The sequence below is a fragment of the Canis aureus genome, chromosome 26, assembly GCF_053574225.1.
Source record: "Canis aureus isolate CA01 chromosome 26, VMU_Caureus_v.1.0, whole genome shotgun sequence".
Lineage (NCBI taxonomy): Eukaryota > Metazoa > Chordata > Mammalia > Carnivora > Canidae > Canis > Canis aureus.
In genome coordinates, this window is record NC_135636.1 from 32847461 (window position 1) to 32960889 (window position 113429).

Here is a 113429-nt window from a genome sequence, read left to right on the forward strand (position 1 = left end):
GGAAGGGGCTGAACCTGCAGCACCGGGCGAACCCTGGGCCCCCGATAATCATTTGCTGGACCAGCAACCCCACGAGGTGGTTCCTATTCACCTTCATTTGCAAATAGGGAGATATGCAAAAAGGCGACAGTAAAGCTGGGACAGCCTGTAACGCAATCGGTATTTAGCGGTTAATCCGGGACGCCGCGGGCAGCCGCAGGACCCCCGCGCCCCCGAGGCTCGCCCCTCCGAGGTGCAGGGGCGCCCCCGGGAAGACCGCCGGGAACCCTGACGTCACACTACCCCCCAACATGGCGGGCGGCCACGTGGGCCAGGGGCGGGGCCGCAGCGCTCCGGGAGAGCCGGCGTAGGTCACGTGGCTCGGGGGACGCCGCCTCGCGGGCCACGCCCCCTGCCCCTCCGGGTGCTCCCGCGCCGCGGAGGGGTGGAGTCTCCCTCGTGACCTTTCACCCCAGCATGGCTGCGCCCGTGGGACCGGTGAGGTTCTGGCGACCCGGTAAGGCCCCCTGGCCCACGCTGGGCAGATGCGGCGGCCTGACTCTGGTCCTGGCCCCGCCGCCGGCGCCCTGGGGCCTGCGGACCTGCCTGCGGGCCTGACCTCAGCGGGCTGCCCCCGCCGCCCGGACTGGTGGGCGGGCTCCGCGGCTCGGGCGCCCTCGGTGGTCGCGGCGGACTGCGGCGTGCGCACCCCGCCTGCGCGGGAACCCGTGGCCCGCGGCGTCGGCTCCCCCGGCCTCGTTTTCCTCCCTCGGGCTGCCGGCCCTGCCGGACCCTGGGAAAGCGCCGGGCGCCCGCGCGGGTCCGGTTCCCGCCGCTCGAGCCGAGCAGTCGGCGCTGCCTGGGTTCGACTCTGCGGCTCTGCCCTCCGAGGGAGCGGGGTTCCTTCGGGCAAGCCGCCTGGTTCTCGTGAGCCTTAGTCTCCTCACCTGTGAAATGGGTAGACTAAGAAGTGTCGTGTGGGCCTGGGAAGCGAACACGGCGCCGTGTCGGACCCAGAGAAAGCGCTCATGAAACGGGAAAGTATCTTACGTTGTTTTAGGGTGATTCTTGCCCATCCTGGTGTCCGCCGGAAAGTGACCACCCTCCCTCGTATGGGCTGCCGCCCACTTTCCCTCCGTCTGGCAAACACGAACGTTAGTCACAAAACGCTTTGCCTGATTTAATTTCCCCATTAATCAGGATTTTATTGAATGTGTACTTACCAGGTCCTGTTAGATGCCTTACTTCCTCCCCTCCCCTGTGAAAACCCTTAACGTTTCTTGCCAGTTAACCAGCTTACCTTCTTCCACCACTTGCACTTCTGCAGACCTGGATGTGCAAAGTACATTGCAGCAAAAAATGAAATGAGACAGAGAAGGTAATACAAGGAAACCTTTTATTTATTTATTTTTAAAAATATTTTATTTATATATTTATTATTTCATCAGATACAGAGAAAGAGAGAGAGGCAGAGACCCAGGCAGAGGGAGAAGCAGGCTCCATGCAGGGAGCCCGATGCAGGACTCGATCCCGGGACCCCAGGACCACGACGAGGGCGGGAGGCAGATGCTAAACCGCTGAGCCATCCAGGCTGCCCCAAGGAAAACTTTTAAAGAGTATTTTAGAGTGATGCCCTGAATGCTAACCATACATATAAGTGATGTGGGAGATAAGCCAAAGCAAGGGATGCGTTCATTCTTTTTAAAAATCTGTAGTTTTCCACTTCATGACCGTTCTACTCAGTATTCCAGATTGTCAGCCAGGTATCCATGCTGAATTTTATTTACAGCCGGAACTAAGATCCCATTAGGTGATGAGATACTCTCTATTTTATTTATTCGAGCCTTTAATAACAGGTCAAAGTGTTAAGTATAATAAAGGCCTGAATGAATTGTTGCAAATTAGGACAGGGTACTATTTTGGTTAAAGAGCATGTGGTTACTTGAAGAGTTCTATTTAATTATTTAGTTCATTTGTTGAGGGTGTACTTAACTGAACACCTAACCTTGTGATCGAGAGGCAAATAGAGATGATCAGGCTGGGGCTCCGCTCTCAATATTTATTCTCTTTCTCAGTTTTAATGTGAATTTAGATGTCCTTGAGCTATTAAAACAAGGCAGAAAGAAGTGGTGGTAAGGAAGATAGGGTTTATGAGTCAGACTGTAAAGCTGTCCTTGACTGCCATTTACTAACCTGGTGACTTGAGAAAGTCACTTGAGTACTCAGAGTCTCAGTGACCTCATCTGTAAATTGGCATAACAACACCTCCCCAAAGGATTGTTTTGAGGATTAAATGAGAATACATGTAAAGCTCTTAGTACTGGATACATGTTAACTATTAGAATTCCATAGAAGCCAACAGAAGAGAGGGAAAGATTGAATGTATGGATTGGCAATACTTCATAATGGTAGTGATGTTTTTGAGTGAACATTGAAGCACAAATAAGGCCCTGTTCCATGGAGAGGTAGGAGTATGGGATTCTGGGCAAAGGGTGTAGCATGAGCAAGGCAAAGTGGGATGTGTGTCTCGGGAATGTCCAAAAAACCAAAATAATTGAATAGCGAGATGTTGTTAAGTGATAGGGTATATTTTGGGGCAAAGCAGGCGATAACATTATTCTATTTCTATTTCATTATTTTAAAAAATGGTGATCATGATCCCACTACATTCACTTCATAATCCACTAATAGGGCAGCAGTTAAACTGAAAAACCGAGCTGAAAAAAATGAAAGTAGAAGGAATGCTGGGTGGGGGTGGTTGGGGAGTACAGCTGTCAGCCTTGTTTTGTAGATGGAGAAATGAAGGCATTACGGTTTGCAAGATTGCAAACTTGTTACTCCCTTAAGTATAGAGACTACTCCCGAGGGAAAGGGAACACTGGGCAATCAGAATGGATGGTGGGATGTAGTAGAGGGAAGCAGTACTGGTTTGGCTGAATGAAGTCTTATAAGGAGGAGACATGCTCTTTATTGACTGACAGTAGCTCTTGTAAAACATAACAAAATATACTGAGGTGGACTTGGCTGTAGGTTACAGACAGGGAGGGGTGGGGTAGTGAAGAAGACACCTGGATGTATTAAACCCTGGTGTGGGAGGAAGGAAGAGACCTTGCAGGAGTAATGCTAACATAGTCCAAACAGACTGTAAAGGTCTAAAACATTTTGGAAAGGAGGGAATTTGTGACAAAAACAGAGCTGATGAGGATGAGCTATTCTTTGCAGTATTTTTCTTGGGGAAGGGTTACAAGTAGTTATTAAGAATTGGCGGTAATAAGGGAAGAAAGAAAAGGAGACTTGCCTCTTTGAGCACAGGCTTTGTTCCAGGTCCTGTTCTTTTATCTTGTTGAAAGGAAGGTCAGCATTTTGGCAAAAACAATACAGCAGTGCCCCACTTACCCGATTTTTGGCAATCTTGGACCTCTGGAACATAACTGTGTTCCTAGAAATAAATGGACAAAGAATTAGAGATCTGTGGCAATGACTAAACTTTGCCCTAGGGGGTCTATGGACCATGAGCATACCAATATGTTACATTTTGGTGTATTTTTCAGGAGAGGGAGTCCAGAGCCTTTATTAGATTTGCTGAAGGGATTAGGGACCTCCAAAAATGTAAAAATAAATCATTGGGCTAAAGTTGCTTGTCACAAAGCCCCTGTACTTTCACACGGCATCAGACTCTGAGTGCAGAAGGCCTGGGAGATGATAGTTTGGGGGTAATCATCCCTGTAGTGCCCCCAACAGAAGGCTCTGCAGCCAGTGTTTGAACTTCCAGGGAGGGTTTTTATGATTCACAAAGGCATTACACCCCAGTGCTGAATAGCTCTAGCTTTTGAAAAGCTTGTATCCATTGAATTCCAAGTCCTATATCACTTACTACTCTTAGTTCTGTCCAAGGGGCTACCCAGACCAGTTGGCATGAAAGTTACAGAAGCTGATCATAAAAATTGAACCCACGTTCCTCTGAAGGCATTTTCCTTCTCAGGCTAAAATCCATGGTACCTTAAAGACTTTTATATAATGGGATGTGGCTTCCCTATTCTTCACCATCCTGAGCACCAATTTGTCATTGTTGTTACCAAGCAGCTGTTTTGGAAAGCTCTTGTTTCATCTGCTTAGCACAGTGGTTTCTTGGAATAGTACTTCACACACCAGCGACTCTGGTTCTGTGATTCCAAATGGGGGCCGCTGTCTACTGCATCCCGCTCCACTGGCCATGGTTGGTTGGATCAGGCTGGACATTGGACCTAAGATGGAAGAAGAGAAGCCTTCTTTCCCGGCCTCCAGACCACACACACCCTGCCTCCCTCCCTCAGTCTTTTACTTTCTCCCTGCACTAAACTGTGTTCTTAGGAGGAGAAGTAAAAGAAGCAAGTAAGCGGCCCAAGGGTGTCGCTCTGAGGTATCTCTTGCGCTCTAGTCCTTGCGGATGTGAAGGGATGGTGGGAGGTTGTGAGCCTGAGCGGCCTTGATTCCAGCTCCTACTGAGAAGCCAAACTTAGAGGCGGAGAGGCACTGAGATGAGAAGGAGCAAGCCAAGGCAGCATCTGGGGGCCGGGGCCTTGCTGTCCTGCGGTAGTAGCACTTGTCCTCCACCTCAGCCAATTCCCAGTGGCTTTCTGTCACTTGTATTAATAGTAATGAGTAGTAATATGTGGGGGCCAGACCTGAAAACTTGGTCCTCTGTAATACACCGTTATGTGCGGCCAACTTGGAGCCCAGTGGGACTCTCCTCTCTGTTCTTGCGGTGAAGCTTTTAGGGAAGATTTTTGTATTCTCCCCAGGTCCTTTCCTAGAGGCTTTCCTGAAGTTGAGTATCTCTTAGTAGTTTGAGGTAAAATGCATTGCTTGTGTTATGTCTTCGCCTTTGAATTTGTAATGTTTGCACATTTTTCTGTCCATTGGTTGCATCAGAGAATCTGAAAAAAGCATTTCTGTTACAGGGACAGAGGGACCAGGTGTCAGCATCTCTGAAGAGAGACAGAGTCTAGCTGAAAACTCTGCGACAACTGTTGTTTACAATCCCTACGCTGCCCTTTCTATAGAGCAGCAGAGGCAGAAGCTGCCTGTGTTCAAGGTACAGAGTGAACATGCGCGGTTGGTCGGCCTGAAGCCCGGTGCGGCGGCCTTAAACTTGGTACTGAAGTGAATAGTGTCTTTACTCTTATCACTTCTGTAGAACACGGTGAGCTCAGAGCTGCCCTTCTGAGGGGATTAACTTCAAAATATGTGTGTGTTACTTAACCATATAAGTAAATCTCGAAAGTCTGTAACATTTTTTTTTGTTGGATGTTATGTATTGAAAAACTGGAAGGGATTGAATGTCATTCTTTTACCTCCTCTTTGCTTTAAATTATGGACAAATTTAAACATAGAGAAAAGTAGAGGAAATAGTACAACGAACGTCTATGCCTCCAGCTTCAACAGATTACCAACATTAGCTTGCTTTTTAAAGGCAATTTCTTTAAACAAGACGAATTGGGTAACCAAGGAGGTTTCTGTGGAAGAAGTTAACTCCCACTGGCGTAGTGATGGCATTTGGATGCTTCTATATTGCATGCACACCCAGCACTTGATTTTATTGGTCTTATGGAATGGACGTATGTTCATCTCACAAGAGACCAAAGCATAAACTAGAATATGTTCATTTATAGCCGTAGTTCTCCAGTGAAGACGTACATGGTCCATGGACTTGCTTTCTCCCTGTTGCCAAGACCACATGGGAAGCCACATTGGAATCAGGAAGTGAGCTGTAGGCCAAAGGCCATTTAGATAGAGCTGAAGAATGTTTTTTTCATATAGCCCCCAATGAAAGGTAATGCACCCTCCCAGCCTCACGTGATGCCCCTGGAATGACCTCAGTAGGTATGGCCACCAGTACCTATGGCTCTCTCTCTTCTGGCCAGTGCTGGGGAAAAGCTGCCAAGTTCTTACGCTAAGGGAGTCCCTTTGTCTACACCATGTTAATTTCTCTTCTATTAATATGTGCTTTCTCCAAATGGATTTGAAACAGAATCCTTCTTAATTTAGCCAAGTCACCTTGATTAGAGTTTTATGAGGCTGGAGACATTTCAGTCATTCACTGAGTCTGGGTTTTTCCCTCAGGCAATTAGCCTTGTCCAGTATGTGTGAATGTAAACCAGTTTGGCCCTCAGGAGATAAGATTATAGGTTGACCATTGTTGCCTCACTGGTGAGGGACACAGTTTGAACTGTGGTGAAGTATCAAGATTCTGGAGTTAGACTTTAGAGTCCATACCCAAGCTCCGTTGTTTTTGTGCTATGTGACCTTGCTTCACCATCTGAGCTTCTGTGTTATCTCTAATATGGGACTAATAACACGTACCTCAGAGGATCATTAGGAGGCCCAGATGAGATAATCCACGTAGAACATTTAGCAAGGTACCTGACATATTGTAAATGTTTAAGTACACAGATAATTATTGTTTACTAAGTATTTAATTTTGGTCCTTTGACTTTTCTTCATCTTCCAACTGAACTTAGGAGATACAATAAATGAAACAAATGAAAAAGTAATCGAGATTTAACATATTGATGGAAATTAAAATGGTATGGGTTCTTGGTAAAAAGTAAAATGGAATTTAAGCATAGTTAGGCTCTCATGAGATATGAAAGATAAATCTAGAAGACAAAAAGGGTGAAAGTGACCCATTCATCAATCCTTCCTCCATTAAACTAAAAGTAGCTTTAAAAACAAATTGAAACTAAAGGGGTGATATATATAATGTCAATCCCTGTTCCTTGCTGCCATCACATGGCGGCCTTCTCCTCGACTGCCTCTGGTAGGCTGGCGTTCTTGCTGGGGCCTGGACACTGCTGTGCAAGGTGGTCCTCACACTCTTACACGCCGCCTCCCTGAAGGTTAGTCCCCTCTGCGCCACCAACCCTCCTCCATTTCCCTGCTGTTCATAGTCTCCAAACTGGAAATGTTGTCATGTCCCTCTTGAATGTCTCACCTTCTCTGTGTGCAGCCCTTTGTATCTAATATGTGAGGTGTGAATTACTACCTTCAGTCTTCTGCTCAGTCTTGTATGCCACCGCCCGGTTTTCTCACAGCACTGACAGCCCATCCATCCAGACCTTGACTCTGCACGGCTTTCCATAGAGAAGCCCGGGCTACTCTAACTCATTTCCAAACCGCACCTAGAGCTTTTTGTGGGCTTTTGATGATGCCCCTGGCATAGAGTTTGTACTGTTTGCTTGTTTCCATCTTTCTTTTGCTGATGTCATTTCCCTTTCCTGGAATGCCTTGTCTCTTTCTGTCTGTAATCAGATTGTCTTTCAGGTTTTCCTTGACCATCTACCATCTATCTGTCTATCCATCCACCCACTGGTTGGATCTATCATTCACAGAATACCTGCAAAGATCTCAAACCTTTCACCTTTCCCTACCCAGAATGAAAGAAAGCACCAAGTCCAGGCAGCCTACAAAAAAGGGTTTAGACTGGTCAGCAGACCATCTGCAGCAGGATTTGCTGTGGGGGCTTGAGAAATGCAGGTTCCTGGGCTCCACCCTAATCCTATTGAATCAGAAACCCTGTGGGTAGGGCTAGGAATCTTCATTTTTAGCAAATATTCTAAGAGGGTTTCACACTAAGATGTGAGAACTATATATTTAGACCCCAAATAATGCCAAATTCAAAAACCCAAAGCATCCAACACCTTTATGAGCCAATTAGGCAGCATGTTCACTCTCCCAGTCCTCAGCACATTGTCAGTACCCAGTCAGACAGGCTGAGCAGTAGACAGAGTAAGGGGCCTTGGCAGGGTTTACTTCATCCCAGACCAGGCATTTATGGAATACTTTTATGACTTTCCAGACCGTCCGGTACATCTCTTAGCAAATGTAGGGACAAAAATACACTCTAAAGCTAAGCAGATAGAATGTTGGAATGATCTCTTGAATTTTTCTGCTCACACTAAAAGGGTAAAAAAAGAAGGCTCAGTTGAAATATAGATGTAACCTATAGGTGCTTTATTATGAACTTGGATTTATTTATTTAAAGATTTTATTTATTTGAGAGAGAGAGAGAGAGAGAACACAAGTTGGGGGAGGGACAGAAGGAGTGGGAGAAGCAGACTTCCCACTGAACAGGGAGTTGGATGTGGGGCTCCATCCCAGGACTCCAGGATCATGGCCTGAGCTGAAGGTAGACACTTAACTGACTGAGCCGCCCAGGTGCCCCTGAACTTAGATTTAGAGGTAGAGGCAACAGCATATTCTTTTGGCTTTTTTATTTTTCCCAGTTAATAAATGAACGACTTTATAATTAGATACAATGCATAATTTGTACAAAATGTAAAGGTCTTCTTCACACTCTTGCTCCTTGGCCACCCTCTTCTGCTCCTGGAAGTGGTACAATGACCAGTTTTTTGTTTTGTTTTATTTTCTGCAAGATAGCTTGTACATAGCATATATGTGTCCTTTTTTTGAAAACTCAAATAGTGTATTATTTACTGTTTAGCATCGTACGTTCCTCCCTTAACATATCTTGTTGACCATTCCATATCAAATAGACATTCGTTCTTTTTTTAAATTCAATTAATTAACATATAGTATATTATTAGTTTCAAAGGTAGAGTTCAGTGATTCATCAGTCTTATATAATATGCGTTGCTCATTATATCACATGCCCTTCTTAACGTCCATCACACAGCACATCCCCCCACACCCTCTTCTCTCTAGCAACTCTGTTTGTTTCCTATGGACATTTTTTATTTTTATACCTGTGTATAGTCCATTAATGGAGTGTTTCATAACTGATTTATCACCCTGTTGATTGACATTTAGACTGAATTATTATAAAGAACACTTCAGTGAGTATGCTTGTATATATACCTCTTTGTTCATATGTATCATTAGTATGTTTGTAGTATAACTTCATATAGGTGAAAGTGTTGAATTAAAGGGTATGTGCATTGTATATTTTGGTAAATTATTGCTCTCAATTGCACTTGTTTCAGCTTATCTGGACACCAGCACTGCAAGTTAGAAATATATTTTGATAGTTCTTTTTAAAATTTACTTTGGAAAACAGCTCATCTCATAATGTTTAAATATCTTTGTTTAGGTCTTTTGAGAAAATGCATGGCTCTTTACAATGTATGGTTCTATTTTTCAGCTTAGGAATCATATATTGTACTTGGTAGAAAACTATCAGACAGTGGTGATTGTTGGAGAGACGGGATGTGGGAAAAGCACGCAGATCCCACAAGTGAGTATATACTTAAATGTGTCTTTGTACTTATATTTGGCTGGAAGGATTTTGTAACTTGAGAACTCTCTTTACTATAATTTGCTTTTTAAAGATCTTTTGTCGTAGAGAAAATATTCAATCCCACTAGATATTTTTTATTCAACTTTTGGTTCTTGTGATTGATTAGCTTCAAAGTAACATTCATTTTTGATTTATTATAATTCCAAAATAATGATTGAATAGCCAAGCTCTGAAAGGAACTGTGGGGATTCCTTCAAAGAGGTATAATGCCTGGTTTTTGTCCTCAAGTAGTCACAGTTGAAGAGGAGGGTGAAATGAATGACTGCTGCTCTAGCTGTAAATAAAAATGGAATACCAAAGAATCACATGGTGCTGTGGAAGGAGCCCCTATTATCAAGCAAACCTCTGCTTGTGTGGACAAATGTGAACAGAAGGATTGGGAAGGGCCTTGTAAAAAAAATGACACTTGAAGTAGACTTTGAACAATCAGTGGGAGCTGGCTGGGAAGATACTCTCATCCAGGCAGTATTGTGGTCAGAGATACTGGGGTATGAGAAGGGTCTGGGACTCAGCAAGAATGGAAAGACAAGGTGAAGTCAAAGTTTGTCTTACGAGGCTTAACTTGGAGAGTGAAGAATGCTGTACAAGTGGTCAGGGATGAGAGTCATTGCAGATTTTTCTTTCCTTTTTAATGTAGATTTTTGCTGAAGTATGAAATGTATATCACAGATTATTTCTATCATAATTGTACAGTGTGATAAACTTTCAACAAGCGAATACATGTTACCAGCGCCCAGATCAAGAAATGGAACAGAACATTACCATAGCCCCAGAAGTCCTCTTGTGTCTCCTTCTGGTCTCTTGCCCTCTCTTTCTGCTTCCTATGCGACACACAAGGGTATCCCTTATTCTGGCTTCTAACACCATAGATTAGTTCTATTTTTGAACTTGTAGAAAGAGATAATATGGCTTCTTCTGCCCAACCCAATAATGGATTTAGGCTGTAGCCAAGACACAGTTATTTCTTAAAAGGTCCCTGGGTTATGTAATGTGCAGCTAGGGAGGGGTATGCAGTGGGAATGGACAGCAGTAGAGAAAGGACAACAGAGCACAGAGTGGCCTGGAGGGAGAACATTTGTGCAGGTGGTATCAAAACCCTAGCCAATTACTTAGCTTCTTGCAGAGACACACAGGACAAGGGCCATGTTGAATTACTGAGAGATTATCAGAGGGCAGTAATAATCATTACCACGATCATCATCAAACGGGTAATAAGTAAGTGCTACATAAAGTTGGCACTTAACACGTATTAATCTATTTAATCCTCAGTGACCCTGCGAGGCAGGTACTGATACTATCTGTTTGACAGTCGAAGATGTTAGCAGTGATGTGGAGGAGGGAACATAGAAAGTGAAAGATGGGCCATGTGAGGAGAGATGGTCTTAGTTTGTTTAGGAGTAAGTCTGTATGGTTATTCAGTCAGCTCAACATAACTATGTTATGTTAACAAAGAACCTGAAAATCTTGGTGGCATAAGAACACAAGGGTTTATTTCTTTCTCCTACCATGTGATCTTCTTGGGGTGATGACCCAAGATGACTGCTCCATATGGTCACTGAGGATGATGACCCAGCTCTTATCTGGAACTTGGGAGTCTTGGGGTAGATGGCAGGATTAAGAGATGGTTCAAGTTTTAGAGCTTGAGACTAGAAGTGGCACTTTTGCTCATGTTTCATTGGACAATGCTGGTTTCACTGCCAGGCCTGATAGCCTTGGGGTGGTAGTATGTGGAATCCTCCCACAGGGGTGGATGGCAGATATTTGGATCCGCAGTACAGTATAGCATAATGATCTGGTCATTTCCCCCAGCAAGGCTTAGCTGCCAGGGAACAGAGAGGGCCAGCTCAGGGGCAAGTCTAGGCAAAGAATGGCCTGGAGGTGAAAGAACAGGGCCTGAGGATCCAGCCTGGGCAATGTGGCAGCAAAGAAAGGTGATTTATTTATTTTTTTTCAATTTTGGAGGAATATTTAATAGGTTCACATGGTTTATTTTTTCAGAAAGATTTTATTTGTTCATGAGAGACACAGAAGGAGAGGCAGAGACATAGGCAGAGGGAGAAGCAGGCTCCCTACAAGGAGCCTGATACGGCACTTGTTCCTGGACCCTAGGATCATGCCCTCAGCCACAGGCAGACGCTCAACCGCTGAATCACCCAGGCATCCCAGTTCACATGGTTTAAAATCCCAAGAGATGTGAAAGAACATCAAAAGAGAAAGATCTCTCTTCTGCTGTATCTTCTGATGCTCATTTCCCTTATGCGGATATAATTGATGGTACTAGTTTCTCAGAGATTTTCTCACTGTACTTACAAAAAAGTGTGTGTGTATCTTTTTTTAAAACACAAATAGGTAGCATCTATACATGCTTTAATGTACCTTGTTTTTTCTCCTATTCAGTGTATCATTTTTCAGTTACATAGATTGCACATAATTTATTTTGTTAATTCTTAGTTGATAGGCATTTAGGTTGTTCCCAGTTTTGTATTATCACGCTGATGCAGTGAGTCAATTTGCATATAATTTTGCACATATATGGGTATACTTGTAGAATCAATACAGTAGTTATGGAGTTGCTGGATCAAAGGGCATATACGTTTGAATTTAATGACTTTTAAGGAACTTTTTTTTTTTTTTATAAGCCCTGTGGGGTTTTTTTTTTTAATTTATTTTTTATTGGTGTTCAATTTACTAACATACAGAATAACCCCCAGTGCCCGTCACCCATTCACTCCCACCCCCCGCCCTCCTCCCCTTCTACCACCCCTAGTTCGTTTCCCAGAGTTAGCAGTCTTTACATTCTGTCTCCCTTTCGGATATTTCCCACACATTTCTTCTCCCTTCCCTTATATTCCCTTTCACTATTATTTATATTTCCCAAATGAATGAGAACATATAATGTTTGTCCTTCTCCGACTGACTTACTTCACTCAGCATAATACCCTCCAGTTCCATCCACGTTGAAGCAAATGGTGGGTATTTGTCATTTCTAACAGCTGAGTAATATTCCATTGTATACATAAACCACATCTTCTTTATCCATTCATCTTTCGTTGGACACCGAGGCTCCTTCCACAGTTTGGCTATCGTGGCCATTGCTGCTATAAACATTGGGGTGCAGGTGTCCCGGCGTTTCACTGCATCTGTATCTTTGGGGTAAATCCCCAACAGTGCAATTGCTGGGTCGTAGGGCAGGTCTATTTTTAACTCTTTGAGGAACCTCCACACAGTTTTCCAGAGTAAGCCCTGTGTTTTTTGAATACATTCATATGGTACAAAATTCAAAAAGCACAGGAGAGTAAATGGTGAAGAGTGAATCTCCTGAGCTTTGCTGGTGAAATGGACTAGGTCATTGTGATAGATGATTATATTATTGGTCCGAATACCAGCCTCATCCTCCTTTCCTCACCACGCAGTTCCTCTTCTCTGAGACCAGCATAACTTCTTGTGACGCTAATTTGAGTTATGGCCTAGGAAAATTGGACAGGCTGAGGAGCTGAAGGTCACGGCAAGAATGTGGAGCAGGTTTTTCTCAACACACTGACTTGCTGGATTTATATAATATCTTTCCTTGGAAAAGTACTGCATGCTGAAGCACCAAACACCAGTTTTGAAATTTCACAAACTATTTGTGGAACCTAGATGATATTTTTTCCTAGAGCTCTGTCAAAACAATGGACTATGAAAATAAGCTCTTTGCTATAATTTTTATTAGTGCTGTTTTTGATGGAGTGCTTCCTTATCCCACTCCTTAATGAGAAGATCAGATTTGGTGACCCTTAAAAAGAGGAAAGATGGAATTCCAGCATGACATCCACTGCCTTTTGATAGCAACACTATTCTTGCTTTTGCAGCATCTTTAAATTTCCATATGTCAGCAGTCATCAGCATGCAGGAGTCTGAATCACAGGTGTATCAAGGAGACTGGCTTTATGGGCAGCTTGTTTATTTTATGGGAGTTCTTTTTCTTTCGCTTACCACTGTTACTAAGAGAGTGACTGCAAGTATGTGTGTTTTATTTTGGATGGTAGAATTATGTGTCCTGGTTATGTGGCAGGGCTGTGGTTTGCCAAGCTTAAATCCCAGCTCTTAGATTTTTATCTGTGTCCTTGGACAAGTTATGTGATCTCTTTGCTTATCTCTAAATTGTTGATGATGCTGTTACCTTCCTTATAGGATTTGTTGTGAAGATTAGATGGGATGGGCTTATGCATGCAAGGTGCTCAGCATAGTTCCTAGCACCTAATAATGTCCGTGAATCTTAGCTATTATTTCTTGTAGCTCTGTTTTTGCATTTGTGTTGATTGGCATAGTTGGTAGTGTTTTGTGTATGTATTCAATACAAGAGAGAGAGAAACTTTACAGTTTTTATAGCAAAAAACCTACATCATCTAAAACATGTTGTTCCTTACAGTCATTTTTTTAAACTATTATTTCTAGCTAATTTTAGACTAACAGAAAAGCTGCAAAAATAGCACAGAATTCCCGTAAACCTCTCCCACCACTTCCCCTAGCACAGTAATCAAAAGCAGGGCATCACTATCGCTATAGTGCAGCGGCTGGACTACGGATCATATGCATCTCTTCAGTGTTCTCCCTGATGTCCTTTCATAGTTTTAAGATACTAGACCTCTTGTTGCAGGTTGCTGTTACTTCTCCCTAGTCTTCTCTAGGCTGGGAGAGTTTCCTCATTCTGTCCTCCTCATCTTTCATGACCTTGACGTTTTTGAAGAGTACTGGGCAGTTATTTGATAGGACACGTCTCAGTTTGGATTTGTATGATATCTTCTCATGGGTAGGGTAGAATGAGCTGGTGCGATTTGAGAGAGAATACCACAGAAGTGGTGTGTCCTTCTCAGTGTACCCTATCACAGGATTTGAGATGCTGATGTCTGATCACTGCTGAGGTTAACCTTGGTTCAGGTGCCAGAATTTGCCTATAAAGTTACTGTCTTTCTCTTTGGAGTTGGTAAGTATCTTGGGTGGAGATATTTTCAGACTGAAGATCCTCCCCTTGCCTTCAAGTTTTTGCCTTCTCATTTTAGCTTTTCTCAGTGGATCTTGTCTGCAGCACTTACTCAGGAGTTTGCTTGATGCTTTTTTTCTTTCCCTTTTTCCTTCATTAAATGGATTCTTCTCTAAGGAAGAACTGTCTTTTCTCTGTCATTTATTTATTATTTATGTACCTCAATGCAGATTCATATATATATATTTTTTGTTCTGTGTGTTAAAATCCAATAATGTCTTTTTCAGTTTGTTTTTTGATCATTAGGAGCTCCTTTTTATATAGGCTTTGTGTTCTTTCTAAAAGCCTCCATCCTTTTTTGAATGTATCCTTGCTTTCTAGTACTACAGACATTTCAGACTTGTCTTATATTTTCCCTGCACTAGCAGCCCTGGGATCAAACACTTCTCCAAGGAGCCCTGGTTCCTTTATTGGAGAATGGCACTTAGAAATCAAGAATTGGGTGCTAGGGTGCTCATTGCTACTGAAGTGTCATTGCTGTAAGTCTCAGTGGGCAGATTTAGGAAATATATATATATATATATATATATATATATATATATATATATATATATATAATGATTACTAATCCCTACATAAAAATATCTGTATGTCTATAGCAATCTGTATATGTATTACAAACCATGAATTTATGCTGGTACTTCTTTTTTTAAAATATTTTATGTATTTATTCATGAGAGAACCACAGAGAGAGGCAGAGATGTAGGCACAGAGAAGCAGGCCTCTGGTGGGGACCTTACTTGGGACTTGATCCTGAGACCCCAGGATAACGCTCTGAGCCAAAGGCAAACGCTCAACCACTGAGCCACCCAGGCATCCCTATGCTGATACTTCTGATTGTAATTCAACACCATAGGGTTCGTTTTAGCCTTTCCTTATTTGTAACTTTTCTCCTACAGTGAGAAACTCAGTCTTCATTATTTACAGTATGTTAACTTAATTGTTGAATTCTAGTATGAACATAAAATAGTTTTAGAATTACCAACCATACCCCCATTTGGCTATTTACCAACATTTTACTAACTAGATCACAGTTCTCTGTCTTTGGCTTTACAGTCTCCAGTCCAGATACTGTTTTCCAGTTGCTTAGGTTCTGTCTCCCCCCAACCCCCTCAGCGTGATCCTGTAATTCATTTGTATTACAGAAAGGGCCATTTGTTAGTGTTTGTATTTTCTCTTGGTTTCTCTTCGCATACATCTTGGTTGGTTTTGCTTATGTTTTGGGCATTTGAAGAGCCATGAAACACGACTGGCTCTAAGAGTCAGAGCTACCCAAAAACATCTACTCAGAGCATTATCACTTCCTCTTCATCCTCTGCTGCCCTATTTCCATTTTTCTCCCAATCCTCCATAGACAATCATTCTCTTTAGTTTTTTCCCTTGTTTCTTTTGAATAAATGAGCAGGTACATGTAGTAGCATTTTTAACCTTCTTTTCCTGTTGTAAAATATATATTCATTGTGAAACAATATAGACATTATAAAAACATGTAACACTGATAGCCACTATTATCCACTTTGGATTTTAAAAATGTAACGATCAAATGACTATATAACAAATGAATATATATAGCAAATAAATGCATAAATCAGATAAATACAGTTGAATTCTATGTGTATTAATATATGATAGCTATGTAAACATGTACAAAATCTAGTTATTTTTAATTAATCTAAAATGTTTTGTATGGTTGATATAAAACATTGAGTTGTCTCTGTATGTACTTTAAGATTATTCATTCTACAGATTTAGCACTGTTCCCTGTGGCCCATGGATAGTTTTTATTCCTTTAGGCGTCTCTAGTACCTGGAAATTTGTTAAGACTGGGGAGTCAGAATGTTGAATTTGGGCCTTGGATCTTTTGAATATCAGCTCTGATGTGAATGTAAGCAAGTTACCTAACATTTCCAAGCCTTAGATCCCTCATTTGCAAAATAATTTCCAAAATGTCTGCGAGGATAAGAACCATCTGGTACTAACTTTCTCAGGGATTCTAACATAATACAGGGTTATCTTGGGGGAAATTGTTTCTGGAGAAGTGGTGTCAGATGCATAATTAGGTGTGGTTTTATTTGCAGTATCTTGCAGAAGCTGGCTGGACTGCAGAGGGAAGAGTGGTGGGAGTGACCCAGCCTCGAAGAGTGGCTGCTGTTACAGTGAGTTTCTTTTCCATGTTGCAGAAATCTCCATCTGCGTCTTCTGTTTCAGTGACTTATTTTTTCTTGTTTCCTCAAAGCCCCAAGTGAATATGGCATGGCTCCTTAAGTGTTTAATCCTTCAGTTTATAAAGAACTCTGATGTACTTACTTTTGTAAAATCAATACCTGTACATCACAGATTTTTAAGTAGTAATAAAGTACAGAGGAAGTTAAAACAAAAAATAATGAGAAAATGAAAATGTTACCAACCCAGCAAAAGCCTTGTGAACATTTGTGAACATCATCCCAAGCTTTACTCTTATATTCACATAAAAGTGAATGGTGCATTGGATGGGTAGTAGTAATTCTACAAAAATGATATGCCAGTGTACATTTGGTTTTTTTTTTTTTTTAAATGTTTATGTTTCTTTTTTTTTTTTTTTTTAATTTTTTATTTATTTATGACAGTCACACAGAGAGAGAGAGAAGAGAGAGGCAGAGACACAGGCAGAGGGAGAAGCAGGCTCCATACACCGGGAGCCCAATGTGGGATTCGATCCCGGGTCTCCAGATCGCGCCCTGGGCCAAAGGCAGGCGCCAAACCGCTGCGCCACCCAGGGATCCCTGTACATTTGGTTTTGTTGAATTCCACAAAAGGGGAAACTGAAGTGAACAGGAGTAGTTACTGAACTTTGGAGAAATATTTGTTCACCACATGAAACTGTATCGAAGCTTGAAAACTAAGAAACAAGAATACAGAAAGCTTTAGGATGTTACTTGTTTTTGAAACTATTAAAGGTAGTTTCCTGCGGCAAAAGAGCAAAGGCACACTTAATTCTTTCTATATTTTCTCCCTCCATTTGTTATAGATGCAATGGTATGACTATAGTATAATGATCTGTAGAGTTGAAATTGAAGCATATATTTCAAGGGTTATAAATAAAAGTTCTTTTCTGTAATCAAAACTCTGCAACTGATTAATTTTAGTTACATAGATCCAGTGTTTCTCACTAATTCTCTACCATGGTTTGCTAACCTTGACTGGCTCATCTTGCCTTATTTCTTAATGGACTGAATTTTATATTCAGTGCCTTAGAATGTTTGATTGTGGTCTTTGTTATGAAATTCTTTATTCACACTCTCTTTCCTGGGAGCTGTGCAGACATTGCTCACTGCCTTTTGACATGGAGAATGATATGCAGAAGTCTGAGTTCCAGTGGGCTTTCTCCCCACTTCTTTTCTGGCTCACTTTTCCGGCTTAGATGCTTGTAAGCTTGATTTTGTGCCAGGACATAACTTGATGCTGATTGTTCTGTCTCATTTTTTCCTAAATATGGAAGGACTTTCAGTCTTCAGGTTCTAATCTCAAGTTTTCTTCTGTTACATCTTGGCATATATTTTCTTTTTCCTAAGGACATCAATTGAGTGTGTATTAGATCTCCTTTGTCCGTTTTTAGTATTTATTATCATTTTTGGAATCATTTGCTCTTTCCCAATTTCTTTTCTAAGATGTCTCCAAGCTTGTCTACAATGTCCATGGTTGTTTTTAGGTAAATACATTTACCTATATTGTTTTATTTACCTATCTGTTTTAGTTCCTTTATATCTTTACCAGGGTCTCATAGTCACTTATTTGAGTGTCTTTTTTTTTTTTTTTAAAGAGAATAACTACAATACATTACAGATTTTAAAAGCTGATAATATTATAAGCATTTAAAAAAATCTAGAAAAAATAACAGCATATTTTATTAACTGCCTGACACATTCTTTTTTTTTTATTTTTATTTTTTTTTGATAGTGTGTGAGCAGGGTTTGGGGGGGGTGGAGAGAGAGAATCTTAAGCAGGTTCCATGCTCAGTGCAGAGCCCAATTTGGAGCTCAATTTCATGACCCTGAGATCTTGACCTGTGCCTAAACCAAGAGTTGGACGCTTAACCTACTGAGTCACACAGGTACTCCCTGCCTGACACATTTCTGTAACCTTTTTTTTTTCCTGAATTTGTTGGACTTTCCCATGGGCCCCCTCTTCACATGACAGTGTTTTTCTATTCTTTTCTTATGGAAAGAGTAGAGCAATATTTTAGTTGCCCCAGCTTAGTTGATTTAGATGTGCTTTTTATTATTGCCGCTGTGGAAGAGTTTAACTTTATAACTGGTTGTTTGTAGCATTGTATAAATTTGAGGATTGTTCTCAAATTTGAGAAAAGCCTCTCAGGTGTCTGTCATATCCAAGCTCTGAGATTTGGGGGACCTCTGCAGGCTGGCTTCTGGCCTGTCCATTTCAGACCTTGTTTCTCCTTGACTCTACTTTGACTCTTTTTTTTTTTTTTTTTTAAAGATTTTATTTATTTATTCATGATAGTCACACACAGAGAGAGAGAGAGGCAGAGACATAGGCAGAGGGAGAAGCAGGCTCCACCCAGGGAGCCCGACGTGGGATTCGATCCCGGGTCTCCAGGATCGCGCCCTGGGCCAAAGGCAGGCGCTAAACCGCTGCGCCACCCAGGGATCCCCTACTTTGACTCTTTCTTCCTTAAACTGTTTATAGCTTAAGCTTGTAGTTTCTTTGAATCTGGATTCCTTTAGCTGAATTCCACTTGTTTCTCTGGAAAAATACTACTAACGTTTCTTTTTAAACTGCTATTTTCCTTGTGTTCCTGTCTTTCTTCTTGGTCAGCTTTACTACAGTGGCCTGGTGTTAGTACTTTGATAATAATTACTCATCTTTGAGTTGGGCCACTGATGGCTACAGCATTGTGAGGTTGTGCCGTATTAGCTAGTACACGGCTTGCTACCAAATCTCTTATCCTTCTTTGCTGGGGCAGGATGAGGATGAGGATCTGGAGGTGTACTCATTAGTGATCGTAGAGGTCTATAATGGCTCATGATACAATTCTTTGGGCTCTTCTTTAGGACTTGATACTTGCTTACTCCCTGCCTCTCCTTCAGTTCTTTCTCCCTTGTGGTTGTTTGCTATCAAAGTGGATCTTTGCAGTATCTTGCAGAAGCTGGCTGGACTGCAGAGGGAAGGGATCTCTTTTGAGACATTTCCTATGTCTTCTGGGCCTGCACACACTGTTGCTTCTTGTCTTCTTCTTTTTTTTTAATTTATTCATGAGAGACACACACACACACACACACACACACACACACACAGAGGCAGAGACACAGGCAGAGGAGAAGCAGGCTCCATGCAGGGAGCCCGACGTGAGACTTGATCCCAGGTCTCCAGGATCAGGCCCTGGGCTGAAGGTGGTGCTAAACTGCTGAGCCACCCAGGCTGCCCTGCTTCTTCTTCTTCTTTTTTTTTTTTTTTTTTTTAATTTATGATAGTCACAGAGAGAGAGAATGGCAGAGACACAGACAGAGGGAGAAGCAGGCTCCATGCACCGGGAGCCCGATGTGGGATTCGATCCCGGGTCTCCAGGATCGCACCCTGGGCCAAAGGCAGGCGCTAAACCGCTGCGCCACCCAGGGATCCCTGCTTCTTGTCTTCTTAAAGATTGTCTGTCCTGGCTGTTAGGGTGGTGATACCTACATTAAGAAAGCCAGAGGAGGCCGGAGCCTCTCTTCTGGAGTCAGACCTCACAGACCTCACAGGCAGCTGTGCTTCCTAGTTTATTGCTTGGGCTTGTGGCTATTTCCTTCTTTCATTGAAGATGAAGGTTTTAGTCGATAATATTTTTAATTTTAATTTCTTTTCTTGTTTTAAATGAGCTCTCGGGGGGGGGGGTACCAAAATAGAAATTATTGATAGACGTTATTCTAAGTCTTATGTGCATAAGTAAATATAGAGATAACAGTTGGGAAACTACACTGCAGTGTTTAGATTTAACCTTTTATGTCACCAGAAGATGACTCAGTTACTAAGAAATTAGAGTAATTTTTCCTGTTTGTAGTTGGGAATCTTAGCTCTTAACTTTGCATTTAGCTCCAAATGTGTAGCTATGGATAACATCCATGAAACCCCATGTCTTCTCTTGGAAAGAGCAAAGAGTGTATAAATTAACGGTGGAGTATTAATAGAGCTGTCAAGTTTGAGATGCTACATCTCAAAGAGTACTCTGTATGCAGACTAAACTCTGAAAACTGTCACAGAGCTTAAGAACAGATGGCATGAGCCATTGCTTGATCTCCATGAGAGGTGCTTACTAATGAGCATGTTCGCTGGACTCACAGGGTCTAGGTTTGTCTTCCAGACCAGGCCCTTCCTTGACCTGTGACTCAAAACAAGCTCTAAACCTGTCTTATTTCAGTTTCTTTCTTTATAAAAATGAGGGTATCTTGCCTACCTCATGGGCTGCATGCATATTTAGTGAGATACATTTTGTGAAAACTTGGAGCATAGAACCTGCAGGTAGTAAGTGCTCAGTGAGTGGTTTTCTTTTTCTCTTGACCTCCCTCCCTGTAGTTATTTGCTTTGGTCAAATAGATAGTATTTATCCAGTCCAATTGATAAAGTTATGGGAGTAAAACTTAAATAGTAGAGGTAAAAATCTGTTAAATCTGTTAAAAAGCCAGTAGATTATGACCTTTCAAGTGTCCAGTGGTGTAATCATACATAAAAAGGTAATAAAAGAGTTTGAAAATAAAATATATTTTATAGCAAATGTATATAAATAGTGAAATCATAAGAATAAATATGTTTGGCTTTTGTCTTATAAACCCATAAAATTTTTATGGAGAGGGTTGGTTCATTGTTACAAGCCTCTTTTCCCATAGCTCCTTGTAGCTCTATGTACACATTTTCTATCTGTACCATTTTCTGAGATATATAGTATAATGATCTGTAGAGTTGAAATTGAAGCAATAACAAAATTTTTGCAGTGAAATCCTGGTTGGCAGGAAATAGAACCTACAGAGGTAGACCAATAATGTAGGACGAATTTCTGATTTCATAAGGTACTTTTAAAGACTGTGTGGTGTGGATCAGCTTCGTAATAACTGATTCTGTTTTGGCCTACCAGATCTGTGATTTGAGGCTTTTAGACAGAGTCACTTCTCATCCTCCTCTGCTCTTCAGTTTCTTGAACACCAGTGGCCAGATAACTCTTGGTGTGCTTGGCCTGGGAAGCTGAGTGCAGGGAGTCTCTGGGCTCCTGACCCTGGGGCTGTTGCAGCCCATTGGCAGTAGCAGGACAGTGCCTCAGGACACCTCCTGTGCCAGCCCATGTTCCAGACTCTGTGGAGAGGTGACCTCACCTGTGGAAGGGGGAGATCAGCTGCATGCCTCACATCGGGGACAGTGTGTCAGATCCCCAGGAAGCCTCTCTAATATGGTTTTCCTTGAGATGTTTTCAGTTAGATAGTTTATGTAATAATGAACGTTAAACTCTATAGTTTCTTTTTACTGCTCTTCCACTTTGGTTTATTCATCATTTCAAATATGTTCTATTAATAAGTTGATAACCTTTGAATAGCCTTCTAGAGGTGGTAGGAGTTCTTGCCATTGGGTTTTGTTTTCTCTTTTTTGTGTTCACTTTTTATTTGTCATATATTGGTAAGTGAAAAATATATCTGTAATTTGTGGTCTTCGTAATATATTACTATGTATTTTGTTTTCTGCTTTTACTTTATTATATTAACTTGGATCCTTCATTAACTTTCTCATTCGTGTACCCCCTCTTTTCCTTTCTTTTATTTTTTAACCTTCATTCTTTTCTTTATGTCCCCTTGAAATGCTTTGGGTAGCTGGGGATCTGTTGCAAATTGTTTTAGGTTATCTGGCTCAGGAAACATCATTATTTTCCCTCCAAAGAGAAGATGACCTTGGCCCAGTATTGAATTTGATCATTTCTGTTCTCCTGCCTTTATGGTCCAGTGGAAGGTACTTTATTTTGAGGCACAAAGATGTGAAAATTTGTCCCCAGTTGGTTTGCTTTACTGGGATGAATCTTGTCATTTCTTTTTCTCTTTGCTTTGGCTGCCAGAAAATGCCGAGCTGAATTTGTGGTTCAACTGAAATAATTTGGCATATCTCTGTTTCAAAATTTTCTCATTGGCTTTGATCTTTTGAATTTTATCTGCCATATCTTTGGTTCTGATCTGTAACATCTTTATGTGATTCCATTCGTGTTGCTTATTGTTATACAATACTTATTAAGTTAATAAGTTGCTCCAAGTCAGTTGTAGAAGGAGTGAGACACAAGTGAATAAGTCATGCTCGTTCTCTAATGACCTACTCTTTTTTTTTCTCATTCTCCACTGTGTTCACATACTTATTTAAAAAATGCTAGATTTTCCATAGTATGTGCTCTGTGCAGTAATTTCTATGTCTCTATTTTCAGCATGATCTTTCTTCCCAAAGGTTGCAGGGAGAGTAGCTGAGGAAAGGGGTGCAGTGCTGGGTCACGAGGTGGGCTACTGCATCCGCTTTGATGACTGCACCGATCCACTGGCCACGAGAATCAAGGTGAAGTGCTCACTCTGCTTTTCCTACCATGAACCAGGAAGATTATTTGGGGAGAATTAAAAACATGCAGCATCACTGCTCACCGGGACTCTGATACCAGGACAGAAAGTGTATGAAATCACCCTGCCCTCAGGGAGTTTAGCGTGAAGGAGAGGTACGGAGCTCTCTCAGAGAGTCCTTGAATTGTAGCCCAGAAGGGACTTTGGAAGGAATGTTGAGCTTTTGGTTCTACAGATGAAGAGGTTGAGGACCTGGAAGGTTGAATGACTTGCCTGAGATATGTGCCCATTGGTGGTAGAACCAAGACTGAAGGCTGTCCTTTCTTATATGTGTTTTATGGTTTTTCCACCAATCCACATAGCTGTCAGAATTTAGAAACTTGCCTGTAAAAGACTTAAAAACAGGGACAAGGCAGTATAAATTGATAAAGCGTAGAATTCACAAATATTATTTTCATGAGTTAGAACTTTTCCATGTTTACATGATGGTGGATTTTACTTGGGTGTTCTTTGACCCAGTTGCTACTGTTGGACTGAGTAGTATCAGTAGTTATCAGTATATCATCAGGGGAGTGCCCGCCCTGGAGCGCAGTGCTGGAGTCGTTCTAACTAGATGGTACTGCAAAACAATGGAATGGAAACTGGTTATAAGAATCTCAGTTTCCTCTCAGTTTCCACAGAGGAAAGTTGAAAATAAACAGATGAACCAGACAAGGTAGTGATTTATAAAAATAGGAATCTTATTTTCCAAATTTTTGTATTTTGTTACCTTTGAGATTCATTTTGCTGGGTAAAGGGAATATTCTTCTGTACCATCAAATATCTTTAAAGTAGATAGTTTTTAGTGGCTTATATAACCAAATGGTTGTTTTTGAGTCTTTCACAAAAAGCTTTTGTATTTGATTTGGTCATCATTATAGGCGCTGTGCCCTTAAGTGGTGCCTGTCATTGGTAGCAGGTCCTCCTTCTCACTGCTGTATGTGTGGCAACTGGTACCAGGCCCAAGAACAATGTGATGGAAATGTAACCTGTTCTTAAAAGCGTAACAAAAAGTAAAAACACTAAGCTACAGCTTAGTGTGGGGAAGATGGTTAACATTGTTCAAGTACTGAGTTATTTTGGATGCAGTAATAACATGTTCCTGCTTATTTCTCAAGCATTTTATAAGCATTTATTAATCCTAAATAGTAATAGCTGATACTCCTTTTTTTTTTAAGGTGATTTATTTGAGGGAGAGTGTGCCTATGCGGGTGAGCAGGAGTTGTGGGGTGGGGCACAGGGAGAGGGTGAGAGAGAATCTCAAGCAGACTGTCCATTGAACACAGAACCCAACATGGGGCTCAGTCCCACGACCCTGATATGAGTGGGCCACCTAACCGGCTGAGCTACCCAGTTGCCCAGCTGATCCTCTTAAATACTGTGTGCCTGGTCTTGTGCTGAACTTTGTATGTACTGTCTCTCTTAATTCCCACAATAACCTGCTGAGGTAGATACTTTTTTATTATTTCCTTTTTTTTTTTTTTTTTTCTTTTTTATTATTTCCATTTTACAAATGAGGACTCAGGCTCAGAGAGGGTAGGTAACTTGCCCAAGATTCACACAGCTAGTAAGAGGCAGAATGAGGATCTAGGTTCCCAGCCTACTGACACCACGGCCTCTGGTCTTAATCACAGCCCTGTCTGGCCTCCTTAAGATAATAGCAGTCAAAGCTTAAGTTAGGAACTTCAAGAGCTGCAGGTATGCAGTTTTTGAGATATTTTAAGAACAATGATCTCAGACTCATGGCCTTCCTTTGTGCAGATAAGAATTGTCTTCACTGCCTGTTTGTCCACAGTACCAGTAGTATAGGCCCAGAGAAAATGGGCTGAGCCAGTGTTCAGATAGTAAATGCAGGTGGAATTCTGCAAAATTTGCAGGCCCCAGCTGAGAACCCCAACATGGAAGTTTTGTTTGTGAACAGTTCCATTGCTTGATCACTAAAGCATTGGGGCATTTCCTCACAGAATTGTCTCGTCCACACACTGGTGAAGGTTGTATGCATTTGGTTACATTTGAACTTTTTGAAAAAATCATTGTTGTATAGTTGAATTATTTCTAAAATTTTGTGTTTTTGTTTTTTAGTTCCTTACTGATGGAATGTTGGTCAGGGAAATGATGGTTGATCCATTGTTAACAAAATATAGGTAAATGCATTTTTCCAATGATAACTTCCCTGAAGTTCCAAAAAAACCCAAGTAGATTGAGAAGCAGTTGTGTTAATAGCTGGGACTTAATGACTGCCTTCAGCTGCCCTAAAGCTTATCTGTTTATGTGGGCTCTTATGGCCTTTGTTGCTTTCTCAGAATTTACTAATAGTAAAAAATGGATACATTTAAATCCCTGTCATTATTTGAATAATCTGTTGACTTGTCATACTTATCTTTCCTCCGTTATGTCCCAGGATCGATAGTTACTGGACGGTGTTTGTGTAATGTGATATGCAGAGTCCAGATAGTTATTTACACTGTCTCCCTCTTTGTGTGTCATTATTCATGGCATTAACACTGTCCCAAACAGGCTATGTGATATTCTGGGAAAGGATGTTACATTTTTCCCGGGTACACACATGACACAGCTGTTCTCTGATGCTTAACAATCTTTGGAGGGGCCTTGTTCTGATTTTTATGTGCTCTCTGAGGTTATATGTTATATTGTAATTTAAAATCAGGTAATTAAGTCCTATTAGAATCCAACGTGGGTTGTAAAACTCTTTAAAGATAGCAGTAAATGTACTGTTTTCTTCACCAAGATATGTTGATGTCACCATTTTTATTACCTTAATACTTCCCTCCTTATCAAGGAGAAGTTACTTAGCTCTACTTTTAATACAAGGTATATTGCTCAGGGATTAGATATGCAGAAGTCCCTTTGATAATCTGGATGAGATTATGTGGGTGGTTTGTTTGATGCTCACCAAATCTTCCCTTTGATTCTTAGTGCCATCATGCTGGATGAAGCCCATGAGAGGACCTTATACACAGACATTGCCATTGGCTTGCTGAAAAAGGTGTGACTTTGCTGCCCAGACTTTTGTTTTTGTGTTTTTGTTTTATTTTACTGCTTGATTAGGAAAGTAATTGTAGCAATTTGGAAAATCCAATCAAATATGAAGGAAAAAATTAAAATGATCCATAATTCTACCCATTCAGAGACAATCACTGGTGGAGTGTTGGTGTGTTTCTTCTGTTCTTTTTTTGCCTGTGTTTTTGCATGTTAAATGCATCTGTTTTGGCTTAATAGGGATTGGACTGTATGTGCTAATTTGTATCTTGTATGTTTCCCTTAATATTAAGATCATTTTTCTGTGTCATTAAATGTTCCTTGAAGACATTATATTTAGTAGTGTCTATATAATCATATGTCTCTACCACAAAGTATTTGACTCCCTTACTGGTAAGCATTCGTATGGCTTCCAGATTTGAAATATTTTATTTTTTTTTAATTTTTAAATTTTTTAAAAAATTTATTTATTTATTTGAGAGACAGAGAATAAGGGGAGGGGCAAAGAATGGGAGACAGAACAAGCAGGCCTTCCACTGAGTGGGGAGTCCAATGTGGGGCTCGATCCCAGGGCCCTGAGGTTGTGGCCTGAGTGGAAATCAAGAGTCAGATGCTTAGCTGACTGAGCCACCCAAGTGCCCCCACATTTGAAGTATTTTAAATAATATTGCAGTGAGCACCTTTGTAATGAAATCTATTGTATTTCTATTTTTTTAAAAATTTTTTTATTCAAACATACTACAGGGTAAGAGAAGGACTTAATGACCCCTCTGTGCCCATCATCTGTATTCAACTATTACAACTCATGGCCAGTCTTGTTTCAGCTGTACCTTTTCCCTTCCTGTATTTTCTGATTGTTTTCTTTGGATATATTCCCAATCACAGGAGTCTAGAATGAGGGGGTAGAGCAGAGTAATTAAAGGCATGGACTCTGGGTCAGAGTGCCTGGGTTCAAAATCTGGCTCTGCTGAGTTTACTCATCTCTAAAATGGGGATGATAGAAGTCTCTACATCTGTGCTAGTATACTTTTCTGTATGGCAGCCACTAGCCACCTATGGCTAGTTAGTTTCAATTAATTAAAGTAGAATAAGATTAAAAATGCAGTTCCTCTGTTGCTTTGGCTAAATTTCAAGAGTTCTGTAACCACACATGGCTAGTGGCTAGTGCACTGGGCAAAACTTCTCCGTCACTGGACTCTCTTAGACAGAGCTACTCTAGATCCTAGTTTTATTATGGGACTCAAATAAGATCACGTAAAATTTTTAGGATGGAACCTAAGGGTCACAAAGAGACTATGAAGTCTCACCTTTGTACAAATTAGAGAAAGATGTCCACACTAGGAGGCTGCCCACAGCCAGGGGAGGGGAGGGTGTTCTGGACTTCAGATGCCTCTGGCCTCTTCAGCCAGGCATCTTTGTGCAGCACATATATGACACAGCTGTATGCGGAGACCAGGGAATGGCACATAACTTAGTGTATGTTAGTTGCCATTGTTCTTGTTGTTTTCATTATTTCATTCTTTGGCCAAAGATTTATACTTTTGATACTTAGGAGGGATTTTCCCACCTGCTTATTATCCTCCCAGGAACAGTCTAATAAGAGGCTTATTTCACTGAATCTTTGCCAGTGTGATAGATGAAAAAGTAATGTCATTTTTATTATATATTTTTGCTATAGTTTATATGATCATTTCTTCTCTGCCTGTTGATCATTTCTTTCTTTGAATAACTGTTAAGATGTTTTGTCAGTATTTCTGTCTCAGTGTTATTATCACTTACTGTTTGTTTGCTTTTAATGTACTTCTTATGCTTCAACTGGGTGTATGTAGATTCTGACTATCCAGAGACCCAGGTATCAGGAAGAAATAGTTTTACTTTTGTTAAATTCAAATTTAATTCTTAAAGCTCCTTTATTCTTTTTATAGAAACATTTTTTTTAGCTTTTTATTTTGGAAAAATTTACTACTTAAACCATTAGAATAGTGTAATGACCCACCTTTTTACCTGTGACTTTAACTTTTGGTCAGTCTTGTTTCATCTATAGGCTCCCTGACTGACCCCTCAAAAACACACACACTAATTTACTCTGAAGTAAATTGCAGGTACCAAACTGTATCTTCTGTACGTATCACCCTGTTTTATTGTTTCCTAATGCCTTCTTTTTTAGATTCAGAGAAAGCGAGGGGATCTTCGACTGCTTGTGGCTTCAGCCACTCTGGATGCAGAGGTACGAGCATTTCCCACTTCACCCGGCTGCCCCCTGTAAGCACTGGAAGTATTGGACATATCCTTGTGACATACCTCTAGCAAGAGCTTATCTCTGACAGAATGGCCTACCTACCTTATGGGGCCATCTGATGTCCTAGATTCCATATGATCAGAGGATACTCCTTTTTAGCTTGTGGGTAGAAATTAGCCTGTAATTAATTGAGTTCATAATTACCTACTTGTCTCGTTTCTCTACATACTGTGTTTCTTCCCACATAGGCAGTTTCCTTTTATTACTTTTTTTCAGTATGTTATATTGCTGAAATTTATTTATGACTGTAGCATTTAGGTTGAGATTTTTTGGTGTGCAATTGAAGTTTTCCCTGCATATATAATTTACATGTTATAATTTTCATGGCTCATTTTACATTATTTTTCTCTCTTACCAGTTAATATTTTAGTTCAAAACAGCAGTTCAACTCAAATAATTTTGACTACTTGTTTTATATAAATATGTGTATAAATATAAATATATGAATATATATACACACATGCTCAGTGCCATGCTGGCTACAGGTGATTCATAACCCTCCCTGACTTCTTGGGAAGCAGACACATAAATAGATGTTTACAGATCAGTATGTCAGGGTGCTGAGACAGCCACAGAGGGGTCTGCTTAAGTCTAGCTGGCTGGAGGATGTCTGGGAGCTTTCACAGAGGTCAGATATTCCATTTGGGTTCAAAAGATGCATGGAAGTCTGTCAGTTGTGCAGGGCTGGGAAGGTTGTCCTAAACATGCACCGAGCCACAGGGGTGTGAAACCATGCATCCCAGGGGCTCGGAGGCAAGTGCAGGTGGGAGTCTTACCTTGCTTGCAAGGTGTGTGGGGGACAGTCTCTGCCCTCCAGTCATTTCTCTTGTCACCTCTCTGACTTCATCTACATCCAGTCTCTCCCATGCTGCTTATATTCTAGTCTCACTATTCCTCAGAAAAACCCAAGTACGCTTTTACTCTGGGGAGGACCCTCTCTAGACCCTTATCCCGTATGTTCTCATGGCTCTTCCCTCATTTCAGTGCAGTCCTGACCATGTATTCTCCACTCAGAGAGGCCTTTCCTGACTACCCCGACTAAAATAGGGCCCTGCTGCCCTGCATCATCTTAGTCTGCTGCTTCTGATGTGGTTAGCACTTACTACTACCTACATTACATGCAGAGCTAGATGTTTGTTCATCGTGTGTCTCCCATCAGTAAAATAGAAGCTCTGTGAAGACTGGGACTTTGAGTGTCTTACTCATTATTTTTTCTTTCACCTAAAACAATGTCTAAACAGTCTAAATCTACTGTCTACCACAGAGTAGATGCTTTTAGGTTCAATGAATTTTGATAGGATGGGAAGCAATGGAAGATTAAAATGGAGAGGTTGGTAGGTGTCAGGTGATAGAAGGCCTTACAGACCATAGAAAGGAGGAAGAATCTACCCTATACCCAGTTGGGAGTGCTGGGATGGCATGAAGTGTAGCAGTGACTTGATCATTTGAGTTCTAGAAAGATCATTCTGGGTGCTGTGTAGAAGAGACGAGAGTAGATGTGGAGATACCAGGCAGCAGGCCATTTCTGTCATCCAGCTGAGATATGAAAAGGGCCTGGCTCCTAGTCTCCCTGTAGCTCTCCGGGGATGCAGAACAACTTGGAAAGAGAAAGAATTCGGCGTGGCTAAGAGGAGTGTCTGTGTGTAGCTTGGTTGGTTTCTTGGACCTTCTCATAGAGCTCTAAGAGTGTGTTGTTTTCTGTTTGCACATGATAACCTTTGGGCCAAAGCTCTTTGCTTGCCTCTTGAATTACTTCTCACCCCCGTAAGCCATGGCACCCGCTGGAACGCTGGTTTGATAGCTATACCTAGCCTCACCTCCCACCATCGCCTCCATGTCCCCGTGGCACAGAGCATCTTCCTCTCTTTTACCTCTTTCATCAAACCTCCCCTCTTTTTTAAAAATTATTTCTAACAGTTTTTATTGTTTGAAAATTATCATGTCCAAGTCTTTTCTTAGAATCATTAATATTTGTCACTTCAAATATCCTTTCATTGTCTTTTGGTGTGGCACAGAGATTTAAAAAAAGGGCTTCTTTCCATGGTATAGATAGACTTTCTGGAAGTAGTAGTTTTTTTCAAGTGGGAAAGTGGAGTGTAGGAAACTTGCTGTGGTCTGTAAGTGCTCTGACGCACAGCATGCTGGGCCTTCAGCAGTCATCAGCTGGGCCTTCACTCCTTCTTCACCCATCCTTGTACACTGCCTCCCCTGGGAGGGGGGAAGTGAGGCCCATGTGTGTATAGGTGTGCATGTGTGTGTGTAGGTGTCCGTGTGTGTGGTGGGGGGACCCAGTGGGCAGGAGTTTGTCCTGTGTGACTGAGGGTATGTGTTGTGGGGGTGGGAGTCCCCACCTGAGAGTAAGAGAGTGAGGGAAAGCAGTGGGCTGAGGTGGGTGAGAGAGGATAGTGGAGATGGCAGGGTGTGGCTTGGGCAGTGTCGGACGTGGAGGCCCAGAAGTGCCACACCCCTTTCCTGGCACCCCAGCTTCTAGGTCTGTGGGTGGTACACTAATTCTGAGCCCCACTGCCTGGAGGGATAGATGCCCTCTGCTCTCGTTTCGCTCAGGGCCCAGGGTGTGACCCAGCCTTGTGGTAAAGACACCAGTGATGGTGGCTAGGAGGCAGAGGTGGAATATGACTGGGCCAATCACATCATTGCCTTGATTAGGTTAGCTGCTTTGTTAATGTAAGCCTAATTATGTGAGCAGTTATAGAACACAATCAGATATAATTGTGAAGTATTAATTGACCATTATATCACAAGCTCTTGTTTTTCTTTTGCTTCCATCCACATGCCAGAAAATAGGGTTGCTGAGAATTCCTGCAGGTTTTTTTGTCATTGGTCCAGCTTTTTGGAGAGAGACTAATTTCTCTTTCCAGATTCTTAGAGAAGAGATAGGGGATCAGCTGGGGTCCTCCTCTGGACCCATCTGCATGGACCAAGGACTATTGGCCCAGGGTGGACGTGTTGTGTAGACATGGCTGTTGGGAACCCACTTCTATGGGTCAGGTCTGAGTAGCTACCAGGGAAGGAAGCTAGCTGGTGAGCCGGGGAGATGGCCCAACAGATGTCCACATCATTTACATTCTGTTTCATTGACTGTCCTCTTGCTTTTTGTCATTTTATGTTCCTTGTTGTGGGTCTGGGTCAGTGTGCGCCCACCTCGTTGAAATCTGACTCATATTCTCCTTTCCTGGTGCGGTGGACTCACCTTCACCTCACTCTTGCTGTTCCTTCATTCTGCCCATAAGGTGTATGCCACTGATTGCTCTCTAGCTTGTAGTTTTCTGTATGTATTTTATATTTCCAGGTAAAGATAAAAGATAAATATCTTAAGGACAAAGATCTCACACTTTCTTAGTAAATGCTGAATTTATTTCTTGAAGGTAACTTCCTGTCTTTTGTATTCAGCACCACATAGTCAAGAATGAGGTGTTGCATCCTCCCTGTTCTGCTTGCCTTCTTGGTAACATGCAGCTCTGTTCAATCAAGTCGTTCTTAAAGTCCTCCTTCTCTCTCTGCAGCTTCTGGATACCTATCGTCTCCCCTTTCTCCTGCCTCCCTGAGACTTCCCCCTCAGATTCCTCTGCTGGCTGGTCTTCCTCCTCATGGCTGCCTTCCTCCATGGCCCCTTGGTTCAGCCGACACTTTGTGCTGGTGGCCAGCTTGACTGTGATCCTGTGCTCCAGCCGGAGTTGTTAGCAGCTGGTCACCAGCTGCCCAGACTCACAGCCCTGTGAGGCTTGTGGCTTTTGGCTTCTCTATGGCAGTCCCTCTCTCATTGAGGTCATTCAGGCTCAAGACTTATTTTGCTTTGGAAGGTGTTATCCCTGACAAAGAAGAAACTCCATCCTCCCCAGCGTGCATATGCGTGCGCTCTTGCTCACTGACTGCCCAGCCCCGTCACTCATACCTCTGGTAGGCTTCACTTTCACCGGGCCCCTGCCGAGTGAAATCAAGTGCTTTCATTCTCTCCTCTGAGCTATTCCAGTACCTTCCTGAATTAGCTTGCCTCCACTCTCTTATTGCCCCTGCCCTCCTCCAAAGTGGCCACTCGAGCCAGGCATCCAGAACACAGGTCTGAGGATGTCATGCCCATCCTCACTGCCCTTGTCTAGCTCATCAGATGAAGTGCCCATGTAGCATGACATTCGGGCCCCTTCAGAGTGATAGATAGCATGATCACTTCCTGAGTACACGTTCTAGGCCAGACCTGTGCTGACTGCAGGCCCACATAGGGTAGATAGCGATTTGTCCTTCTGTAGATGAGAGAACAACTCAGAGTGGGGCTGGCCTGCCCTGGACCTTGGGCTCTTTCCTTTGTTGGTGAGCCCTTTATATCTTAGTCTGCATTCTGCTGTCAGCCATAGAAGGGTTGTCTCTTCTTCGTAGCCAGTATAGTCCTCCTCATCCCTCCAGGCTTTGCCAGGGGGTACTGCTTCCTCCATGAAGCTGCTTAGCGTTGACCTTCATTCTGAATAACTTACAGGTTTTTCTGGTCATGTAGTCATTCTGCCTTGGTTTGTATTTTGATTGGTTCCTCATATGCCCATCCCCCCTGGATTATTCACTCTTTTGGGGTGTAGAGGAGCAGTCTTTTCTCACTTGTTTGTGTATCACATCATAGGGCACAGGAGGGCTGAAGTCACTTGATCCAAAAGGGAAGCGAAGAGTAGTGCCATGGAGTTCTTCATAGCACAGCATGGTTCTTGTGTTGGCATGGAGCACTTTTATGTCTGTGCTTACTCTTCTCAGATACAACTTTGAGGTCAGCGTATAGCATCCTATAGCATCCCACTATTCTGTAGTTCAATCCAATCAACTCTTGTAGAAGGGCTCCTCCATATCCATTGCTCTGTATGCGAAGCAGTCCTCAGTGTACCCTGGCTTCCAGTGTCCAGGGCAGGCACCAGCATGGTCAGTAAAGATACATGAGGAATAAAGGAGTCAGGACTTGTGTTCTCCTAGCCAGACCTCCTAGGATAATGAAAAGTAATGCCCAGCCAGGGTTCAGGGATCAGACTGGAATATCATTGGGTGGGAATCGGATGACATACTTGACCCAACAGGATTTCCATGTCCCTCTGCCACTGACACAGCAGCTCCCCGTCAGGCACTCACTGCCAGCTTCTCTGTGTATCTCAGGTCAGATTTCATGAGAAGGGATCATCAGTGGTATCTTCCTGGCCCATTTTTGGCCAGAGCTCTTGTGCCAGGCCTACTTATAAACTGCCAGTCTGGTAGTCAAGTGCCATGGGAGAAGATGTAGCCACCTCTGTTGGAGGAGCTGCCAGGAGCTACCTCTCTTCACAGTGTACTGTGGGAGTGCTGGAGAAGTGTGTAATGGATGACTTCCCCCCTAAAAGTGTTGTGCTAACTCCCCTAGGGCATGGAAAGATAGAGAAGACACTGTCCTTGCCAAAACTGTTCCTGCCTAAAATTTGGGAAGGTTATAATAAATATATATCTGTAACTGTAACACTAGGATCATAGCTAGTGTTTGTAGAAATATAAAGTTTCTTTGTAAATTGATAAATTTACAAAGAATATAAATTCTTTGTAAATTGATAATCAGATATGTGCTTTTCAGATTAGAGCTATACATCAACCTGATTTAAACTGTATTTAATTTGAATCACACCTTTGGACCCAATTTTTTGTTAAATAAAATACAGGGGATAAAAATAAGTAATGCTATAGTTATAGGTGGACCCAGATGTATTGGTGAGTAACAGAGTTTTGAAATCTAACCTTTATTATTTTTTATCAAAGTTCAGTAAAGAGTCTGTCGTTGAAATGTGATTCCTCAAAATTGCAATAATAAAAATAGGATTTTTGGTAGTTATTTTGTAACCGATAGTCTGTGTTATATCCAATCTCTACAACCCAACCCCTGCTCTGTCAGTTTTATATTATTTTCTTTCTTTATGTAACAACAAATCATTTTTTTTGAGAGAAATGAAGTGTCCTTTTTTTTTTTTTTTTTTTTTTTTTTAAATAGAAATTCCGGGATTTCTTTAATCAGAATGAAACCGGTGACCCAACAAGGGATACATGTGTGATCCTTACAGTAGAAGGGCGAACATTTCCAGTGGATATCTTTTATCTACAAAGGTTTGATGATACTTTATTTTTAACGATGATGATTAGCAAACGGGGCCTGAGCTATGGAATGTGAAGCCACTGTATCTACTCGTAGCCTCAAGGGCAATATGCCGGGCTGCTGAGAGGAGCATGTTTTGTGTCTCCTGTCTGAGAGGATGTTCTGGAATCCTGCTCAATATCACGCTGAATGCGTTTTGAAACTCTTGACACCGAAGTGCCAATTTCTAAGTCTGTGGCCAGTAGCTCAGTTCGAAAGAGCAAAGTGGTAACAGGATTATAGGGAGGAGGCTTGATAATCTTCAGAACTAGGTTTACAAGGCTACCTGTCTATGAGGGCAACAGTGATGATTTGAATCATTTGGTTCTTAGTGCTCTACATTAGCAAAGGGGCCTGGTTGACATGGTTGGGAGGAACCCCCTTAGATAGGAAGGGACCATCCTAATTCCTATACCTAGTCACCAGACAGACAAAGACCAGAAGCCTGGTACAGTGGTTGATAAATCCAGAGCGTTATGGGTCTAACTTCTGAGTTTCTCACTGGATAACATATCCATTAGCTCTGAACACTCTACTCAGACATGCTGCCAGTGATTAGGAGGGAAAGTGGAAAGAGTATGAGATTGAGCACTGGGACCACAGCCCCCAACTTTCATTGACCAGGCCTCTTTGCTTGCTAAAGATAGCACTTTTATTTGCATGGGTTTTTATTTCTTTGCAAATAAAGCACTTTTCGCAGTATACATGTAATTATGGATTACTTTTGAATACTGCCTTTAAAAAAAAAGAAAAAAGGAAATGAATGTTTATTTATTCATGTACTGTTTACATGCCAGGCAGGCCCAGACTAACTTTCATGAGGCTTTGCTGCCAGATTGTTAGTGTAATTTATAATTAATGAGTATGTTCTAGTGATGAATGTATCTCATACATCTTTTCAGTCCTGTTCCAGATTATATCAAATCAACTGTAGAAACTGTGATGAAAATTCACCAGACAGAGGGAGATGGAGACATCCTAGCATTTCTGACTGGCCAGGTAATTCCACTGGAATTTTCTCTGATGAACAGACACGTTAAGGCAGCACCAAAATTTAACAAAGGCCTATTACTTTACTTGGCCATTCATTTCATGTTTTATTGTATTTTGTGATTACTTAATTGCGTAGAAAATTGTTTGGATTGATGTCATTCATCTACTGACTAGCTTGTCAGGGAATCATTAGTTCCCACCTGTTCTGTCTGCAGAGGATTCGATATACTTTAGATTCATTAGTTGATTCCAAAGTAAACGATGCAGTCAATGGGCTGTTGTGTTTACCACGATGAAGTGTTGCGTTAGGTACATTTTGTGCATGTGTGTTACTCCTGCAAGCCTCTTTCCCAGTGATGCTGCTCATCCTGGAGGTGGTAAGTGGGCACATCTCTGGAAAGACAACTGAACAAACCAGAGTGCTCACTTACGGTCAGAGTGCTGTTCAGAACCACCCTCCAGTCATAATCTTTTCCACCATCAACACTTTCCACGGTAGAGTAATCTTTTCTGGGGAAAGCTTATAGCGATTTTATATGTCACAGCTTGTCTATATGTATGATATGCTTTGTTTGCCACAGTACATGAAAGCTGAGTAAAATAGTCCTTGGTTTTGTTTATTGGGAGCTCTTCTGTTCACCGCAGTTAGTATAGATTTTAGTAATGAATCTGACACTTGGAAATTTTCACCCCATAGGCACCACTGTTCAGTAGCATTTGATTAAAAACCACCCCAGAGCAGAGTGTGATTACACTGGAAATCGTGAATCTGATCGCAATTAAAATTCTTATCCCAGCTTTCATTTTCTTTCAAGTCTGATAAAATGACATGCTTCAGATTGATCTCGGGTTTTTTTGTCCCTGGTTCAATGTTTTTAGGAAGAGGTGGAAACTGTTGTGTCTATGCTGATCGAGCAGGCTCGGGCGCTAGGTCGAACTGGGATGAAGAGACACCTCCGAGTTCTCCCCATGTACGCAGGACTGCCTTCCTTTGAGCAAATGAAAGTGTTTGAAAGGGTGTCCCGCAGTGTCAGAAAGGTGAGACTAGCCCAGTGACCAGGGCTGTTTGCTGCCAGCTGTCATGCTGGGGCCCCTTCCCTATGCACTAGGATTTTTTTTTTTTTTAATTGAAGTGAAACTTTCTAAATAAGGTTTCTTTAAGACCTTTAGGTCAATGCTTCTGCGCAATAAATCTAAAAGCACACAATAAATAGTATATTGCAGAGATTTCTAAACCTGCCTCACAGAAGTAGTTATTACAGCAAGTGATTTCTCTTTGCCTCTTTACTGTCTGCTCAGTATTTCCCCATGGCATAATACTGGCTTGGCTTAAATGACCATCTAGGTGAATTGTGATCAGTCAGGAACAATAGAGAAGTTACTACAAATGGTACCGGTTAACCTATAGAGCCAAATTTACATCAATTAATTCAAGGTGTGGCTGAAAAATATTTAGCCTTGAAATTGGGTTGGGGAAGGGTATGATGAGAAGCACTTGTTGGAAGGAGCCAGCAGGCAGCCAGTCTGTATCCTGGTTATCATCCCCTGGGCCTTACTTGGCTTTCCTTCCCATTAGATGAGGAAGGCACAGAACTGGCCCCAAACCAGCTTATTGTAGCTGTTTATCAGCAGGTGGCAGAGAGTAAGTAGGGGGAGGGGTGGTCTGAGGATCCCATTCTCAATTTGGACTACTTAGAAGAAGGTGCTCAGCCTCATGCCATTGAGATTCAGTACCTCATCTGCCCAGTCAAACGTGAACTGTGGCCAACCGTTCAGGAAGCCCGGATTCTGTGCCTGGGTTACTCTGTGTCTGGATGAGTGACTTAACTTCAAGCCCCATTTTTTTCAACGGTGAAACATAAATAAGAACTTTTGGACCAGTGGTTTTCTAGTATAAATTCTTAAATGTCTACTATATGAAAATGGTCGGAAGATTTTTATAAAATGACAGATGTAAAAGTGCCTTTAATAAGTTCTAAATGCGGACGCCTGGGTGGCTCAGTGGTTGAGCATCTGCCTGTGGCTCAGGGCATGATCCTGGGGTACAGGCTCAAGTCCCACATCGAGCTCCCTGGGAGGAGCCTGCTTCTGCCTCTGCCTCTCTCTGTGTGTCTCTCATGAATAAATAAATAAATAAAATCTTTTTAAAAAAGTTCTAAATGCTATCTATACTCACAGACTCTGGGGGAACAGGGGCCTTGTGTTTCTTGCTCATCATACATCCCCAGCACCTTGAACGGTGCCTGCAGAGTACAGACCCTCAGGAAATAGTTGAGGTGTGAGTGAGTGAATGAATAAAGATGTTCAAGGTGATGATTTCCTTTAGTTGTACAGAAGGCAAAAACAAACATTTGCTGAGCATTTATTATGGACCAAGCACCAGGCTGTACTTGTATTTCACGTTTGATGCCCCCCCCCCCCCGCCCAGGAAGGCTGTAGATATACATGTAGATGTGAGACTGCAGGAATTTAAATAATTTGTCCAAAGTCCTTATGGACAACCTTACACCTTAGGGAGAATTCAAACCCAGGACCCCCTGGCCCTAAAACTCCTGTTTTTTTCCAGCATATTCAGCTGCCTCTTATAGATTCTACATTGTTGGAAATATCTTTAATAGATCTTTGAGGATTTTGAGTAGTTTTTTAAAAGCGAAAAGAACCAAACATCTTCTCTTTTTACTTTTCTTGCTGTGGGGACTTAGGTGATAGTGGCCACCAATGTGGCCGAAACCTCCATTACAATCAGCGGGATTGTGTATGTGATCGACTGTGGCTTTGTGAAGCTCCGTGCCTATAATCCCAGGACAGCCATTGAGTGCTTGGTGGTGGCCCCAGTGTCCCAGGCGTCAGCCAACCAGCGCGCGGGACGTGCTGGCCGCAGCCGCTCAGGAAAATGTTACCGCCTTTATACAGGTTAGTGTGGCGCTCCTTCAGGGCTGTTGACTTTCTCATGGTTAGCCTGAGCCCTGGAGAGCATCAGGATGGTTCCCCTCATGGGCAGAACTGCACATAAAATCCAGACCCCCTCACGAGGCCCTCTGTCCTTTGCCCCTGCTACTTTCTTCAGTCTAAACGAAGCAGTTCTCTGCTGCTGCTCTCATTGGCCAAGGCTGGCCCACGAGTCCCGTTACTGCCATTCCCATTCCAACTTGATGTCTAGGTGTAGACCTGCCCAGTGTAGATCTATAGCCCTGTGACCCTGTAGCCTGGGCCACGTGTCTCAGGTCCTGTCTTTCCTTTCCCTCAGCTTAACATGGTGCTTTCTTATTTTGGGAAGAACAAGAAATCCTGACTCCTGTTGGGTCTCACAGTGGGTTCCATCTTGCCTCTGGTTCAGAGCATCTTTGCAGAGCGAAAATGGCGGGTTCTCTCCTGAGACCACTGATAGAAAGCAGATAGTTGTTCAGCTCCTGCTCTCTGCCAGGCGCCATGTTAGGCTTTAAAAGAGCAAGATAAAGTTATGATAAAGACCACCCCAGCCCTTCAGAAACTTTCTCTCTAGCTTTAAGGCAGCCTTGCCTTTGACAGTGATGTGTCCAGAGCTACTTTCTCTTTCTCTTTGTGGGTAATGGCACTGAGATTTCTCCTCACTTGTCCAGACTTAATTTTCACATCATTTTTAATCCTCTTGCTCTGTCCAGCATCCATCTGCACTCACTTCCCAGATCCTAGGGTTTTGTTATTTGTCTCTTTTTTCCTTCTAATAACCATCACCTTGTTCAGTCCTTGACTCTGTTCTTTCTTGTAGCGAATGTTTACAGAACACTGCTGTAAACCAGCCTTTGTGCCGGGGTTTGGAGATCTTGGGCTAGGTGAGACGTAATCTGTGGGCACATGGTGGAGAGCCAGGTAGTGGAGGCAACCCCGCAAACAGATCGGCATGTTATAGCATGAGAGGATTCCCATTCCGGAATGAGCCTTGAAAGCAGAGGGCAGGGAGTTACGCCACCGGGGAGGGCTTCACACTTGAGTATTTGTGCTTGATCTTATTGCCCACCCAGTGGTTATCTGGGGGAAGGGATAGCACCAAGCAAAGGGAATGGAATGTACAGGTACTTGGTAGGGAGGAAGTGGGTGGGTAAGGATGTCCATGGGAGGCGGGGGAGTTGGAGCCTGAGGCCTGAGCATCTTACTGAAGGTGCTAAGGAGGAATGATGGGAGAGGAAAGAGAGAACCAAGGTTAAAAGGCATCCAGAAATTTGGGGAAGAGAAAACAGATGTTTTGAGGTGGAATTCATATAACATAAAATTAACTTTTATTTATTTATAAAGATTGTATTTATTTATTTGAGAGAGAGAAAGGTCATGAGCAAGAGAGAGCCAGCACAAGCAGGGGGAGGGGCGTAGGGAGCAGCAGACTCTCCGCTGAGCAGGGAGCCCAACATGGGGCTTGATCCCAGGTCCCCAGTATCATGACCTGAGCCGAAGGCAGATGCTTAACCAAATGAGCCACTCAGGCACCCCTAAAATGAACCATTTTAAATCAAACCATTCAGTGGGATTTAATTACATTCACAACATGTATCACTGCCTCTGTCTAGTTTCAGAATATTTCCCTCACTCCGTGCCCATTGAAGCAGTTTCTCCGCAGTTCTCCCTGCCTCCCAGCAACCACCAGTCTATTCTGTCTCCATGGATTTATCTGTTTGGGATATTTCATATAAATGGGATCATACACTATGTGACCTTTTGTGTCTGGCTTCTTTTATTTAGCATAATGAATGCTAAATGTTTTCCAGGTTTGTCTCTGTTGTGTTAGTACTTCATTCTTTTTTTTTTTTTTTAATGAGAGAAAGGGAGGGTAGGGGCAGAGGGAGAGAGAGAATCTCAAGCAGGCTCCACACCTAGTGCAGAGCCCAACATGGGACTGGATCTCTGGACATGAGCCATGTCCTGAGCCAAAATCAAGAATTGGCCACTCAACTGACTGAGCCAACCTGAGTGCCCCAGTACTTCATTCTTTTTTATGGTTGACTAGGATTCTATGGATGGATAAGCCACAAATTTTTTTATTTATTGGCTGATTACTTCTACCTTTTGCCTTTTGTGGATAGTTGCTACTATGAAAATGTGTGTTTTGAGTACCTGTTTTTAATTCTTTTGGGCATATACCTGGGAGTGGAATTGTGGAGTCATACAGTAATTCTATGTTGGATTCTTTTTGAAGAACTTAGGCGATTTTTAAAGAGGAAATGGCCAGCATTGTCTTATGCACCAAAGAAATAAAGTACAGAATGCAGCCTAAAGACAGGTAGGTAGATTTGGTTGAAAAGTTACTGGCTCTGTCGCAGGAGCAGTTTTGGTGGAGTGGGGTTGGGTAGGGTTCACCCCCAGTAATGGGGCGCACTGTCCTCCAGCCTCTAGGCTTTCTTGGTTGACTGGCTTCCATGAGCTTTCAGAGTGTAACTCTGAGCAGAGTGCTGTCTGCTTAGTCCCTTAACTTTCCCAGAACCCTCCAGGACTTTTCCTAGCTCATGTTCTCCCACTGTCCACACAGCTGCCCTACACTGCATCCCAGCTGCACTCTGCTCTTCCTGAACATACTTTCTGTTTTCCTACATCTGCATCTCGTATCTTTGATACCTTCCTTGGGCTGTTCCCTCTGCCCAGCAGATCCCCCTTATCCTTCACATCCTTCTCTCAAATGGTAGTTCCCTCATGAAGCAACCTCAAATGCTTTTTGCAGTGACTATGCTTCCTGCTTCCCTGAGCCTCCATTCCCTTCACTGGGTCTCCGCCTTGGAGGTTACTGTTTCTGGTCTTGGTCCTAGGCCCTTTCATATCACTGAAGCTTCTGGAAGCTGCACCTGCAACTCCTGACCCAGGGCGTGACACACTTGGGTCCTCAGTAGAGTCTAATGGAATGTCATGAACTCGTGGGCAGCACTGGCCTTATGTGAGTGGCTTCTCAGCAGGTTTGTCCTCGTTACTGAGAACTTTGCTTCTCCCTCTGTCAGAAGTATGCTTGGAAAATGTGGTTATCCTACCAAAATGCCTTCCCCAAAATGCTCTTAAAATTCAAAGGGAGTATCCCATGTGGAACTTTCTGCTGTTGCCTGTTCTTCAGCACCTCCCAGTTAGACCTGTGCCTTTGGCCATTTGTACCAGTCTGTCCACAGAACACTGGTTGTCTGTTCACTCATAACCTTTTTGAAAAAATCTTCAGTGATAGTGCTGTTTCTTCTTGATACTTGTTGTTTTCTTTCTCTAGTTAACTAAAGCCTTATGATCTACATGGGGTTTGGTCCATTCTAGTGCTAAGGTGGGTGAGCACATTTAAAATGTTGACTGATGTGAGAGGGATTTTTGTGGGCGGAGCATCTTCTATATAATCCGTAAGCTTTCTGGTTATGTACAAAAGTGATTTAATCCCTTCTTTCCCTCCTCCCCCTGCCCTGTTTGCCAGGCTTTTATGAAAAGGCCTCCCAAAGTTTCTTCCTCTCTTCCCCCATTCCTGCCCCTCCCATCTTGGCACCTCTGTATCTTGTGTGCTTTTTCCTATTGGAAGTCATCTTTTATTCCTGATGGGGCATGCAAGCATTCATTGATCTGCTTGGGACATTATCAGATTCTGAGTATGATGCATGCCTGGTTCGTTGGTTTTAAAAGTTAGATTTGGACAATTTTTGCTCTTTGTACGATTTGGTCATTTGTTATGTTCTGGTTACCATTTTGGTGATTTACTTTGAGATTGTTCTTTATTTGTATGTGCGGTTCTTGCCTTCTAGACTTAGTGCAACCCCAGGCAGGGGTAGTGGTGCCTAGGTGCCAGTAGTGGTCCAACACATACTTCTTTCTTTGATTTCATGTTTTGCTGACAAAAAGCGTGTTAAAAAAGCATTCTAAAGTAAGAGAACAGATTTTTATAAAGATACATTATTTATAAAGATATAAACTGCTAAGATACTTTTTAAATAGAATGGTCTTTTCTAAATATGAAACAACTTTGTGTTGTGATGTCATATGCATCTGATTTTAGAGTCTTAGAGCCTCTCATTAGAGAAGGAAAACTGTCCGTTGGGCATAATGATTGTGTTTGATTGTGGCATTTGACCCCAAACAGTTCTGATTTCTTATCCTCAGAGGAAGCCTTTGACAAGCTGCCTCAATGCACTGTCCCTGAAATGCAGCGTAGCAATTTGGCACCTGTCATCCTACAGCTGAAAGCACTAGGGATCGACAATGTCCTCAGGTTCCACTTCATGTCGGTAAGTCCTACCTTCTGTCTGGAATGCCCGTGGGCAAATGTCAGGACGTTAGATGAAGCACATCGTCCCCCTCTCCACCCCCCTTAGTTCGTGTGTCATGTACCCACTCAGCACCAGGCCCTGTGCAGGGTATGGGGGAGTAGAGCCGGACAGGAGAGGCACAATTCCTGTTCTTATCTGCTGGGGGGTGACAAGTAAGTGGGTAATTGCTGTGCATGGGCCCAGTGCTCTGAGAGACAGAGGAGGGGCCTCCAGCTCAGTCAGTCTTGTGCAAAGTGAGACTTGAAATCCAGGTAGGATTTCACCAGGTCAGGAGGGTGGGGGGATCCAGGACAGCAAGTGTGCATAGGTGCCTACCTGAGGGAATATCACAGGTAGGGGAGCCAGGAGGGCTTTGGTAGAGCTGTGGGGGATGTCCTCGTGGCTGATCTCCTTTCTGCTCATTTCCTGGGGGCAGGTTTCCGGGAGTGGAGTTATAAGGTCAAAGAGCTATAGTCATTTTGTACATCCTTGATGTGTGGCCAGATTGCTTTACCAGTGTAAGCTCCAGCAGTGCGTGCTGCCTGTCTCACTGTGCGTGTGTCATGCCATGTTATTTTCTTTTAGAGTTTTGCTAATTTGATTGATGTCAGGAGGGAGAAAGGCAGGAAGGGAAAAATATCTGTCCCTTATTGTTTGATTTCTCCAAAGACTTTTAAAAAACTCCATTTATTGTCCACTTTATATTTCTTCTGAGTTGTTAAGCCCTTTATCTGTTAGAATTAGTGTTTATTGTGATTTTTAAGAACCCTTTAATTATTAAAGACATTAACCTTTGTCTATAGTATTTCTTGCAACTGGTTTTTCTAGTTGTTTGTATTTTACTGGTTTTTTAAAATTTGTTTTTTTAAATGTGCAGACATTGTAAATATTTCCACAGTAAAATCTTTGTTTGTGATTTCTTATTATTTCTGTCCTTATAAAGCACTTTCCTGCATCTTGGTCAGTTAGTAAACATTCAGTCATATTTTCTTCTTGAATTTTTATGATTTGAAGGTTAACTCTTGTTCTGTCCCAACTGCATTGTTATGTGGTATGACAAGCCTGGATGCTCAGATAGTAAAGTCCCTAATATTATATATGTCATGATGAACTAGGTGAATGAAGGAATAGAAAATATCAGTCTCTCTCCCAAAGAAAACAACTGTGTGTTTATCATAAGTATGGAAAAAAATACCCTCTTTGATTATTGGTGTATGCAAGAAATTACAGAGAAGATAAGTAATATATGCAAATTAAAAGCTTTAAGAAAATCCTCCCATCTAAGATGCAAGAAAACATGTAATGGCAAAAATGACATATCAGCATCTTGAGAACTGCAGAGCTTTTCAAGCATCATTTGGAATAAATCAAATATCCACTGAAAAAAGAGCTAAAGGAAAGGAAGCAGCACAAAAGAGACATTGGAATGTGGCTTCTCTAGAAGAGAAGTAAGTACAGATTGAAATAGGTGTTAGGTACCACTTCACATTAGTTAAGTGATCAAACAGGCAGTAAAATGAGAAAGTCCAAAGCCGACAGTTTGGGAAAGCAGTTTCATACTCCACTTCAGTCCTGGAGGGCTTTCTGACATTATTTTATGAACTGTAGAAATGCCTGATATTTCTTCTCAGGGAAATTTCTCCTGAAAAAATAATTTAAAAGAAGAAGAAAACTTACATGTATGATCATGTTTATAGTATCATTGTATATTAAATTTTGAAATGGAATAATGAAATCATAAACTTTTGGACAACTGAAGTATGAGGAAAATACATACAAATTCATTTTCATATATTCCCTTCTGGTTATTTTCTCCCAAAACTGTGGTATTTTTATTTTTATCTTTTTATAGTTGAAATCACAGGGCACATATAATTTTGTTTATTTAGCAGTGTTAGTTATAGTAGCAAAGAACAGAAAACAACTCAGTTACCCAGGAGGAAGACAGTTGTGCATTTTATGGATTATGACCTTATTGGAATATTATGCAGCTATCCCAAGTAGTCACTGTAAAGTTTCTCTGGTTAAACAAAACAAAATTAAACAAAACAGTGAAAACAGAAAACCATACGAAAAAAACAAACTGAAGTAGACATATACAGTCCTTCCAACTATGTTCATACATAATGTTTGCATATGGTCCCAAATCAGATGAGGCCAGAGAGAAATACTGTGTGTTTGGGTGAAAATACTGGGAATGTGATTTAGATCCAGAGAATCAGACTGAAGGTCACAATAGCAGCTTTGCTTAACTTCAGATTGCCTAGTGTTCTCTATTTTCAGAAATTCGGATCCTGTGTATGTCATTTGCCCTCTATGGGCAAGGCCTGGCACTGGGGTCTGAGAGGTACAGAATTACCCACCAGGGTTGCTGCAATGGAAGATTGAGACTGTGAAGGAAAAAATCAGAAGTGTCTGATGAGAGTGTAGGAAAACAGGGAGGTTGTTCAAAGAAGGGACCCATCATTTCTGGTGGAGGGGAGCATGAGGGAGGGCTCCAAGGGGCAGTGTTTAAATCAAGCTGTGATTGAAGACCAAGTAGTACTACGGATACTGAGAAGGAGAGGAAGGGCATTTGGGGCACCAATGTGAGTACAAGCATGGAGTCTGGGGGCTATGGGGCACATAAGAGGGGAGAGTGGATTTGGGCAAGAATAGTCACATTTTATGTCTGTTATCTGAGGAAATTAGGAGGATTTTTATGTTTTTACAGCCCCCTCCGGCCCAGTCGATGGTTCAAGCGTTGGAGTTACTCTATGCTCTGGGAGGTATGCCTGTCTTACGTGTTCTCTGATCTACTTATTGTTAGATGGTATTGGTTAGATTGTATTCACGTTAGGGCTCTTAGTATCTTCAGAGATGGGACTGGTTCTCTGCATATGTATGATGCTCTTAACAACTCTGAAGCTTTATCAAAATAAAGAGATGGGACCATAATTAGATTAATAGTACATGAAGTCCAGTTATGACAGTGAATTCATAAAGCATGTTGGGACATCAGGAGCTATTAATAACCATCACTGGAGCCACACTCCTGAAAGATATCTAGAAGATTCCCTAAGAGTACGTCAGATGTTACTTCTCTAGGCCTTTTTCTCAGTCCCTCCACCCCATCCCGAAATTTCTGGCTCAGTGTTTTCTCCCTGTTTCCCCCCCTCATTCCATTCCTGGAATTCCCTGTGAAGAATTGGGTCAATGACCAGCCTATGGAATTCTTTGGGGCAAGGAAACACCAAGCTATAAAGGAACCTGTAGTCTCTTGTTTAAAAATGTAGTTTTTACTTTAAGAAAGAGAGAACTATAGTCTGAATTCATCTGTTTAGGAAGTACCTATCTTTGCTGCAGATGTTGCCCCAAGTGAACAGAATGTCTGGTTTGGTGGTAGGTTTTGATAGAGGTTTTGTCCTTTGAGATTGTTTTGTTTTTAACTTTTTTGTTGAGGCATAATTCACATACCATATAGTTTACCCATTTAAAGCGTATAGTTCAGTGGTTTTTAATGTATTCACAGGGTTGTGCCACCATCACCCCAAGTTTAGAATGTTTAAAACCGTTTTATCACCTAAGAAAAAAAATCCTGTACCCATGGGTGCTCACTCCCCACTCCCTTTCCCCTCTTCCCAACCCCAGGCAACTACTGACCTAATCTCTTTCTTTGTAGACTTGCCTGTTTTGGACATTTCACATAAACAGGATCATATAATCTGTGGTCTTTTGCAATTGGCTTCTTTCATTCAGCACGATGTTTTCAAGAGTCATCCGTGTTATAGAGTGTGTTGATACTCATTCCTTTTTATTGCTGACTAATAAAGCATTGCTTGGATGAGATATGCCACGTATTATCCTTATCCATTGAGCAATTGATGGACATTGGGGTTGTTTACCCTTTTTGGCTAAATAAAGCTGCTGTAAACATTTACGTGCTAATTCTTGGTGGACATTCCTACCAGCAGTGTATGAGGGTTCCCCTTGCTTCAGATGATAGCAAGTTGTTATCTGTCTTCTGCGTTAATAGGCATCCTAGAGGAAATGAAGTGGTATCTCATGGATTTGATTTGCATTTCTCTAATGACTAGTAATGTTAAACACTTTTTCATGTGTATTGGCCACTCATAAATCTTCTTTGGAGAAATGTCTGTTCAAATCCTTTGCTCATTTTTACTTGGGGGTACTGTCTTTTTTATTACTGAGTTGGAAGAGTTCTTTATGTGTTCTGGGTGTAAGTTTCTTTTCAGATCTGTGATTTGTGAATACTTCTTCCATTCTGTGGGTTGGCTTTTCACCTTTCTTGATGATAATTGTTTGTAGTACAAAAGTTTTAAGTTTTCACATAGTTCAGTATATGTATTCTGTTGCTTGTGCTTTTGGTGTCTTGTCTAAGAAACCATTGCCCATCCTCTCTATGGAGATCTCTCTTAGGTTTTCTTTGAAAAGTTTTTATAGTTTCAGTCCTTATATTTAGTAAGTCCGTGATCCATTTTTGAGTAAATTTTTTTGTATGGGGATCCCTGGGTGGCGCAGCGGTTTGGCGCCTGCCTTTGGCCCAGGGCGCGATCCTGGAGACCCGGGATCGAGTCCCACATCGGGCTCCCGGTGCAGGGAGCCTGCTTCTCCCTCTGCCTGTGTCTCTGCCTCTCTCTCTCTCTCTGTGTGGCTATCATAAATAAATTTAAAAAAATTAAAAAATTTTTGTATGGGGTCCATTTTCATTCATTACATTTGTGATACTTCCCTGCAAAAGAATAGCCAATTACTGATGTAGGATCATCAGTGATTAAAAGGCCTTTAGGTGAGTCTGTGTCAAGTCAGCCCGGAGTGCATGTGTGCCAGAATAGGTTCCTGTCCCTGTTCTTAAGCATGTAGTAGGACCCTGAAAGGAAAGTGTCATGGAATAGTCTGTAATGAGTAGGGGAGAACATTGACTACCTAGAAGTTTTTCTTTTCTTTCTTTTTTTTTTTTTTTAAAGATTTTATTTATTTATTCTTGAGACAGAGAGAGGCAGGGAGAGAGACAGAGACACAGGAGAGGGAGAAGCAGGCTCCATGCAGGGAGCCTGACGTGGGACTGGATCCCTGGTCTCCAGGATCTGGCCCCAGGCTGAAGGCGGTGCTAAACCGCTAAGCTACCGGGGCTGCCCAGAAGTTTTTCATTTGGATTGATTTGCCTCTAATCCAACAGAATGAAAGTTAAAATATTTTCTAATTCTTCACTGCCCTAAGTAAGCTGGAAAAGGCAGAGGAATTAAGGCACCTGACTTAATTTATAGTTACAAGCTGAATTATCACCTTTCAAGAGATGATTATATGGGAACAGAAGAGAAATTACCTTTCCTGTCTTACTCTGAGCTCTGCAGCATGTTTTTTAATGGCATACCTTGGGAATAGTCTGAATGGCAATAAAGTAGTAGTCAGCATCTTGGGAATCCCATACCTGGATATTGGTTAGTGGTGAAGAGGCAAGGAGAGATGTGGGGAATTGGAATCTGCCCTGTTCAGTAAACTGCCCAGGAGGCAGTTGGATGAATGGTTCTGGTGTTGGCATCCAAGAGAGATCTGGGCAAACATTTAGATTCCCAGTCCCTGGCCTTGTAATTGCTCTCATAGTGTGAGAGGATCAGAGGTTATGGGATACCATTCTGGAACATCTGTGCTTGGAAGGAGCAGTGTCTGGGCTGGGTGAGAGGAATGGGGAGTGAGAGGAGGTTGCAGGGCCATTTCCTTGGAATGAAGTTCTTAAATAGAAGCTATTGGAAGTATCAGTTTTTCAAAATTGGGTATTCAGAAGCTCAGAGGCGGTCTTTTCTTCTTTTAATTTAATAGCATTCTGATGTAAGATTGAGTTTGGTAGCATGATTCATCTTTTTGGACAACTTTTCTAACGTACATCATCGTTTATCCTCCTGATAACTGTCTATCTTCCAACACCTTAGTTCACGCCTTCTGATTTTTGTTGTTCCTACGGCAGGTCTAGACAAAGACTGTCGCTTAACTGAACCACTTGGCATGAGAGTTGCGGAGTTTCCTTTGAATCCCATGTTTGCAAAAATGCTGCTCGAATCAGGTATGTGGAGACCAACAGTTCTCGTAGATTCTGTCAGAGGATTACTTCTTGAATTTTGTGTGCCCTAGGGAAGGGGGCACGATATATTCTGAGCAGTGAAGGAGCTAATGCTGTCTGATTTGGGGCATGTTGTTAACTGGAGATTCTGTGTCAGTCACCATTAAACACTTTTTGTTTGTTTCCTGGGGAACTAGAACTGATGCCTGATTTGTTTTGTTTTTTTGAAACTGGGAAGTTTTTTTATTTTTTATTTTTTTAATTATGGTAAAAAATACATGAAATGTACCATTTTACCATTTTCAACTGTACAGTTCTGCGGCATTAAGTACACTCACATTGTCGTTCAGCCCTTATCACAATCCATTTCCAGAACTTTTCATCTTTTCAAACTGAAACTCTGTCCCCATTAAACACCAACTCCCCATTCCCTCTTACCTCCAAGCCCTGCAGCCATCCTCTTACTCTGTCCCCATGAATTTGATGATTCTGGGAACCTCCCTTTAGCAGAATCTTACAATATTTGTTCTTTTGTGACAGATTGATTTCACTTGACATACTGTCTTCTGAGGTTCATTCATGTTGTAGCATATGTCAGAATGCCCTTTTTAAAGGCTGAATAGTATTTTGCTGTGTGTACGTACTGCCCATCTGCTGATGGACACTTGGCGTTGCTTCCACCTGCCAAGTATTGTGAATAAGGTTGCTGTGAGCATTGGCATACAAGCATTTGTTGGAGTACCGGCTTTCGCTTCTTTGCTGGATCATCAAATAATTCTGCGTTTAATTTTTTGAGGACTCCTCATTCTGTTTTCCACAGAGGCCACAGTGCTTTGTATTCCAGCCACCAGCACCCAGGAGTCCCACCTTCCCTGACACCTTCAGATGTTTGTGAGGAGATGAGTAAGGGGTAAAAGTTTACGAGCTAGAGGTTGAGTCAGAATCATAGAGTATAGTTTATGTGTCCCCCCGGCCCCCCACCACTCCTACCAGGAAAGGAAATGAGAATTTTTTTCTTGTTTTCGGCTTTTATATTCATTAGCAGTTTACAGAGCTGTACTTCAGACTAAGTATATAAGAGTCAGCTTTAAACACCCAGATGACCTTAGGCTTACATTGAGAAACAGGACTCTTAACTTTGGGGCTGGGGGAGCATATCAGCCAGGAGGCAGGAAACTATGGGAAGGAGTGCAGTTTGCTCACTGTCCAGTGCCCTGAAGCGCCCATGACTGCAGCCCTTGTGCCAGGTATGAGCAGCCACTGTCTGCAGAGTGCTTCTCTGGTCTGGGTGTGTCTTGGACTTGCTAGGTCAGGTGAGCCCTGCTGAGAGGGAGGCCACCCCAGAGAGGGGTCCAAGAGGAGAGAGACTGCAGAAGGGACACAACCCCCCACTGTGGTACACAGCGAGAGTCCTCGATGTCCCAACTGCTGAGTGTAATAGCATCTCCTTTCTCAGAGTCCTCCTGGGCCTCTGTTCATCTGGGCCACATATGGACATTACAGCAGGGTAAAGTGTTCATATATGATGAACTCAAACAGTCAAACTGTGTATAAATACATGACCTTCGTTTGTAGTATGGTGTAAGGAAAATAACAAAATGTCTTTCACTCCTCGTTGACAACACATGTTTGAAATCAGACATGCTCTTTGTTTTATAGGAAATTTTGGCTGTTCTCAGGAAATTCTAAGCATTGCAGCCATGATGCAAATCCAGAATATCTTTGTGGTCCCCGGAAATCAGAAGTCTCAGGCGGTAGGTCTTTTCCCCCAAGCTGTTCATACCAGTCTCTTTCACTGTGGGCTCTCCTTATTGAAACTGTCTGGGAACCACCAATGACAGGGCTGTGCGAATGGAATCCACTTGCATTCTGCGTGTTTGTCATGTTCTGGACACTATACCAGACGTTTTATGTGCCTCGTGTTCCCTTGTGTCTTCACCATAAACTTGGGAGGTAAAAACTATTCTCATCATTTTTAGAGATGAAGGCACAGAAATGTTAGGTAACTCATTTGTGATGGCCCAGCCTTGGGGCAATTGTGTTGCACAGTCCAGAGCCCCCAGTCTTAACCATGCCCTCTTCACTTCCTCATAAGGAAAACAGGCCTTTAGGTGCCTCTGGGAAGAGACCTGGGTGGCACCCTCATGGCATAAGGAGTCTTGCCTGGGCACAGCAGGTTAATTTTGGTGGTGGTGGTGGTAGAGGGGTACTCCAAGCTAAGAGATGGCCACCTGAGGCCCTGGCACCAGAGACCACTGATGGCGTGATTGCAGGGGGTGGGGCGGGGGTGAGAGTATGGGAGGGGTGTGTGGAGAAATCAGGCTATGAAACACACCCTGGATGCAAGGTGTGCTGACAGAGGCAGGCAAGTGTGAGGTCAGGGCTGGTTGTCACAGGAAGAGTAGAGAGTGGCAGCCTTGCACATGTAGGAGCTGAGCTGGGATGTGTGGTTGGGGGAGAGACTTTCTTAGGGGTAGTTGTCCTCTGCCCTCAGAGTCATAACTTGATAGATTATATCTTCCTGCTTCTGTCCCTGGTGAGTATGTCCATTTTTTCCACTGTTTTTTGGTGGTTGTTTTTTTAAAAATTTTATTTATTCATGAGAGACATACAGAGAATGGCAGAGACATAGGCAGAGGGAGAAACAGACTCCCTGTGGGGAGCCCGATGTGAGACTTGATCCCAGAATCCCGGGATCACAGCTTGAGCCAAAGGCAGATGCTCAACCACTGAGCCACTCAGGTGCTCTGCATTTGCTTCTCTATTAGTCCTTCTGATGGTCCTCCCTTAGCACAGGTCGACTCATTTTCAATATGAGGAACCTGAAGTCCCACCCACTGCCTGGAACTGCAGCATGTCCCCTCCACGGTCCAGCCTCTCCCCTGCTTTGCTTTCCTCTAGCACTTCTGCTACCTGCTGTACCATATATGTGGCTTGTTTGTTTGGTTTTTGCCTCCACCACTGTTTATTCACTGTTACATCCCAAATGCTTAGAATAGCGCCTGGCCTCTAATGCACAGGAGACACCTGTTAACGAAGAAATGAATGGAAGGCAGGAAGGTGGGTAGGTAGGCTGGTTAATTATGTGGTATTTGATACAAGGAGAAAATTCTAGAGATACTAAGTATATTTGTGTGCTTCTGTGCTTATCATGTGTGCTGTTCCTCAAACTCACTACAACGGGCAGCCCAGCCCCGTGGCTCAGCGGTTTAGCACCTGCCTTCGGCCCAGGGCGTGATCCTGGAGACCCGGGATCAAGTCCCACGTCAGGATCCCAGCATGGAGACTGCTTCTCCCTCTGCCTGTGTCTCTGCCTCTCACTCTGTCTCTCATGAGTAAATAAAAACTTAAAACAAACAAACAAACAAACACCTCACTGGAACAGGGTGGTATTGCCCAGGATCATACAGAAGGGAAAATGGAGGGACAAGATCTGAGAGGATTGTGCGGCTGGTGGTAGCTTCCGACTACAGTGTCTACCATGTGCCAGATAGCTGGCCCCCTGCCCTCTCGGAACCTTACGTTCTCCTGGGAGCTGGGGCTGGTGGGGTGGGTTGGGGGGTAGTTCTTCTGAGAGAGATGGTATTGACTGGATAGAGGATAGAGGAGGGAAGACCCAAGGACACTAACATTTTCTTGTATCTCTGGCTGGTATTACAGTGAATCATCTTAATCCTGCAGCAGTCTTGATAGGTTTAATATCCTGATTTTATAGATAAGGAAGTTGAGGCTGAGAAAGGGTACATTACCAATCTGAGGTTTTTAGGAAATGGTGGAGCTGGAACTGGTACAGAGCAGGTGTCTGTGACTCTGCAAGCCACAAGCCATTCCGTGTAATGTTACCTCCCTGTACCAGAGGCTCACAGGAGTCGGCTGTGAGAATAAATGTTGTTTTATTCTTTCCAGATTCGAGTACACCGCAAATTTGCTGTGGAGGAGGGTGATCATCTCACTATGCTCAATGTGTATGAAGCATTTATCAAAGTAAGCACAGTTAGCCCTCGAAAGGCCCATTCAGTCACTCGAGGTGTGAGGATTCCAGAAATTCAGTTTATAAAGGAATGGCTGAGAGACCTCTGTAGTTTCCCATTAGATTATTGCCAGTACTTCTAACCCACTGGGGTTGGGGTGGGGGGTGGAGGGGCTGCCTGAGTCTGTGGTATGATTTTGCCTGGAAGGACACAGGAGTTACTCCTGACTGTCCCCTACCTGGAGACTTGGCCTGCTGGCAGTGTGCTGACGGCTTGGCCAGGGACCTGGCTGTGAGAGGGGTGTGCAGTGAGGACCTGCATCTGCTCACATGCCCTACCCGTATTTAGCTAAATGCAGTGTTGTTTTTTTTATATTCTTAACATTTTGTAAAACTAAGCAAATGATACGGCTTAAAATTCTCACTAAAAATTGCTGAAAATTTCAGAGAGCTTTAAAAATGATAAAAACCATAAGAAACCTCTTATATAGCAGAAAGGGTGAGAGGGGGAAATTAGATATTTCAGATTTCAGTATCTTGTATTCGTTCCCTTAAATACTCTCTTAGAAGAGGAGAAATACTAAATTTTTGTTTCACCAGAGATCTAAGGGAGTTTATTCAGTTATTGAACAGTTTTCAGTAAAACCTCATCTCTTACTGAGAACATGGATTATGAGTTACAGCAGTTAAAATTCATTTGCGTAAGTGCAGCATTCTATCTTTAATCTGAAGGTTGCTCTGCTGCTGGAAGGCAGACACATGTTTACACCGTGTTAGTGGATAGTTGCCTTCTTGGAGAATCTTCTGTGAATTACATTTTCTTATTTAAAATGCCTTCCTGTCTGGCTTAGAATTTCAGAGGTACATCCCCACAGCAGTAATTTAAGACATAATGATCCACTTAAGAATGTAGGATAAAATTAAGCACTGTTGATAGACAAATCATACTTTGGGGATTAAATAATAATAATTTGTGAATTATTTCTAAATTGGCAAGTGTCTTGCTCACCTGTAGTCTCACAGAATGGTGAACTCAAAGAAAGTTGATTTACAAAGTTAATTTACCAAGACCCACAGGGAAGTGGTTCTTATTGATGACTTGCCAGTCGGTTGGGTATTTCAGATTGAAAACAACTCTGCTTGTCAGTATGTTCTCCTTTGCCTTTTGGCGCAGGGAGTGAGATGGAAGAGCAGATGGTATGGTATGCATGAGGGTCAGCATCTGTCTAGGGAGATGGGGCAGGAAGGGGCTTGTTAAGATGGGAAGATCTTCCCCACTGAGTAACCAAAGGGGAGAAAGAGGAAACTGCCTGGTAGTGTAGCCACGGTTGAAAACTTGTCTGCATTTTTCTCACTCCCCCTCTGTCTCGGTTGCCCTGCAGCACAATAAAAACTCCCAATGGTGTCAAGAACATTTCCTGAATTACAAGGGTCTCATCAGAGCTGCAACAGTGCGAGAGCAGTTGAAGAAGCTTCTTGTCAAATTCCAAGTGCCCAAGAAATCAAGTGAAGGTAAGAGCAAACCACCACACCTGGTGATGCTGCATCCTGTGCTGTTCACTTGCATTCCTCAACGGTCCGTGCAGGGCTGTGTGAGTCCACACAGTGTGCTCTGTACCTACGCCGGGCTCACACAGAATTGCCCATGCTGGTGAAAAGCTGAGCATGTAAAAGTAGCATGTGTTTTCCATGGAGGTCCATTTTTATTTCTGAGGGCTGTTCTTAGTAAAAAAAAAAAAAAAAAAAAGAAATTTACAAGCCCTGACAAGACATCAGGATTATTAACATTTACATTATTGCATGTTACATAGCTAATTTCCCCATGTAGACTTTGCAAGACATATTACTTTTGTAAAAGGACAGTATTTATGGCTATTCCATATAAAGTGTGTTTTATTTTCAAATGCAGACATTACTAATCAAGTCTGTGTGTTAAGCCTCAACAGTCCCTGGGGTAAGACAGGAGTATAAGACATCTTATACAGGAGCTGTATAAGACAGGGTCTCTGGCTTCTGGCAGTGACTATTGCCACCATTAATTGAGGACATCATGGCAGGGTTTCTACAAATATTCCCTCACTTAATTGCCCGCTCTGTGAGATGTAGGGTGATACTGTCCTCATTTTACAGATAAGTTGTAAAATCCTAGGGAGAAATTCAGTGGAGTTGAGGACAACACAGCTGATTCAGCTGAGCCAGTTCTGTGTGGCTCATAGCCTGTGCTTTTGAGGAGGTGACCCATCTGCTCATTCACTCAGCCATTGCCCAGTGAGTGCCTGCTGCGTGCCAGGTGCCCTGCCACCCTCTATGCCCTGAGTACTTGCTAGCACCCCATTAACGCCTAAAGTAGGCCTGCAGTGTGCCAGTGTTTCCATGTGTGAGTTCATTTAATGCTCACCCTAATCCAGTGATATGTGCCACTTGTATCCAGTTTATAGATGAGATCAATGGGTGAAGAGGCAAAGAAGAACTTGCTAAAGGTCACATAGTGCGTGTGTAGTGGAATCAGAACTTGAACTCAGGCAGTTTCATTCCTGCCATTTCACCCTTATTTTTGTCTCTGTCCTAAGGGCAAGCGATTACAAAATGGTGAAGACATGGTTCTGATTCTGAGGACAGTGAAGGGAGGGATTCATGTAGATAGAGTGTTACAGTGTGAGGTCATCGGTTCTCTTCCAAGTTAGAGGAGTAGACCCTTCCATACGTGAGGTAGACAGAGGTGGCAGATGTAGTAGGAATGCAGGGAGGTGGGAACCTAGTGGGGTTGGGCCTGGGAGGCCACATAGCAGGCCTTGAGATGCGGTCCAGTCCAGCAGCCTGGTTACACTAAGGAGTACAGGGCAGGGGTCTGTGGAGACAGGTGCGTGGGGTGAGGGACATATTAGATGCTCACAATATTAATGAATGAAGAAGCTCACTGGAGAGGGGAGAATTGAAACCAGAGTGGGTAAAGTTGGTGTCATTGATAGAAGCGAGAAGCTTCCAAAGTCAGCTGACTAGGGAGAAGCTGATCTAGTGCTTGTCGCCTAACAGACAGATGGCAGCCTTACTTCTACATCTGTGTTTCTTAACCTGTTTTTCATTATCAACCTCGCTCAGGAGAAAAGTGACATTAAATTTAAGTTCTTCCTAAGGAGAGAAATTAAACATGAAAGGAAATAAGATTTCATAAGGTAGGGGTGAGCCTTGGTAGGCCATACCATTGCAGTTTCTAAGATTCCCCTCTTCCTTGCCCCCAAGAGCCAATTTTCATCCCTTGGAAGCAGTGTCTCCCTGATAAGAATGTATGTTCTATATAGGAGTTTCTATCAGGTAGCAGTTGGAGAGAAGAGATTGAATCTTGGATCAGATTGTGGTTAGAAATGTAGATTTGAGATTTATCATATCTGTTCTGTGCTGAGAAACAATAGAGAAAATCATAGAAATAATAAATTATGTAGAAACTTAAAATTTCTGAATATTAAAGAAAAAGCAAATAGTGAAAATATTTTTAGCATAGATGAGAAATTAAAAACTTTGTCACAGGATGAGTTCATTTAACATGCTTATAAAAAATACTAGTTTTCAAGTTGACAAATGGGCAAAGGAACAGAAAACTCACAAAAGAAGAAATATAGATAGCAATTGATCAACATACAGTAGAAGAAGGCGTGCCTTTTTGCCATAACATTGCCAGTAAGAACATGGTGAAACTGACACTCTCATGCACCGTTGATGGTTTTGTAAATTACACCACCTTTCGGGAACTTACTTACCAATACACTGTATTTCATTGGATCTAAGATGCCATCATTTTTTTTAAAACTTATGTTTTATTTACTTATTAAATATTTTATTTATTCATGAGCGACATACAGAGAGAGGCAGAGACATAGAGGGAGAAGCAGGCTCCTTGCAGAGAGCCCAGTGCGGGACTCAATCCCAGGACCCTGGGATCAGGACCTGAGCCAAAGAGACACTCAGCCACTGAGCCTCCAGGCGTCCCTAAGATGCCATCATTTGTAGGGCATGCCATTATTTTATGTACCACTAAGAAAAAAGTACTGCCAGTTACAATTACAAAATGCTGTCCTGATCTCAGTAAGTTAAAGGGGAAAAAAAGAGTGAGTCTTAGAATTGATGGAATGTAAAAAAAAAAAATAAAAAATTGATGGAATGTGGCATGTTGTAAGCCACATCCATGACATTATCCTTTGCATAATCATATAGAATGTATCCTTTGGAAATCATTTAATAAATGGTTGGGCTCTATCCTTGGAAGATGTTTACTGTAGCAATACAGACACCAATTAAAATGGGACATTCGAAAAATTGTGAAGAATTATGTGCTGTAGCTTCTAACCACAGAAGTAACTTTGTGATGTACGTATGGGAGAAACATTAAGATTTTCTCCTAAAAAAGGAGTTTTGGGATCATTGGCCAGCCTACGGTGTACTCCCTTGGGTTCTGGTGCCCGGCTTTGGTCTTGTCACCTGTGGCCTGGGGAGTTGGGGCATCCCAAGGTAAAGGAACAATCCAGCATGGTTCTCTCAACAGCTGTAGGTGGTGCCAATGCAGGCACCCAGCCCCGGGAGGCATGGGGCTGGGGCTGGTTCGGGGAGGTTTGCAAGGCGGCTCAAAGCAGTCTGGGGTGGGGCCTCAGAGCACAGGCCTGAGCACACAGAGCATTGGGGAGGCAAGGGGCTCACCCGTCACTCTGTTTGCTACCTTGTATAGGTGATCCAGATCCAGTCCTGAGGTGCATTGTTTCAGGATTCTTTGCAAATGCAGCACGGTTTCATTCTACTGGAGCTTATAGGTAACATACTTCATGGAGTCATTTACTAAAAGGAGAAATCTTAAAGATGATCTCTACCCCATTAGAAAGCTGATGTGCTCAAAGAGTACAGAAATTAAGTTAAATAAATTCTCTTTATCTCCTGCCTCCTTCCAAAGATGAGTTGAAGTTTAGTACATAGCTTTCAGCATCATATCTTACTTGATGGACATGATTCTCAAATATTCAGCTCATCCCTATGTTGTAGAAGGATGATATAATTATAAGTCTGGAGGCTGGAAATATTTCCATTCTAATTACCAGAACAATAGAACTGGAAGAGACCTTTCTTGGAGAAACTACCCTGGCCTTCGGTAGTTCATTTTGTTTTTAGAGACCTGTGGGACTGAGGCCACTGCCTACCCTGGTAGGTAGGTTGTGGCCACAATTGCTGTATTTGGATGTTGGCAAGTGTTTCTTCATGTGCTGCATGTGCCTCCTGCTACAGATCACAGCCCGTTTCTTCCAGTTCCACTTTCTGGACAGAAAATCACTGGTCACTAAAACCCTCCTAATAACCTCAGGACCTTGGCTCATTCTGGTCCACTTCACCTGAGCCTTTTAAACGTGCATCTGTTCTTTCATATGGGAGCAGTCCAAAGGCTTCCTCCCCAGCTTTTCTTTGCATTTTCTCCATATATTATTTTGTCATTAGCTTTTTCCCCTTAGAAAATACTATGTTCCTATTTTCTGAGGGGAAGTTGGCCACAGTGTTCCCTGTCCTGGATGCTGGGCTTTGTGAAGGAGTCCAGAGTTTCACTGAGCTTTCTTGTTCGCCTTTTGGCAGCCAGGTCTCTTACATCTAATATCCTGGTAGCTCTTTGAACCTCAGTGTAGCATTTTACCTTTACCTCTAGTATGTTCTGTTTGTTACTCCAGGCCAAGTATTCTAGCTCCTCAGGGCCATGACAGTGTTGCCCATCCTGAGCTCCCCTTCTCAAATGTTTATGGCAACTCTGGAGAGGCCTGTGAGGGTCTGCAGTGAGTCCTGTCATTTTGTTGTCCTTTTGATTCCCCCACTTGCCTCAAGGGTATATTAGCAAGCAGTTTGTACTAGCATTAAGAAAATTCTTTCACTAGAGTCCTTAAAAAAATATGGGCTACATGACAGGCTTCATGGTCTGCCAGTCCCTTTGAGGCAAAAGCTCCGTGTCGATCCGCTCAGGCCACCTGGTAGCACAGCAGGACCCTGGCGTGCTGGTTTTATCGCAGAGCAGGAGATGAGCTCACTCATGGTGCTTGAAGCACTTCCCTGACACACAGGTCCCTGGCACCCACAGGAACATCCCATACTCAGGGTTTGGGCAGCAACATCCTAATCTGTTTATTATGCTCTCTTGTGATCTGATCTTACTGATAGTTGTGTGTTCGGTAATGAGTTTTTGAATTAAATTGAATCACATCTGAGTTGAAATTTGAAATGTTATCTCAGAGACATGGATCGTCCAATACTGAGCTTTCTTTTCCCTGTTATTTTGTCTCCCCATAGCCTTTATCTTTACTATTTAACTTTGTTTAATAGAAAATTTTTACAGAAGTAACTGTATATATTATTTCTATCCCTGAGGAAACTGTTTTGAAAGAGAACGTATGGAAGATAAACATGAACATGAGTATGAGCAGAGCAGTAAATTTTTCATGTTTTTTCCTAAATGGCTACATTCTGTTTTTCTCCTCTTTTCTGGATGACTTGTTCTTGACTTTTGGGGTGGCAGTGGGTGAGGGGTCCACCAGCACACTAGAGAAGATGGAGAGAATAGTTCTTTTGAGTGAAGCACTACCCGCATGCATTTTTGGATAATAGGAGACACATCTGTGGGAGAGTATTTTAGACTGACTTCAGATAAAATTCTGTTTGCAAGGACTATCCGTGACGATCATGAATTACATATCCACCCTGCCTCGGTCCTCTACGCAGAGAAGCCGCCTCGCTGGTAAGCCACGACCTGCTTCTGAGCCTTGTAACTGCTCAGGAGGCAGGGCCTGCTTCTTGTTCACCCCCAGGCCTGGCTTGGCGCCTGGCATACATGTTTGTTGTCTTTGTTATGCTGAGTCATCTACGTAATTTCTGTTCTTATCAAAGATTTCCTAATGCACATGGTGATATTCCTCTACTCACTTATGTGTTCAGCAAACATTCATTTTCACCTCCATACTAGGTGCTAAACCTTGCACTGGACACAGTGATGTGGAGGCACATTGGGTTCCGGGCCACAGTCCTGATGGAGATGTAAATTCAGACAGCTTCCAGCAACTCAGGAGAAGGGACTGAGGGCCAGGGGAGTATAAAGCTTTGAAGTTGGCACCTCACATGCCAGGGAGAGTCAGGGCTGGCTTCATGGAGGAGGTGACACTTGCTTTGGGGCCTGCAAACAGAAGTTTTCAAGCAGAAAAGAATGTGAAGGGAATACAGATGGAGGTAGGAGCAGAGGCACAGCCACAGGAAGGTGAGAGAACCTGTCTGGGAAATGGGGAGTCACTGGTGCAGCGGGCCCGAGGCTACCCTAGGGTGGTAGGTAGGTGAGATTGGGTGAGTCTGGGACCATGCCTGTGAAGGAAGAAATGCGCACACAAGAGGAGGCATTTAGAACTTCTAATAGTACTTTAGTAGGTTAAGTTTTTTTGTCTGCCCAATTTGATAATAAGAGTGGAGCCTGTCTTCTGTAGGTCTTAAAATCTCATTTTTCTAGTAATTTTTTAATATTGTGTTTTGTAAAAATACTGTTCTCACAATGGACTGGAAATTTTAAAAAAACAAGAATTGATTCTTTACCACAGATAGGTGGAAAAGGCCTAGGAGAGAGAGGGGGCCTGGGGAGGGGAGATAATGGTGGAATGAAGGAGAGGGCAGAGAGATCTGCTGTAAGGTACTTGGCACCCTAGAGTAGTGGTTTCCAAAGTGTGGTTTCCAGGTAAAGCAAAAGCATCACTTGGAAGCCTGTTAGAAATGCAGATTTTCCAGCCATGCCCAGCCTTTCTGAATGAGAAACTGGGAATGGGGTCTACCAACCTGTTTTAACAACCGCTCCAGGTGGTTTTGATGGGTGGCAACATTTGAGACCCTTTTGCTGAGACCTAAGAATAAGACTTGGTCCTGTAACCAGTGCAGATCCAGAAACTGCTTAGCTGGAGTGAGACTTGGTTGGTCAGTTCTGGGTTTAGAAATGTTACCTGACATCCATCAGCATGCACGGTGAGTTAAAGAGGAAAGCAGGGGATCCCTGGGTGGCGCAGTGGTTTGGCGCCTGCCTTTGGCCCAGGGCGCGATCCTGGAGACCCAGGATCGAATCCCACATCGGGCTCCCGGTGCATGGAGCCTGCTTCTCCCTCTACCTGTGTCTCTGCCTCCCTCTCTCTCTCTGTAACTATCATAAATAAATTAAAAAAAAAAAAAAAAAAAAAAAACTTTAAAGAGGAAAGCAGACCTTGGTTCTAGATCTTTTCCCAAGGGTTTGCTGACTTTGGGTTGACTAATTTGGGAGTTGCTTAATTTGGGAGACTTCTTTTTTCTGCTTCATTCTCAAGGATCCCTGAAGGGCAAAGAGAGCATGGCTGAACAGAGCCAGTCCTGAGGCAGCCCCATTACCTTAGGGTGGCAAAGGGAGCACTCTTCTCTTGCTTCTGCAGAGGCCCCCTCCCTTGCACTGACCTTCAGCAGCTGGTCATTTGTTGGCTTCAAGGAGCACATGGTGGCAGAGTGGCCGGGATGTGTATAGTTGTTAGGAAAGCCCTGAATCAGCACTTTAGATATCTCAGAAACGGGTATCTATCCAATACACAAACTCTAAAATCTGAGAATTTGAAATTATCTTCTTGTCTCTTTGGTGTCTTTTTACCTCAGCCTCAGGCAAGGCCCTCCTCCTTTTTTCCCATAAGTAGAGGTATAATTTATTTACAGTGAGAATATTGACAACTGAGTACACTTATGTAACCCACGTTCCAAATAAGATATATAATATTTCCATCTCTAAAAAGTTCCCTTGTGTCTCTTTACAGTTAATTTCCATCCCTTTTCAGAATCAGGCAAGCCAGCCTTTGCTTGTATTTCTACATTTTCTAATAAAGTCCGTGCTCTGTTGAGAGTTCCATACGTGCAGACTGAGAATCCAGAAAGGTCCTGCACTGCTAAAGGAGATGTTCTAGAAGTCCTGTCAGACTGGGTCTCCCCTCTAAGGTAACACACTCTTGGCTACCGCTCAGGTCGTGAGGCACAAGTGCATTTGTTCACTGTAGTCCCTGGCACACAGAGTAGGTACTGGGGAAAGGGGAAAGCTCACCAGCTCTGCTTGCTGTGGTTCTGGATTCTCACCATAAAGTATAGGAAATTCTTGTTTTCTCCTGGTTTCAGGGTTATCTACAATGAAGTTATACAGACCTCCAAGTATTACATGAGAGATGTGACTGCTATCGAATCCGCTTGGCTGTTGGAGCTGGCTCCACACTTCTATCAACAAGGAACGGTAGGAGTGAATAGAGACTATCTGTCAAAACCACCTCTTAGCTGCTTCTTCATATTTTTAAGTACAGACCAATTCTCCAGTTTCAAGCCCTAAATTTATTGCCGCCAATAGTGTGTGGAGTGGAAAGGCCACTTCCATATCCCTACCCCATTCTGTGTGAAAGCACTATAGCATTTGCTCATAGTGAAGTGCATTTAGAAACAAATCTCCAACTTACAAGACAAAAAGAATGTATTTTTGGCTTTTCCTCTCTCCCTCTGCTTTTCTTTCTTCAAAAGAAATTATATCACACTTTGGACCATGTTCACAAGGAGTGGCACAAATATTCTCTGATGAAGATTGCCTCACAAAGAACATAAAGAGGTGTGCAAGCTTACACCCAGGGTGGTTTACACAGTAGTAGGTGGTGACGCTGAGCATTGGCATTCCTGTGTATACCCTTCTTCCATGGCAGGCTCATGGGCATGACCAGCAGGAGATGCAGTTTTGTTTTCTTTATTTTCACACACAAAAACTTGGTGTATTCATTGGAATGCCTGGGGAAGTCTATATATTCTTCTAACAAGATCTTTAATTGGTGCTTATATTTGGAAGGCTGGCAGGAAAACAGGTAAATCAGAGTTCAGAAGCTTCCATTGACTCATTCTGTTTGGTCTGCGTCATGTTTTTAATTGGAGTGTTCAGTGCAATCACATGTCATGCAATTATTGATATGGTTGGATTGAAGCCTGCCATCTTGCTGATTGTGTTCTGTAGTGTGAATTAGTTCTTTTTCTTTTTTTTTTTTTTTTTTTACTGCTTATCCTCTTTGTTGCCCATTGCCCGAAAACAGTTGCTTTAGATACTTTGTTCAGTTATATTACTCTTTACCCTAGAAAACAAAGTCCAGACCTTTACTTCATCAGGGCTGTAACCAGACTGCAATGTTTTCAACCCCAAATTTGGATTGATGGATGCATTTAAAAATTGGGAGATTCTACAGTAAATAAGGGTTTCAGATTTCTCTTAAAAGAAATGGTAAGTCTGCCAGTGCAAGGGGTGCCTGTTGGCTCAGTTAAGCGCCTGCCTTCAGCTCAGGTCGTGATCTCAGGGTCCTGGGCTCGAGTCCCGCATCGGGCTCCCTTCTCAGTGAGGAGTCTGCTTCTCCCTCTCTCTTTGCTCTTCATCTCTGCCTGTGCTCTCTCTCTTGTTTTGTTCTCTCTCAAATAAGTAAAATCTTTAAAAAAAGAAAGTCAGTCTGCCACACTGGGCCTGCATTACTGCTTGGCAGCAATCAGCAGGGGCTGAGGGACGGCTGCTGGCTGTGAATAATGCTGTCCGGGTGCCACAGCCGTGTTTCACTTGTTTGCTTCACTTGTTTGACTCCTGCAAACATTTGACATGTGGCCCTGTAAATGGAAGGCTCTTCTCATCCCTCCAGTGTCAGGGGAAATTGTCTTTTTAAAACCTTCTTAAAGTATATAATTGTATCCAATCAAATGAAAACTATTTCAAGCCTCTACAGTTCTTCACATATCCTCATACCAATACTTCAGTTAGATATGAGATCAGCCGCAGGCACCTATAAAAATTCAGAGTATGTTGTCTGTGCTGTGTTGAAGGGCTGGAAGGGCTGACAAGAACACAAGTGAGAATGTCTTTCCCCTCACAACCCCTTGAGCGGAAAACAGCAGACTTCAGAAGTCCAGACAAGTGAGGAGAACTGCCAGCCAGAAACTGAGGAGAATAATACAGTTGGGTAGTGCTGGTGGTTCAAGTCGGGGGATGCGAGCATGAGAGGGGGTTAACCCAAAGTTGTCGTGGATCCATTCAGACTCTCAGAGAACAGAAGCTGAGTCATTTTCCCTTCTCAGTTCAAAATCTTAGTTCAGGCCCACCAAGTTAGAGCAGATAGTCCCAGAAGTTCGAAGACAATGACAATCCCAGATTTCTGCATTAGTCTCTTCTCTCCAAATACCTGTCATCCAGCTTATTGACTTACTCAGATCACTGCATAAGATCAGAGTATTTTTAGAGATGCCTGGATCTTACAAGTCATCTGCTGTCACAGTTTCACTGTATAGGCGAGGGCCCCAAAACCCCTCAAGAACTGTGGCCCCTTACCTAAAACAATCCAAAGGTACTTCTGTTCACTTGTGCAGAGTGAATGGATTTCCCCAAGAGCTGTAGAAGTCTCCAGTGGCTGCCCATGCATGATAGATGCTCCTTTGTCAAACACATGCCCCTGCCTACTGGCCTCAGAAGGTCCCTGCCTCTGCTCCTGGCACCTTTGGTAGCTTTCCATTGCTGTTTGCAGAATGTCACTCACCCTGTACAGAGGCCTGAAATGGTCCAGAGTCGGCTGTGTTTACATTCAGCATTCTTCTCAGAAATGAGCACCAAAAATGGTCGTGTGCATGGGCATGATGACATCAGCCCCATTCCCAAGCTAGGGCCACGAGTGTCTAACATTAGTTGGAGGGGTCTTCTTGGGTAAAGTGTGGGGAGGAAGGAGATGACAAATTCAGCAAGACCCCAGCTAGAGGGAACAGGGTGACCTGCTCAGAGGTTCTCCTTCCAGGCCCAAAGTGTTGTGTCCTGATTCTCAGAGGTGTCCTTGGGATCTAGGAAAAACCCTCTTAACCAGGGCCTTTGCAGGAACTGTACTTGTCCTTTTTTCAGTATGCGTGGTTGGAAAGAGACTTCTTGCTGCTCTATGGGACTTGTGTCCCATTCACTCCGTCAGCAGTACAGGTACTTCATGGTGTGTTCTGTCTCTAATTCAGCCCACGTTCTTCTAGGGCCCGTGGTTCCCCACCAGCAGTGGCCTTGCTGTCTCAGCCCACGTGGGTGTGCAGGTGTTGGGCACTGAGCCTGTTGGGGACCGGCAGTCAGGCCGGGAGTTCCTCATGTGAAAATCCTACTGTGTGTTAGGGTGACATAGAGAGATCCTTGATTCAAAGCTTCTGTTCACATACTCTGCACTAAATGCGTGTTTTAGGATTTCTAGCACTTCCACCCTTCATCTTAGGACGTGAAGTGTAATGGTATCCCTAAATCCTATTACCTGGTGCCTGTGGTTATGATGTTATGCATCGTGTGCTGTTCATACTGTTAGGGAGCTCTGTTTTCTGAAAGGAAAACGTGGTACTGGGAGGACACCTCCTGGGTGTCTCTCCTGCACATGTGCTTGACAGGGGAGTCTGTGAGGGCAGCGCCCCGAGCACATGTACCTGCATGTGGAGATGTGTGCTGGGATGCTGGGTCCCCTTGTCCCGATGGAGAGGCTACCTTTCCTTGACCATTCACAAGAAATTCATGGAAACGTGAGGTGATGTCCAGCCCAAGCCCCAGTCCCTTGAGCACAGGGTTTGGCTGTGGTGCTGTCCTGGGGCCTGGGGTGCAGGGAAAGCATGTCCCATTGCCACCTTCCCGCAGGGCCCTACGTGACCAGGGTTGGCTGTGGCGGGCTGGGGCCTGGGCTGCTGGACCTTACTGAAGGGCCATTGCTTTGGTCAGTCACTCTGGCTCTCTCCCACCACACTGCTTATTGAGGGGCACAGCATCTCCCCAGAGTGTGGGAACCAGAGAGCAGCGCTGGTTGGGTCGTTTATGTGAGGGTTATGTTGAAGTCCAGTCTCTCTGCTGAGTGACCCCTAACTCTGATGGCTTCTCTTCTCTTGCAGCACCTGTCCCTCAAAGCCAAAAGGGCCAAGGTCCAGGACCAGTGAGCAGAGCTCGGCCACCACCGCAGGGGGCTTGGCGCCCTCTCCTCCATGCTGCGGGTCCCCGGCCCTGGGTGGTGAGCTGGCCTCGGCTCACGTGGAATCTTTGTGGCTCTGAAGTGGGCCATAGCCCGTTCATCAGCCCCTTCCTTCCTGCTCCCCTTGGCATCTGCATTCCTTGCTGGGATCCCGGGGGAGTTTGTGCATGGGCAGGCATCCTGCTGCGCTGCACCCAGGCGGAGCGGCTCACTCAGCACCCCCGCTGACCCAGCATGCCACTTCCAGCAGGCACACGGTTCTGGCCCAGCTTCATGGGGCACGTGGAGGATAGCCAGCCACTGCAGGCTGAAGCGCTGTGCAGGCTGGACGGGGCGGGGGGTGCCGGGCAGGCTCTGCTTTCCCTGGCGAGGCCACAGCTGCACTGACCAGTAAAGTCTGCTGCCGGCTGTGAACAGGCGCGTGTCTGAGGACGGATGAGACCAGGCTGCGGTTTCTGCCAGAATCACTGAGGGGCATGTGTGGCGGGCACAGGGGCTCCCAAACCAAGCAGCTTCTGTTTTCCCTCTGCACCGTGACCTTGTGTGTCTGTGGCAGGAGACTTTGCAAGGCTTGGTGACCGACAGGACTCGTGTGCACTGCTCTTTGTTAGCAAAGGGTTTCTGTCTCTTGCAGCGGGGCTTGGCTTTCTCTTCACATTGACACCACATCCTGATGCCATGAGCTGAGCACTAGTGAGTTCGCCAGCTCACACCCTGGCCAGAACCCTCTGTCACAGGAATTCACAACAGTTAGAGGCTCTAAGCTTCTGTAGCTCAGGAACATAACTTGTATATTTGTTTTTTTGTTTCTTTGTGTGGGTTCGGTGAGAACCTGGGGCGGCCCTCCCAGCAGGCTCTGGTTCTACTGTCGCCCCAGGGTGGCTTTGCTGGGATGATGTTTGCGTTTCAACACAGGACCGATGCAGGTTTTCCTCTTACTGTTTCAATGACTTTTATTTTAAAAACACGTAGCTTGAAATTTTATTTTTGTACTGATCTTAGTTTGGATGTGCCACTTTGGCACCAAACATGTATGTCATTTTTATTTCCATTTTGTAAACATGTAAATAATAGTGATAACTTGTTAATAATAGTAAACCTTTGTACCTCAAGTAAATGTGTTCCCTCCCTACTCGTGGTATTCGTGGTCTGTATTTTTGTTTTGTTTTGTTTTTATTTATTCATGAGGGACACAGAGAGAGAGAGACAGAGACACAGGCAGAGGGAGAAGCAGGCTCCATGCAGGGAGCCCGACGTGGGACTCGATCCCGGGTCTCCAGGATCACACCCTGGGCCTAAGGCAGGCACTAAACCGCTGAGCCATCTGGGCTGTCCTGTGGTCTATATTTTAAGATGGTCCAGTGGATTCTTCTGAGGGAGGCCTGGACTTGATGCCCCAGAGGTACAGTGGCTTTTGAGGTTCCGTGGACACAAGGAGCCTCATCAAGCAAGATCACTGCGACCATACGCCCTCTAGACTCATGAGAGTAAATGGTGGGAAACATCACCCACCATTTAAATAAAGTTTAAATAAAGTCCAAAAGCGGTGCTACTTTTTGCCAGTTTCTGATTGGGATCTTTCCATAGAAAAGTCAAACATTTATTTTTGTGAAGTCTGAATTTAGGACCATGGCTAATGGTGATAAGCTGCTGTAGGAGTGGGAGGAGGAAAGGCTTACAGGACCCGCACCCTCTGGGCTGAGACTGGAGATCCAAAGTGGGAGAGCAAACAAGTGGTGACGGGCGAAGGGGGTGTGCACAGACTGAAGGGAGCATGGGGTCACTGGCCGCCTCTGCCTGAGTGCCTGGCTCCAAGCCTCTGCCCCTGGAGCCTCCACCTCTTGCAGGGCAGCCATTCAGGGTGGAGAGGGGCCCTCACTGTGGGAGGCAGCAGCCACAGAGGCCCGGCCCGGCCGAAGGTCCCCTTCCCGCATCTACAAGCACGCAGCCTTGCTAGTCGGTCGTGCCCCCGCCGGCTTCAGAGAGCTGGGACCGCGGCCAGCACGGCCGGACTGCCAGGCAGCCCAGGACTGTCCCTGCTCCACGTAGCTCCACGCAAGCCAGTTTCCTCAGGCCCACATCAGGCTTTCAGGTGTTTTTGTTGACATTCCCAATAGCATTGCAGTGTCTTTGACGCCAGGTGCTGAGGTGAGGGGGTGGAGGGGAGTTTGTGCTGGAAGCAGGGTGGAGGTGGTGGTGACCTGTAGGGCCGAGCTAGAGCTGCTCTGCTGGTAGCTCTTTCCTGGAGCCGTCTCCCCGAGGGTGGGCCGGTGCTGCTTGCTGACTTGGTCAGTCAGCAAACGCTTGGGCCCCGGGGCTGTGGGCTGGTGGCAAGTGACTGTGCTGGCAGACGAGAGCCACCCAGTGGGAGGCACCGTGGAGGCCAGGGTGGCGGAGGCCAGGGTGGCATCTAGAAGAGGCTTCCCCACAAGACCCTTTCCTGGTGAATATGGATTGTGCTCATATTCCACCCTGCAACGTCCCCACTGAATGTTTCACTTTGGCTGCGAACTTGGGATGCACGGGCCCCAGCTCTGCGCTCCAGCGTACGGCTGTCAGATGTCAGCATAGCCTGTGACCTTCCCCCTGGTAGGTCGGGTGCCGCCATTCAGTCTGGGGTCCCCTGGCCATCTAGTCCGTACTCAGCTGCGCTTTGCAGGACCCGGTGCCGACGGGCTGGTCAGTGACATCGTGGGGTCACGTGGTGGTGTTTTCCTGACTGCCCTTCCAACATGGGGAACATGCAGTAGTGCACGTTTCTGAAAGCTTAAGTTAGTCTGTAAAAGTCTTTCCCTTAGTCTTTTGCGTGTGTGCCAAATGTTTTTCTTTTGGAAAATGGTGGTGATAATTAGATGGTACTTTGGAAGTGTTTTCCTTGGAAAAATAAAGTTCCAACAATCTTACATCAGCCTCCCCATTAAAAGATAATTCAAGACAAAAATGGAAACTGGTTGAAGAGATCCCCAAGGCCGGGGCCCCTCGGGTTATGGGCCACGCAGACCGTAGGCCTGCTGGCGACGTCGGCATCCAGCAGCGCAGCCCTAGGGGAGTGCCTCTGCCTTGCCAAGCTGCTGACTTTCTCGTGAACTTTGCAGCAGCTGGGAGACTACCTGTCTTTACATAATTGGAAAGATTCAAGTTAGCGGGTCTCAGCCTCCACATCCCTTACCTCACCTTCAGATAAGATCAGATATTTTCCACGCTCCAGTGACTCATCTGGATTTTTCCTTAGCCTTCCGACTCGTGCTGCAACAGGATGGTGGAACTCTGGATTCCCTGTCCATTTAATCTTGCTGTCATTGAACCTGGAAGTGGCCAATGCCAAGAGTACACAAGGAACTCCTACAAATCAACATTTCACATGCAGCTGGCCACTTTGGGTGAGCAGCTGGAGGGTGTGCATGACAGGGCTTGTCCCGGGTCCCCTGGATCATTGCTCCCTCTGGCAAACCAGCATGACGTTCCACTATCTGGTGAATCACAGAGCTGTTACCCTGTGCACTCCTGGGTGGTACCAAGCTTGTCCACACAGGCTGTCTCCTTGCTGGCAGAAGAGGTCCCAGTGCAGCCTTGGGGGCTGTGTGGCCTCGTCACCCCCCTGGCTTCTACTGAAAGCAGTGAGCAGGCCGGGGAGGCCGGGGCGTTCACGAGGGAGTCGGTGTGGTGACCGGGGCCCAGTGGTGGTGCCCCAGAATCTCCAGAGCCGGGCAAAGGCCCAGCACAGCTGCCCCCAGGGCTTGTCTGCTGACCTTGGCTTGGACAGCGGCTCTGAATACAGAAGAGGTCCGGGCCAGGCTCCTCAGTGGCCCCAGACTCATGGGACAAACACATGATCTAAAAGTAGCTCAGGCTCCTGCCTCCTGCTGCCTCACCTCTGGGCTCCAGGGGCCCTGATGGCAGGATTGGCCAAGGACTTACCGATCGGCCTTCAGCGGGCTTATTTTAGCCTTTTCTTCCCTTCCCACTTCTTTCTGTTTTGAAGTACAGTGAGGTCTGCTTAGTATCTGCTGTTACTGCGTTTACTCTTATCTCTTACTGCTTTGTTTCCACTTGTGCATGTGCTTTGTCCTTTTAATCTTCACCTCTCTGACTTCTGCATCTTTTTCCCCTTTTTACCATGAAATTGGAAAAAGAATACAGACGTGTTGGAACTGCTTCATTTTTATACTCCTTTTTGTTTTTTTTTAAGAATTGTTTTTACCTTAACCTTGATTTTAGCTTCTTGATCTTTTTTATGCTTTGCTGATTTGTTTCTAGCTTTTATTTTGTACTTTTAGGTACAAAAAAGAAACCTCAGTTAAGTTTTTGTTCTGTCAATATTTTCTTCCATTATTTTTCTCGTTTTTAATATTATTAGTTTTAAACTCACCCAGACAATTTGCTTTCCATTTCATTTCCTCTCTGTTACCCACCTTCTTTTATATCTTAGTCTGTTTAATTTGTTTTCATGGTTGGCAAGAGGCCTAACTGTAGGTGTGAGAGCTGAGAGAAGATGTTTGCAGTGGTTGAAACCAGAAAAGGATGAACTGCCAAGAGTACACCAGGAACTTGTACAAATCAACAATAAAAAGACAACCCCAATAGAAAAATTGGGTAAAGGGATTGAGCAGTTTATAGAAGCAGACCCCAAAGTCTACCAAGCCTGTGAAGAGATGTTCAAACTCAATCATCAGAGGAACAAAAACTAAGCAAGTAGGTAGCTTTTTGTACCCCTCAGATTAGCAAAAAGTGCAAAGGTGGGTAATGCTGAGTGTCGGCAGAGATGCGGGGACCACATTGCAGTGTTGGTGTGGCCGTCGTGGAGAACCAGCAGGCACAGCTCATTAAGTGAAGTCTGTGCATGCCCCACAGTCCAGAAATTATACGTCTGGGTAAACGTTCCCAACACAGTGATTGCCCGGGTGCATAAGCAGGCATGTGTAAGGATGCTCACTGCAGGGTGAATGTGGTGGGAGGGGTGGTAGTGATGGAGGAGATTGGGGTGGGGTGGGGCCCGGGGGAGGGATGAGTCATGTTCCTCACCAGGAGAATGGGAGAATGTTCTGGGAAAAGTCAGTGGCAAGCACTGACTACAGGGTACTACAGAGCAGTTTCAAGCTGCAGACAACACACAAACATGGACCTTAACAATAGCTGAGTGAACAAAGCAAGAAATAGATGCGACAGCATCATTTACAGACACTAAAAATAACGTGCACAGGAAACAATACAATGTTTGCAAAAATGTACAGATGTGCATTAAAAGGGGAGGATTAACAAGCCCAAAAGGCTTGTTGGGGGAGGATAGATAGGAGTGAGGAATGAGGGTGAAAGAAAATTAACAAATGAGACAGGACAGGATGGAGGAAGGAGCCTCAGGTGTTCATCTTCCAGAGACCTGGATCTGAGGGCATTTATCCTCAGGTTTCAAGGTCTGAGGCAGGTTTACCTGTGGCCCAGATAGGCAGGGGTTATGTGAGGTTGGCCACACCTAAGTGTATTCCTAGTGAACCTGCTGTGGGACCCCGAGCTCCTGTCCGTGCAGGAGTCGCTTCTGTCCTGAATGGCGATGCTCTGACGAACCCCACGGAAGGTCCTGATGTTCACATTCCCCGTCGCAGCGCGTTTGTACCGAGATATCCGTTCTCATTGTGATGACCTACTCTGCATGTCCCACGGTGGAACTGACTGGCAACGTGAAGACCAGCATCAGCAATAGGCCTTGTGTGACCACCAAGGGGTGAGAAGCATGTAGCCTCGCGGTCCCTTTTAGTATGAATGAATTTTCTGGAGAAGTCCTCCCCAGACTTAGGCAGAGACAGAGTGCTGGAATGGGGATGGTAGCTCGTGTGATTTATCTGGACAAAGTTCATCCATGTCTCCGAGACAGGAACTCGTCGGACAGATTACATCATTGTGAGGCCTTCCTGCTGGTCAGCATCCTTAAGATGAAATTTATGCTTTCAACCCACAGGGACTGTCGTCCCTCCATTGCAGCTCTTGACACTCTGCTTCCAGAGCCTTCGTACTCTCAGAGCTGGCCTGGATCATTATGAGGCTAAAACGAGCAGGGTATGCCAAGGCTTTGAAACTCCCTTGATGATCTTTTATCATCCAAGGAGTGTGTAAACTTCAGCTGTGTTTGCTGCCCTGAGGTGTGGCTCCTGTCTCCTGACCGTTGGCTTCCTTGTCACTTAGAACCAGTTTAATTAGTGCTGGTGTCTGGTTTTCCAAGAATTGCCTTGTGGAGGGGTGGGGGGGTGGGGGGGAAATCTGGGCCAGGTTAGGGAGGCAACATGCAAATTGGAAGAGGCCACCAGGGATCTTATTAAATTTAAGTCTCACTCTAAACTTTTTATTGCTTGAGGAAAGGGTGTTATAAATCATCCTAGCCTGGGCTGCAGACTCAGAAGGAGGGCAGATTCTGGAACAGTTAGCTGTCCCAGTGGTGAGCGGGGTCATGAAAACCCAGCTTCTAGGGAAACAGGGCGGGTTTCCTGCTCCCAGATTTATAAATCAAGGTCAGCTCCCCTGAACTGTGACGATGCCTGGCCCAGTTCTGAGTGGGTCCAGATGGAGTAAAATTTTTACATTTGATTTTTGCCAGTTGATTAGTGCATCATCCAGCGAACTGGGATTAAAGACCCCCGCATCCCAGTGCCCCCTCCTGGCTGCTCTCCTGCTTCCCAAACAGGTGAGACTCTGACAGCCCCTGGGTGTGGGCTTGCAGGCCACAAGGACACACACCAGTGACAGCACCACTGGATGTCTCCCAGGTGGTGGAGGCAAGAGCATTGAAATCTGAGTCACAAGACCTGGATTTAAAAAGCAGCGACCAAAGCCCTTTATTGAGGTATAATTTATATATGATGGAGGCATTCATTTTAATTAGATAATTCAATGAATTTTGACAGATATACCACAGATGACTGCCTAAGTCTGGTATAAAACATTTCCATCCAAAACTTTCCTCATGATCTATGATCTTGCATTGTCAACTTTACCCCTGCTGCAGCCCCCAGCCTCACTATTCTGCTTTCTACGAATACAAAGTACTACGAATTACCTTTGCTTTTTCTAGAATTTCGTATCAATGGAGTCATTTGCATCTGGAGAAGACCAGGTTTGAGCCCCAGTGCCACAAAAAGAGAGCGATGGGAACCTTGGCAAGATGCAGTTCCTGTCTTTGCCTCAGTTTCCTTGTCTGTAAATCGAGTATAACAATAACTTGGAGCATTCACTCAATCACGTGTGCGCCGTTGCCAAGGCTGGCCCCAAGGTGGTGGTGGGCCCGGAGCCACTTCAGTCCCACTGTGTCCCAGAGTCCCCCTGCTGCCCCATGCTGCCACACCTATCCTAGCCTCTCCTGATCTCAGATCCTGCACTGCCTTACAAAAGACACCCAGGAAGACTGGGATGAAGCGATGAGCTCCCACGCCTACCCCCAGATGGGCAGAGGCAGCCAGAGCCTGAGCAGAGGGCAGGGATATGTCTGGAGGTGTCCATAGAGGCCTGACCTGGGGTCCCCCTGGCCTTAGGGACACTGAGGCTCCCCTAGGAGAGAGTAGGCAAAGGCATGAGGGGCTGCAGGATATTCCAGGTGAATGGTGACACCAGGGACAGAACCACACACTCACTCAGATCTACCCAGAAGCAAACCTAGTGGACACCCCCGGGCCCTACATGGTAAGACACACACATCCTACACACCCCAAAAAGCTTTCAGATCAGAGAACTGCACACACACAGGCATAACCCAATGTTCAAATATGTATTGATCATCTTCTGTGTCCCAGGCTCCAGGAGATGCAGCCCTGAACACAGCCAAGCCCCTGCTCCCCTGAAGCTCACGTTGCTGGGAGATGATCCCTTATTTAGGCTGCACCCCATCCTCAGCCGGCGTATGGAGGGTCCTCAGTGTGGCCCTGGATCCGTCAGGTGGATCGAGTCCTCTTCTGCGCAGCTTCTGAGGCTGCAGAATGGGGCTGCACCGCCCTCTGCTGGCCATATAGTGGCAGTGACTCCCCAGATGGGGCGGTCCCGCCTGGCTCCTTGCTGAGGGGCAGGGTGCTTTGGTCCTTTGCTCCTGGCAACCTGGCGTAGTAACAACTATGGAGGGGGGGGGGGGGCGGGCTGTGTGTGTCTGTGTGAAGACCTCTTCCCCTGTGCCCTGAGCTCCTTGTTATTTCCTGCCTTCCCCACCCCCCTTCCCTGCAATACTGTAGCCAGGGCACAGGGGTGCAAGACCACCGGGCTCTGGGGCACCCAAACAGCCCGGGTTCAGTCACTCTCTGCTGACCAAATCCAAAGGCAGAGAAATGAGTGGTAGTGAAACAAGAAAGAAACTTATTTCAGTGAAGCCAAAGATTGTCTCTGAAGCGCTGAAAATACATTCAGGTTTATATAAGGAAAATGTGGGACAAATGTCTGTGGGTATGTGCAGGTGGGCAGTGAAGGTCAGACCCATCATTGTCTTGGGGTCAGTCCCGCAGGGTGTTGCTGGTTCTGGGCAGTTCTTACTGCTTGAGGAGGTCATTTGGTTCCCATTAGGGGATGCTTTGCCTTCAGGGTCTTTAGCCTGAGTTAAAAGATAAGCTAGAAAGGAGAACTTCCTCAGAAAGTTTGAGGTCAAAATGAAGGTAGTTGGAGTCCTCTTTCAGTACCTGGATTTGAAGAGATCCAAATCATGAAGGTGTCTGAGCTGTCTCCTGCAGCACCCCCGTCCCATGGCACCATCCTCACGGCCCCCAGCTCTAGCAGTTGGTTCAGGGAATCCTTCCTCAGCCATCTTCCGTCCAGCAGGATGGAGGGACCCACATCCAGCTGAAGAAGGCCAAGTACCTGCGGCCTGATGCTGGGGAGGCCCGCCAGTAGGTCTAGGCTCTAGCCGATAGCCCAGTGGAGCCCAGCTTCAGCCATCACAGTCCGGGACAAGGATGCACGTGACGATGTATGTCATCTTGAAGTCTCCAGCCTGAAATTGTCCAGGACCCAACCGTCCGAATCATCTGAGCTCAGCTGAGGCCCCAGACATTCTGGGGCAGAGATGAGCCATCCCCCTTGTGCCCTTGTACAGATTCCTGGCCCACAGGATCTGGGGGGCATTCTCTTGCCACCGAGTTTCAGGGTGGATTGTTCCGCAGCACCATGCCAGTCTACCACACGACAGGCTGCATGGGCTTCTGAAGCCTGATCTGGAAATGGAACCCACCTTGGTAATGCTGTTTCCTTGGAAGAATGGCCCCCTCCGCCTTTTCTAGCTAACCATCCTGGGGGCCTGGGGGCCTCCATCCCCTGTGATTCCTCAGGGGGTCCGTGACACTCACCTGGTCTCTCCATGTTCTGTCATTTTTGGACCTGCCAGACCTGTTTATTCTAAAGGGAAAGCAATGTTTTATGCAACAACCATTTTGCCTGCAGGGTCCGGAGCGGAGGAGCTGACACACTGGGACTTGGCATTGCACAAAGTGTCAGGCACATGGGGTGGGGTTGGAAGTGGACCCCCGGGGAAGGCAGGGCCACCTTCGAGGACGACGTTTCGGGGACACTGAGGCTCAAAAGGCCACGGCCTTGCCCAAGGAGGATGCAGCTGGCTGGGCCCACACCCCAGGCCTGCCTGGGTGCTCCGGGAGCCGAGTCCCTGCAGGAGGTCCAGGAGGGCACTGTCACTGGGAGCCCCCGGTGCAGGCAGAGGTGGCGCTGAGCGCGGCAGCCGGCAGGGGGCGCCGGCGCTCTGCGTTTGTGCCTCCAGGACAAACCTGTCCAGCCTTGGGTCCTGCGTGCACCTGGTGCCCAGAGCCCCCCAGACCAATGTCCCCTCTGTCCCCCCTGCCCCCCCACCCTGCGCACGCTCGCTCTCCACCAGGCCCCGAGCTGGGCCTGGCCCGAGCGCCCCGGAATGCAAGGAGCCTCCCTGCACTGCCCATGTCAGCCCCGGCCTCTGCCCACTGTGCTCAGGCCTCCGTCTGACCCACCAGGTCCTTCAATCCTGACCACCTCCTGGAGGAAGGCATGAGTCTCCCCAGTTTGCAGGTCCGGTATATGATAATAATAATAACAACAGAAATGAAATGATGCCAGCTCAACTTTATGGAGCTCTAATTACGGACTTGGCTGCTCAGGGACTTTCAGGGCAGAGTCAGGGCAGGCAGGGGAGGCACGTAAAGCCAGCCCCCGGAAGTGGCCACCCTCCTAGCCCCCTGCTCTACCATCAGGGACCTTGCAGGCCTGAGGTGGGAGGAAGAGAAGATGTGCCAGAGTAAATCTGAGCGGCCAGAAGGGTGTCCAAAGCATGAGGCCGCCTTATATCTGCATTTCCGTCCATTGCAACCATCCTTCCCACGGCCTTGAGTGGCCACGATGCCTAGCTCACCGCCCAGGAACAGGAGGACTAGCACCTACCAGGACGCATTGCCCCAGGTGACAGCGCTCAGAGCTACAGCCTGATCCAGGAGCTGTGTCCATCTCTACCGGGGCCGTGAGGTTGAGACCATGGTCACAGCTTGGCCCCATCCCGGTCCAGGCTCCGGGCTACTGGAGAGCAGCCAGTGGGGTGCTCCACATGGTGGGAAAGTACTTCTCTGGCATAAGGTAGTGTGGCCTGGTGGTTAAGTGCCTGGTTTCAGAGCCACAAGGGCCCGAGTTCAACTCCTGTTGTCACCAACCTGCCAGCCGTGGGCCTTGGGCATGATTTTTCAAACCCCTGCCTCAGTTTCCTTGTCTTTAAAATGATGATGATAATAATAGTGTACTGTATCTGTGTTAATCAGGCTATTTATTTTTTGGGTTTTATGATGCTTTGACATCCTGGAGCTTTGCAGGCCTGGTAGGGACTGTCCCTCCCAGCACTTGCCAATTTCTAGAGATAGTAGGCAGTTTGCCTGGAGCATGCCTTTCATATGCAAACAGACCAACCAGAGCCCATACCCCAGCCTTCAGCCTTTTTCTGAAACGCAAACGAGTGTGGTCCGGCTCCACATCAGCCCAGGGCCAGCACAGGTGCCGCCCAGCTAGGGGCAGCCCTGGTAGTCTGCAGCCTGCAAAGTTATTCAGACTGACCAGTCCTAAACTGCCGACCTTGCCTTGCCCATTCCTTCCTGTGAAAACCACAACAAATCCTCTGGCCCAGGCTCCCCCCTGGTGCCCACTTCCCGAGGCCTCTGCTCTTCTCCAGGGGGCCCTCCCTGGTGTCCCTAGCTCCTTGCTCTTCCCAATTGTCAGTAAAAGTCTCTTTTTTCAAGACCGTTGTCATCTTACTCTACTCGATTACAACAAAATCCCAAGTACATTTTAGAACAATGGCGTGAGTTTGTTGCAGGAATCAGATGACTTAACTTTTCTGAAGTGCTTACAACGTGACTGTTTAGCTGTTAAACAAGGAGTACCCGTAATGAGGACATCTCCTCTGTGCGGTTGGTACCAACGGCCTCCCTCTGGGTGACTCTGAGCACGCATGCATCGTGAGAAGCAGCCAGTGCCAGGTGCCTGGGACAAGGTCAGCCAAGTGCTCCCGTGCTTGGCAGGAGCGCTGAACGTCCAAGCTGCCTGTGAGTGCCAGGCAAGGAGGGCTCTAGAAGCCACCAGGGGAGACTGCCCCCCAACCCCTGCCATTTGGCTGCAGGGACTAAATCCCCAATCAGGGTCTCTGGCAATACCTCCCACCCCTGCCCTCCTGTCCCCCCACCCCTGAGAGCCCTCAGCTCAAGTGGGGAGATTGTCCATTGATTATTACGTCTAATGATAATACAAAGTGCTTCCAGTGACCAGGCACTGTGTTGTTAGCACTTTGTATCCATTCTCAAACTTTTTTAGCCTCAGGAGCTCCTTATACTCTTAAACATTACTGAGGATCTCAGAATTCTTGCTACTGTGGGTCATATGTACCGTGTGAAGAGTTAAAACTGAGAAACTATAACCATATTGGTTTATAATTTATTTAAAATCACAATAATAAATGCATTACATGTTAACATAAACATCTTACAGAAAATAACTACATTTCCTAACACAAAAAATGTAAGGAGAAGGCAGTGTGGCATTGTTTCACATTTTTGCAAATCTCTATCACGTCAGGCTTCATAGAAAACAGCTGCGTTTTCCTAGCTGCGTTTGCATTCAAGTTTTTGAGATCTCACATGTCATGTAGTCCATGGATCACTTCACCGAGTGTTAAAAAAAAATCTTTCACTGAGAGCAAAAATGACAAATAGCGTCTTCATATTATTATGGACATATATGAGCATTATTATGAACATATTATTATGAGCATATTATTCATTATTATGAAGTTTTAATGGTAATGGACACTCGGGGAGGGTCTCAGGGAACTGCAGAAGTCCCCAGATCATACTTTGGAAACTGCTGCCTTATATACTCCCTGAGTAGGTTCTCATATGGCCCAGCTTTCCAAGTGATGCAACGAGGCCCAGGGGGTTGAAGGGACTTGCCCAAGGTCATGCAGCGGGGGTTCAAAGCCGGGCCACCTGGAGAAGGGGGTGGTTACTGAGAAAGGACCTCAGCGTTGGTGTCCGTGGCCCTAGCGCTCAGCCCTGAGAGTCAGGGTAGGGGCTGGACACAGACAGAGACAGGCAGGCTGAGCCGGCGGGAAGGAGAGTGGGGTCTGTAGTGGGGGGGCTGGGAAGGGGCCCCGGGGGGGATCAGTTAGTCACCAAGTGGTCCCGGTGACAGGGCTGGAGATGGCAGCTGGCGGCGGATGCAGCCTCCGGCTAGAAAATCAATAGGCGATCAGCGGTCCAGGGGCACCGCTGTTCATCAGGTGCGTGGAGACGCAGGCACGGGGGTGGGGGGCCCGGAGGAAATATCACTGACCCCCGGCAGGATTGATCAAACAGCCAGACACCCAAGGCCAAACTCACTAATAAAGTGAGACGTTCAGCTAAGCCAGGCGACTGCTGGCTGAAGGTCTTAAAAAAACCGCTTAGCTGGGGACTTCTTGCTAAACTGTCTTTGTTTCTTGAGGCCAGTGGGAGGGAGGGCTGGCTGGGGCGAGGCCTGGCTTGGCTGCTGTTTGGCCAGCGTTTCTTGACCTGACTGCTGGCCTGGTCCGTGGAACCCCGGAGCCCACGGGGCGTGTGTGCGTGTGAGTGTGTGTCTGGGCGTGTGCACTCGCTGCAGCTCACACTGTTTACCCACAACCTGTGTGTGGGCACATGCGCACACGCTACAGCCAGCATGGCAAGCACATCCCATGGTCATGCGACACGCATGCACACATGTGGATTTGCACATGGATGCAAAAATGTGCCTTGCATGTGTGCCTCCGTGTGCTCGGACTACAGCTCACACCACTTGCATTTGGGGGAGGAGCATGTGTGCTTGTGGGTTAAACTCTTCATTTTTTCCTCGAACATCACCACTTCCTCTGCCTGTAGCTCCAAAGATGCAACACTTGTAATGACAGTCATGGTTATTACGGGGCGAGGGGAGGGGCAAGTGGGGATTGGGAAATTGTATCTGAAAGGCTGAGATGTACAGTAGAGAGAGAGACTGTGCGTGTGGACGTGGAAAGGAAGGAGAGGAGAAAATTGGGAGGGTGTGTGGGTGGGCCGTAAAGAGTGTTTTGGCCAGGAGTTGAGAGAGAGGAGTTTGGGGACCGGGAGGGGTGCTAGGGTAGCTGCTTGGGGAGAAAGTGAAAGGATAAAAGGATGTGCAAATGGCATACTAAGAAGTGGTGTGAGGGAGGGGTAGTGCTTTTGGCATCCTTTGACCCCCCTGGGGATGGGAGCAGATAAGGAGTCGGATGACCTCCAGGAACCTTCTGAGTGTTGGACTGTGTTTTGTTTAATGTGCCGCCATACTGAGAACCGGGCTTGTGGGACAGCGGATTTATTTGGGTTAAATAATGAACTCAGGGACTCCTGGGAGGCTCAGTGGTTGAGCATCTGCTTTCAGCTCAGGTCATGATCCTGGGATCCTGGGATCGAGTCCCACGTCGGGCTCCCTGCATGGAGCCTGCTTCTCCCTCTGCCTGTGTCTCTGCCTCTCTCTCCATGTCTCTCATGAGTAAATAAATAAAATCTTAAAAAAATAATGAAATCATTCACATTGAGGCTCACATTTTATGGGACGCCTTTGTGGCACAGAGAGTGTACCAAGACCTTTCCATGTGTCCTCTCCTACTAGCCCTCAGCCCTCAGGGATGGGAATTACTTTTATTTCCATTTTCTAGATGGGTTCATTGTTGCTCAGAGGTATAATCACTTGCTTAAGTCATGGGCCAGCAAGGGGTGGGCCTGGGATTTACTGCTGCTGCTCGGTCGTTATTTCAGAGTCCTTGAGGGGTACAGTGTGGATGCCCAGGGACCCAGTAGGTAGACCAAGTCTACATCTGGAGGAGGGGGCATTTCTCATCCTTGTACCTTGCCCTGAATTCAGAGAGCAGGATGCTGGTGTGAAGGGCAGAGCATTTGACTTGCACACCATTCAGACCCTTCAATCAGGAATTACAGCCTGTCCCACCTTTGGCCCCTTCATCCCAGAGCCCCCAGATGGGCCCCATCTTCTTGGGTATTGCTGAAGGCCATGTGGGTGCAGAGGAGGGTGTTGGGAGGACCCTCTGTGCTCTGGTAGCTGACTTTAACTAACATGTGTAGGACTCAAACCCTGCAGCTATGGGGGTTTTATAAAAGCATAGAACAGATTCACTGGGGGATCTAAATAAACCATGGGAGAAATGTAGAATCACATGATCTCAAAATATGGTCCTTGGACCACCTGTGTTGATGAACAAAGGGATAACTGGGTCCCTCCCAGACTTGCTTAACCAGAATCTCTGTGGCTGGGACTGGGCCATGGATCTGTATTTAAAAGACCGTCTTGAATAATCACTGTGAACATTCTTTTTTTTTTTTTCTTTTTTAAAAAATATTTCATTTATTTATTCATGAGAGACACAAAGAGAGAGAGGCAGAGACACAGGCAGAGGGAGAAGCAGGCTCCATGCAGGGAGCCCGACGTGAGACTCGATCCCGGGACCTTAGGATCACGCCCTGGGCTGAAGGCAGACACTTAACGGCTGAGTCACCCAGGTGTCCCACGCTGTGGACATTCTAATTTGACCTTTGCACTTGCTCTTCTTTAGGTGACGTGCTGTCCCTCAGGGCTCCCTTGGCTCACACTCGGACTCCTTTAGGAACAGATGTGATCTTCCTGGGGATATCTCTCCTGCCCGTCTTACCTAAAATAACACTCTTTCATTCTCAATCCCCTTACCTGGCTTTATGATTTATTATTTATTTTCACTGTATGGATGGCTAGCTAAAACTTTATATATAAATAAATTATACACAGCAGGATGTATCATGCATTATGTTTTACATGTCACATGGTGTATTCACATTTATGATCTTTTCATCTGTCCTTGCCTGTCAAGAGTTTGGGAATGGGAAGGCCTACAAGTCAACCGTCTGTAACTACATTGTCCACAGGCACATCTCACGGAATTCAAAAATGATAAAACAGACGTAGGTGAGAGTCTCAGGTCTTGGCTCCCTTCAGGCCAGGGTGTACAGGATTGGAGAGATAAAGAAAGAAAACCATTTTCTGCCTCTTTGTCAGACATTTGGTTTTGTTTTTGTTTTCCGTAGGTTTCTACTAAATCATGATTTCCAAATATAACTATAAATATAGATTATAAATTCAGAGAGAACAAGATGATGACAACTTTGTGAAAAATATGTGTGTATATACACATATGTACGTGTAGGCATACCTCATTTTACTTCAAAGGGGATAGAACAGACTTGAGCTTTTGCCATCTGAAGGATGGTACGAAGATAGGCTATCTTTTGGCAAAATAAAGAACTTGGAGGATGTATTGGCTTAAGTAATGGAGCCCCCAAAGATACGTTGGCCTGGAACTTGTGAATGTGATCTGCTATGGTCTAAATGTTTATATCCGCCCCCCAAATTCATGTTGAAATCCTAACCCCCAAAGGTGATGGTATGAGAAGGTGGGGCCCTTGGGAGGTCATTCGGGTAGAGCCCTTCTGAATGGGATCAGTGGCCTCCTGAAAGAGACCGCACAGAGCTCCCCACCCCTTCTACCATGTGAGGACATAGCAAAAAGATGCTGGCTATAAACTCAGGAAGAAGGCCCTCACGTGACTTTGCTTAGCACCTTGATCTTGAGCTTCTGGCCTCCTGAACCGTGAGAAACAAATTTCTATTGTTTGTAAGCTACTCGGTCTGTAGTGTTTTGTTAATGGCAGCCCGAATGGAGGAATATATAACCTTATCTGGGAGAGGACCTTTGGAGATGTAGTAGAAGGCAAGGATCTCAAGATAAGATCACTCTGGATTATCTGGGTGGGCTCTTAATCCTGTGGCCAGTGTCCTAATAGGAAGAGAAAAACAGAGGAGGAGAAACACAGAGGAGAAAGGCATGGGAAGACAATGGTGCAGATTGTAGTGAGGCATCCAGAAGCCAAGGAATCCTAAAGATCCCCGGCAGCTGCTAGAAGCTTGGAGAAGCCTGGAACAGACAGATTCTCCCTCAGGCGCTCCAGAAGAAACCAATCCTGCAACACCTTGCCTTCACACTGGCCTCTAGAACTGTGGGAGAATTATTTTCTGTTGTTTTAAACCATCATGTTTTGGGTAATTTGTTATGTCAGCCCTAGGAACATGGGTGGGGGTGGGTTGGGTAGGATGCTGTTCTGGAGGAAATGAGTCTTGGTATGTGAAAGGGGGTTGCGCTCACTCTGTGCATTCCTGGAGGAAGGTGGAACTTAAGGATATCTGGCTTCCAGCTCCTGATGACCAACGAGGACTTTCTATACCCAGGGGGTTCAGGATGGAACGGGCTGTGTTGAGAAGGAAGGAGCTCTCCATCACTGATGGAGCCAGAGGGGAGTTAAAGCATCAGTTACGTTGTTGAACTTGACAGCCTTGAGGTGTTCCCGAGCCCTAAGAATCTAGGCATTGGTGCAAAGAAGGAGGTAAAAAAAGCCTGATTGTTGACAGAGAACCAAGAGTAGACGCCCAGCTTGGTGTCCGGGAGCCTGGGAGTTGGAGAAGGTGGCTGGAAGAGAAATGGGTCTGTGGCAGAGGAGGATGCTGAGCTTGGCTGCTGGACGGGCAGTGGCATCTCCCACCTCAGTGAGCCTCACTGACCGTCCTGCAGTGCCCCGTCCCACTATCTTCTGATAAAGTCTCCCGTGTGGATGTTGCCTTGGACGTGATGTTCACAAACCCCCAAGGAACAGCATCTCTCACTGAGCCCCAGTATTTTCCCAGCCAAGAAGCTGATTCCAAGTTCATTAACACGGCTTCGATATTCTCTTCCCCTTCGGTGCCAGGAGCTGGTGTGGACAGAATTCGTAATGTCACGGACTGATGCGTGTAACGGATTGCTTGGTCGTAAAGGAAGGATCTGAATTTTGTTTTGAGTGTCCCTTTCGGATTGGCAGGGGATGTTGGCGTGGGTGTGGGGAAACAGCACACTTACCTGTTCATCTGGGGAGCACGAACAGGCATAGGTCTTACACAGAAAGGTTTGAAAATGCCATTGAGGTACAAAATGTGAGCGGTGGTTTGGGATTCTTAGTCTTCAAAACTCGGCTGGGCAGGAAATACAAGTTTTGGTTATTTTTTCACAAACTTGGTTTCTGTCTCAGTACCTCCTGCTCCCTTTCACATACCTTTCACCCTCTGGCAGGTAATGAAATCAAACTCATTCAAGATGAACAACAACAAAAGAATAATTCAAGATGAACTCACCACTTGAGGGGCTTCTCAGCCAATTAAAATTTCTCCTCTTACCAATTTTTCCTGGGCAGGGGGGGTGCTGCACTTGGGGGTGGTAGGTGCTTATGTGGTAGGTCCTTGCTGGGTCATGAGCCCTCATTCCCAATGCTGTCCTTGGAGGTGCCTATGGACTTGCCCTGGATTTGTTGGCTGCATTTGCTCATCGCCACATGATGCTGAGAGCTCCTTGTGGTGTCTTAGCTCACTTCTCTGAACTTTTCAGAACCACAGAGACATTCTGAGTGGCAAGAATGTTGTGGTTTGGGGCTGTGTATCTCCCTCTGCTATTGTTGCTGGCGTGACGAGGGGTGCAGGTGGCAAGGGGGTCCAGGTCACCTCCACTGTCAGATCCCCAGTCTCATCTGAGGTACCAGTGCTCCTTCCCCGTCCTATACCTAGCACGAACCCTGAGCAGGTGCCACATGATACCTTTTCCTGGAGGCTGTCAGCATCAGTGTCTTACTCTCCACCTCCCCAACTCTCCAAGTCTTCCTGGTTTTAATTCCCTCTTTGCAGGAAGGACGCTCCTTCTGCACACACTCTTCTGAATCTTACATCTTAAACCTAAAAGCCAGAATTTCTCTGGCTTTGCTCTGTTCTCTTCTGTTCCATTTGCTCCCCACCCCCCCGCCCCCCGTGGTAGCCTGGTGCCTGAATGGGGAGAGGGCAAAAAACAACAGGATTGACATGACATTTGGCCTTTGTGTTCCACTGTTCTGAAATATCTAGAAGAGGCAAAATCACAGAGACAGAAGGTGGATTAGAGGTTGGGTTGGGAGAGGGGAATGGGGAGTTACTGCTTAAAGGGTACAGAGTTCTGTGTGGGGTGGCAAAAACACTTTCGGAGCCGGATATTGGTGATGGTGGCACAATGACACCGACGTACTAAACGCCACTGAGTTGTACACTTAGAAATGGCCAAGATAGCACATGTTACATTATACGTAGTTCACAATAAAAATAAGCAATACTGGGGCGCCTGGGTGGCTCAGTTGGTCGGGCGCCTGCCTTCAGCTCAGGTCATGATCCCAGGGTCCCAGGATCGAGCCCCACATGGGGCTCCCTGCTCAGCGGGGAGCCTGCTTCTCCTTCTCCCTCTGCTGTACCTCCTGCTTGTGTTCTCTCTCTCTTGCTCACTCTATCTGTCAAATAAATAAATAAAATCTTTAAAAAAATAAGTAAAAGAAAACAAAAAACAGGGCAGAAAAATCCAATCTTGATTCATACTTGACAACAGCTTTCTGACCCCAAGCAGATGTTGCACTTGGGGAACTGAGTCTAGGGAAAGCCCTGCCAAGGTGTACAGGGTCGCAGGTGAGGAGGCAGGTTGCGGGCCAGCCTGTGCCAAGTGAGCCACTGGGGACAGTGTGCGTATCCATGGGGGGCCGGGGGCGCTGAATCCTGGTGGAGCCACACTCAGGAGGCTGTGTGTGCAGCAGGAGAAAGACCGAGCCCGGCTCCCAGCAGGCGTCCACACGAAAGAGGCCCAGGATGCGGCGTCTGGGGAGCAGGGTCGTGTGCACCGTTAGTGCCCTGCTTGTGCAGAAACACCCCTACGTACGCAACCGGGATGCACTTGCTCCATGTGTGAGGTAAAGGCAGTGTTAACTCCCTCCTGCCCTCCTCCCTTCTCTCTCTCTACCAAAGGTTTCATTTACCCCCACTGAGCTTTTTCCTTTCTTTTTTTTTTAAAGATTTTATTCATGAGAGACACAGAGAGAGAGAGGCAGAGACACAGGCAGAGGGAGAAGCAGGCTCCATGCAGGGAGCCCGACATGGGACTCGATCCCGGGTCTCCAGGATCAGGTCCTGGGCTGAAGGCAGCGCTAAACTGCTGAGCCAAGCGGGCTGCCCTCTTTCGGTGGGCTTCTATTCTCCCATCCCTGAAGTGCATGATAATCTTTGCTCTTTTCTTTTAACATTAAAAAAAATCACAATTAATAGCTCACATACAGAAAAGAGAGTAAAATGTTTGGTTTAAAGCAGGCGTATAAAGCAAAAACGCGGGAAACCAACACCCAGGGACCCAACACCCAGGTCAAGAAGTCAAACCTTGCTAACACCCTAACGTTCTTCTCTTGAGTTAATTCCTCCGAGACGTAACTGCTATGCTTTGTGTTATAGGAATCGACACTGGTTTGTTTGTTTGTTTAATCGTTGGGGGGACTATTTCAAAAAATCTGTTCTTAAGCTTTTATTTTAATTCCAGTTAGTTAACGTACGGTGTAATATTAGTTTCAGGTGTGCACTATAGTGATTCAACACTTCCATAGGACACCCAGTGCTCATCACAGGTGCCCTCCTTAAATCCCCATCCTCCATTTCCCCAATCCCCCCAGCCACCTCCCCTCTGTGACCATCAGTATAGTATGTTCTTTATTGTAAGAGTCTGTTCTGGACTTGCCTCTCTCTCTTCTCTTTCCCGCTTTACTCATTTTGTTTCGTTTTTTAAATTCCACCTGTAAGTGAAATCGTATGGTATTTGTCTTTGACTGACTTATTTTCGCTTAGCTTAATACTCTAGCTCCATCCACGTTGCTGCAAATGGCAAGATTTCATTCTTTCTGATGACTGAGTAATAGTCCATTGTATATATAGACTACGTCATCCTTATCCATTTATTACCGGTGAACACTTGGGCTGCTTCCGTTATCTTGGCTATTGTAGATGACGCTGCTATAACTATCAGGGTGCACGTATCCCTTTGAATTCGTGTTTTAGCATTCTTTGAGTAAATACCCAGTAGTGCAATTACTGGGTCAAAGGGTATCTATCTTTAACTTCTTGAGGAAGCTCCACACTGTTTTTCAGAGTGGCTGCACTGGTTTGCATGCCCAACAACAATGCACGAAGGTTGGACAATTATTTTATTTTATTTATTTATTTTTTAAATTTTTTTGGGGGGGGCAATAATTTTAGATTGACAAGATAATTGCAGAAAGAATACTGAGAGTTTCTTTATACCCCTCACCCAGCTTGCTTGCTTTCTTTCTTTTCTTTCTTTCTTTCTTTCTTTCTTTCTTTCTTTCTTTCTTTCTTTCTTTCTTAAAATATTTTATTTATTTATTCATGAGAGATACACAGAGAGAGAGGCAGAGACACAGGCAGAAGGAGAAGCAGGCTCCCTGCAGAAAGCCCAATGTGGAACTCGATCCCAGGACCCTGGGATCCCGACTTGAGCCAAAGGCAGATGCTCAACCACTGAGCCACCCAGGCGTCCCCCAGCTTCCTTTCTAGATGACATCTTCCATAGGCACGATGTGTGGACCCAGTGAAGGGCATCACGTTGGAACAATGCCATCAACTCAGCTATAGGTGTTATTTCAATACTTTTCCCACTAATGTTCATTTTTGGTTCCGGGATCCAGCCTAACATCCTGCATTGCATTTGGTTGTTGTGTCTCCTTGGTCTCCTCCAGTCTTTGAAAGTTTCTCAGTCTTTTCTTATCCTTCATAACCTTGACCCTTGTGAAGAGGACTGGTCAGAAATTTTGTAGAATCCTTGCTTTTCTTTATGAAAAAGAGTTCCTTTCCTAAGTATGTATCCTTGAACATCATAGTTGAGTTTGGCCTGTTTTGGATTTTACATCAGTGGAATTCCATCATGTATATTCTTTTATGTCTAGCTTCCTTCTTTAACTGCATGTTTGGGGGATTCATCTGTGTTTTTGTGTGTAGTCATGGTTTTCTTTCTTTCTTTCTTTCTTTCTTTCTTTCTTTCTTTCTTTTCTTTCTTTCTTTCTTCTTCTTCTTCTTTCTCTTTCTTTCTTTCTTTCTTTCTTTCTTTCTTTCTTCTTCTTTTCTTTCTTTCTTTCTTTCTTTCTTTCTTTCTTTCTCTTTCTTTCTTTCTCTTTCTTTCTTTCTTTCTTTCTTTCTTTCTTTCTTTCTTTCTTTCTTTCTTTCTTTTAAAAATATTTTATTTATTTATTTGTGAGAGACACAGAGAGAGAAGCAGAGACATAGGCAGAGGAGAAGCAGGCTCCATGCAGGGAGCCCGATGTGGGACTCAATCCCCAGACCAGGGATCGCACCCTGAGCCAAAGGCAGATGCCCAATCACTGAGCCACTTAGGCGTCCCACGGTTCTTTTTCTGTGCTGAATATTATTCCACTGTCTGGCTATAGGGTACTGTAATTGTAACAAGACAATGGCTGTAATTGAAGCATTTTGCATTCGATAGGCTTAGGGGTTATTTCCAGTTTGGGGCGACTGCAAACAATTATTCCAGGAGCATTCTTACTACAGGTCTCCCAAAGTACCCAGACCACACTTCTGTAGGGCAAGTTTCCAGGAAAGGACGTCTGGATCACACTGTCTGCATATCTTCAACCTGACGGGGCAAAGCCAGACTGTTTTCCAAAGTGGTTGCACCCACTTACAGCCCGAGCTGCAGTCCCCGAGCATTCCCAGTGCGCCACACGGCTGGCTGGTTTTTGAAATTGAATTGAATGAATCAAGGTCCTGGTGGGAAAGAGAAGTACATGAAATGCTTAGAAGAGCGGCAGGGCTTAATTTTGGAGAATCTAATAAAGAGACTATTTAGAGGCAGGTGGGCTGTCCAGGCACCAGGCACTAGTGACCGCAGGGGAGCTGTCACACCCCAGGCTGTGCCCCAGCCAGGAGACAGGAGAGGAAGTGGGCGCTCCCAGGAGCTGTGGGTGCAGAGCCATGCTTCTCCGCTAGTTTTCCTCACTGCCCAGGTGTAGGTTGATCTGTGCTCCCCTTCCCACCTCCCATCTGTTCAAGCTGATCTGTGACCTTATTTGGAAATAGGGTCTTTGCAGATGGAATCGAGTTAGGGTGAGATCTGTATGAGTCACTTGGATTGCTCTAACAAAAGCACAAAAAGACCACAGCAGACATTTACCTCTTGCAGTTCTGGAGGTGAAAAGTCCAAAATCAAGGTGATGGCAGATTTGGTGTATGGTGAGGGCTCACTTCTTGGGTTGTAGATGGCAGCCTCCTGGCTGTGTATGCACATGGAGAGACAGGGAGAGATTACTCAGTCTTCCTCTTCTGATAAGGATACTAATCCCCTCTTGACCTAAGCTGGACCTAAGTACTTCCCAGAGATCTCACTTCCCAACACCATCCCGTCGGACATTGGGCTTCCCTGTAGGGCTTGCTGGAGGACACAAACATTCTTTTGTAACAAGCTACACTGGATTGGGGTGGACCCTCATCCAACGATCGGTGTCCTTCTAGGACATAGAAACACAGGGAGCGGAGCAGGGGCCAGAGGGACGGTCCCACCAGCTGAGGCACGCCAGGAAAGGCAAGGAAGGAGTCTCCCTAGAGCCTTCAGAACAAGTGTGGTCCTGCGGACACCAGGCTTCCAGACTCCTGGCCTTCAGAAAGGAGAGAGGAGATCCTTCAGTTGTTCAGTGTGGCTTTGTTATGGCAACCTAGGAAATAAATGCACCGCTTCCCAGCAAGGAGACTTTTGAGACATTTGTTTTCCCCAATGACTCCCACATTGTCCCGGTGAAATATCAATGCCATGGATATACTTACTGTGTGTCTGTTTTTGTGCTGTGGCTCTTTTTTGGAGTGGGGGGTCACAAACCATTGTCACAAGTGAGGTTTTTGCTCCCTGAGAACCTTTGGGTGCAACCAAAGGTGCAACCTTGGGTGTGTCACTGCCCCTCTCTTGAGCCCAAAGGGCCTGGGGTGGGGGCAGGGAGCAGACAGACAGACCAAGGGGAAGGCAGAGGTGGAGCTGGAGCATGGACCCCTCTCTGATCCCCCCACTGCCCCTTGGTTTCCTGCCAGGGCCTCCTGCTGGCCTGGGGAAGGGCCCTCAGGGTGCCACCCTGCTTCCTGGGGCCAAGCAGGGCCGGGGGTGGGGTGCGGAGACGGATGGGAGGGAGATGCACACAGGCAACCAGCGGCTGTGACTGGTTCACAGCCCCATTCCAGTCCATCAGGGAGTCAGGAGTCCACCCTCCCCTGGGAATGTACTCGACCCTCCCCAACCCACCGGCTGATGGGGGACAGTGGGATGGGAAGATGGGCCCTTTCGATATTCCTGAACGGTGTGGTCATGTGACGACGGGCAGCGCTGTGCCAAGCCAGGGCCCTGAGGTGACGGCAGTTAGGGTCCTGTTAGGTCTCATCCTGGGCACTCCCCGGCCCTCCCTGCTAGGGTGCAGCTCCCTCTCCTCTTCCTCTGCCTCCTCCTCTGGAAGCCTTGGAGCCCTAACCCTCCAGACCATCCAGTTCTATCATCCGTAAGGAGTGTGTACAGAAAGGCAGAAAACAGGAAGGAGATTAGTGTCTTAGGGATTACAAGAGGCAATAAGGGTGTCGTAGATAAAAGAGTTTGGATTCTGGGCCAGACTCCCTGGGTTTGGATCCTGGTTGTGCTACTTGTTGGACTCTGTGCCTCAACTTTCTTCTCTGAAAAATGGGAGTATAATAGTGTCTACCTTATAGGGTTATTGGGAATACTAGGTGAGCTCATGGACATGAAGTGCTTGGAACAGTGTGCGGCGCATCGCGAGTGCTGTGTAGGATGAGCTACTCTGCTGCAGGGTGTCATGCCTGTAGAAAGGGCCAGAGTATTGATCTCAGGGGAGGAGAGCTGGGCTAACAAGAGAGAGACTTTCACTTTTTATTTTATATTCTTTCCTATTATTTACATTTTTAAAAAACAAGCATTTAGTACATAAAATAATGGTTTAAAGTATTTTTCTTAAAAATTTTAACTCTTTGGAAGCAAAAGATAGGCATTTGAAAAAAAATGATAAGATTTGCACCATTTAATGTCGAATATAAGACGTGACAGGTCTTCATCAATCTCCCTTTCACTGCATGTGTGCTTCAAAAGAAAAATTTATGAGTGTGCCTGGGATTGGGGTTGGACTTGCCTGGTCCCCTAGAGCCAAGATTCTCGAAACTTCTGCTGGACATGCGCAGGGGCTGAACCCTGGCCTGCAGCTCCCCACACCCACCCCTTGTGGGCTTCCCAAGGCTCCCAGCCTCCCAGCACCTGCCCTGGTTGCCAGGGAAACGGCCCTTTATTGAGTGGAGCCATCCCCAACTCAGCCCAGTGATTTGTCCTTGTCTAATTATTATTACTCTTTGCATTTTCCCTTTGGATGAGTAATGGGGGAGGGTCGGAGGGTGGGAGGGCACAGGAGCCGAGGAGCAGTGATTTGTGGGGTCGGCAGCTCATCTTTGAGAGGAGGACATTCATCTTTCTGGAAGCAGAAAACAGCCAATGGAGACAAATTCAACAGTTTCCGTGTGGATCGGTTTGTGTGTTCACACACTGGTCGGGAGTCACCCACCTGGAATGTGTGTGCATGTGGATGTGTGCAAGGATGTGTGCATGGTGCCTGCAGAGCCAGCAGACCCCTTGTGGCCATGAGACCGGGGGTGTGTGTGGTTATCGTGGTCTCACTGCACGGCTCGCGAAGCTATGTGTGCATGCACCTGTGTGTGCCTGCTTGTGCGTGCACCCTTCCTACCGTGCTTTCTGAACTAGGCGTACCTGGTTGCTTGCATTCGTGTGGTAGCGTGTGGGGGTGCACGTTGCAGACAAAGCAAGGAACAGCTGCCTGTGCATGCCCATCAGCACGGGCACACGTTGGCTACATCGCTAGCAAACCTGCGTGTGTCAGTGTGTACTGTTTTCACACACGGCTTGTCCTCAGAGGCTGGAGGCTGGCTGCTTGCCTGCGTGCGAATCTGCTGTACACGTTGTTAGGAGAACCCAAAAAACAGGCCCTTCCGTCGGGGTGCTGCCCCTGTGCCAGAGACCCCTGAGATGCAGACAGAGGCGTTGAATAGGTTCGCACACTTCACCTTTGGGTGGCTGGGATAGATCGCAAAAACATTCTCACTCCTTTGCTTCTGCTTGAATGCACGTCCGTTGCATGTGACTTCGTGGTTTCTCCTAATGGAAGGTGAAGTGTGTTTCCCCACCCCCTTGAACCCGCTGGACTTGAGACTTGGCTTTGGACACAGTGACGTGGAAGGGGCGGCAAACCTGTCCCCAGCCGAGGCCTCTGGATGCCTGGTAGCTTCCACTGGCCGTCTCAGGACAGCTGCCACACGAACAAGCCTGAGCCAGGCCGCCGGGGCCGAGGGGCCCTGGAGGCCAGACGCAGAGGAACCCAGTTACCCCAGCTGAGGCCGTCCTAGATCGTCTCATAGCCACGGTCCCTGCGGACCCAGGAGAGGCCCAGCCCAGGCCAGCAGAGCTGACCGCAGGGGCGCGAGTGGGCACAGCTGGCCCACGGGCCCGTGAGCAAGAGTGGCTGTTTTAGGTCTTTGGGGATCAGCGGGATCTGCTATGCAGCCTTGCGGTGGCCATACACACCTGCTAGAAGTATAAGGCCGGTCTGGGCACATCGCCGGCTACCCCCACGGAAGCGTCCACGGCACGTAGGCACACGGCATGGGTAGCTCTGGGCACCAGGATTACTAGTGAGTTACCTATTGCTGTGCAAGAAGTTATCCCCCGATTAGGAGGCTTAACTCCGCAAACAGTTATCTCAGCGGTCCCGTGGGTGGGAGATTAGGGCAGGGCTCCCCCGGATGCCTCTCGTGAGCTCACCGGCAGCCTCCGTGGGCTGAGGGCTCCTCCTCCCTGGGAGCCTGAGGATCCCCGCCCCTCCTCACCTTCAGGCACACTGTCCGGAGCCCGGGTTGGGAGGTCCTAAGCAGGGGAGGGGGGGCTTCCTTTCCAGGCAAAGTGGCCTCAGCTCCAGGACTCAGGAGAAATAGATGCTGGTGTCTGTCAAAAAGCAGACACACGGGGATCCCTGGGTGGCTCAGCGGTTTAACACCTGCCTTTGGTCCAGGGCGTGATCCTGGAGTCCCGGGATCGAGTCCCACGTCGGGCTCCCGGCATGGGGCCTGCTTCTCCCTCCTCCTGTGTCTCTGCCTCTCAGTCTCTTTCTATGTCTATCATAAATAAATAAATAAATAAATAAATAAATAAATAAATAAATAAATAAATCTTAAAAAAAAAAAAAAAAAGCAGACACACGTGGATGCTCATAGCAGCTTTATCTGTAATAACCCCAACTGGAAAACAGTCCTAAGGTCTATCAACAGTAGGATGGCTAAACGGTGGCCGGTTCATTCACCGGAATGCTACGCAGCAGTGAAAATGAAGTACTGCCACACGCAGCGCGATGAATCTCATGGACATAATGTCGAGCCGAACAAGCCAGAAACAAAAGGTGCTAAGCTGTGTGAGTACATTTGTGTCAGCTTCCCAAAGCAGGCCATGTAATCTATGGCCGGAAAGTGGGAAAGCGTTTACTCTCTAAGGGGTGGGGACGTAGGGCTGCAAGAAGGTGTGAGGGATTTGGAGTACGGGTACCCCCAAAGGGCATCCCCCCTTAGATCCGAGTGCTGGTTTCACTGATGAGTCACTTTGGGAAACTGCACATAGCTTTTGCCCTTTTCTCTATGTAAGCTGTACTTGGATAAAAATGTGCAGGACAAAAAGCCACACTAGAGAGAATAAAACAGTGGGGTGCTGGGGCGTGGTGGGACAGGGAAGGTGACAGGTGGCGCTGGCTGGTGCATCAGCAGGGACTAGCTCACGCTAGGGCTGTCAGGGCAGATTAAGATTGCTGGAACAGGGACGCCTGGGTGGCTCAGTGGTTGAGCATCTGCCTTTGGCTCAAGGTGTGATCTGGGGTCCTGGGATCGAGTCCCGCATCGGGTTCCCTGTAGGGAGCCTGCTTCTCCCTCTGATTGTGTCTCTTCCTCTCTCTTTGTATCTCTCATGAATAAATAAATAAAATTTTAAAAAGTTGCTGGAACATTCCTGGGAGCAGTGGATGGGGGGTGGGTGATGTGTAACAGGCAAATACCAATACCATGTTTCTTTTCTTTTCTTTTTTAAATACCATGTTTCGACTTTCCTATCAGGAAGCTCACCCTGGAGCATCAGGGACCAGGGTGGAAGCTGGGAGACGGGTTAGGGGGTCCAGGAAAGAGGACAGAGGTGTGTGCTCCCGGGACGCAGTGGGGACCGGGAGAAATGCGGGATTCTGGGAGACATCTGTGAAGTCGAGCTGGAGGGAGTAATGTGGGGGCTGGGGGAGGAGACGGCGCAGGAGGAATTAACGAGATGGCATCTCTTCTGCAAAGTTCACTGAGGATAACGAGCACCCCTGGCATTTGACTAACGAGTGTAGGGGCTTTAGTCCCCGGTCTGGGGTTGGGAGGCTGGCTCCCAGGAGCTGCTGACACCTGCGCACTGAGCTTCCAGAAGGCAGGCAGGGCCTTGGCGGCGGAGAGGTGGCTTTCGAGAAGAGTGCCAGAGTGTGTCCCCTTCACTGTCTCTCTAGGAAGCTGGGCTTCCTTGGACTCTAGGGGGACAGCCCATGTTCCACTCTTCTCCCCAAGCCCTGACTTATTCAGATCATCTCTCAGGACTGATCCCTGCCCCCCACCTCCTCTGCGCCCCTCATCTCTGCCCTTTGCTTCAGTCCTGTTCTGCTTTGCTCCCAAGCTCTGAACTCTGTACTGTCAGGTTGTTGTTGACTTATATAACTATGCTATCTAGAGATAGGTCCGCCTTCAGGAAGGGCTGGATCCAGGGCTTTGACCAGTGGCATCGGGAATCTGCCCTGCTTCACCTGTCACTGCTTCCTTCCTTTCTCTGTTCTTCTCTGTCAAAATGGCTACTAGAGGGCGAGACTGACACCTTCCCTGTTCAGCAACCCAGGGCAGAGACGATTTTTAAAATTTCAGCATAGTTCCAGAAACTTTCCCAGGACTGACTCTGCGAGTGTGTGAACCATGAGTCAGACAGAGTGTGCAACCTACCCGGCCAGGCATGTGTAAGTGCTCACACGGAAGGTGTGCTGGGTCATGAGGCCCAGGCTCAAACCACATGACATCTCATAGAACCGGTGCTGGAGCCAGACAGAGCAAAGAGGGATGGAAGTGGGCAGGCTGACCTCACCCTGTCCCTGCCTTCCTGCCAGTGTCCCTGACTTCCAGGATCGGGAGCTCACCCACGAACACAGCCTCCTGTTTGCCCTGACACCTTTCTTTGGTTGATTGTCTGGAGTAGGAAATTTTGCATTAGGCTCCTCAAGCCCTGTTCGCATCCCAGCTACCAAGGAGCACCGTATTAGGGGTCTCCAGAGAAGCAGAGATGGGATGCGTATATATGGCTAATTTATATATGATATGTGCATATAATATATAAAGACATTTATTATAAGGAACTGGTTCACACTATTATGTAGGCTGATAAGTTGCAGGATCTACAGGCTGAATGTGTAAGCTGGAGCCCTAGGAGAGCCCATGGGGTAGTTCCAGTCTGAAGATCAGCAGGCTCAAGCCCCAGGAAGAGACACTATTTCAGTTCGAGTCTGAAGACAGGAGAAAAGCTGATGTCCCAGTCCCAAGGCCATCGGGCAGGAAGAATTCTTGTTTATATGGGGGAAGGTCAGCCTTTTTGTTCTGTTCAGGCCTTCACCTGATCGGATGAGGCCCACCCACACTAGGGAGGTCAATTAGCTCTACTCAGTTTACCAGTTCAAATGTTAAGTGAGAAACACCCAGAATGCTGTTTGGCCAGGTGTCTGGGTGCTCTATGGCTCAGCCAAGTTGATACAAAGAATTAACCACTGAAGATACCAAGAAGGTTAGCTCTGACTCTATAAGGCCAGGTCTGAGACAGGCCGGAGGGCTGGGCTGAGTCGGAACGCTGACAGGACATCCTCTGTGCCCAGAACAACCTTCATGACCACCTCTGAGCAGGTTGTATGGCGGCTCATTTGCCTGTATCTCACCCCTAAATAATGTCTTTATTTTTATCAAGGCCTAAGTGGAGAGCTGGGGGGCCCAAGGAAGGCCTGTTTCTAGATTTTCTGCATGTGCCTCAGCATTGTCAGCCATCTCGCCCCTGTTCTGTGTGCCAGGGAAGGCTGAGCCCCCTGAACCATGATCCTGGGGCTCCCTGCAGTCTGGCTTCTGGGGTTAGAAGGACTGCTCCTTCCTGTACCTGTGGCCCCCCTCATGGGGGTGCAGCTCCCACCTCTTCTCACCCCTCAGGTGCAGGGACCAGAAGGGCTCTTGCTGACTCCACTGTATGTCTGGCGCCCTCACTCCTGCCCACACCCCTGTCCGCCTTCCCCTCATCATGTCTCCTCAGAATCCCAGTGGAGTGTGCTGAGGACAGGCTTCCTCTGGAGAGCCAAGCTGGGGAGAAGGTTGTGGCCTGTGGGGGGCTGTTCCCCTCCTGCCTGCACCCCAGGCATGGCCATGTGTGTTAGTGCTTTCTACTCTGGAAAACCCTCTAATCAGCCCCACATTTTAAACTAATCTCACCCCCCTGCATTGTGATGATGAACTGGAGCCGGACCTGAGCCTTGGTCACCTCCTTCTTCTTCTTTTTCTTTCTTCTTCTTCTTCTTTTTCTTTCTTTCTTTCTTTCTTTCTTCTTCTTCTTCTTCTTCTTCTTCTTCTTCTTCTTCTTCTTCTTCTTCTTCTTCTTCTTTCTTCTTCTCCTTCTCCTTCTTTCTCCTTCTCCTTCTCCTTCTCTTCCTCCTCCTCCTCCTTCTTGTTCTTCTTTTTTAACATTTCATTTATTTATGCATGAGAGACACAGAGAGAGAGGCAGAGACACAGGCAGAGGGAGAAGCAGGCTCCCTGTGGGGAGCCTGATGTGGGACTTGATCCCAGGACCCTGGGATCACACCCTAAGCCAAAGGCTGACACTCAATCACTGAGCCACCCAGGCTTGGGTCATCTTCCTTTTTCACTACCTCTTGTTAGTTGTGTGACTTGGCACAAGTCAAGCCGGGTGAAATTTCTGAGCCTCACCCACCTCATCTCTAAAGAGGGCATCACAACACATTCCCAGAGGCCCTTCTCCAGAGCTTACTTTATTTGACGTAAGACAGAGGACTCTGTCTTTGGAGAGAATTAAGTTTGGCCGCTCACTCACTCACTCGCTCACTCACTCAGGGACCACTCTCTGGGTGCCAGACTGTGTGTTTGACTCTTATCCATCAGGTTGGAAGCAATTTCTTTCCCTTTTTTCCTGTCTTCCATCTAAGGATTAAAAAAAAATCAACTTTATTGAGGCACGATTTACATAAAATAAAACGCATATACTTTATTTATTTTTAAAATATTTTATTTATTTATTTATTTAGAGTGTGCATATGGGCGAGTGGGGTGGAGGTGCCGGGAGGGACAGAGGGAGAGAGAGAGGGAATCCCAAGCAGGTTCCAAGCTGAGCACAGAGCCCAGCATGGGGCTGGATCCAAGGACCCTGAGATCATAACCTGAGCCAAAATAAAGAGTCGGATGGTTCACTGAGCCACCCAGGCACTCCTGAACGCATACATTTTATGTTTATAGGTTAGTGACTTTTAACTTTTATAATGTATACAGCTGTGTAACCTCCACACAGTCAAGGCAGAGAACATCTCCATGACTCTGGAAGGTTCCCTGGACCCCTTCGTGCAACCTCCCAACCACCGCCTCACCCTCAAACAACTGCTGATCTGATTTCAATCACTTTGCCTCAGCTTAAGTTTTCATTTACTTTTATTTTTGCTGGTACGATTCTTCTTCCTCTTTTGCTTTGGGGCACACACCCCCTGGGTAAAAACAAGGCACATTTTTCTACCATCTCCCTTCTCAAACTGTTGTGGATAATGGCCAGATACAGCACAACTGTGCACCTACACACATCTACACACACATGCACACACACACGCAATACACACATTTGCGCATGCACTCACACATATATTTTAGGTCGAGGAAACTTTTGTGAGGCTCAAAGAGACTTAAACCAAGATAAGGCAAAAACCATAGTTCTGTTTTTTATCAAAACCCGTCATGTTAGGGACGCCTGGGTGGCTCAGTGGTGCAGCATCTGCCTCTGGCTCAGGTTGTGAACCCAGGATCTGGGATTGAGTCCCACATCAGGCTCCCCACAGGGAGCGTGCTTCTCCCTCTGCCTCTGTCTCTACCTCCCTGTGTCTCTCATGAATAAATAAATAGAATCTTTAAAAAAAAAAGAAAAAATCCCTTCATGTTAGTGCACACACACACACACACACACGCACACACATGCACACAGCCCCTGAAGCCAAGAACCATTTGCTATCACCTTCTGCTCCCCTGTCAGAGTCGGAGCAAGAAGAGAAAAATCGGAATTCTTGCCCTGTCTCAAAAGTAAAAGGGACAAATTAGTTTCTTGTCACTGCACTGCAATAAATACGTTGTCATTTTCATCCCCCAGTGAATCATGGTCTCCATTTCTCCCGTAACTATTATACAGTCTGCTGGCACTATATCATTTTTTGGTAATTTTATTTTCACCAATTGTTTTATGAAATTTTTGAGTTTTATGGACACTAAAACAAATCTAGCCTGCGAGTGTTATAGTCCTTTAAATCATCGGCAGGAAATCTCAAGGTTCCTCCAGACTGTGGCGGAAGGAGGCTTTAGGGAAGAAAGATTGCCCCTAGCTTATAAACTGAGCAAAAACCCAGAGATAAGTTTGTAAAAGGGACATAGATCACGACGGGTGAGAACCAGGGTGTAAAACATCTTCCAGCTCAGCTCCTCCAAGAATAAAAATGGACTTTTATTTAGCAGAAACACTAAAGTAGTAGGAGGGAAGGAACACATGTTTCTGCCCCAACAGCCCGGATTTCCCTCTGAGCCTGTGTGAGCCCCACGCCAGCTCTTCACCGCTGGGGAGGACAGCCCAGGTTAGGGACCCCCTCAGGGCCGCTGAGCATGTCTCCCCTTGCAGATGTCAAAGTCACATCCCTGTGGCGACCAGTGAAAAAGGTGATGAAAATAGATTCTAAAACACATGTTAAAAAAAAACAAACCCGACAAGATGAGAATAGCTAAATCGATTTGGAAAAAGCTGGCCTTACCAAGTATTAAAATGCATTATAAAGCTACAATAATAAAACCAGTATGTTACTGGCGTAAGACTAGATGGACAAATCAATGAAATGAAATAGATAGCCCTGAATAAGAACTGGGTGTGTGAAAAATGAAAGGTCACGTACCAGCAGAAGAGGGATGGATTATTCAGTAAATGCTACCTGTAAATCTGGTTATTTGGAAAACAGTCAATTTAGAATTTCATCTCATTCTAGAGTCCAAAAAAATAAAAACTAGGTGGTTGAAATGGTTGAAGGTAAAAAATAAAACAATAAAAGTCTAGAAGAAACTATAAAAAGAGAATTATTTGATCTCTAGCTGAGGAGGGTTTATCCTTGACCTTGAGTAGAACTGCCAAGGAAGAGGATGGACAGATTGAGCTTTGAAGACATTTATATGCCTATATTTTCAAGACATAGCCCCCAAATAAAGGTCAAAAGTCAAAGCGACAAAATGTTTTTTGACATATGTGACAGCAAAGGTTAATGTCTGTAAATTCATAAAGAAGATCACTGGCACGTAATAGAATAGGCAAAGGATAAAATCATATAGTGCATTGAAGAAGAAAGCATAGAGAACATTTCCAACCATAATAGTTGTGATGGTTAATTTTGTGTCAGTTTGACTGGGCCATGGACTTCCCAAGACATGGTCAAAGATTATTCTGGAGTGTGTCTGTGAGGGTGTTTCTGATGAGATTAACATTTGAATTGGTAAAGCAGATTGCCTTTCCCAATGTGGGTGGGCCTCATCCAATCAGTTGAAGGCCTGAATGGAATGAAAAGGCTGACTCTCCAGTGAGTAGGAGAGAACATCTGCCTGACAGCCTTTGAGCTGGGAAATATGTCTCCCCCCTCCTCCCCTTCCACCTTTGGACTTAAACTAAAATACTGGCTTTTCTTGGGTCTTGAGCCTGCTGGCTTTCAGACTAGAACTACACCATTGGCTTTCTTGGGGCTCCAACAGGCTGACTGCAGATCTTGGGACCTGTCAGCCTCCATAATCATGTGGGCCAATTCCTTATAATAAATCCTGTTTTATTTTATTTATTTATTTTTTTAAAATAAAGATTTTATTTATTTATTTATTTAAATAAAGATTTTATTTATTTATTCATGAGCGACACAGAGAGAGGGGCAGAGACACAGGCAGAGGGAGAAGCAGGCTCCATGCAAGGAGCCTGATGCGGGACTCGATCCCAGGAATCCAGGATCAGGACCCGAACCAAAGGCAGACGCTCAACCGCTGAGCCACCCAGGTGTCCCATAAGTCTTGTTTTATATGTATTTCCATATCCTATCGGTTCTATTTCTCAGGACAACACTGACTAGTGAACTAATCATCAGAGAAATACAAACGAAAGTCCCAATGATGTGCTAGCTTTTCTCATCCCTCTGGATTTATTGAGGATTCTCTGAGATCCTCCCCCACCAGCCTCTAGACATTCTCAAGACCCTCCCAATGTCAAGAAAGTCTCTCTCCCGTCCCTCTCCAGCCCTCTCCAAACGCCAGCCTCACCGGTCCCTCCCACGGTCCACTTTCTTTAGACTGCCCTCGAGACATGAAGCTCCCTCCTGTGCCATCCGGTTGGCAAACACATTGGCTTGGCTTCCCTGTCCCCTTCTTCGGCTGGAACCCATGTCTTACTAGCAGCTCTGGGTCCAGTCACCAACTTCAGGGGGCGCCACCCGACGTGGGCTTCCAGGGGAACAGTGTGCAGCAGTGGGCCAGAGCCCCCGGCTACAGAGCCGCAGCCCTTGCCTGTTGGAGCTTTCTGGGGCACTTGCCCAGAGGCAGGGCAGAGATGAGGTTCTGCAGGGAGAGAGGAGAAGAGCGCCCACCTGAGATCCTTCTGCAGGCTTCGAAACATCAGCGCTCTGCCCACTGTTTGCAGGTGAGTGAGCGCATGTCTTCAAAAAAGCTGTTTCTGGCTGTCCGGCTCAGGTAAGGAAACAGAGCCTCCAAAGAGGCAGACCTTTCGATTTTATTTGTTTAACTTAGCATTTAGAGAATGTAGCAGATATTCTGTGAAGCCTTTGAAAATGTGAGCAAGGTTTCCTACTTCTCCTCTATACCCCACTGGGCTTTGCCAATGTGCACACAGCAGCATCTGGTGCACCAGGAGGCCCCTTGCTCCCAGGTGGCCTGGCTTCGAAGTCTGTCACTGGTCCCCTGGACATTGGTTGCCTCCAGCCGAGCCCATTCTCTCCCCAGCAGCCAGAAGGAGCTTTCTGAGACATCACTGAAATCCCAACACCGCCCAAGTTCAGAAGCCTTCGGAGGCTTCCATTTGCATGTATGGTAAAATCTTTACTCCTTCTAGGTCTTGCTCCTTGCCTGGCTCTCCAATCGTCTCGTCCCCCGCCTCCTGGATCACTCTGGGTCAGCCCTATTGGCCTTGTTAATGTTTCCAGAACACTCCACACTTGTGTGGTGGCAGGGGCGAGGGTCTCTGCCTCCAGAGCTCATGTCCTGCACTCCATGGGCTGTGTCCTACGTCTGTCCACCTCTCCTCAGAGTGACCCTGGCCGGCCACTCTCTCGGGCTGTGCATGCCTCTTTTATTCCTTTAAAAAAAATTGTTTTTGAGTTTATTTGAGAGACACCTGGGTGGCTCAGTGGTTGAGCATCTGCCTTTGGCTCAGGGCATGATCCCAGGGTCCTGGAATCGAGTCCCACATCAGGCTCCCCATGGGGAGTCTGCTTCTCCCTCTGCCTCTGTCTCTGCTTCTTTGTGTCTCTCATGAATAAATAAATAACATTTTTGGAGCAAAAATCAATTTGAAAATCAAATTTGAATTGGGTCAAATCGAAGAGTTGTGAAGAGAGCCCCCCCCCCCCTTTTATTCTTTCTCCCAGTCTTGTCTCCTCTTCAGCACTCCTCAGAACTTGTGAGTTTTAAACAGCTGAGTTGATTGCTCACTTGTATTTTGCCCAATGTCCTTTGGAAGGTAAGCACCTTGAGGACAGGCGTATCCTTCCATGGCACGCCCAGCACCTAGCACCTAGCACCTAGCACTTGGTGCATGGAAGACACTCGATATAAACAAATTGAGTGAGAACAAATGATTGAAATAAAGTGGCTGGAAAATGTTGTGGCTTTTGGAAAGCATGCCTCCCCTCCCCTGAGCTCCCAAAAAACTAGTGGTCCTCAAAAGGTATGTTTCCAGGAGGGGGTCAGGGTGTGAGGAGGGCAGGTGGAGAACTTCAACTGGTTGGGCTGTAGGTGTGGAGAAGGGGGCAGGTTGAACCAGGTGTGTGCACTGACTTGTTTTTGGTTCTACAGTGGTGCTTTTGGAACTCTGATGTGCACAGGAATCATCTTGTTAAAATGCAAATCCTAAATGCAGTAGGCCTGGGGTGCAGCCTGGGATGTGGCTTTTCTAAGCAGCTCCCGGGTGATGCTGATGCAGTGAGCCCAGGGGCCACACTTAAAATAGCAGGGTCTTGACCATTGGTTCTCAAATGTGACCTTACTTTGAATTGCCTGCAGTGACTTTGACAATACCTAGAGATTCTGAAGGATTGGTCTGGCACATGGCCTAGGCATTGGGGGTCTTCTTAAAACCAGTGATGCTCATGTGCAGCCAAGTTTGAGGGCCTCTATTGTGCACAGTGCTTTGTTTTATAAAGAATTGTGACAAAATGAAGAAATCCGATTTGTCAGAATTCTTTTTGGGAAGAGCACTGCATTTTTGTGGAAAAAGAAACTTCCTTGACAAGCCTGTCTGTGACAGAGCCTGAGTCTGGGGGTGGCGGGGTGGGGCGGGGGGTGGGTGTTGAACACTTCTGTAGAATGAGGCAGAGATGGACCTGCTTCCTGCTTGTGGGAACAAATGTAAGCCTGTGGGGCCCAGAGATAGAGGAAGACCTCCTGCCCCTTCCCCTCAACTGTTCAGGAAAATTAAAAAGATAGTAAAATTCTTGAAAAAGAAGAGGATTTATTTCAAAGGCTGCCAGTAAAGGCAGTTTCCCAGACTTACCTGCACAGTGGAATCACTTGGTGATCTTTGAGGCACTCCCAATGAACTCACAATCTTGGGATGGGACAGAGGGACCAGAACTTTCTCTAGCTCCTCTGGGTATTCCAATGTGCAAAAGCGTTTCGAGAACCATCCGGTTCAGGTGATGAGCCTTCAGCAGTCCTGGTGGATGAATGCAGGGGCACAAAGGCAGGGAGAAGCCAGGGTGGGTCAGCTCTGGGGCATCTCCCAAAGGCTGGGATGTTTCTGGACTCAGAATTATTTGGGGCTTCAGATCAATTGGAACCAGAATTCCAGGGTCAGGGAGGCCCCAGCCAACCACCATTAGGGAGGCACTTGGTTTGAGAAGAGAATTGCTCCTGTAAGCCTCAGTTTCCTCCTCTGTCAAATGGGTCTAATAAGTAGAAACGTTTTGAGGAACAAAGGAGAGGATGTGGATGGATGTGCTCCGTAATATGCTACATGAAGAGGAAGCTCCATATAGATTTTTTAAAAAAGATTTTATGTGTTTGAGAGAGAGGAGAGAGTGAGAGAGAGAGAGCCCAAGCAGGAGGAGGGGCAGAGGGAGAGGGAGAGGAGCCGGATGAGGGACTTGATCCCAGGACCCCACAGGATCATGATCTGAGTGGAAGGCAGACGCTTAACCCACGGAGCCACCCAGGCGCCCCGCTCCATATAGGTTTTTGAATATAGTTTGCTATTTTAGGAAGATGGTTTTTGATCGAAAAGCCTAACAGAGGAGAATAATTTGTTAATACAGGCTCAGAATTATCCACCAAGTATAGAGACGTGCTAGCTCAAGTGCCACCTTGTGGTAGAAACTGCGGAGTTGTAGGAGTGGGAGCTGGAAGCTTCTTTTGGTAGAGGGGAGGGTTTAAACAGTCTGAACTCCAGCAGCTTTTCAACTTTTGCACTAATGACATTTTAGGCCTGATGGTTCTTTGTTGAGGGAGGGGTTATCTTTGCAAACTAGAATGTTTAGCAACATCCATGGCCTCTACTCCTTAGGTAGCACTCCTCCCTGCAGGGGACAACCAAAACTATCTCCAGACTTCGCCAGGGACTGAACTGCCCCTGTTTGGAAACCACTGAGCTCCAGCAAACAGCAGCAGCAATAATAATAATATCCACTGATGGTATTTCCAGCGTGGGCTAAGGCAGCGGGCCTTTGGGAATGGGAGCCTGACGTCCCCACCCCAGCAGGGCATGTGTCTGGGTCCAGCGGCTGGCAGGATGAGGCCCTTGGTGGCTGCTGGGCTGTGCATGTGCTTGAGAGTCTGCACTTGCCCAGCCAGGGTCCCTGTGCCTGCAGGAGGAGAGCACTGAATAGCAAATCACAACGCCACGACAGGTGGAGACAGAGAGCGCCATGGAAGGAAGGAAGAAGTTTTATATTTTAGTACTTTGAGTGGCACATTTTTCTTGCTTTCTGAACAAGGGGCCTCACCTTTTCTTCTAGCACCAGGCTCTGCAAAGCACATAGGCGGCCTTGATGACAGAGACGGGTGAAGGACCACAAGGGTGCGGAGACTTGTACACGGAGGTGGAGGAGTGGGAGAGCTTGGGAGCAGCTTTGGGGGGTGGAGGGGCTCACCCCAACCTGTGACCCTGGGTAGGCTCACCATGTAGGGCCTAGAGCAAGAGTACAAACATAACCACAGACTGCACTGCACAGTGAACAGTGTTCTTTGCATGGGTGTGGATGCCCCAGCCCCAAATCCAACCTCCGTCTATACCTCCAGATTGCTCTTCTGGGCCCCCCCGCCCCCCAGGCTAGGAGCATGTCTGTCTTGAGAACCGACCTGGGAGAAAGGCCCATGTAGACCCTGGAAGTGAGCGTGAAACCACCTGAGCAGAGAATTCTGGGGTGCAGATACCTGGAACATGGTCTGGGGAGCAGGGCATGGGTTCCCAGAAAGCATGACCTGTTGGTCCCATGGACTCCCCAAGTGGAGGATGAGACTGGAGAGATGGGGGCCTGGGTCCAGGAGTAGAACTGATGCCAAGGGACATGGGGTGTGAAGGGAAAGGCAGTGGCTGTTCCAGTTTGTTCAAGGAACAGATCTGGGAGGGAGGCACTGGGGGGCTGGTCTCATGGAGAGGGAGCCTGGGGGTCCCAGCCACCCAGATGCGGCATCACGGATGCAGCTGCAAGTGTAGGAAGGGGGGTTATGGGCCCCGCTGCCTCCCCCAGCAGCACATTCAGCTGCAGCACCCCCTCCTGCACCCAAGGGGACTTTCCTCTCCTCCCTCAGAAAAGTCTCCTTTTCTTCCTCGGCAGGCAGCTCATTTTCTAATGCAAGCAGGTATACTTTTTACACATCCTGAGAGGCGGGAAAGGCGGTCCACGCGGAGGGCATGGCATGTGCAAAGGCCCTGAGGCAGGAGAACATGGGGCAAAAGGAAGAAGTGGCAGAGAAAAGGGTACAGGGGCGTGGGCCCCACAGAGAGGCGGGTGAGGAGGGACACTTGCTGTGTGGGTGGTGGGGAGTCAGGGAGTGTGGCAGCAGAGGGCTGACAGCATCAGGTGGGGTGATAGTGGAGTGTGGGGGCTGTGTGGGGACACGGGAGGGATGCTGGCACTTGGGGAATGGCCTTGAGAAGGGGGACAGTTGGATGATGGAGGCGTGGGGAGAAGATTGGTGGGGTTAGGATGGTGGGTGAGGGACGGGAGTGTCCAGCATGCACCCTGGGTGTTGGGTGAGGAGAGAGAGAAGCGCAGGTGTATGAATCCTGTCGAGCAAGACCCCAGGAACCTGGTGCATTTTCAGACCAGTTAATGAAGGGGCCACTGGCGCGCAGGCAGGCTGAGGGAGCCGCGGGGTGGGTGCGGCGCCCATCCCCAGAGCCCAGACCGGCAGGGCTGGGGTGAAGGGGAGTGGTTGCTTGGGGGGATGGAGAGGGCTCCTTGGCAGAGCTGGGGCCTTGGGTGGACCCACGTTGACCATCAGGGATCCCGCAGGGCAGGGGCCAGGAATCAATACCCCAGCCTCTCTCCTCCCTGCCCCCAGGTCTCCTGCCAGTGCCTCCTGCAATCTGAATCCAGCCAGAAGCCAGAGGGCAAGAGGTGCCTCCAGGTAGGTCACTCTCCTCGGTCACCTAGGGGAGTGAGGACGCGGCTGGCGACAGGACCTGTGGGGTCCGAGGGCTTCTGGGGGGAATCCGAAGGAGGGCCAGGTTGGGGTATGTTCGGTCGGGGCTGGCCGTTTCAGGCAGATGGAGAAGTCTGGGAAGAGCTGGATTTGGGGGGGCCTCTCAACGTGTTGTTCGGGTCCCTCCCGGCTTGCACCCCTGGGCTGGGGCTGGGGCGGACCCGGGCGTGGGAGGGGTCTGGGGGCCTCCGCAGGTCTGTCCCGTGGAAGCCACTTTCCAGTTGGCCCTGGCGGACTCCGGACAGCAGCGTCTGGCTGGGGGGGCCTCACCCTGACCCTGCAGCGGCCGCCCGGCTCGGCCCTGGCCTCAGGTCCAGGCCTCGGGGTGAGGCAGTTTCATCTCTTCCTTGGCCTCAGGCTGGCCCAGCCCGCAACAGCTCTGTCTCCTGCTGTCAGGGCTGCCAGGATGTGACAAGCGGCAGATGGGCCTCTGATCAATGGACCCCGTCCCTGAGCAAGGACGGTGGGGCTGGGGGCAGGACGGGGAGCGGCCGCTAATGGATGGGCCCGGGAGCAGTGATGGATGGGCAGGAAGAGGCTGCCATTTGTCTTGGGAAGTGAGTGGCTCCGGGGGAGGAGGAGGGAGGGTGGCCGAGGGGCTGGGGGGCGGAGAGAGAGCTGCAGGGGGCTGGGAGCCCCGTGAGGCTGGGGAGGGAGGTGGGCCTTCCTTCCTGTCTTCGCAGGCTCCCCCGCACCCTGGCCCAGAGGACCCTGCCCACAGGGAGAAGAAGCAGAGGAGGCCTGTGAGGATGGACCGTGCCTCACTGTGCCCATTCCGGGTAAGCTCAGTCCCCGTCAGATTTCTCTTTGGGACCCTCCTAAGCCTCTTCACCAACCCCATCTCCTCTCTGACCTGCCCCCCCAGGAATGCCACCCCCGCCCCCATGCCCCACTCTAGCCAACTCACTTGCTTGCTCTTTCTCAAGGGCCTCTGGGCCCTTGCCCCGGCTCTACCTCCACCTGGACCTTTCCTAGGTACCTGCTCGGAGCTCTCCCTTCTGCGGATCAGCTGTCAGAGAGGAGATGGGGTGAAACAGCAACGGCCCAGGGTGTAATCCTGGGGTCCTGGGATCGAGTCCCACATCGGGCTCCCTGCATGGAGCCTGCTTCTCCCTCTGCCTGTGTCTCTGCCTTTCTCTCTGTGTCTCTCATAAATAAATAAATAAATAAAATCTTTAAAAAAAGCAATGGCAACAGCTCTATGCCTGTGCCCCAGCCTCTGCCTGCCACACATGGTCACCCTCACTCCACCTTACTATTATTAATTATTGTTTTAGTACCAGTCACCGTCTGACATCCCATTTATTTGTTTACTTACGATGATCTGTCTCCCTCCCTGGACTGTGGACTCCATGAGGGCAGGGAGTTGTCGCTTCTGTTTGCTGCTGTGTGCCCCGTGCTCAGAATAGCACTCCGGAGCAGCTCAACAAACATTTCCTCCCGGTAGGAAAGAAAGGGTTCACACTCCAGCCCTGGCAATTACCGGCTTTGTGAGTCCAGACCGTCTCATTGAGCTTCAATGTCCTCACCTGTAGGATGAGGGTGACAGTTCCTCTTCAGAGCCGCTGTGAAGATGACACTGGACAGGTGCATCCGCCTGGGGCCTGGCAATGGCCGGAGGTGTAATTGCCAGCATCCTCCATGGCCCCTGAGCACTGGGATGTCCCTTCTTCTGCTCAACCCAAGTCTCTGCCCCTCACTCCAGATGCTCCCTGGAAAGCTGGCCTCCCCTGCTCCCTGCACCTCGCTCTGAAGGAGGTGCTCTGGCCTTGCTCCCCCAGGGGTCAGCCCTGGTTCTGGTGGGTGGTCCCACCCCTCCTTTGCCCTGGAATACAAACCTCCACATCCCAATAGTGTGGTCCAGATGGAGCACTTTGGAGGCTGGCAGAGCCAGATTCAAATCCTTCTTAGTCCCGCCCTATCCAATAAATGCATGTAAGCTACTTCTCTGAGTGCAGTAGAGATTGCTGGCTCCTCCTCTAATCATAGTCGCCTTCATAGGTCAAAGGCCGCTTTTTGCAAACACCTGTTGTGGGCTTTTTTCTGGCCTTGGAGTGTTCAGGGCACAGAGAAAATCAAAAGTAGCAGACCCTTGGGGTCCTTGGATGGCTCAGTCGGTTAAGCATCTGACTCTGGGTTTCAGCTCCGGTCATGATCTCAGGGTCGTGGGATTGAGCCCCACCTCCGGCTCTGCATTTAGTGTGGGGGTCTGCTTATCTCTCTTCCTCTGCTCCTCATCCTGCATGCACACACTCTCAAATAAACAAATAAAATCTTAAAAAAAAGATAGAGTCAATGATGCGGCTATAAGTTCCCTTGTTAAGGGATCTGAAAGATAAGGTGGTACTGATAAACCTTCTTGGTGAGAGAAAGTGGCTTTTAAGAATCTTAAGGGCCCCAAAAGAGAGGGAAGGAGAGAGGGAAAGAGAGAGGAAGAGCTGGAGGGAGGGGGAGAGAAACCCGTCTCAACTGGAGCGAACCTCAGAAGCTACATAGGAAACCCATATAGTTTTTAAGAGTGCTGTATCAGTGAAAACACTGCAAGCTTGGGCTTATATAGTGCCCGTACTTGCTCAAAACGAAAATAGTCCTCTGAGTCCCCAACTTTCTATGAACATGAAGCTGGCTGAGAAAACTATTGAGCTGCAAATACCAGCCATTTCTGGAGGAAGAAGAAGGATGATAAAGAAGGGGGAGACTCAAGAATTCAGAAAGGAAAGCCAAGAGCCACAGAGAACTCTTGATGCTCCTGTCTTTATCATCCTTCTTTCGCACTAGGGAATTACTCCTAGGGAGCCCAACTGGCTCCTAATTAGGGGCTGTTCTCTGCCCGCAGAGACAGAGGGAATTGGGAACACATGCCTGGCTAGATTGTAGTATGGCTAAGAACCAAGGACTCTCCCTTCTGGTTGGGAGTGTCTCCTGTGGATAGCCTGCCCCGCTTTCACCTTTACATGCTGGCTCGTGCTGGGGGGCAGGAGGAGCTGCACTTCACAAGCCTCATCTAACCCATGGATCTGGCTTAGAGGTACTATAGACTGAATCCTGCCTCCCCAGATTCATATGGGGAAGCTATAACCCTCAATGTGACTGTTCTTGGAGATGGAGCCTTTAAGAGATAATTAAGGTGAAAAGAGGTCATAAAGGTGGGCTCCTAATCCAATAGGATAAGTAGCCTCCTAGGAAGAGGATGAGGGAAAAATCTCCCCTTCTGTCCAAGTGTGCACCGAGAACAGGCCATGTGAGGACACAGCAAGAAGGTGGCTGTCTGTAAGCTGGGAAGGGAGCCCTCCCCATAGCCCGACGATGCTGGTGCCCTGATCAGAGAATTCCAGCCTCTAGAATAGTGAGAATACAAGCTTCTGTTGCTTCAACATGGTTTTTTGTTACATAGCCTGTGCTAACTCAGAGAAGCTGATGAGATCCTGGACACTAAGCCCGAGTGTGAAGCCACAGTGGGATGACATTTTTTGGAAGAAAGAATGAGCATATTTTGAATATAGGAGGAATGGAAGTCATTAGGACTGTTGACAAATTGAAAATCCTGGACATAATGTTTGGTGGTCCCTCCCATGAAGAAAGAGAGTCCATTTTCCCATATGGCAAATCTAAGCTGTGAATCTCTGCTGGACTGATGACTTGCTTGGACTCACAGAATGTGGGGGCAGTGATGCCGGTGAATTCTAGGGTGTAGTGAAATATCAGAGACAATCCATAGTGCTGTCATTAAGGGGTGGGTTAAATCAGCAATGGTACATCCACACTGTGGAGTGGAGTGCCTCCTAGTGGCTAAAGCAGTGGGAAAGCTCTATTCCATCAGGATGGTTGGAAATATCTCCAAGACATAGTTGGGTTATGAAAGCAAGTTTGCTGAATGGCAACTTGAAGTAAGATTTCATCTGTGTCAAAATATAAGCACAGAAAACAATACCATATATTTCCCTGGGGCTACATAGATGCATCTCTGTGTGTGAGTGTGTGTGTGTGTGTGTGTGTGCATGCCCATGCCTACACAATGCACTCGTGTGTATAAGATCATTAGAACGAGAGAGAGAGAGAGAGAGAGAGAGAGAGAGAGAAAAGTCTGGCAGGAAACACACCACAGGAAAGGAGGGTTTAATTCTGGGGAGTGGTGAGATTGTGGGTGGGAGGAGGGTGGAGTGAGAAGGAGCTTTATCTTTTTACTCTATTTATCTCTGCATTTTTTTTTTGAAATAGTGAGACTGTATCCATACATTAATTGTGTTATTAGAAAATTTAAAAGCTAAGGAAAAAATGATCCAATAAACCAATCTGGAATCTAGCCCAGGATAAGATGCTTTCTTCCCCCGGCCTGAGGTTAGTGGAAAGCACAGCTTCTCCTGGAGGGTGTGTCTCCTGGGCTTGGAGCGGCCCTTCTGTGACCCTGGGTACTGTCATCTGTGCTTCCTGCCATCCTGGCTATCAGTTCCCTCCTGCTACATCCCTTCTCCCCTCTGCGGGGAGGAGACCACTGTCTCTCTCATACAGAGGGCGACAGATGCTCCCGAGCTGTGGTGGGCTCCTGGTCCCTGCCGTCCATCATCGGCATGGTTTCAGCCCCAGCCCCGACCTCCTACTTCCTCGGGGGCTTCTTGCCCTCTTGTTATTAAAACATCACATTGTGGTGTCCTGACCAGTTTTTTTTGTTTAATTTATGATAGTCACACACACACACACACACACAGAGAGAGAGAGAGAGAGAGAGAGAGAGAGAGAGGCAGAGATATAGGCAGAGGGAGAAGCAGGCTCCATGCACCGGGAGCCCGATGTGGGATTCGATCCCGGGTCTCCAGGATCGCGCCCTGGGCCAAAGGCAGGCGCTAAACCGCTGCGCCACCCAGGGTTCCCTGTCCTGACCAGTTTTAATGGGGAGTCAGAGTAATGAGGAGTGAAACACAATGATCGGGGTTGGCTTTTCACAAGGCCCTATGGCTAGTAGTGCAACCTTGGGCCAGCCACTTGAAACCTCCCTGCAGAGTTTGCTTTTTATGAAATGAGGACAAGAGTGTCTTACTCCTGAGGCTGCTGTGAAGAGCAAATGGGGAAGCACCCCATGCAATGGCTGGCACAATATAGAGGATTTCCCCCTTCTCTTCCCTCCATAGCTATGTGACTTCAGGCAAGTCACTTCACCTCTCTGAGCCTCTTCCTGTCAAATGGTAATAATGATACCCTACATCAGAGGGTTTGTTCATTCATTAGCGAATGCTTCTCGAAGAATCTACTTTGGTCATAGGTCACGCCTGTTGCTTAGTATTAGGGATATAGCGATGAACAGGACAGACAGAGTCTATGGTCTTACGTTGAAGACTGTCTCTTGGGAAAGACAGAAATAAGACACATGGCTCTGCTGCTGTGCTGACAGTTGTCATGAGAAGCAATGAAGTACTGGGCACCTAGCAGGTTCTTGAGGGAGGCAGCCTCCCATTTTCCTGTCTGAGCTTCATGAAACTATTCCTGGTGCCTGAGTACGGAGCTAACCCCCACCATCCTGGTCCCGGCTCATCCCTGCCCAGGGGTCACCTGTATTGTCCTGAGTGACCTCTTGGAAGATGTGGCTTCTCCCCTGGGCCAGGGCACTTGTTCTGAGCAACCAAGATCTTCATCTGAGCTCTTCATTGCCCTTGGCTGTGGGCTGTCTGGTTTCCTGTGAGACAGTCCTTCTATTCTCCAGGAATTTTTCACCTTCTTTGCTGATGCAGAGTGTGGAGAGGTCCCCAGGGACCCCTCATCCTTGCCCACAGAATAATAACCATCCATTGAGCACTGTGACATGCTGGGGCCCTTGATGTTCATTATCTTTAATCTCACGGCAACGCTGGGTGATACCATAATTCTCTTTTTACAGAGGGGGATGTGGCCCATGGCCACACAGAAAGATTGAATAAATGGCTCATGGCCACGCAGCTGGTTAATGGCTGTGTTGAATTCAGATCCAGTCACTGTCTGCCACTCTAAGGATGATCTGCAACAATATGATTGAATCCGAGTTGGAGAGAGTGGGCCATGGGGTCAGGACAAAGGAGAGAAGCCTAGAGGCTAGATAGGAAGAGTGTAAGTCTAGCAGTGGGACCCTGGCGTTCATGTCCTCAGCCCCTTTGGAAAGACAATTCATGCCCAGGGAAAGACAGCAGGGGACAGAGAGGAGAATGGATGAGACCTCCCTTAAATATTTTGGTCCCAAGACAACATCTGAACGGTTGCACAGGTTGTACACTGCACAACTCCAGATAGCATCATCATCCATGACAATATCGCCATGTAGGGATATGTGGTTCACATCCTATATTACAGGAGGACTTCTCATCAGTCCTGGCTATGATGCCATGGGGGTAGAGAGAGTCTTTCTCACCCTGAAACTGGGCCTCTGGGCTCCTGCAGAGGAGAGAGTTCAGGGAGGGACAGCCCATAGCAGCCACTGAGTATCTCGGGAAGAATGAGGTAGAGATGCGAGCCCTTTCTCCCCCAGCAAGGGTCCTGAGTCTCTCCTTCACCACAGTGCCTGCTCATAAGCACCTGGTGGCCCTCCCCTCTTCTATGTCCTCTTTATCCCGGGATGGTTGTGGGGTCCTAACCCCTTTTCTCCAGAGCCCTTCCTGCAGCCAAGGTGGGGTTAGGGAAGCCCAGGCCAGTTTGAGGGAGGGACCCATATGTCAGCCCAGCCATTGATCATCTGAGCTCTAAGACTTTGCCTCTTTAAAATGCAGGGGAGTCTTGGAGGCCCTGGGCTGTCTCATTGCCCAGTAGCCTCACCCACCCATTCCCCCCAACTCTGCACCCCCTCCCCCACCCATGTAAATCCCCAGGCCTCCTCCCCTCCCTGTCAGGGACTGATTTCAGCCCACCATGGTGATGCTTTATTACAGCTCACTTCCTGCTGTGAGTAAATAAGTTTGTCTCCTTTATATTCCCTGGGCAATTAGGAGAATGAAAGACTGAGCTTTGGATTAGCATTTATTTCCTCCAAACGTTTATATGAGGCCATTTTCCCACTGACAAATTGTGGGGCAAATTGTTCTCGAGAAAGTCTGTCTGCGCAAAGGTGCTATGATTAAACGGCTGGTGTAAATTTGGGACCATAAATCCTTTCCCTGGGTTAACGGGATTTATTCCCAGCAACTGCCATTATGGGCTGGAAGAAATAATAAACGAGGTTGATTTTGCACCTGTTTCAAAGTAATTAATATGCACACGAAGGCGAAAAGAGATGATTTTTACAAACTGCCTGGTTGGTGGCTCAAAACCTGGAGTTGTTCTGGGGTCCTCAAGGTCAGGGAATGGCCTCTTCCAGGACCGAGGGCTGGAGCTCCAAGGAAGGGGTGGTCTGGGATCTGGTTGGTCCGAATGCCTTATGTTGCACGTAAGGGACCCCTCAAGTCAGCCTGAGGAATGGGGTGCTAGTGGGCCAAAGGCGAGAGCAGGACATCTATGAAACTCAAGCATGGAGTGTTGGACAGAGCTCAGTGATCAGAAGTGACACAGACTCACGACAGAGCCCCAGGCCTGAGCGCAATGCTGCAGGAAGCCGGCCTGTGGACTGGGATGGAGACTTAGGACCATCCTCTCTGTCTCTCTCTCTTTCTGTCTCTGTCTCTCTGCTCTGCTCCTCTTTGCTCCCTCAGAGCTGGCCCTGCTAGGATGCCCCTCTGAAGGAATCCAGAGTTCTCGTAAATGGAATCTTACTGTACAAAACCCACTTGCTCTTTCCTTGGGGTCCCTCTCAAGGCGTCTGGTAGGGGCTCAGCCTTTCTAGTCTAGACTCTGCCTCAAGCCCATCCTGGCCAGAAGGGGTCTGTGGACACTCAGGGATCTTGTCTGCCGTGCACTGACCTCCCGCCTGGCACCACTGCCTCCCCTTGCCCCCATGCCCGGGTGCTCTGCCTTCTGCGTACAGATCTCGTCCCACTCTGCAGCCCGGCCCTGGTCAGATCCCCGCCCTGGGAACTCTGAGCCTGCACTCCAGCCACTGCCTGCATTAGTGCTCCTGACAGACTCCCCACGCCCTGAAATCCTGTGATCTGAGCTCCTCC

General features: G+C 46.3%; 1 protein-coding gene across 5 annotated transcripts; it reads left to right on the forward strand.

Moving 5' to 3' along the window:
- The first annotated feature begins 350 nt into the window (after nt 1–350).
- On the forward strand, nt 351–66727 carry DHX35 (DEAH-box helicase 35). Of its 5 annotated transcripts, none has more exons than XR_013365292.1 (22): nt 351–496; nt 4920–5053; nt 9119–9211; nt 16376–16453; nt 22743–22847; nt 24968–25029; nt 25823–25892; nt 28053–28112; nt 34186–34298; nt 35229–35325; nt 36199–36357; nt 38022–38232; nt 42403–42527; nt 45262–45316; nt 48514–48609; nt 50266–50360; nt 52513–52590; nt 53959–54088; nt 57294–57375; nt 59256–59327; nt 61411–61567; nt 61742–61853. XR_013365292.1 is itself a non-coding variant. In XM_077873162.1 (22 exons), exons 1-22 carry the CDS (start codon nt 457–459, stop codon nt 65561–65563), a joined length of 2112 nt encoding a protein of 703 aa, XP_077729288.1. In that variant the 5' UTR covers nt 351–456; the 3' UTR covers nt 65564–66727. The 5 variants fall into 5 exon arrangements, 4 of the variants coding, with proteins under 4 accessions (XP_077729288.1, XP_077729287.1, XP_077729286.1 ...); XM_077873162.1 differs by lacking the exon at nt 61411–61567 and adding an exon at nt 65519–66727; XM_077873161.1 differs by lacking the exon at nt 61411–61567 and adding an exon at nt 62729–65512.
- Nucleotides 66728–113429: the final 46702 nt, after the last annotated feature.

Excerpts from the sequence above, each read along its gene's own strand:
- DHX35 (XM_077873160.1), top strand. The coding sequence starts at position 457 with ATGGCTGCGCCCGTGGGACCGGTGAGGTTCTGGCGACCCG. Across the intron at positions 25,030-25,822 it reads CCATTGTTAACAAAATATAG|TGCCATCATGCTGGATGAAG; the intron begins GTAAATGCATTT and ends TTTGATTCTTAG. Across the intron at positions 61,854-62,131 it reads ACTTCTATCAACAAGGAACG|AAATTATATCACACTTTGGA; the intron begins GTAGGAGTGAAT and ends TTTCTTCAAAAG.